The sequence below is a fragment of the Eurosta solidaginis genome, chromosome 1 (genome assembly GCF_040869045.1).
Source record: "Eurosta solidaginis isolate ZX-2024a chromosome 1, ASM4086904v1, whole genome shotgun sequence".
NCBI classification, from domain to species: domain Eukaryota; kingdom Metazoa; phylum Arthropoda; class Insecta; order Diptera; family Tephritidae; genus Eurosta; species Eurosta solidaginis.
In genome coordinates this window covers 384409249-384553427 of record NC_090319.1, presented here as the reverse complement: position 1 = coordinate 384553427, position 144179 = coordinate 384409249, and the positions used below count along the sequence as shown (strand labels likewise).

General features: G+C 36.7%; 10 protein-coding genes across 11 annotated transcripts; 4 read left to right on the top strand and 6 right to left on the bottom strand.

Annotated features, from left to right (window-relative positions):
- Window positions 1-11065: 11065 nt before the first annotated feature.
- Window positions 11066-27694, top strand: Muc91C (Mucin 91C). Its single transcript, XM_067763286.1, has 3 exons — window positions 11066-11208; window positions 25510-25594; window positions 25698-27694. The coding sequence occupies exons 2-3, from the start codon at window positions 25559-25561 to the stop codon at window positions 27285-27287; spliced, it is 1626 nt and encodes a 541-aa protein (XP_067619387.1). The 5' UTR covers window positions 11066-11208; window positions 25510-25558; the 3' UTR covers window positions 27288-27694.
- A 20049-nt stretch (window positions 27695-47743) lies between these two features.
- Window positions 47744-58983, bottom strand: ChT (choline transporter). Of its 2 annotated transcripts, XM_067763284.1 has the most exons (9): window positions 58207-58983; window positions 54716-55079; window positions 54466-54573; window positions 52422-52577; window positions 51910-52338; window positions 50167-50488; window positions 49815-50087; window positions 49639-49750; window positions 47744-48583 (listed from the first exon to the last, which is right to left on the bottom strand). In XM_067763284.1, exons 2-9 carry the CDS (start codon window positions 54879-54881, stop codon window positions 48275-48277), a joined length of 1875 nt encoding a protein of 624 aa, XP_067619385.1. In that variant the 5' UTR covers window positions 54882-55079; window positions 58207-58983; the 3' UTR covers window positions 47744-48274. The 2 variants fall into 2 exon arrangements, with proteins under 2 accessions (XP_067619385.1, XP_067619386.1); XM_067763285.1 differs by lacking the exons at window positions 54466-54573; window positions 54716-55079; window positions 58207-58983 and adding an exon at window positions 52659-53151.
- A 5949-nt stretch (window positions 58984-64932) lies between these two features.
- LOC137245452 (kanadaptin) lies at window positions 64933-68179 on the top strand. The gene is made up of 4 exons (XM_067776129.1): window positions 64933-66093; window positions 66147-66283; window positions 66351-66536; window positions 66594-68179. Exons 1-4 carry the CDS (start codon window positions 65043-65045, stop codon window positions 67275-67277), a joined length of 2058 nt encoding a protein of 685 aa, XP_067632230.1. The 5' UTR covers window positions 64933-65042; the 3' UTR covers window positions 67278-68179.
- On the bottom strand, window positions 68094-74551 carry LOC137245459 (sperm microtubule associated protein 2-like). The gene is made up of 5 exons (XM_067776141.1): window positions 74183-74551; window positions 73988-74122; window positions 73821-73920; window positions 68655-68880; window positions 68094-68462 (listed from the first exon to the last, which is right to left on the bottom strand). The coding sequence occupies exons 1-5, from the start codon at window positions 74467-74469 to the stop codon at window positions 68209-68211; spliced, it is 1002 nt and encodes a 333-aa protein (XP_067632242.1). The 5' UTR covers window positions 74470-74551; the 3' UTR covers window positions 68094-68208.
- A 2337-nt stretch (window positions 74552-76888) lies between these two features.
- LOC137241352 (uncharacterized) lies at window positions 76889-80150 on the bottom strand. The gene is made up of 6 exons (XM_067768866.1): window positions 80133-80150; window positions 79414-79775; window positions 79219-79356; window positions 78991-79147; window positions 78536-78770; window positions 76889-77418 (listed from the first exon to the last, which is right to left on the bottom strand). Exons 1-6 carry the CDS (start codon window positions 80148-80150, stop codon window positions 77162-77164), a joined length of 1167 nt encoding a protein of 388 aa, XP_067624967.1. The 3' UTR covers window positions 76889-77161.
- On the bottom strand, window positions 80090-84192 carry Idh3b (isocitrate dehydrogenase [NAD] subunit beta, mitochondrial). The gene is made up of 6 exons (XM_067763283.1): window positions 83989-84192; window positions 83759-83803; window positions 83488-83703; window positions 82965-83420; window positions 81152-81277; window positions 80090-80853 (listed from the first exon to the last, which is right to left on the bottom strand). The coding sequence occupies exons 1-6, from the start codon at window positions 84028-84030 to the stop codon at window positions 80623-80625; spliced, it is 1116 nt and encodes a 371-aa protein (XP_067619384.1). The 5' UTR covers window positions 84031-84192; the 3' UTR covers window positions 80090-80622.
- An 11485-nt stretch (window positions 84193-95677) lies between these two features.
- Window positions 95678-100310, top strand: LOC137238379 (oxaloacetate tautomerase FAHD2A, mitochondrial). Its single transcript, XM_067763281.1, has 3 exons — window positions 95678-95939; window positions 96025-96427; window positions 99615-100310. Exons 1-3 carry the CDS (start codon window positions 95845-95847, stop codon window positions 100104-100106), a joined length of 990 nt encoding a protein of 329 aa, XP_067619382.1. The 5' UTR covers window positions 95678-95844; the 3' UTR covers window positions 100107-100310.
- mRpL35 (mitochondrial ribosomal protein L35) lies at window positions 99852-101180 on the bottom strand. Its single transcript, XM_067763282.1, has 2 exons — window positions 101035-101180; window positions 99852-100979 (listed from the first exon to the last, which is right to left on the bottom strand). The coding sequence occupies exons 1-2, from the start codon at window positions 101057-101059 to the stop codon at window positions 100465-100467; spliced, it is 540 nt and encodes a 179-aa protein (XP_067619383.1). The 5' UTR covers window positions 101060-101180; the 3' UTR covers window positions 99852-100464.
- Window positions 101181-101590: 410 nt separating this feature from the next.
- Window positions 101591-114058, top strand: Mitofilin (inner membrane mitochondrial protein mitofilin). Its single transcript, XM_067763278.1, has 11 exons — window positions 101591-101777; window positions 102312-102445; window positions 102509-102723; window positions 102786-102829; window positions 104530-104720; window positions 104778-104926; window positions 105007-105173; window positions 105665-106193; window positions 110641-110799; window positions 110867-111155; window positions 111219-114058. Exons 1-11 carry the CDS (start codon window positions 101733-101735, stop codon window positions 111394-111396), a joined length of 2100 nt encoding a protein of 699 aa, XP_067619379.1. The 5' UTR covers window positions 101591-101732; the 3' UTR covers window positions 111397-114058.
- Window positions 113873-115511, bottom strand: Cchl (Cytochrome c heme lyase). The gene is made up of 3 exons (XM_067763279.1): window positions 115338-115511; window positions 114639-115229; window positions 113873-114574 (listed from the first exon to the last, which is right to left on the bottom strand). Exons 2-3 carry the CDS (start codon window positions 115220-115222, stop codon window positions 114316-114318), a joined length of 843 nt encoding a protein of 280 aa, XP_067619380.1. The 5' UTR covers window positions 115223-115229; window positions 115338-115511; the 3' UTR covers window positions 113873-114315.
- Window positions 115512-144179: the final 28668 nt, after the last annotated feature.

Sequence of the window (144179 nt, the reverse complement as noted above, 5' to 3'; positions counted from 1 at the left end):
GTTGGCCTCACTCAACCAGTGCTGGGAGATGCGGCCCTTGATGAGTCCCAGGGATGCAAGGACCTCCTTCGATCCTGAGACATCAAGAGCAGCTCCACGCCGTGCCAGCTCATCCGCCATCTCTTTACTCTGTATGTTTCGATGCCCCAGTACCCATATCAGGGTAACGATATGCCGGCTCGCCAGAATCATGGCGCTCTCCCTACACTGCCCAACTAGGTTTGATGATATCGTCTCTGACCCGAGGGCCCCAAGAGCCGCCTGGCTATCGGAGGAAATGGCCACCCTGTTACCGTTACCATTGATATGCATTAACGCTTTACACGCCTTTTGGATAGCGAAAATCTCAGCTTGAATCACGCTTGCCGAGTCGGGAAGCCGCAGCCGAGTCCCGCTCCCACTCCGCAAGCCATTTTAGAACCATCCGCGAAAACCGAGATGTCGAATCTCTGAGTGATCCCCCCATCTTTCCAATGTTTCTTTGTGGGGAAGAGAATTGTGTAGTTTGTTTCGAAGACTTTCCTTGGACATATGTAGTCCGTTTTGGACAAGGTGCGGGAGTCGTTTATATTGAGCAGGATACGGTCGTGCCCGTATGTACGCTCCCTCCAAAGGCCCAACTCCCGAAGCCTTAGGGCCCCTTCAGATGCCATTTTTTGATAAAGAGATCTACCGGTGGAACATTGCATATCACGTTTGAAGCTTCCGAGAGGCACGCCCTAATTGCCCCCTTGATCGCTCCGCAGGCAGATCGTTGAACTTTCCCTAGCATGTTAATTATTTATTTCATCTCTACCGCCTTCCACCATATATAATACTGTCACAACCAAAACATCAATAGAAACAGTTAAGATATCAGACTTCCATAATGATTAAAAAAAAAAAAGTGAAGACAAATGGTATGAACGAGATTTCTGTTGCACCATGGTCATATAACCAACATAGTAGGCGCCGTGCTAATGTTCGAATCGCTAAACTGTTGAATAAATCACTCCAATATTCCGATTTGCAAACTGGTCTTTATTTAGATTACTTTCGGTGTAGTACTTCACAATTATACTTCACAACCAATAGCGTGTTTAAATCAAAACTGATTAGTTATTACTCAGCTTGCGATGCTTTTATACTCTCGGTTTCCTCGTTCATCCATTTCTACTAAGGTTTAGTAATTTCGCGAAGAGTTGTACCTCATGCTTGGTAATTGTGCTATATGCTTGTGTATGTGTGAGTAACTACTTTGGCTGATGACTACATGTGTGTGTGTGTGAGATGAGATATCTCACTTCTCGTTGCCTTCCATGTATGTTTGTGTGTAAATGATGATTGAAGTGTTCATGTACACAAGTGTGGTTTTTATTGTTGAATGATTATTTACAATCAGCCTAGTGATATCAACATTCGCCACAGTATGATATTGCCAATTGTTCGTTGTTTAAATAGCCAATGAAATCATTTCTTTTAACAGAAAAATCAGTTATATTCATCGGAAACTTATCATTTTAACAGTATAGAGTTAACATAAGACCAACAATTCTATTTCTGTTGAAAGGCCTGCACAAAAGTATTCTTTAAAAAAAAATTTTAGTTAAGTTAACCATAATGCTATCAATTTTATCTAATATCTTTTAATTCAAGAACAACAGATCCAATTAGTTGATTTTACGTGTGTTTATTGCTTCAATGTAAAAAATGTGGAAAAAATTTATTAATAAATATGGCTCATTTTGATAATATTTAATGTCATAGCTAAGTATATAACAGGTTGTTTCTTCCGAACTTAGACTTCCTTACTTGTTTTTTATTATTAGCTGAGTTTTTTTCTACGCGCATATACATATGCACTTAAACTTTATATGGGCTGCTAAGGGCAATATTTTATCTGCACTTATAAAGTGGTTGCGCAATCTACACCATTTCTTCATACACTGCTACTAAGTATAATTGCCGATTAGCGATTTTTAGTCGCAAACGTAGATGTATATGCAAGTAAATAAACACAACCGTTATTAATTTAAAATTTATATATTCCTACCATTTAACACATAACTTCTATAAATATTAAAACATAAACATAACAATATCAATAAGTTTTAATTATTTACAGGTGACCATGAATCAGCTTTGAAATTCAAGATGCACAGCAATCACCAGCTGGTAAACGATGGATAATTGCCTGATTGTTGTTATTGCAGCCATTAAAATTTATTGTCATGTGACATTCGATGCTTCACTACATCCAAATACATAAATGCATAAACATGTAAAAATGCGGAATTTATTCGTTATATTTATAAAATAGTTATTTCAAATATAATTTGCTGTTTCGCCAATTGGGGTTGTTGCGAATACAAAAATGTGCGTGAAATGTAAATAAATTCGATGTCATCTTCAAGGTTAAGTCCATTACTAAAAATTTATTGTTGTTTTTACTAAATACGAATAATTTGGAGGACACCATCTATTTAGTACAGTTATGTTTTACATACAAACATAAATATGTTTTTTGTTTATGCATTTCAAAAAATCAAATATATGGATATACACAGATTCTTAATTAGTTATTATATATAATTAAATTAAATATTATATGCATAAATTGTTTTTTTAGTTTTTATATAGAAATTAGATGGAGAATATACATTACCCTTGTAAATCATTTTATGTATAGGTAGATACTTAATAATTTTTACAAAGGGCTGCAACGCTTCTTATGCATCCAACGTGCTTTCTCAAATTCTGAGAATCCTAATTTGGCGCGCTTAATGGAACGGTCAAAACAATTTTAACGGTTAAGCGCTGATTAAGTATGTTTATTAATCTAATTACTTCCAATAAATTCTAGGAAACTGAATGTTGAAATTAATTCATGCCACCTACGCAGTGTACACATTCATATTTGAGGGGCAGATATGTACTCATGTTACACTGATTAGGGGCAACTTATCATTGGACGACTACCATGACTATTAATTTTTATAGTAACGACATAACGTGTAGTTTAGAAAACCTTTAAATTGCAACCATTTTTGGATCGCATAAATATTGTTTTCAAAAATAGTCCGTGCACAACTTGGAATATTTTCGGAGTCATTTCGGCCTAATTGATAATCACTTCTGGTTAATTTCGAGACTCTGTTCCAGTTCGCTTCAACACAATTTCGGTATAACTTCCAAATCAGTCCGGACCTGTTTGGAATTGTTTTTCGGATCATTATGTGAGCAAAAAGTCCTTTGGAGGTCAGTGTTTAAAAGTGTTGGTGCAATTATGTTGAGTTGACCCATTTCTATGTTTGTAATATATCATTTTTGAAATTTCGATATATTAAAATTTTAACTTAAGAGTTGTATATATATGTATATATCTATTATATAATTTAGTCGATCATTTTACGTTAGTTGTCAAATTTAAATAAGTAAATAAATTTATGGCAAAAAAAGGACTTTCTAGAGTGACAGATACTTATTTTCGTCATTGCTCTGGTTCGCCCGTCCCGTACGCCTCCAATGCTATCAAAATAATACCTTCAACCTTTTTCCTGTTTGCGTTTGTTAGTGTCAATGCAAAAAGAAAAATCCCTCAAGGCCACTATCCAGGCCACACTGATTAGTGACCAAATAACCTCAACCGCAAGTACCCCCACCATATTTTAACTATCCCAAAGATGAGCTGGGATTTAAATCCATTTCGAAATCAAAATCAGAATCGAAATCTAAATGAAAACCAATACCAAAATCAAAATTAAATTCAAAATTAAAATCAAAATCAGTATAAAAAAAAACCAAAATCAAAATTAAAATCCAAAACGTAATCATAATCAAAATCAAATCAACATGAAAACAACAATCTAAATGAAAATCATAATCTAAATTTAAATCTAGACTTAAATCAAAATCTAAATCAAGATCAAGATAAAAATCAAAATCAAAACGAAGCTTTGAAGTGTCCATATACTACACCTGAATCAGGAGTTTGGATCAAAGTTAGATATAGTAAAGCAGGACCTGTTGTGCCAGCGGGTTAGGGAATCAGAATATACCCGCGGTAGGTATGCCTGTCGTAAGAGGCGGCTAAAATACCAGATTCAAGGGGCTGTGTAGCGCATCCCTTCAGGTTGCCAGCGCAATATATAGCTTCTCCAAACCCAATTGTCAACCTCACCTATCCGCGGCGAATGTTGTTTCACTAGCAGGCGAGACTCTGGCGACCCCAAGCTCCTCATGGAATTTGGGGGTGGGGAGGAAGGGAATGGCCTGAAGGTTTAATGTGGGCACATAGATCGTTCCCGAGATGGTCGCGCTAGCACCTTAATGGTGCTGTGTTACCGGAGCGTACCGCATCTGTATCCGGCAAAGGACCATCACATCGATAACACTCCCCAAAGCCTTCGGGGAGCAACCTTATCGCTACAACAACAACAACTGTTGTCTATAAATCAAACTTCTTTTCATGTGGAAATATATGCAAAAAAGAAGCGCAATTTACCTTCTAAGAAGTTTATCCTTCGGCATTGGGCCAGACAGCCAGGCAGCTTTGCCTGTCTTGCTCTAAAAGTATTAAGTCTTTGGATCTCGGGTACATTCAGACGAAACTAACGAAACAACTTCTGGCTTAAAACAACAAATTGCATAAAAATAAAAAAGAAGATGCATTTAAAAATATTAAACAAATTTTATTTATTACAGCAGTTATTGTTTAGAAATTAATTACGGATGGGTACTTAGCCCTAATATGAATTTCATCACTTCATTCGTATAAAAAGTAAAAAAAAAATTTTTGTTTAACATCTGCTTGAACACATTTAATAGCAGCAAGTTGCATTTACCAATAATTACATGTACTTATAAACAAACAAAAAATTACATACACTTAAAAACAAAAGCATATATAGGTTACATTTTTTATTTACTAATAAATTATTAATTGTTTTATTCAAGCGCTCACTTTCGACTTCATCACTAATCGAAAAAGTACTTTGCAATAGCCATTTTTTTAATATTTATTGTTATTGTTTATATGTAGGTGAATCACTTTCAACACTTCCTCTGAATACTTCAAACTACTTCACTCGACTTGAATGCACTACTCATTGGGCTACTGCTGATAGCGTCGTATTTACAGTTACAAATGTTCATAATATTTTGGCGTAATTGCTAACAATATTTTGTAACACTTTTGCTTAATGTCTGACGCCACACGGTCTATTGTTTACTGCCACCAACTCATTGCTTTTCACATTCGGTTAATTATTTTGTTTTAGCAGCGATTAACAAAAAAAATGTGTTAAATTGCTCATCGCAGCTTGGTCAAGTGGCACACGTTTTTGGGCGCTCTTGAGGTGTTGCTAATCGGACACTAAACATCGGTTTGGGTTGCATGAAAAACATAAAAAAAGTACTTAAATGAAAAAAAAAGATTGTTACACAAAACGTAAATTGTTACGTGTAAGCAAATTATGATATTCGAATAAAACTCACACAGTAATTAGAAGCGCAACACAATTTGCTAAGTATCTAGAAATATTTATTTAGAAATAATATGTTTTTAATATTACAGATATATAGTTTCAAAAAGATTCTAAAGTATTCACGTAATTATGTGCAAGACAATTCTGAAATTATTCGAATATAAACCGGAAATGGTCCAGAAATAATTCCAAAATCAAAAGCTCCGATTTTGTCAGAATGAATTCCACAATACATACATTGAAATAGCCCTGAAATGACTTCAAAAACGAAACTAAAACTATCGGGAAGTTCCGAAATGAACAAGATAACGTCCAAAAACGATGCCGAAATAGCCTTGAATAGATGGCGAATAGTATATAGGGAAATAGTATGGAGATATCTCCAAAAAATTTCGAAATATTCCGAAAGTGTTCCTGAAAATAATCTCAAAAATATCTCGTAATAGTCACTAAAAGTTCGGCACAGTCCCGAAATGGTCTCAAACACTACCCCGAGTATAGTTCCAAAGCGATCACAAAGTAATGTCGAAGTAGTCCGGAAGTGCACCCAAAAGCGTTGCGTTGTGTTCCCCGAGCAGTCACGAAGTCATCCACAAAAAGATCGCGGAAAAAGTCCCTGCTGATTCTGATTCTGAAATAAACCCTAAATGGAATGCGAGTGGCACTCACCTCCTTTCCGAAATTGCATGGATCTGGACTAAAATGACCACCATGTACTAGATTTTAATGGTATAAATCAATGTACTTCGTCTTATTTGATTAAAATATTTCACGGACCCAACTATTCAAAAATAATATATAGCTGGTAGTTCCTGCCAGACTATTGGTTGTTTATTTACCAAATAAGGTCGAGCTGTTAAGGCGTGATTAAGTTATTTTATCCAATTAAGTTGGACCATTTTCGAGATTATATATATGCAGATATATAAAGATCTTATTCATTGCTAGTGGAAACACAAAGTGGCAGCCTTAGTTAGGAATTATTTTATCAAATTACGGCGTGATACCCTCCCTCTGATATCTTATATCCTTATAGGCACATTTCGTTGGTTTAAACGAAATTCTAATAGGTGGAAACCTTGCAATAGCATTATAGCATTCAACGGAAACAGCAGCGAAGTTAGCTTATAATATACCCTGTTAAGTACAAGCCTTCATCCAAATTTTCCAGGCAAAAGAGGAAATGTGCTCTATCTCGACAGCTAGCTTGGTGCGATTTACCTTCGAAAATTTTCAGAATTTTTCTCACTACCGCCCCACCAGTATATCATGAGATAGGGCGATTTTGAAAGAAATTTTGGGATAGGGTGTTATTCAAAACATTTTAAAGAGGGAATACATATAGACAACTTCAGTGGCAACTATATAGGTATATTAGTCTAGGAATATAATACACATTATTTGTACCCAATTTCAACTGACTAGTAAATAAAGACCACATATGGACTGCTAAGTGCGGTTTCACCCTGTCTCTGCTGCAGTTTCGAAAATGATTTATTTGGAAAAACTTTGAAAAAATTCCGAGTTCAGAAATTGTTTGAAGAACGCCCCACCTGAGAACAAATTGAATACATTTTGACATAAGGAAGACCGTTTTTGAAACAAATCCTGAGCGTGCCTCTTTTGTACTGCTCTTGTAAAATACTCTGAGGCAGTGCTTTTTGAAACTGCCACGCAATAGTCGATATTAATTGAATTGGTTAATAGTTTAAGACCAACCAAAAAAATCGAATTAAAATCCAGTACCTATATAATAAAATAATTATCGTTTTCGCAAGTTAAAAAACTAAAACTTTTCTGTAAGCACTCCACTTCATGGAACATTATTTTATAAATGCTTAAATAGCATAACATATAGTTTTGTAGCCATATGATATTCACTTTCATTTTTCTTGCTTGTTTACTACAAACAGCTCAAAAATAAAAATTGGAATATTTAATAAAAAAATGAATGCCTTATACTATATATATATCTATATATGCACATGCATATGATGATGATAGATGATGCTCTAATAGGCAGAGAGAGCCTCCATAGCCATTGTAATTTGTGTGTAGGTGCAAGGATCCGAAAGTACTTATGTGTGAACTTTACCGTTAACAAATATTAATTTTGTTGGGTTTTGCAGCTTTTTGGCCGATAAATAAGATATTATGTAAGGCAAAATTTTTTTCATTTTCCTTTATCCTCCTACGCGTTTCGATGCTACCGCAGTACATAATATCTTATTTATCGGCCAAAAACCTACAAAACCCAACAAAATTACAAATTCAAAAATTGGCCCAAATGAAAAACAAATATGAATTTCACCTATTCTGTTACGTCACCATATGACGAAAACTATTTATTTTAACTCTCAAATTCATAAAAAAATAAAAAAATAATTTTAGGGGCTATTACACCCAACAAACACTGAAGTTTCATAAAGTTTAAAGGACTTTATATAACTACCCCCTTATCGAATCTTTACAGTTGGATGACGGCTCGAGAAACACTAGATAAACAAGGCGTTCTCAAATGAGACCTAATAATCAAATCTAAACAAATTATTTATTCAATCGAACTCGAATGCATTTCTGTAATGGGATTTTTAAGTGAGTTCAATTTGCACTAGTTCCCTTATCACTCTCGACTCGTTTCCTAAGGAAGTTTTCTAACAAAGATCTCTAGTCGAGATTAGACTGGTTATCTAATGATCCTATTAGAACTCGCACAGTTGCTGAAGTTTAATCACAATGAAGGTAACTTTATCAGAAACAAAAATTCCGGACTTTTTGAGAAGAGCTTCGTCGGGTTATTATCGGTAAAAATCGACACGGACAAGTTATTGTCCCTTTGTTATAGGCTTGTTACTGCTGAGTTATCCACTTATTATTGATTTTTTATGGGCTAGTTAAATGGGAGGTTACAGATAATCCATCGATCATATATTGAAGTTTTATCAGTATCTGTTTCATAGCAAACAGATAAGACGCCGATAACGAATTTTTATACCTTTCATGAACATGAAATGGTATATTAATTTTGGACCGATGTTTGTAACGTTGAGAAATATAGAAGATAAACTCACCCTTAAGTATTCCGAATTGATTAGGGCGACGAACTGAGTTGATATAGCCATGTCCGTCTGTCCGTCCGTCCGTCCGTCTGTCTGTTTGAACGTAAACTAGTCCCTCAAATTTTGAGATATCTTAATGAAATTTGGCACAAGGATTCATTTTTGTATTATATTAGACCTTTGTCGGATCCGGTAAGATCGGACCACTATAACATATATCTCCCATACAACCGATCGTTGATATAAGACGATTTTGGTCATTCCTGCCGCAATTTAGAAAGTATAAACGTGAAACTCGGTGATATATATTCTAATATACCATAGAAGATATCCTGAAAAAATCACTTTGATCGGAGCTATATATAGTTATATCCCATACAACCGATCGTTCAGATAGAAAGATTTTTGGCATTTTCTCCCTTAATTTCCAACATAAAAACGTTAAACTTGGTGATATTTATTCTAATATATCACAGAAGATTTCATGAAAAAATCATTTCAATCGGAGCTATATATTACATATATCCCATACAACCGATCGTTCAGATAGAAAGATTTTTAGCCATTTCTCCCTTAATTTCCAATATAAAAACGTGAAACTTGGTGATATATATTCTAATATATCATAGAAGATTTCCTGTAAAATCATTTCGATCGGAGCTATATATAATATATATCCCATAAAACCGATCGTTCAGATAAAGGGGTTTTTTGCCATTTTTTATTTTATATTTATCTTAAAAATCGTTTAGGTATGTACATCTGTTCACTATATATTTCTTATCTTATACATCCGATTATTTGAAGCTTACGAACGGGATAAGATTATTGTTCAGCCCCATTCATGAAAGGTATGAAGTCTTCGGCACAGCCGAAGACAGTCCCGTCCTTATTTGTTAACACTACGATAGCTTTTTCAAGGCGATAACTATTCCGTAATTTTGTGGTAACATTTCGATAACTTTTTGTTAACAAACCGAAAAGTTTTCGATAGCTTCGTATCGCAAACCGAAAACTCGATGTTCTAAACAAAATTCGTTGTTAACAAACCAATAACTCATCGATTAGAAACCGGATATTCAGTACCTTTGTAGTTGACCGTATTGTCCAGCGTATTCTCACCTATTTATATTTACCATCAAAACAATTGAGTTCACTGCATTTTTTTTTTTTGGAGGCAATTCAGTGATTTCGTTTATGACTAAATAATAAGAGCCAGATGACTTTTCGTTTTCATAAATAAATTTTTCCTAACTTTACCAATATTACTCCATGTATCTGTAGCTGAGAGGTTAACAGTCGTTCGTAACTCCAATTTTATGCTGTCTTCTTGACCCTCTGGAAAAATACCGTAACTCAGATATTGTTTAAATTGGGACATGTTGTATACACATTTATCACTGAGGTAAACAATTTGCATGTTTAACGCATTTCTCAATATGTACTTTTTTGGACATACGACTCTTTACCTTTCAGCCAAAATATATTATAGGGAAGTAGTATGTTTTTTGTGAGCTAAACTTTTAGGAATAACAATTCTTTGCAGACCCTGTTAAAAACTATTATTCAAAATTTAAATTAAGTTAAGTCTAACGAGCAGATGAGGGACTTAGTATTCCCTAAACCCATTTCGGTAGCAAAATAACAGTTTAAAAAAAAAATTGCCAATAATTCACACTGAATGATCTCAGTGATTTACAAATCACTGTGGAAAACTGAAAAAAAAAATCAAAACTAAACATGAAATCTCTTTTTCTGCTTGGAAGCCGGCTGTTATCCGTAATAGACCGAATTGCCGAATGCAATCCCTGGTACAGAGAGAGTCATTCCTAAAGAAGTTATGTGCTATTTCGATGAGAACGAGAGTGCGTATATATTTCCCTGCAAAATATATATTCCAGCTACAATTGCCTTTGAAATAATCTGACCTGACCATTAGCGAAAAGAAAATTGCAATGCACAATGCAATTCAAAAAACCTACAACAAACAAATAAAAACACAATTCTTATAACAAAGCAACAAAAATGAATATTAGAGTACGGCATTGAGCCAAAGAGCTTACATTTCTGAGCGCGAGTAATTTTTTAACTTTGCTAAGCGCGATGCGCATGCGCACAGCTCAATTTTTGTAACATTTATTTTGAACTTAATTTTTCAAGAGTAATTAATGAGCATCTTCGATAAAACCTTGCCACAGACATAAACAAGAAGCAATTAACAGTTATTTATACCAAGTTATACCACAAATTATATAAAATTGTAGTAGATTTATTTTTGTTAAAATGAGGCTTGAGTTGGCGAAAAAAATGGAGATGCGCATGATTTGGTGTTGTAACTATTTAATATTTAAATTCAATTTAACATTCAAACGCACATAATGTTATGAATATGAGGCACAATGTTTCATGATGATGCGGCGCTCTGTGCACAAACAATATAGCATTAGAGAAATGTAAGAAAATATAAAGCTTGAGAAAATACAAATTCAATTTTTTGGGTATAAATATGCAAGATGCGCTCGTTTCAACTTGCAGTTCACATTCAACTATCGGTAACGGCTTACACTTGTGATCGCAAATAAACGTTGAAATAACAGTTTGATTTTTTTTAAATTAAATTATTTATGATATATATTCACATATAAAAATAAACTGTGCAACTTGAATGGGAGACAATAACGCTGGTTAGTGTAAAAGCTTGAAAGATATTAGGAATATTTTCAATATATAAATAAGTGTGTTAAATAAATACAATATTAAAATAGAAGTGATGTTTTGTGGAGGAATTGAATTAGAAAACTTTTCAATATTTAAAAACTTAAACTGAACCTGTAGTCGAAATTCCATTCCTCTTTATCAAAAATCAAAAAAAAAAAAAACAAAAAAAAAAAAAAAAACCAGTAATAAAAAAAATATTTTAAATATAAAGTTATGTATTATTGATGATTTAAATAAGTAAAAAAATATAATAATTTTTTGAGTTGATTCTGAAATGACTTTTTTATGAAATGAAAGTTTGTTTCATAAGTCTTTTGTTTCATTATACTAGACGGGAAAAAATTCATTTTTTAAACAAAATTTGAGCTTGAGAGTGAAAATAAATACGGTACATCACTGTGATTTCGCCAGGAAATAAAAACAAAAAAACATTAATACATACCTGGCGCGATCTTATCAATATTCCCTACAAATTGGCGAGATGAGAGCTACATATTTTATGCGGACTCCAAACGAAAAATAGCAGTGGCAATTTTTAGAAATCTTCAGCAATTAAGTCCTTCTTTTTATTTTCGACATTTAAGGAAAAACTTATATTAATTTTTGAACTAATACTATGCAAACTAATTTAAAAAAATATTTACGAAAAAAATCAAAAATTCGAAAAAAATTTTCGTATATTTCGAATTATTTTTAAGTTCTCCGAACTTTTTGAGTGTGCAGGTTTGTAGTCCAATAAATTTTATAGTAAAAAGTGTAAGTTATTGATCTATTCAAATGTGTATTGTTTTTTGTCTCTTTTTTCCGAAGAGTGGTTTAGATTTTCTCAATTAAAAAAAAAAATTCACACTTTGTATAGAGGAAGAGCAAAAAGAACGTTCGGGTAAAAGATTATCAAAGATTATCTGCCTTGTTAGACTTAAAAAGATTGGGCCACAAACCTGTATACTTAAAAGAATTCAGGGAGCTCCAAATACAAAGTTCGAAATTTTCGTAAAACTTTCTTGAATTTTCGTTTTTGAGATTGTTTTGCATAGTTTCAGATACAAGACATAGAAGTTTGTTGTTAAGATATAAAAAAACAAAACAAGAAAAATTTTGTTTGACGAAATTTGAAAAAAAAACAAGTAAGGACGGAACTGTCTTCGGCTGTGCCGAAGACTTTATACCTTTCATGAATGGGGTTGTACAATAATCTTATTCCGTTCGTAATCTTCAAATAATCGAATGTATAAGATGAGAAATATATAGTGAACAGATGTATATACCTAAACGATTTTTAAGATAAATAAAAAATAAAAAATGACAAAAAACCTCTTATCTGAACGATCGGTTGTATGGGATATATATTATATATAGCTCCGATCGAAATGATTTTTACAGGAAATCTTCTATGATATATTAGAATATATATCACCAAGTTTCACGCTTTTATATTGGAAACTAAGGGAGAAATGGCCAAAAATCTATCTATCTGAACGATCGGTTGTATGTACATATAGCTCCGATCAAAGTGATTTTTTAAGGAAATCTTCTATGATATAGTAGAATAAATATCACCAAGTTTAACGTTTTTATATTTGGAAATTAAGGGAGAAATGGCTAAAAATCTTTCTATCTGAACGATCGGTTGTATGGGATATATAGTATATATAGCTCCGATCAAAGTGATTTTTTCAGGATATCTTCTATGATATATTAGAATATATATTACCGAGTTTCACGTTTATACTTTCTAAATTGCGGCAGGAATGACCAAAATCATCTTATCTGAACGATCGGTTGTATGGGAGATATATGTTATAGTGGTCCGATCCTACCGGATCCGACAAATATCTAATATAATACAAAAGTACGTCCTTGTGCAAATTTCATAGAGATATCTCAAAATTTGAGGGACTAGTTTGCGTTCAAACAGACAGACGGACGGACGGACGGATAGACGGGCATGGCTATATCAACTCAGTTCGTCACCCTGATCAATTCGGTATACATAATGGTGAGTCTATCTTCTATATTTCTCACCGTTACAAACATCGGACCAAAGTTAATATACCATTTCATGTTCATGAAAGGTATAAAACAATTGTCACTTCTGTGAATTCCCAGGTGCGGATTTAATTCTTCTAGCTATGCTGCGAAAAACTACTCGTTGATGAAACCTGCTTTTATTCGCTGAATAAAAATCTCCTCAAATGAACCGGGACCAAAGTGTTCTTCTTTCCAACTAGAGAGCACATGGAAATCCCAAATAATTAGAGGCAGTAAAGTGCTGTCAATAACCCAAGGTGTTTATCTTAAATCGAGACTGCATCGCATGAAGAAGTTCAGAAGGTAGATGCATCGTTTAAGACCTATGAGGCTACTTTAATTTCAGGACTGGATATAGAGGATCTATTTAAAGATGCACTTTATACTCTTTGCATTTATTGTGAAGGGAATAGTGTTGAAATTTGCAATCTGGCTGGGAGCAAGTGAACATATCGTGTCTCCACTGGTCTACGTTTTTTAGTTATAGGCAATATAATAACTGAACTCAACAAGTATAAAATCAAAGAGAAATCCAGTGTAGATAGAGGGTCATAAACCTAGCGATTCAATACAGCGTTTACCTTATTTGGTGGGCGGCGCTTAGTAACACACAACGAAAAGGGTTGACCACAAATCTAGTGCGGGGTACTTTTGATGCCATAGAAATGTATGAGGTCCTTTCCGCCCTGGGGCTCATAGAGAGTATTATCTATCAGTACGTACTTAGCGATGTAATACTAGGTGTAGGCCCGTGCAATGTCGTCATACAATGAAATCCCATCTTGAAGCATTCATCAGAAGAACAGATGGGATCTATCCATACTAGTTACAGAACTCGCAGTCACTACAGGGATGCATATCGTTTGTCGCGGCCGCAATTTCCCGGAGCTGAGAAAACGGAAAAGCACCTATTGTGTGTAACTAAAATCCGAGCTGACTCCGGAATTGGCATATGGTGTCTGTAGTCCCTGAAAAGAAAAAACTCTTAATTTTCCACTAAAGAACCAAAGTTTTAAAATTGAAAAAAATTCTTTAGCTCGTTAAAACAAGAAAAAGTTGCTTCAAAATAATGAAAAAATACTAACAGTTTTCCAAATGATAAAAAAATGTTAAATTTAAAAAACAAAACAAAGTGATAAAACAAATTATGTGTAGACTTTCAAAAATTTTAAAACACATTTTCAAACTAAAAAAATGTTCTGAGTAACTCTTCAATATTCTAAATTTTCCCCAAAAATCCAATAATAAAAAAATCTTAAAGTATCAATAAAGGAAAAGAGCACTGTTTTGAGTATATTTTTGATAATTCTAGAGCTCCAAAAAGAATTACATTTTTCCAAAAGATTAAAAGGTGGTAAATTAAGAAGAAAACCATATTGTTCTGAGAAGTTCTCGAAAAGTTTCAAATATTTAATCAAAAATAAAAAAAAACTTTAAAAATCAAAAAAGTTATTCGATGCTTAAAATTTTTCAAAAAAAATAATGTAAAAAATTTTTAATTAAAAAAAAATATAAAAAACTGGGTTCGGTAGACTTTTTATTTTTCTAGTTTCAGAATTTTAATATTAAAAAATATACTTTTTGGGTAATTTTCAAAAGTTGTGAAGCTCCAGAGAATTAAAAATTACGAAAAAATATTTACATTTTTTTCTAAATAAGAAAAATTTTAAATTTAAAAAAAATGCCAGGTTCGATTCGATCTCAAGGCCCATAACAATAATTTTTATAATAATTATTGTATTTTAAATTTTTCTATAACTGAAAAATTATTTTTTATATTGGAATAGATAGAAAAATTAAAATAAAAATAATTATTAATATTTATTTATTTCATTTTTGAATTAAAAAAATTATGAAAAAACTTTAAATATCAAAAAAAGAACTGTTTGGCGTAACTTTAAAATATTCCAAATCCCGCATTTTTTTCTAAAATTTCAAAGTTTCAAAAAAAAACCTGTTTTGATCAGCTTTTTAATAGTTCAAAACTTTCAAAAGATTAAAAGTCTCGCAAATATTCACTTTTTCCAAAAATTTTCAAAATTTCAAAAAATAAATTTTTAAAATATATCTGGCTAACTTTGCAATAGTTCTACATTTCTTTCAGCTCTAGCTCAGAGAGTTGCAATTAAAATTCAGAATTTTCAATTGAAGCTCAAAAAAGTACATTTGAAAAGTTCACAAAAATAAAACTGAAGTTCAGAATTTCTATTTGCAGTCAGCAAATTACAATTGAAGTTCAAAAAATTATAATTGGAGTTTAATTGAGATATCTGAACTTCAATTGTAATTTCCTGAACTTCAACTGCAACTTTCTGAAGTAAAACTAAAATAGTGGAGAGTTCCTGAGAAGAAAAGAAAACAACTGCAAAATTTAAAATAAAAACGTCTTTGATAAATATAGAGTTGCCGAAAGAAGGCGAAAATAAATGTATGAGTTACAGAAATTCCAAGCAACTAAATAAACTGTTCTAGGTAGCTTTTAAACAGTTCAAATATTCACATTTTTCCAAATTTTAAGTAAAGAAGTAGAAAAATAATTCTGCAAAATTACGCTATTTAAATATTTTCAAACAATGAAAGTTAAAAAACAGTTTTAAAATTAAAAAAAGTTTTGAGTAGCCTTTTAGAAACTATAAAGCAGGGCTGTTCAAAACTTTTTATACTGAAGTGCCCATCCCAATACATATATGAACAAAATTAAATCTACACTGGAACTTTTTTAAATTGATAAAAAAAATATTTTAAGGAATAAATTTTGAATTAAAATTTTGTTCAGTGTTGTCAATTTGTTAATGTAAATTTCAATATCATACCGAAGTGCCTTGGCTTTAAACGGAAGTGCTTTTTCTTTGCACTTTCATATGAATCGAATTTATATGTGAGGGCATATGTATGGGATAATGGCGGCTGCCGTGGTGTGATGGTAGCGTGCTCCGCCATCCACACCGAAGATTCTGGGTTCGCGCCCCGGGCGCAACATCAAAATTTTAGAAACAAGTTTTTTCAATTAGAACGAAGAAGAATCTAAACGGGCTCGTCCTTCTGTAGTGTTTGGCAAGCACTCCGAATGTATTTCTGCCATGAAAAGCTTTCAATGAAAACTCATCTGCCTTGCAGATGCCGTTCGGAGTCGGCATAAAACAAGTAGGTCCCGTCCCGCCAATTTTTAGGAAAAAATTAAGAGGAGCACGACGCAAATTGGAAGAGAAGTTCGGCCTAAAATCTCTTCGGAGGTTATGGGTCCTGACATTTATTTATTTATTTATATATATATGAGGACATATGGGAGTGCTATAGATTTTTGTTTTATATTCAAAGTGTGGATTGGTATATGTGCCTATTTTTTTTTTTTTTTTGTTGGAAATTAACCGTTAATACATATTAAACATAGTCACATATATATAAAAATACCAAGGCGAATTTAGTTTTTTTAATAGATTAACTAACTATTACGACACGTGACAGTAGAAAGTTTGCTCATAAAAATGGAAACATGCAAATAGCTTTTCTAAAGGGACAATGCAATGCACTTACAACATTCAATTAACGCCAAATTATGTAACTTAAAGCGAGTACTAACAAATGATTATGATGCATGCAACAACGCGGTGGTGATGGTGGCAGAAGTGACAGCGGCAAATGAGCTTTAGTAAATAACATTGAAAATTAAAAAAATGCTTGTCATAGCCAGAGTTGGATTTGTAAGCGAAGCGAACTTAAACTGAAAGGAAAAAAATCACAAAAACAAACAAAATATAAAACCATATCCACTTATAAATTGACACAGACAACTGAAATGACAAAAAAGTATCCACAACTTACTTACGTCAAGCACAAGGAAGACAGACTTAATTTAAGCCAAACTTGTGGAATTTGGTTTTTCCTTTTTTTTATAACTAATTTGTTATGTATTGTTGCTTTTGTTTTGTTGCAAGCATGCAATGCAATATGCAACTTAAAACAGTAACAACAACATTGCAAAATTAGCAAAAAAAAAAGTAAAGTGTAAGCCATATAGCATAATGCACTCAACGAACGCCACAAAATTACGTTCAACTTAGTTTAGCAGCCGTCAGCCCCACTACGTTCCCTCGCACTTCAATGTGCGTATGCTTGCGATGCAATTACTCGCTAATAAAAAGAGCAATTTTTTTTTTTTGACGAGTTGAGCAAATATGCTTCATACGAGAATAAGGAAATGTATGCAAAACGATAACGCGAAATTTAAAAAAAATATATATTAATTATTTAAAAAACTATTGACCTTGAAACGGTGCTCCGTGCGCTACTTGAGCGCTAGAATTTTGTAAAAGGGTTAAACTCAGCATTTCCATCAGTGAAAAAGTCGTTGGCGTTTTTGAAAAAAATTTAATTAAGTTGTTCTTCAACCAAATTCTGAGATAGGGCGTTTAAAAAAAACTGGCAGTAAGGTTTGTTTAAACAAATTATGACATAGAAAGTTGTTCTACCGGATCAAGACAAAAAATAAAACCTGTTTGTTGGTTTTTTTTGCGACTCGAATGCAAAAGATTACAAATGGTTCGCGTGCACTTAAGCGCTTCATTATATGGATATCTATGTCATTTGAAGCATTGTTTTGCATAATTCTGTTTTGTTAAGTAAAAGTTAGCGCCCCCTTAACGAGAACCATGCAACCAGCAATGGAGCATTAGCTTTCTAGAGGCATTTCAAGCTGCTGCAAATATTTGTTCACATTAGCGACCGGCATTTGATGCTGGCGTCAGTTTAACAAAATCCAAACGGCACGCTCCATCCACTTTAATGTGGCCGCTACTACAACAAAACAGTTTTCTATGTTTTTTTAAATGAATTTCCAGCGTAATATCTATCAACGTAATGACAATGGGTTGGGGCTGGTGTTAATTTAAATATTTTATCAACATTTTGCATTGCAAATTGAACATTCCAGTCGACAGCATAACGCCCTTAATAGGCAACTAAAACTGCATTATGCATGCAAATGCCAGTAAAACCGAATAAATTTGACAAATTTTAGTTAATGCGCTGTGCTCAATATTCAATAAATTCAAAAGTTGAACATAAATGTGAAATGTAAAGTTTCAAGCCAATTTAAGCGTAGGATGTACCCAAAAAAACCAAACAAAAGCATTGGTATTTAATTTTTAATGGACCACAAATAACGAAGTAAATGTATTAGAGTAGTAGGGTCTAAGTTTGGGTGTAACAGAAAATTTTACCTCAGTTTCTATATTACAATTTATTTGGTTTCAATTATTTGAAACTAAATATTATCCAAAGTGCACATGGGTAATAAGGGATTTGGCCCACTTTTATTAGACATATTTCTCGTTTTAAAGGAAATATGTGTATAAAATTTTGTTACCGTAGGTCAATTATTTTTCAAGTTCCTTAAACTTATACAACTGCTTTGTCATAAGAACTTGGCGGTTTCACGCCCATATTCAAAATATAAAATTTTTTCAATTTCTTATTATAATTACGAGCCTGACCCGTGCGCATCTTGCGCAACCAATATAAAAGTCTCTCATCTAATATCAACAGAAATCAGCCGGTAATGCAGTGCAAATATTCACAATAGTGCCATAGTACAAATAGACTTCTTTATGTGCTCACAGTCGTTTATTTTTAACAAATAATTTTAATAAAATATAGCTAAACAAAAGCACTACTACCAAAATTTCCCAAAGCTCGCTAATAGCCCGAATCTCCATGTTTACAACCAAAACTATATATATAGATTTGGATTCCAAATAAGAGCGAAAAAGGGACCCGTACATAAAAACAGAAATTAGAAATAATATTCTTTAGAAGCAAAATAGCATTGATATAAAGTTAACTTTTGCAAAATTTATTGCCAATTCTATTTATCTACGATCTTCTTAAAACTCTGTCATATAAAAATGGGCGTGGTGCTTAACCGATGTCGTTCATTTTTCTCAGACATATTTCCTACGATCTCGAGTAATCTGTTTGCCAAGGTTTGTGATGACAATTAAAATGGTTAATTGATTTATGTTCAATATTAATCTGTGAATTTGATTCTATAAAAAATGGCCGGTGTCACCGCCTTTGATTGTGGTTTCGCTCTGGTTTCGGTGGCGTTTTCTGTTACGGCTTGATTTTTCCCTCGATTCTGGTTTCATTTCCTATATTATTTCTATTTCGATGTCCGGTTTTCGGTTTTTAATTTCAGCCCAATTTCGATTCCTGGCCCGGTTGCAGTTTCGATTTAGACTTCGATTCAAAGTCTGGTGCGGTTTCGATCCGATTTCGAGTCCGTATATCAGCATTTCCATATACACCGATGTTTCTAAGTCAAATGGTAGGGTTTTAATGGGAGGGAGGGGGGGGGGGGGTGGGCTGGTCTACTGAAAGGACGAGACCTCTAACACTCTTTCGGTTTTCCTGATCATTGTAGTGTCCTTCGAACCGAGTATCAGCTATCATGGAAGCCGCGGTTTGGAAAGAAAACCAACTGTCGTATGTCATGTAGCTATCAAATCCCTTCACGTAATTAATGCATACCTATCACCAAACTTTCGTCGATCTTGTATTCCACACGAAGAAGAAAGAAAACTCAGATATACCCTGCAGTGATGGAAAGTCGAGTGCTTTCGTCCTTTGGTGAGATTTCGTAATAAAAATTTGCTAAAGGGGTAAAAGAAATTTTCGCAGGCTTACTGAAGAAAAAGTGGTATTTTCCAAAAACTTTTTGATTTTTTATAATCACTTCCTATCCACTTGTTCTAGGCTGCTTGAATTAAATCGGATATTTTATTAAGATATGAGGTGTAGGCTTTCAGTACAGCAAATTGTATATGCTGAGATTCAGAGAATCATTCTGCGGGTTCGTCTTAGAAAATATGTAGTAAATAGAGTTCCACCACGTTAAATAGGACTAATATACATTTATGAAATGAAAGTAACAGCCTCCTTTGCTAAGTCCTATATAGTGTGGGTTTATAATTAAGACATGCCCGGCGGGTTAGGGGGTCAGAATATACCCGCGTTAGGTATGCCTGTCGTAAGAGGCGACTGAAATACCAGATTCAAGGGGCTGTGTAGCGCAACCCTTTCAAGTTGCCAGTGCAATATATAGCTTTTCCAAACACAATTGTCAACCTCACCTATCCGTGACATTTCACTAACAGACGAGGCTCTGGCGACCCCAAGCTTCTCACGAAACTTGGAGGTGAGGAGGGAGGAATGGCCTGAAGGTTTAATGTGGCCATATAAATCGTTCCCGAGATGGTCGGGCTAGCACCTTAATGGTGCTGTGTTACCGGAGCGTACCGGATCGTTATCCAACAAAGGATAACGATAACACTCCCCAAAGCCTTCGGGGATTAACCTTATCGCTACAACAACAACATAATTAAGACATGTTTTTCGGTTAAAGTCAAATTGATATGTCTTTGGGCTGCATGGGAAAAGTTATCGAAGCCGACGACGTTCTTATCAAAAGCCCAAAACTATATGATTGTCGTAAAGTTACCTCTACTGTGCTTTTATTCAAACTCTGGGTAAGCTCAAGTTAACTTAAAAGCAGTACCTATTTTCCTATTGGTACACCTGTATGTTCACACACATCTAACTTCACAACTACTTGGTACTCACGCCTTTTTTTTTATATACACACTCTAATGTACCGTGTATTCGTTTTCAATAACATTGAGAGCTTATCTTTTTGTTTTTCTTATATGTAAGTAATTCTATTCACTTCTCTATATAATGCATAAGAATTATATACATATGATGATATCAAATTGATTTTCCAAGCATAATACACAAACACGCAAACTTGTAATGGAAGTTTATAATTTAATACAATGCGCATGCGTAGACTGATGAGCACGCACCCAAAGTTTGCGAAATCACTATTTTGCATTTACAATTTTTCCTTTGTACGTTTGGCGCTAACCATCATAGCATTCGTGGCGGACTCGTACTAATCTCTTTTTGCGTAATGATAACATTTATGGTTTCTGGAGTTTTGCAAAGTTCGCTTCCTTCGTACAAGCGGCAAGTTTTTTATTACAGCAACATTTTCTTTGAACTTCGTAAAGCGCAGCTGAAATAGTGCAATATATTTTATATCTAAAAGTGAATTGAAAGTGGGTCGTATTGGTATAGATCTTAGATGCTAAATGTCACGGATTCGAAACTCATCTTGGTAATGGCACTTCTATGTTAGCTTAAGGAATTATTTGACGGGTTTGGTGAAAAACAAAAGTTGCAAAGTAATATGTTTTAAAAGATCACATTGGCCTAAGATTTGTTTTTAGTCGCCAATTTTGTTTTACTTGACTCAAAGGTTAAAATGGTAATTTTAATATAATTTAACCAAAGTTAAGTCGTGGTTGGAATCAGGCAGCGTAACTAAATCTTTGTGAAAAAACGAATTCGACTGCACAAATAAGTACTCTTAAAGTTTGCCCTGCTTTTCAATGTGCGTATCTGCATTTGAGGTCAGAGCAAGAAATTTAATGAACCCCTTTTTTCCACAAAGACTATCATGTACGTGGATTTTATTAAAAACATATTGGTCTTACTTAATAATAACGGTTTTGCCGCCGAAAATATCGTATCCGCTACTTCTATTTTTTCCATCGCTCGCCACTTGGAGATTCCAATGGAACGAGGGCATCCACGTTATCTTACATTATAGGTGGGTTCCAATAAAAATACTTTCTGGACTGAAGCATCTTCATCCACTCGCACAGCTGGATATAGCTTCGTCGAGCTGTGTCAGCATATGCAATAAGTATATGTGCTCATCGTTAAGGTGCCTGTTTAACGTTTGCTTAGCGGACTCGAACTCATATGTACAAAACCACAGTTGGTGGATAGCGGAAGTTACAAATCCATACAGATCCATCCACATCCACTTCAGTTGTACCCTTTCAGCCTAAGATATCCACTTGACAGTTGAGCGGAATACAACTATGGCCCAAAAATCCAAACTCCCTATAGACCTCTATGTATGGCTCAGTGGCACCCATGTTTATTTCATTTTATTTGTGGGCTAAGATAGTCGGTAGACAGATGGCCGGAATACATATAAGTTCCGATCACAGAATAATCATAATATTAAAATAGTTCGAAGTTATTGCAAACGAGGTCAGGCACTTTCATAGCCGCTTTTCAAGTCGGTGCTAAATTCCGTTATCTTAGTAGCACTGAGCATCATCCGATACACTGCTATCTAGGGCCCTACAGGCCGCTACGTCAGATTCAGTTGCACCCATGTGGTCTAAGACAGACGTTTGACAGTTTTTCGGAATACAATTATGGCCCGATCCCAAGGTGATCATAATCTTGAAACATATCGATGTATTCGCGAGAGAGGTGAGGCAGTTTTGTAACTGCCCATATCATATCTCGAAAACTGAGCAAAAATCGGACCGCCACCAACTTACTCGGAATAACCATAACTTGTATTTTCAACATGACATTTTGTAATTTTTCGCTTTGTCCAATGAGTTCCATCAGACCAGCATCCCATAGAGCAGAATTGGCTTGACCACCATTTCCTTACTATAGTTTTTTTGGCAGAAGCTGACAGCTTCTGCCGATAACCCCTGCAGCAGTAAAATGCAACTAATGCTGTCATAGCGTCACTCTCTAGAAAGCACTCAACTGAAGATCTACTAATTTCTTGATATAAAAACTGGGTTATCAGCCAGTCGTCGTGACTCAGAATGGTGTCCAAAAGTTTACTACTGATAAGGATTGCCTGGTCAACTGCATAGGCAGTCCTTTGCTTCAGCTCCTCACGAAGTTCGTTTATCAAATCTATCAAATCACCAAATCTAGATTAAAGGATATAATACACTCCCTTTATACCGACCTCTGCACACTTTTCTCCCGAGTGTGGCTCGACACTACTCCGCTGCAACAGTTCCATTGCACACAAATTTTATAATAAATTCAAACAGACTCTGCACGACTCCACAGCCTACCAGAGCCCTTTCTTTACATTGAAATCAAATTGGTAGCAATTTTCTAGCCCCCGAACAATCATGAAACGTATGTACTAGTCATTGAAGCGCTACAATGAAGTCCTTGGAGATACGTGAGACCTCCTGTCGGCCTTTGTACTGAAGGCAACTTTGACCATGCTCCCAGCCCTCGGTATGTACCTCGAGAGATCTTTGAGACTAAATATAAATAATGCCATCTGGGGCTCGAAACATGAAGAGCGTAAAGTAATACAAGCAGGGAAATGACCGGCATTCTTACAAAGAAAACAATCGTTCAGGTATAGATTCCTTGCAATCACGACATCAGGCATATTGTTGTTTAATAGAAGCTTCGGAGGTTACTCGCCATCCTTTGTCCAGCTATACACATTCATCTTTCCTCGGCGGGACACCACGCAGATTCATAGCAGACTTCCACATTTGTATAGAAACTTTTTCACCAACCAGATTTGTAAATGCCAAACTCATCTCGTTGGGCCTCCCAGTCTGAGTTTAGCTTGTGCAACCCTTTCTTCCAACCAGCCTAAGAAGTATACATGTACATAAGTACGTACATATGATTGTAAAATCCACATCTAGGAAACGACACATCAAATGTCAATTAGCGTAAATGAACTCAAACAAGTAGATGGAGCTATTGATTATGAGTCGATAATTCTCTCATATTATTTGTGCATTCCAGCGGTGTAAGTATACAAATGTGTGACACCTGAATGCAAGCACCAGTAAAATGAAGACTGTTTCACAAAATACATAAGTGCACTAAGTTGAGCCTTATATATCAATACAGGGCAGTGCTTATATGTATATCATATTACTGATTTTTGCCAATCTGACCCCTTCTAACGATAAAATTTTACCCCAGTGCGACACCGTTTAACCGTCTCCAAACTGGACTAAAATTTATATGATATTTCTAACCTTGGTATTATCGTTTGAAAAAGTAAGAGGTTGATTAAGGACCACCCTCATGTGTACAGAAATATGTGTGAGTTATTTCTGAAAGCGTTGCAGTTAATACCGTCATAAATTTTCGAATACAACAACATTAACCGAAAACAAAATAGACGTGACCTATCATATCTTTTCTATTCAATTTAAACACACATAAATCATAATTTGCGAAAAGATAGGAGTTTGTGGGGATCAGCTAGAAAGGGGGCAAACCTTGTGAAAAGTGTACCTTTATGTGCTATTTAAATATATATATACTTATTGCCGAACAGATATTTAATGGGGAAGTGTGTCAGACACATTATTCATTCATTTTGACAGCATACTTAAGTACGACTGCAACTTAGACGCATTCAATAGAAATGCGCATGCGTAGCATGCATGAAACTGCAGTTTGTTACAATATTTATTTCTCAAGCGTTTTACCCACATTTCCAGTCCATACTTATTGAAAAATGCATTCCATGCATATTATAAATACTGTAACGAATTTAGTGAAATTTCGCTTATTCCAAACCTTCTGTTATCGTTCGAATCGCTAAACTGTTGAATAATAAACCCCAATACTCAATAACGTAAAATGGTCTTCCTTAAACTACTTTGAGAGTACTGTATATTTGTAGTTTTTAGCTATATGCGTGTGAATATGTGAGTACTACTTCGGCTGATGATGACATGCGTTTGGGAGTATCTCTCTGCTGCGTTGTATGTATGTGTGTACATTATGATTGATTTGTTTACGTACATACGAGTGGCTGCTTAGTATTGGCTTAATGATGGTAGTATCCCTTAGTGATGATAATATTCGTCACAATGCATATATATTAACCTGCGTCGATTTGTATGGACGAAAGTTAACCGATATCGCGCCATCGATTTTTCGATAGGATTTGGGCTCAGGAAAAAATGGCGAAAGGGTCAATTTTTCGACCAAAACATTCCCCAAAATCCAAAATTTATATATTTTCTTTTTTTTTCAAAAAACTGTTGTAAAAAAGTTGGCGATAACAGTTTTTTGAAAAAAAATATTTTCTGGGTTTTGGAGAGTGTTTTGGTCGAAAAATTGAAACTTTAGCCATTTTTTTTCGCAGGCTCGAAACTTATTTTTTTGGGTATGCGTAGTGGAACTTTATTTTCCTGAACCCAAATCCTATCGAAAAATCGATGGCGCGATATCGGTTAATAAATCGACCCAGTCTAGTGTACATATATTTATAAACTAAAGCGACTTGCATATTTAAATAATCCACAAAGTTAATGAACAATTGATCTAATTGAACTTTATTATCTTCGCAGGTAGAAAAAGTCATCATTTAAATATTTTAATTACTTAATAATTGCCATAATGACGCTTTTACACACATCGGCAGCAGCTGTAACTGTAAGTTTACCAAAATCTCGACTGTATTTATTTATGTATTAAGGTATTTCTTCTACACTTTTACATCTTTACTTCTACAAGTTATTATTTTCTTTTTTTACAGCTTCTATGCGCTGCGCTCTCTTTCTCCATTGCGGAACCTCCTATTAGCAATGGGCATGCACACCCGGCTAGTTCTTATTTGCCACCAGCATCAGGCCCAGCCACAACATACGAAGCTCCCCCGAATGGATATGCTCCCAGCGCACCTTCCGGCGGCCCATACCCAAGTGCACCAGCAGCACCAAGTCCGAGTTATGGCGCTCCACCTGCACCGGCTCCTCCATCTCCTCAACGCCCATCCAGTTCATATGGTCCGCCCAGCAAACCAGCTTCAAACTACGGTCCACCACCATCACAAAGTTATGGGGCGCCACCCAGTAAACCAGCCCCAAGCTATGGACCACCACCTAGCAAACCAGCTCCAAGCTATGGACCACCGCCAGCACCAAGCTATGGACCTCCACCCAGCAAACCAGCTCCAAGCTTTGGACCACCGCCAGCACCAAGCTATGGACCTCCACCCAGCAAACCAGCTCCAAGCTATGGACCTCCACCCAGCAAGCCTGCTCCAAGCTATGGACCGCCACCAGCACCAAACTATGGGCCTCCACCCAGCAAGCCTGCTCCAAGTTATGGACCTCCACCCAGCAAGCCAGCTCCAAGCTATGGACCTCCACCTAGTAAGCCTTCTCCTAGTTATGGTGCCCCTCCATCACCCAGTTATGGTGCACCACCCAGCAAGCCTTCTTCAAGCTATGGAGCACCACAGCTGCCGCCATCTCCCAGTTTTGGAGCACCACCCAGCAAGCCTTCACCAAGCTATGGAGCTCCGCCACCACCTCCATCTCCAAGTTATGGTGCACCACCATCTCTTAGTTATGGTGCGCCACCCAGTAAACCTTCCCCAAGCTATGGAGCACCACCGGCACCTCCATCTCCTAGTTATGGTGCGCCACCCTCGCCAAGTTATGGGGCGCCACAGAGCGCGCCCAGTAAACCTTCGCCTAGTTATGGTGCACCGCCATCTTCTAGTTATGGTGCACCAACGAGCAACCCTTCACCAAGCTATGGCGCACCCGAGCCACCTCCGTCACCTAGCTATGGTGCCCCGCCAAGTCGACCAAGTCCAAGTTATTCTCCTCCAAAAAAGCGTCCAGCTAAAGTACCAGCAGGCATTTTCACAGCACCACAGTCTCCAGTAGCATTCTACGGCCCTCCAAAGGCCTCCCCTCCATCGTCTAACTATGGAGCTCCTCCATCAGCGCCCTCTCCCAATTATGGCGCACCTCCGTCAGCGCCATCAACAGGCTACGGCGCACCACCATCAGAACCCGCACCCAGTTATGGAGCACCGCCATCAGCGCCGTCAACAGGCTATGGTGCACCACCAGCTCCGCCAGCGAACTCATATTTACCACCAACTAAGTCCTACTCTAAGCCATTCGCTCCACCAAAACCACCCGCGACGTCATATGGAGTTCCAAGTGCACCCGCCCCATCGTCTAGCTATGGTGCGCCACCGGCTCCACCGTCTTCTTCCTATGGTGCTCCTCCTCAATCGAGTCTTTCAGGCGGCAGCTATCCAGCTTCAGTACCAGAAACCATTCCGCAAAGTTATGACGCAAATGGTGGATACACCTACAGAAAATAAAATAAGAAGAGGCGGCATCTCTAACTTAATTATTAAACTTTTTATGTTTATTTGAGTTTCACCGCCAGTGTTTCTCTCCATGTCAGGCTCTTTAAGGCGTATTTTTTTAGTTTATATATTTGAGTTAACTTTTCCTATCCGTAGATTTATATGTAGCATTATCTCTCTTGAAAACTTCTTTCTTTTCTAGTTGCCTGTATTTTTCATACGTTTTGAGTGTATAAAGTAAGTTTTTGTAAAATATTTTATGTTTTTATTTTTATTTACTATATAATTTAATTCTTAAACTTAGTTTGACACAAAAATTGGAAATAAGTTAATAAAAGTAATAAAACCAGTTCTGTATTGGAAATATATTTACAGAAGATTATTTTAAAATAAAAATGACTAATGTTGAAGAAAAAAAACTATTATCACAGTGATCTTATCACAGTGATTGGCAAATCACTACCTTGTGTCAACTACTATCATGAAAGTCTCAATCAGGTTTAAATCGCTGTTATTTGGAAATTATAGTAACATATTTTACAACCATTGTATAATCACCGTTTTGCTCAAAACTTGAAGGAACGATGTAAATCGGCAAGCCAAGCTAATGTGGTGAATATTAACAAATTCGACGAATCCCTATACCGCTACTTAGTAAGTACTCGTAAATGGTGCACAGCAAGCAAGCAAACGAAATAACAAGAGCTATAAGCACAGCTCAGACTTACATAATACCAGGTATGGTCACAGTAAGGCATCAAGTCCCGGGTATCCCGTTCCCGAATACCGGGACTCTCGAGCAGTTTTGCCATCCTGAAATCCTGGGGTTACATATATTAAAATCCCGAGATTTCTTCGGAATCTCATATTGCAAATCAAATAACTTTAGTTGGTGAATTTCGTCCCTGTTTTATTTTTGTAAGTATCAATTTCGAGCCACTGGAAATCTTCTTTCCCTTGTAAAGTACAAACTCCTTTAGGCGTTACAACTCTCAATGATCCGATTTCAAAAGAAACATTTTTCTATCCGATGGATTAATAAATGTACAGCAATTTAGAAATGAAGCATAACTACAAATTACCCTACTAGTGCTGAGTCTGAAAGATGTACCTCAACTCTCGATTATACACATATGTAACAAGTTAAGATCTAGCCTTTCTGATGTTACATTAGATGATATAATACTTAGAGGAAATTTTTAGGAATAAACACACAACTGAAATAAAAATTTTTTTTTGGTAAACTACTCATATTTGTTTACATTGCTTAATTATTTTTGAACAGAAATTCAAAGGTATCTGAATGATCCGGAAAAATCCCGGGATACCGAAATTGTCAATTTCAAATCCCGAAATCGCGGGATTACAAAATATCTTCGGGATTCGATGCCTTAGTATACAGCAACCAAAGATTATCGAAAATAAAGATGTTGCAGGGACGAAAAACGTGTGAAGCAAGCTTCACAAAACTTCTAGTAGGTCACATTCACCACTTACCACAACAGAATTTGTTAACTACCACTGTCTGTATTTGTTATTTAATAATTATTTGTACACTTTATATTCAGGTAATGTGTTCAGAATTTTAACTTTTACTCGCTAAGACTCCAATCAGTGGATTTCTGAGCTTAAATTTTGTTAAAATTGTGTTAAAGTTTTTGGTGTGGTGAAAGTGACGTACTAGAATTTTGTGAAGCTCCGCTGCTTTCCACCGAAGTTTGCGCCTGCAACATCTTTACTTTTCGATAATCTTTGCAGCAACTACGAACGCAGTCAGCTTAAGACGAAGTTAGATAAACTACACACACACATGTATAGAACCACAGCGAACATGAAGCACAGAAGAACGAGTAGTAAATAAGTAATTATTCGGTAAGGCTGTCCGCGTAAAGTCTAGACCTTGGAAGAAAATAGTGCAACACAAATGAGTGATGTATGAGCAGCGCAATTTAATAGCGTTTTCTTTTCTGAAATAAATTGTTGCCTAAGTAAATGGTAAAGCCTTAATAGAGTTACTCCTACCCCAGAAAATTTTCAACATTTATAGTGCATACAAATAACATTTCAACTCACCATATTCACTCATATTAACAGAATATATGTGGAACTTAAGAGTGAACTGAGAGTTTCATAGAGTTGCACTACACCACACCGCCATTTTATACAGGGTAAAAGTGTAACGCTTTTGCGTTGCGAGCAGGCACCAATTTTCACAAAAGAACGAAATACCTCGTAAAGGCATTGCCGTTTTTTAGAATAGAACAACAAACCTTGCGCGGCGTACAAAAATCGTAACACTTTAGCCAGAAAATAAAACTATATAAGAAATGATTAATGAGCTTGGTTTTAAAATGTTATAAGTGAAGTAAGCGAAAGCATTAAATTGTGAGGTTCTACTACCATTGTAGTGCTCAAAAAAGAACAATTTGATTTACGAAATAATAAAGCTTATTTGTTTCATAGAGGGCAGAGAGAAAGAAATTTTAGGGAAAGAATGAATTTTAGGTGCCTGCAAGGTGTAAAAAAATCCAAAGGAGCTTTAGCATCCCATACAGTTAAAATCGAAGAACTTGTTCAGTTTATAAGCTTTCGCATTTCTGATCATTAGAGATTTGTATCTTTTTTGTATCATTAGAGATTTGTATCCACCTGCACCGGATCCTCCACCTCCTCAACGCCCATCCAGTTCATATGGTCCGCCGAGCAAACCAGCTTCAAACTACGGTCCACCACCATCACAAAGTTAAGGGGCGCCACCCATTAAACCAGCCCCAAGCTATGGACCTCCACCAAGCAAACCAGCTCCAAGCTATGGACCACCGCCAGCACCAAGCTATGGATCTCCACCCAGCAAGCCTGCTCCAAGCTATGGACCGCCGCCAGCACCAAGCTATGGGCCTCCACCCAGCAAGCCTGCTCTAAGTTATGGAACACCGCCAGCACCAAGCTATGGACCTTTGAACTTGGCTTCCTGCACGAAAAGCTTCAGACACGCGAAGATGTAAAGCCAATGGCTTTCTGATCCGCCAGTATCTATGTATTTCTGATTTTCCGCAACTTCGGTAGCCTGAATGTGTATGTATGGATAGTGATGAAATTCATTTACAGTCAGGTCCAATCTTCGTCTAAAAAGATTAAACCAGGGCAACTAATAAATAGGTTTACCAGATTTACGGCCTGAATGGATGACTCTCAGTAGGACGTCTAGATCATAAAAATCTTGAAACTCATGGAAGATCTCCTTAAGATATGAGTAAGACTGGCATAAAGACTTACAGATGATCTCATATCAACTTACTCTTCTTAAAAACTCAACCTGTTTATAGCTTTAGGCACAATCGGAGACAGTCCGGAGCTTACTGTTTTTTTTTTCATTTGTGCGGCTTTATGAGTCCATAATATTTTATTTGAATAATACCGAAGACTGATTTTAATTATAATGCCTAATTAAATCTTAGTTAACATTTTTAAACAATAGAACGATGGTACGCTTTAATGAAAAATTCTCATCATGCATAAGTAGATTGCAAGAAGCAGCACCTACGAGTCTAGTAACAATGCCCATCTAATCTTGTTGCAGAAGAGCATGGGAAACGGTAGCATGACATGATAATAAGTATTTAGCATGATTTTATTTTTTCTGTGTCACCAGTATGTGATGTGAACAAATAAAGATCAAGAAATTTTTAAATTGTATCTGTACAATTAAAACATTTTTTATAAACGTTTGTATATGAGTGTTTGTTTAATTAATGAAATAAGTTAATTGTTACATTTTAAAGTTAATGCGTAAAAGTATATCAATTAAAAAATAAAAAGTAATAAAGAAGAAGATAAAGAATGTTCTGGCAACACAGTTGCCAGATGTATATATAAATAATTTATTGTCGTGGCGCTGCCATCTCGTTTCATACATAACATAAACAAATTTTGTGTTTATAGGTCAGATAAATTTTAAAGTTCATTTGAGAAAACGAACCTTTATATATAATTTTATAAACTTTTTTTGTATGTAGTAGTAGGGCGGCCGCCATGGTGTGGTGGTAATGTGCTCCACCTACCACACCGAAGCTCTTGGCTTAAATCCCCGGCCGAAGCAACATTAAAAAATTTTGAAAAAATGTTTCCAATTAGAAAAAAGTTTTTCTAAGTTGTCGTCAATGTTTTGAAAAGCACTTCGAGTGTATTTCTGCCATGAAAAGCTTATCAGTGAAAACTCATCTGCCTTGCCAAATGCAGTTTGGAGCTTGCGTAAAACATGTAGACCCTGTCACGCCAATTTTTAGGAAAAGTTTAGAGAAGCAAGACACGAATTGGAAGAAAAGCTGGTCCTAAAATCTCTTCGGAGGCTATGGCGCCTTGCATTTATTAAATTTTTATTTTTGTATGTATGTAAGTAGCCAAGCTAAGTAACGCCAAATTCGACCGACTTGTCTTCCTTGCAAGCTTAAATGTAAGGAACTCTTATTTGATTTTGAAATAATCTTGCCAAGTTTTTCTGAGTTTCTTATACTCCTGAAAGTCGCTCTTCGAGTTGCAACAATTAAAAACCTTCCCGTCATTGGACGTCAGTGCGCTTATGTTTTTAATACCCCACCAGCAAGGGAATGTATTCGGGCTCCTCGATATAACTTTATATACTGCCTGAGTCCAACTTCTTTGTTCTTGTTCTTGGTTCTATAACGCCTTTTACTGCCTACTCCGTTGCAGAAGCTGCATAATGTTCGATTTAGATTTCTATGCGAAAGGCGTATGTGAAAACTAAGGAATATTGAAACACACTAACACACCAGGATTTTGCAAAAAACCGTCAGTTCGAACAGAGTTCCACAAAGAAACGCAACTGCCAGCGGGTGATAGAAATGATTCAGTTCTTATCGTTGATAAAAAATGTATATATGTAGGTATATCAAATTAAGAATGCATCAAAATGTTTTAGAATTAAAAATAGGCGTTGCTGTTGTTTGGGGCGTGTTATCGATGTCTGCGGGATATAGTAGATCCGGTATGTTCGGCTAACAAGCGACATTAAGTTATCAGCCAAACCATCTCGGGAACGATTTAATATGACCACATTGAATTTCTTGGCCATACCAGACACCAACGCCACCCACCACCTAGTAGTTCCATTAAGAACTTGTAGTCGTCGGAGCTTCGCCTGATAAATATGTGCATGATACATTCATATTTGTAACTGGAATCCTCGCGTAGGTAAGGTTGACAATTCAATCCCTTGAATCCAAAAAAACAAACGTGGAAAGCAAGTGCTCGTGACTTTCAATGTGTAGACATTAGGGTGGGTCGATTTGTATGGACGAAAGTTAACCGATAACACGCCATCGATTTTTCTATAGGATTTGGGCTCAGGAAAAAAAGTTCCACTACGCATAACCAAAAAAATAATTTTCGAGCCTCCAAAATTTCATTTTTTTAACTTTTTTTCGACTTTGATTTTTAAGGTTTTTTTCATGACCTACTAAATAAATTTTCATATGTATTTTCTTTTTCAAAAAACTGTTATCGCCAACGTCTTTAGCGCACATTTTTGGGTCGGGCAGGGTATACATGAAAATTTTACAATCAAATGAAATTTTTTTTTAGTAGGTCATGAAAAAAAAACCTTAAAAATCAAAGTCGAAAAAAAGTAAAAAAAAATAAATTTCGCAGGCTCGAAAATTATTTTTTTGGGTATGCGTAGTGGAACTTTTTTTCCTGAGCCCAAATCCTATCGAAAAATCGATGGCGCGACATCGTTAATACACCGCCCCAGTCTAGTAAACATACAGGTGTACTGCTAGAAACTAATTTTCGTAAGTTAACTAGAGAAGAGGTAACTAAGTTAACCATGTCTGAAACAAATAATTTTGGGTTTTTTGAGAAGAGCTCCGTCGGCTTCTAATCGATAACAGCCAAAACCGAAAAGTTATTTGTATAAATTAAGCCGGGGTTGCCCTTATTGCTTTTAAATTGGTTAATTCTTTGTAGGTCTATAAATAGAACGAAAGCAAAAACAATACCAATTTCTTTGAAACCGCCTTACCAACAAGCATAACTTTAACACATGATTACATACAAAGTATGTACTGTGCAAAAAGAATAAAATATGCAAGGAAGGCAATTGGGGTAAGGTTTACAACAACTAAGGCATGACGTAGCTGAATGCGTTTGTAACACTTCAACCATCGTAGGAGTGCAGGCTCGAATCCCACTCCCGAGAGAAAAGGCGTTGAAGAGATTTGAAAGGTATAATGAAAACAGCTGTCGCCTTGTCCGTCCTGATGTCACGTTGTTTAAATTTTTCCCAAACTATTAAAAAAACCGAAAAGTTATTGTTAACTTATTTGCTTATTATTGATAACGAATTATCGCCGAGTAATCGGCTCCTTATTGGTTTTTTGTCGGCTTCTTATTGCTTTCGGCTTATTATCGACGGATTACAGATGTGTCATCATATTTCAGTTTTATCGGTAAATGTTTCATAACAAACCGATAAATCGTTGTTAACAAATCGATAAAATAAAAATAACAAATTTGTGACACTCCGATAAAAAAATGTATGTTTACCAATCGACAAGTTTTTGAAAACAAATCGATAACGAATCGGTAATACACCGATAAAAAGTTGATATCAAACCGATAATAAATCGCTTTCTTTTCAAAAACATATCATCGATAACAAATTGATAACACGCCGATAAAAAATCATCAACTGTTTGAAAACATATGTTACCATCGATATTTTGCAACACGATTAAAAAAAACTATTGGTAGTGCTCGATAATTTTGACCTCATCTCCGCCACATTTGGGGTCAGATTTGAAATTGATTACTAAATTAATTTCGATTCATATAAGGACTGTTTCAAGATCAGTTCAAACCTTGTATTTAGTCATAACAAGACCTTTTCTGTACAAGTTGTTGATTGCTTTCAGAATAATTTCTTCCTTAGTTTAGGAATCATTGCGTTACTACTTCAAACATCAATAAGCAAACCATCGATAAGACTATCGATAGAACAATTTTAAATGTATTAAATTTGTAAAGCTTACTCTGAATTCACCATCTGAAATAGAAATTTACAAACATTTCAGCTGCAATGTAGTGTAAAACTATCATCGTTGGTACACAAAACCGACGCTATTTCTAAGTAGTTTTAAAATAACCATCGATGCAACCACGTTTATCGCCTATAACACAAATATAATAAACCCTCCTTTCGTTGCTTCTCTTTCCTTTCCTTTACTTTACTTTCCTAGCCTTGATTTGCTGTCTGGTTTCGTTCATATGCTACAAAGTAGTTACTACAGTTGCACTTACTTACTTACTTAATTGGCGCTTAACCGTCTAAACGGTTATGGCCGTCCAACAAGGCGCGCCAGTCGCTCCTTCGCTCCTCCAACCGGCGCCAATTGGTCACACCAAGGGAGTTTAAATCGTTTTCCACCTGGTCCTTCCAACGGAGTGGGGGCCGCCCTCTACCTCTGCTTCCATAGGCGGGTTCCGATAGAAACACTTTCTTGGCCGGAGCATCATCTTTCATTCGCATAACATGGCCTAGCCAGCGCAGCCGCTGCGTTTTAATTCGCTGGACTGTGTTGATGTCCGCGTATAGCTCGTACAGCTGATCATTAAATCTTCTTCGGTACTCGCCATCGCCAACGCGTAGAGGTCCATAAATCTTTCGAAGAACTTTTCTCTCGAACACTCCCAAGGCCGCTTCATCTGATGTTGTCATGGTCCATGCTTCTGCCCCATATAGCAGGACGGGTACAATAAGTGACTTGTAGAGTATGATTTTCGTTCGCCGAGAGAGGACTTTACTTTTCAATTGCCTACCTAGTCCAAAGTAGCATTAATTGGCAAGATTGATTCTTCGCTGGATTTCAGTGCTGATGTTGTTGCTAGTGTTGATGCTGGTTCCCAAATAAACGAAGTCTTTTACTATTTCGAAATTATGGCTGCCAATAGTAGCGTGGTTGCCACTTACATTCTGTATTCTCCCATACCGTAAGCGAACATACATTAAAATTCTGACAACGGAGCTGTGGCTGGTGCTGATAACATTAGCCGATACAACTGATGCCGATGCCGATTAACCGATCAGAAGCATTGTACCCTTTTTCTCTATATAATACGTACATTTTTAAGAAAAATCAAAAAACAAAATATTGTTACGTTTATTTTCGTTTATTAAATATATTTTTTGTGAATTTTGATATATGATATGTATGTATATATACTTAATTGCTTCTTCCTTGTCAATTGTTGTATTTGTCTATGTTTTTAACATTGATAATAATTTTTTCTTTGGTTGATAACACAAATATTTATTTTACTTTGATTTTTTTCTTTTCTCTACATATATATATTTAGTTTTTTTCATACTCAACGTAATTAAATAAATTTCATGTTACTTTTAGTTTTTAACTCAAAAATTTAAAAAATAAAAGTGTTAACATTAATCGAAAACAAACGTTTAGTAGGAACTGAAATCAGGATATTCATATGAATAAATATTTATATTATTTTGGTTATCAGCTTACAGAAATTTATTAAAAAATACTTTACATAACTATTGGTGGTTTTCAGTTATCATTCATTCGCTTTTTTTTAATCATTTTAACATTTAATAATACTTTTAGTACACACTTGCCGTGTTGATGAAAAGAGTGCCCATTAATGGTATGTAATCGTCTTATTTGCACAAACATTTATTGCTCAAACACAAATGAGAGTCATGATAGGGATGTGTATGTAAATACTAGAGATGAAACGGCAATTTGCATCATCGAAATTGAGATTGTGAACGTACTCGGAGGTGCAAACGAAAGATATATATCTAGCGAATTGAAGCGTATAGAGAATAAAGTAATCCAAATTAAAGATACATATCGTTAGCTTAATGTGAAAATGTGCTAAGCCAACTTTTACGAATTTTACAGGAGACGAAAAAAACTGAATAATTTTTGAAATACCCTTCTTTTTCAAAACTGTGAATGAGGATACCTTAATTGCAATGCTTTTGAGTGTAGTAGCTTTGAAAAAGATAAAAAAAATTCATGTATGCCTACCCATCAGCTATTTTATGACTTAGCACAATTTCCGCACTCAAAACAAAATTTTTCTCCGGACTTAGCACTTTTTACTCAATATGTTTTCCCATCACTCCTCCCCTTTAATGATTGAAATATAACACTAAAGCTATATATTTGACAAAAAATACTATTTATTTGTGAAACTATTTCTAACGGTTCTGATCTGGTGTAATTTTTGACTCCAAACTCTCTTTTTCTAGTCACATTGACTTCATTGTTTCAAAAATTGTTGCAATGGCTAGGTTAAGTAGATGTAACACCACTGACCTTAAGGACCCTATGACGCTGAAGGCACTTTATATATCATTGGTCAGAAGTGGTCGTGAATATTGCTTAGTAATATGGAATCTTTTCTATGAATCTAACTCCTATAAAATTGAGAAATTTCAAAAAAATTTTACAAATATTGCTTTACGTATGCTTCACTGGCCAGACGGCCTCCCATCACATACCAGCAGACGCAAGTTGCTTGGCCTTCAGGCTTTGCATGACAAAAGAACTTTTATCTCACTCATGCTTGCCTATAATGTAATTAACTTTAGCACGAATTGCTCTGATTTATCTACTTTATTCATTCCATATATTACACTGCGTGATCCTCGGCATAATAGATTACACAGGCCGACAGCCTCTACTCAGGAACTGGACAATATATTTTCGAAGGATTTTGATGCAATGAATCGAAATCTGGCCTCAAAATTGCTCTATCAGCTCTGGTTTTTGAGATATACTAACCTAAAAAGTGCAAAAAACAGCGTTTTTGGCCATATTTTAGGTTATGTAGCCTTGCAGATGTTTTCTTTCACCAAAATTAAAGAACGGCATCTTTGAATACAAGTCTTATTCTTTGGAATGGCGTTGAGTTTGCTCAAATATAATTTTTTTTCGCTGAGATATCGTATTTTGAAATTTTGTGGTGTGGTAGGGGTTAGGGGATACGAAAGTTGATGGGTTAACAGTTAAGTTGGTTAGCCCACTTGTGGTGTGAGATATCGAGACAAATAAGACTTGTTTTAGGAAAAATATGCGAATAAACGTTGTCCCCCCAGGGTTAAGTGGGTTAGCCTGCTTGCGGTATGATAGGGGTGGTTTCTAGGTTTAGGGCTGTGTGTGACTTGGTACCCGAGGATTAGATAGTGTAAGGGTGTGGTGAGTTAGCCCACTTATGGTGTGAGACAAAATTTTAAGAAAAATAAGACTCAATTCAGGAAATTTAGTAATCGACTACATATATCATGTCTATGTAATCTCAATCAATTTTCAGGTGTAGGAAAATTTAGAAACATGAAAATTTCAAAGTGCGATATCTCAGCAAAAGAAAACTATATTTGAGCAAAACTAACGCCATTTGAAAGAAGAAGACTTGTACTTAAAGATACCATCCTTTAATTTTGGTGAAAGAAAACATGTGCAAAGCTACATAACCTCAAATATGGGCAAAAACGCTGTTTTTTGACCTTTAAAGTTAGGATATCTCAAAAACCAGAGCTGATAGAGCAAGGCCAGATTTGGTTTGAGCGCATCATAAACCTTCGTATATTTCCGAAGGTTCTGGTTCCTGGGTCTGAATAATGGTTTAATTTTGTCGGCCTGTGTTATTTATCGAAATAACTCATAAAAGGAATTATGCTATGAATCAACCTATAACTAGGACTATACATCTACATAGCAAATAGATACAGTAGTGTTATTAATTTTGATAACAGCTTATATAAGTTTAAACGTGAATTGTTTTCTATTTTTAACTAGTCTGTAAGAAAACATGTAATTATCGACATGTAAAAATTGAAGTAGATAAAAGTCAGCGCAAAGCATTTATCAAACACCAAAGGCATGTCTCAATTGGGTGAATCCAATTTCAAGGGGTTGTGTTCGCAAACCTCTCAAGGGGTTGCCAGCGCAATATATAGCTTCTCCAACCCAATTTTCAACCTCACCTACCCGTGGCGAAACATGTTTCATTGGCAGCCGAGGCTCTGGCGACCCTCATGCAGCTAGGGGGTGGGGAGGGCGGGATGGCCTGGAAGGTTTAATGTGGTCATATAAATCGTTCACGATATTGTCGGGCTAGTACCTTAATAGTGCTTTGTTACCGGAACGTACCGGATCTATATCCGGCAAAGGACCATCAACATCGGCCCAAGGCCTTCGGGGAGTGTTTTTATCGTTAATACAACAACAACAAAAAAGCATGTACTTTTAGACTGAATAATTAAATAAGTAAATAAAATGCGCGCACAAAGAAATTACTAGTAATTCAGATTGATATTATTGACTGCTTGACTTAGCACATTTACACATCATTGCCCACAGCACGTAAAAATTAAAAACTAAAATTTTTTTTTGTGATCTTTGTATTTTGAATTCAGCTTTAAACTGCATTAAAATACAATTTTTCAAAAAAAAGTGACTTAGCACATTTTCACATTAAGCTAACGATATGTGGAAAAATTTAACGTTTTGCTGAGGCCAATCAAAAAAAAAAATGTGAAAATGTGCACAGGTGACAAGCCTAAAGCTATATATATTTTTCCAGTTTAACCTTTTTAATGATCCACTTCCGTTATACATCCGATCGCAAACAGTAGTAATCGATGGCTTGTTACATCCCTAATAAATACAAGAATTTATGATTATATTTTTATTTTTCCAATCTTAAAACTTAACGAAATGTGATTCACTGAGTAGTTTTTGCTATGATCATTCCCGTCTAGGTAACCCTAGGCCATTTTTGTTTTTTAGGAAACATTGCAAGTATTTCAGAACGTCATTATTCTAAGAATTAGTATGTGTCATTTTATGCATTTGAAATATACTCGACTATAGTGCAAGGTAATGAATGGGTTATATGTATGAAAATAGTGAGCTCAATTTTTAATAGCAATCACTTAAAAATTACGCGGTTCGGATTTCTATATACAGCCCAATTCTAAATATTCCCTCGAAATTTTGTCCTCGCGGATTTTTTTATTCCCGCAGAAAAATTCCTCCAATTATTTTCTCCTAGGGAGAACAATTATTGGGGAATAGGGATTTCGGATTTTCGAAGTCGGCTGTTTTGTCAATTGAAATTTCGTTGCGCATTTCTTATTTTGTTTAAAAAATTGAAAAGTTTAATTATTGTAGCAAATTTGTTTGAAATTAAGAAATAAAATATAAACAATGCACAGTATTGCATTTCATGTGGTATTCACTGAAATGAGTAATGAATTGGTGCCACAGCAACATCAGCAGAGGAGCATAAGAAGAAGAAGACGGCGGGATAACACAAATCCCCCGGAGTTGCCTGATTCCATTCAGCAAAGCTATTTTCTGGCGGCCAAGTCGAGTTGAATTCATCTTTCGTCATATGCCAAAAACTATTTAAGCCTTCTTAAAAATCCTTGCGCAATTTCTGGATGGCTGCATCAAAAGACCAAGAGCTCTTCCGTTGCTTATGATATACTTTTCGACTTAAAGAATATTGTGATAGAATGTACATACATATTTTAGCACAAATTTGTACAAATAATTGTTCTTTCTTAAAGGAACCAAATTCCTTTACCTATTTTGATGCATTCCCTTTAATTTAACAAGTGAAAAAACTCCTAAGAAATGGCAGAAAAATCTCCCTCTCACTCAAATAATACCTACATTTCTCCCATAACCGGTTTCCGCATTTTCGAACATTGTTCAGAATATGAGGAAAGGGAGAAGTGAAAAAAACTCACAAGGAATTTTTATTTATAATACGAGGAATGGGAGAAGGGAAAAAACTCGCACGGAATTTTTGGTTTATAATTGGGCTGATAAAATGTATGTATGTCAGTAAAAGGAAGACGTGAAAACCAAGTACTCGAAAAGTTTGATATGTAAACATACAAGTGCACGTCTAAAATCTGATACTTTTTAAGTTTGGATCGTTTCGGAATAATTTCGTACACATTTGCAATAGTTTTGGAATGGCTTTGGTTTTGGACCCGAATTTGAAACCTTTTCGTAATGATGCAGGAACCACTTCAAGATATCCACGCATGTCCCCCATTTCAGATCTACTTTGGGATTATTTCAGGACCGTTACTGACCAAAAGCCGCTTACGCAGAAAGGTGTTCTGCGCAGAATTACTGGGGATCTCGTAGTCGGTGTTGGATCCGGTAAGTGTTATTTTGCAGGATGTCCAAAAGAATATAACAATACCGAGGTTTTGTATTTTTATGACATCATGTGTGATTTCGCAATTTATATGTTTTCGGTATTTTTGTGGTGTCACAACGAAAGTATGTATTTCGGGAATTTTTAAGTCGACAATATGTTGTACACCAAAATTTTTTGTGTGCAAAATTCAAAGAAATGGGAACATTTTATATAAAACTTATTATTTAGTAAAATTTCATGTATGCAGCTATGAAGCCTATAAAAGTTTAGATAATAAAGAGCAAGTTTCCAGTGCCAAAGATATCTCTTAGATTTGCAATTGATTATTGTCCGCAATTTTTCCTAGCAATGGCGCATTTATAGCAAGAACTGCAGATACTCAGAGAATAAATCCTTTAGTTACACAACAATCGAATCCGATCTCTGGTGATTACTATTAAACCAGCATTAACTTTTGTTCAGACATATGCCCCAGGAATTATCAATACTAAAAAAAAAAATATTCAACAAGAATGCGAATAATTCACACTGCACATTTATGATATTTTGTTAATTACTTTCGATCAAAATTTTAAAATGCAATGAAAAATTAATAGATCAGTATTAACGCCTATATACTAAAAAATTATTTGTAACAGATAATGTTTAACAATGTTTTAATAGGAAACATTTAGAATTTTAAAAATATGTTCGGCTATTAAAACTTTTTTAACAATATGTTATATGTAAAGATACATACATCTTAGCAATGAAGAAGAAAAACATGAAGTAACAATACTGAAATATGTATAGATACATTTATTTACTTCTCTGTAATTTAACAACTTTTATAATGCAGTATGAAACAATCCTAATATAATTCTATTTTACAATTTCTTTTTGTATTGATACCCATCTTTATTTTTAGTTAAAATTAAACTGAAAATTTCCAAAATAGTAGTTGGTCTTTCTTTCATTGATGTGTATATTTTCGATTTATATTAAAACTATGAAATCCAGGTTGCCTTTAACTGTTTTTTTTTACATATTTCTTACATACATACATAGGTACTTAAAGTGTAGTATATTTTCTGTGCTGTTCACAATAGCCCTTGCGGAGAAACACTGTAACATAGTGCGCGTTTATCCAAATAGAAGCCCGCAGTTTTTTTTTTTTATTTTTTTTTTGTAAAAACTTATATTGATTTTGAAGTCAGATATGTACTTTATATGAAGAGAGCGTCACTATATCTACTGCTAGTGAAAAAAAACCATAGCTCAGAACCAGTTCCAGAAACTTCATATATAGGAAGTCTTTTGAAAGACGCCCCTCTATTAGAATTTATTTTATAATCGCCTTGTCTTTGCTCTATGTTTATTGAGTTTATGGCAAGATACTTACAGAGATTATGAAACCAATTCTGGAGTAGGGCGTTCTTCAAACAAATTTTGATATAGGGCGGTCATCAAAAGTTAATTATTTTTGACAATTTTCGAAACAGCACCTGGTATAGGGTGATTTTGCAGCCAGCCATAGATATATCAGGTTACGCCCCCTATTTTGCAATTTAGTTAGTTTAGATAAAATTTTGCAATATTTGTTTAGAACTTATCTTAAAAGTAAACTCAATACATTCACTTGCAATATATTAGCTAACTCAAAAAAAAAATAAAAAAAATCTGGCTTGCAATGATCATAAGTACACCGAAGAAGTTCGTAGGTCACCTATTTTATTCATTTCAACGAATTATTTTTCTTATATGCTATATGTTTGTGAATATTTCCATTATATCTTATAAAATGTATTTTTAAGTTAAGTTAAAATGATATGTATTTGTTTTCAATTTGTAATTTTTTTTTTTTTTTGTTGCCTAATATATATATTTTGTTAAACACTTAATTCCTCAAGCTTTTACGCTTTTTGATATGCATTGGTTTAATATGTTGTCGGTTTAAGATAATTTTTCGTAGTCCACAACAACACATATAGGTTAGCAATTGTATTTTACTTCTTTTCTACTATATTTTTCATATTTTTTTTTTTTTAGTTTTTCGTTTGGTACGTCTATAACGCGCACATGTTTTTAAATGGTTTTCTACTGCCAAAACTAATTTAAATTGTTTAGCGTTCCAAATATGTGAGGCCACCATGTGAGGCTATCAGCCCAAAAACGATCTAACTAAAAGAATTGGTTTATTATTTGTGCTGTTTTGTCCTTACATTTTGTTAAAGACTGTAATGTGATTTGCAAAGAGAGGCTGGATTCCTATAAATGTTGGTCCAGCATCTAAAACTGTGCTAAATCATACATTAAGTTCCGAACATGACATGTCAAAGTATGACTGGAGGGGTCTTGATATGCTATCCTTCTGAGACCATGCATCAACAGCCTCCCAAAGAGGATAGAGAATGGCTAAGCCTGTAGAATATAATCCATACGAAAATGAACTGGAGAAAATTCCTAACAGCTAGAAAGTAAAGTGAGGCTACCTAATGAGGTTGCTACCGTGGGGAACTAGTGGGAATATAAAAAAAAAACAAGTAACCGAGATTCAACTAAATACATGCTATAAACCCTGCTCAGAGTAAAACAAAGGTCATATTAGAAATAAAATAATTAAACAAAAATGTTTAAGTTAAAGGGTTTTATTGAAAACAAAACTTACGTTAAGTAATAATAATACGAAAAGCTAGAAAGAAGCTTATCAATCTAGGGCGTTGATCAGACAATTAAATAAAAGCGTGTTGCGCGTGAAATTTTTAAAAATGTGAGGCGTAGCATAACCTTATTAAGGTTCAGTTGGTCTTATATATGACTATAAATAGAAATTTTACGCGTCCAACCCTTTTATTTAATCGTCTGATCAACGCCCTAGATTGATGAAGAGTGTGATAACTAGTACCTAGGACCTACCTAATTATTTTCTAGCTTTTAGTATTATTATTACTTCATGTAAGTTTGTTTTCAATAAAACCGTTTAACTTAAAACCTTTCTTTTAATTTTTTTTTTTTTCAAGTTTTTAGTCTTTATTTAATTGCCTATTATTTCTTATTTTATTTAGTTCATTTAGTGACTCATTATTACACTGAATCTTTCCTGACAATTTGTTACAGTCTAATTCCTAATACATAATCCTCATACATAATCCTTCCAAAGACTTTACTGGACTCTGCGCCACGTATGCTTGTCCCTTCTCGAACTCCCAAAGTATTTTGATATCACTTCTATAGGACTGTATGTAATATTTGTTCCAAATATGAGCCAAATCGGACCACAAATACGAGTATTTTTTGATATGTCGCTTTATATTCATGTATGTGTTCCAAATATGGACTAAATCGGACGGCAAATAAAATTTTTTTTAATATCTCAATCTTTGCGCCACCTAGCGGCGTTTTTTTTTTTTTTCATAGGTCGCTTTCTATTCTTGTATGTATTATGTGTTCAAAGTATGAGCCAAATCGGACCACAAATACGATTTTTGCGCCACCTAGCGGCGATTTTTTCTTATTATTGCATTGTCAGGCAAGCTTATACCTTATCGGGAAGTTACTTAAATTTCAATTACAAAATTCGTGCCAGCCATCCCACCAGCCAACCAGCCAGCCTGTCAAGTCAACCTAAATAAAACTGTTTAAAAAAAGCTGTAAATTCTTCGAAGGAAATTGAGAGATGCGTTTTAGTATTAGATTACGAAGCAGAAGTAATAGTAGGCCCATTGTCAAGCAATCTTATCGCAACTCAACCAGAGCTGATCCAACTTGCCAATTGGGAATGTACTTTAATGGAGTAAAAACGACAATTATCTGCCGGTTTGAGAGATTTGCTTAAACCCTGCCAACGTTAAGGTCTTGTATGTAAAACCTTTATCTATGTTCATACCCAATCTAAATAGTGAAGTGTATACTGACTTTCCTTTAGTGAGCAATTTTTCGCCTATGTTCGACTTTATAGGCATATATTTTAGTTCTCTAAAGTATTTCAGGCAGGAAAGATGTTAAGCTTATTGGCCCGCAGTCTTTCTTTTGCAAATAACTGATTTCTCACCCATTTGGCTTATGCTTTACTCAAGGAAGATAGCGAGCTATTTTATGAGAGCTCATCAGACACTGGCAGCATGGCAGGGAGTCTTCCACCTGGATCCGGCGATTTAAAGCTGTAGAAAATGTTCTCCGTCCACTCTATTTTGGAATTAGTCACCAGCTCTGCCACTACTTGCGGCTCGAGACGAGAGCTTTGTCTCCAGAGGGAAAGTTGAGGTCCCTATTCAACAGCTACTTCAGCCTAACCTAGCATACTAGGGTAAGCAAAATAAAATCTTCAAACCGTAAATTGAATTTCTAATAAGTTATATACAAATTTGTGTATCTGAATTGTAATTTTCTTAACTTGAATTGTACTTTTCTGATTTTGAAATATATATTCTGAACTTGAAATTTAGGAGTACTAATTTCTGGGCAGCAATTTCAGAAGTGTAGATAAAGTTTAAAGCTTAACAGTCTTAGCCCAGCTTTTGTCGTGTAGTGAAGTTCCACTAGGTGTGTCCTCCGCTAAGAAAAAAAACAAACTTAAACACTTTTCATAGGAATATTTTGACAGAAGAAAATTTTCGAACGCTACCGAAAAAAATTTAAAAATTTATTTCAAATCGCTCATCTGCATATTTTTTGATCATGTTTTTCAACGATTATTGTTTAAATATTCTTCTTGCCTTGGCTACTGTTTTTAACAAAAACAGAAAAATTAAAAATATTCTTTAACATCATTAAACGAAGTTCAAAATTTGATACGTATTTACAACACCTGAGCTTTTAGAACAATCAATGTTTTTGAATGTATATCATATTGTTTAGTATATTTTATTACAGTAATTCATCACAATTTAAGCTTAAATTATAATCATAAATATGTTTTATTTCACCTAAATTTATTTTTTCAATTAGTGTATTTTGTTTAGTTTTAACTGTTGCAAGCAAGCTCATAAAACAAAATAAAATTCAATTTGGTTTAGTAAAGACTGACTGCCCACAGCACATCATTAATTTCATAATTACACATACATACATATCGTTTCAACATTTTTTAACTTTAAAAGTTCTTAAGTATAATAAATATTTTTTTCTAAAATACACATATACAATGTATATATATATATATATATATACATAGACATATACATATGTACAATTTTTATACATACATATTTACTAATAAGCTGGCAAAACACATTAAATAAATATACTTTAACATTAGCAACACTATATGAACATAATTTGTAACAACAATGAATATATATGGAGTATTCCATCCCATTTCGACCAATTTTGAACCCAACCCCTTTAGAATTGGCTGAAAGTTTTTCTTCTTTTTCTAGCTTACGAAAGACGTTTTTCAGAAGTTTTTCAAATTTTTTCATCCAAACTCAAAAAAAGTTATGAATTTTTAAAAAAAACACCATTTTTGTTTTCAAAATGCTATAACTTTTTCAAAAATTGACCGTTTGGGATCTTTTTTTTTTAAATATATTTTTAAATGTACTTTTCGGAAAAAATACAAAAAAAATTTTAAAGTTTTTTTTTTCAATTATTTAAAAAATAAAAGAAATTCTCGGCCCACTCCGGGATTAGTGGGGATGATTGCAGAATTGATTGAAGTTTTTATGAGAAAAAAAAGGGCGTAATTCGAAAAATCTCGAAAAACTGAAAATTACAAAAAAAAACCTTTAAAAATTACATTTAAAAACAAATTTATAAAAAAAAAGATCCCAAACGGTCAATTTTTGAAAAAGTTATAGCATTTTGAAAACAAAAACGGTGTTTTTTTTTTAATTCATATCTTTTTTTGAGTTGGATGAAAAAATTTGAAAAACTTCTGAAAAACGTCTTTCGTAAGCTAGAAAAAGAAGAAAAACTTTCAGCCAATTCTAAAGGGGCCGGGTTCAAAATTGGTCGAAATGGTATGGAATACCCCATATGTATAATTAGTTTATTCTAATTTTGTTTATTTATGTACTTTAGTTTTTTTTTTTTTTTGTTTTTGTTAGTTTATACTGCGTTGATATGTATAGTTCATAAGCTTAATTACTTTACTGCCTTCAATCTCAATTTTCCAACGGCCTGGCGGGCATTGCTTAAAGTCTTTCTTTATTTTTATATACATATGTATGTACTTTCTTACAGAGTATGAAAAGCGACAAAACTGATTGACACACATTTTGGAAACGTTTCCGAAACGAACCAAAGAAATCCCGATGTAATCGCGAAACGTTCTCAAAACATTCTTCAATATCCTCAAGTTCCAAGTATCCTAAGTTCGGAGCCACTTTCGAAGGAAGTTCGGAACCACTTTCAGGAAGTACCTGAACTGATTCCGAAATAAAGTGAATGACAGCATCAAGCTATATTAGCCTTGATAAGCACTGGCCGACTCCTGAGTACTCAATACCTCTATCTCAGCAATCTTATGATAAATGTGCTATGCCAGAGTTTTATTCGATTACGCCCTATATCAGAATTTGTTTAAAAAACGCTCTATCTCAGCTTGAATTCAAAAATTTTTGAGTCGAGGCAGGGCGCTTTTTTAAAACAAATTCTGAATCGAATCATGAGGTAGAGTTTTGATAAAACTTCGTATATAGAGTTTTCTTTCTAGCAGATTCTGAGGTAGGGTGCTTTCAATCTACTCACCAAGGCAGGGTAATATCCCATTCAGACGTCGAGACGTTTTTCGAAAACTCGAAAATAGTTCGTTATTTAAACGATTTTACTCCGAACTAGCCTACGAATAAGAAGACTCTAATGTAATCGCAAGTAACCACGATTCTGATATGAAGGCAATCTAAAAAACTTGGGGAAACTCTAGCTCAGTACTAAGCTTTTCACATTTTTGTGCTTCGGGACCATCTACATTCGGAATCATTTATTTTGGGATATTTTGGGAAGTTCTGAACTATTTTGAGATTTTTTATTTGCGACGACTTCAAATTTGTTTTGAGGATCATGTTAGTCCTCTTTCGATACTATTTTCGGTATAAGCTCACAGTAATTTCGGGAATATCTCCAGATCATTTCAAGACTTTTTTCGGACTGTCGGGGTTAATTGGGATGTTTAACTGATAATTTTAGGATTGTTTTTAATTTTGAGATCATTCTGGGACGAACTCCGTATCATCTCGGTTTTTTTTTCGGGGTTTTTCGGTATTACTTTTCTGCATCATTTAGGATCCATTTTGGATAGCTAAAAGATAATTTAGGTATTTTCTTTTTTTTTTTTTTGAAGTTATATCGGTCATATATCGGGAATGTTTTGGAAATAGTTGCAGGATCATTTTTTCAACACCTCCGGATTATTTCGGGATCATTTCGATGGTATTTCGGAATCAATGCGAAATCATCACTAGATCCCGTACAGATTGTTTTCGAAATAATTTCCAGAGTTTCTCCCCACAAAATTCAAATTATTTGAAATGCATTAAAGTAAAATAAAAGGAAACGTTAAGTTCGGCTTGTTTACATACTCTGTTTACATATGTGTGCATGTGTGTGTGATTGTACGTATATATACATGTCCTTGAGTGAGTATGTTTGTTAATTATTTGTATGAGTATTTGATTACCCGTAGCGATATGGCCAACATATTCAAGCGTTTTTGAAATCCATTTACTACACTTTCTATTTTTTTTTTTTGTGTTCTAAGTACGTATGTAAGTATTTTTAATCTTTTGATGTATATATGTATGTATGTATGTATGGCTGAGTGTACGAGTTTAATAGTGTTTCTTTTTTCTTTAAAAGGCAGTATTGTCATGCTCAGCAGTAGGCAAAGCCATACCTTGTCCCCCAACTCCAAGGCCACAACCTCCTCCACCGGAACCACCGCTAGTACTGCTGTTTTCACTGCCACCTTGCCCCGTCGCTTTGCTCAACATTCTTTGCACTTGCGCCTGCGCTGTCTGCTGATTCATGCGTTTCGCCTCAGCAACGGGTAGATCATCGTCAGATTCGAGCGCTGGGTTAATACGTCCGTTACGCTCATCTTTGCCAGCCATAGTGGCGGCACCATAGGAACGTGCCAATGGACCAGCCATAACAGAGAGCTGAAATTTAAATAAAAATATATGGAGATACAAAAAGGTAATTGGAGTTGCGTAGAAAAGGAATCATCTTTGAAAATTACGTTTTGATGTTTTCGTGTTTCAAACATTTGAGGTGATATAGAGTTTTTGTTATTGCAGTTTTTGTATCATTTTCTTAATATATGACCCGGTCTATGAAAAGGTGGCTTATGACTCAAACAAAATTTTTCCACTTTTTATCTAGTTCCGATAGTTGTTGAGACGCTCTTTCACGTGGTGAAAACTAGAAAGTCCTGACTTGCTTAGAAGTGTACTAAAAATGTAGAGAAAGAAGAGCACAAATGAAAGACGATTAAGCCTTTGGTTCCTTCGATGCCACTTTGGTGGCTGGTGAAGCATCCTCAGATTTTTTGATAGCATTTTTTTCGATGGCAATGGAGCCAAAATATAGGTCAGAAACTGGTTTGTGCTTTGCCTTTTGGGCATGACTGTTCATAATGCAGAAGAAAAACTACTAAGAAACTGAGGAAATGCATTGTTTATCTTTAACAGCTGTTTCTCGCAATTTCTTTTTACCTTTTCATAGACTGGGTCACATACATAGCATATTTCTTATATAATCTTTCCAATATATATGTTGACAAAATCCATTTTTCACAATTTTTGCCAAAAATGGCGAAATATATTGGAGCTAGATGTTATAGACGTTTACATAACTTATATGGAGAGGTATGGGAGTATGAGTAACTAAAATTTTTTCTTTTTTAATAAAACAAAAAACTAGCACAGAGATGGTGAGGGTTTAAAACTGGACCTATTCTTCCTATTGAGCCGTATTTCGTAAAAAGGGAGGGAGCATCGACCATTGACCCCTTGAACTGAGCAACTGCTCAGTTATTGAATTCTAGGGTTTTTCTGTTACTCGCCGAAAAATAGGTTTTCAACATAGCTTCACTTTTTTGGTGGTAGCCGATATCAAAGCTTTAAGTTTTATGACCTCCCACAAGCAATGAATGCAGCTCCAATTTTTTTCGTGTAACTGTAAATCAAATTAAACACATATTTTCAACGCTTACCTGCTCCCCAGCTTCTGAAGGCTCACCCACCCTTTGTACATCTTCAGGAATATTTACTACGCAACGAAAATAGTCATAACTCGGTGGAAGTTTACCCGATTCGAACATCATTCTGAAAATTCAAACAAATAATACCTTTAAGAACTATAAACTTTCATCGCATTAAACAAACTTACTTTGTCCACCACGAAACTCCTATTAGTGTAATCAGACTCATTATCATAGCCATGGTGCGGAAGGGGAATAACTGGGTTTTGGTTTCCTCATCATAACCGGGGTAACGTATTAGTGGTGGCAGTCCAAGCAATGCCTCACCTCCAGATAAACGAATGAGGAGCGCTATTATATAGGCAGCTAAACTTCCATAGGTGTTGCAATGTTTTTTGAAATGTACCACCATTAATAGTTGTGGAAATAGTATAACATACACCAAATCCGAACACATTGACCTAAAATGGATATAGATATAAATATATGTTACATTATATAATGATAATGAAATGAAAAGGTAATCAATATTTAACTTACCAAAGGCCATAAATGGAGGGAATTGTAAGCGCCATTATTGTTGAAAGTATACCAACAATTATAATAGCAACCCGCATCACCCATATTATTTCCATTTCAGAAGCTTTCTGACGGAATATCAACTTGTAAACATTACGTGCAAACATAGAAGCGGCCGAGAGTACCGATGAATCTGCCGAAGACATAACAGCTGCCGAAACGGCGCCAAGACCGAAGAATGATACAAAATCCGGTGTGAGGTATTGCAATACCATTGGTAAAATCATGCTAGTCTGATCAACGGTTAGTGGATAGGGACCAGTGTAATCGGTTTCATTCCATGCTAAAACAAAAACAGGAGGGAAAAAATGGCTAAGTACAAAGCATAAAAGTACATCACTATGCAATTTCACAACTCCCGCCACTAATAAACAAACACTGCTACAACTACAACGAAAATGCATGAAGAAACGAAGGCAACCATGCGATGCGAAACCAATATATAAGGAGTTTTTTTATTAGACCATCCATTGAGACGAACCGATAACAAATAAACAAAGAATATCAAATTCGTCGCAATTGCTGGCAGAAGAGGGATTTTTGTTAAAAGTCGAAAATAAATCTGCGAAAAAATAACGATTATGAGATATGAAGCACCAACATTGAAGAACGAGCCCCCTCCCTAACAAATGTGGAGGGTAATGCGATGTTGGCTTCATTGTAAAGTAAACACGCATCTAAAAACAGCTACCAGATCAGAAAACGGAAGTCAAACCTCAGCTGCAAATACAAAAGGCACGAATTGTAGAACCCAGAGGGGTAAGGTTCTTAGAATATTGACGCAGTAAAATATGCCTGTCGGATGAGATGACTTGAATCCACAGACTATAAGTTTCGAGGGGGTCGTAAATCACTCCCCTCTGCAGTCCAGGTAAAGGACTGCTCACATCTATAACACTAACCCAAAAACTCGGCAGTATTTTTTGGGTACAGCTGAAACAATAACAGTCACAAGGACTGTCTCTACGAACTACCTAAACGGAAATTTTTCATTAATGAGGGTATCACTAATGCTATGAAATGACAGCCACCAGTGCAAGAATGACCATCTATGTGCGCTATTGCGAAGCCAAAGTGATTCAAAGCATTGTGGTATATTTTTTGTGGTTTGGTTTTTGTTGGAAGGCTAAAATGTTGCGACTGTGAGCCAACGAGAACCTTAAGATGAATTGGTTGAGTATCCTTGAATTAGATGGCCGATGAGCTGTCTGAGCGTGTATTGACTTAAAAGAGATGTGTTGCTGTTATTTAAGCTAATACCTCTTAAAACTGGCTTAGAGAGAGTAACAATACCAAACAATTGCAATTCGGCAGCCGCCATGGTGTATAGATAGCGTGCTCCGTCTGCCACACCGAATGTATTGGGTTTAAGTCCTGAGCAAAGCATTGGTTTGGCAAACACTGCGAGTGAGTTTCTGTAGGTAGCTCGCGCCGTATATTTGTTTTTATTTTTTTTTCGTTTTCCTTTCTTATTCTCTCTGTTTCCCTCTTCCCCTGCTACATGTATTCCTCATGTATAACATACCTGTACCCAAGGTGAGATATCTATTTGAAATATTTTCGAAAATAGGCCAATTAGAGTTCTTTTCAGAAAGATACTGTATTATCTCTCAAGAAATATACTCAATATGCAACACATACTGCCCTACGCTTCTCTTTCCCATCCCTTTCTCAACAGGTGTATACACCAATCATAAAACTTACCCGTAGCCTTGGCAATAGCGCCAATGAGTACCGGTGGGATCGCCATAAGAATGCAACCCGCTGCCGCAACATATGACAGCAATTGAGCTCGACCAGCTGTCTTACTGGATAATACACGTTGAAAATATACCTGCCATGGTATACCGCCAAAAACCAACAGCAGTCCGTAATCTATGTAAAACCATTGCTGTTTAATGTCCACATGGCCAATCCAATCAACATCCATCGATGATAAACTCTTTACATGATCATTAGCCCAAGCAAATGGTATACACATCCATAAGCCAATAAATATACAAAATAATTGAATGACATCGGTGTAGGCAACAGAATATAAACCACCAAAAAGTGTATAAAATATGGCAATACATGAGGAAAGTATGACCGAAGTGCGATGGTCCATGTCAATGATGACCGATAGAGTGGCACCTATACACACATATAAACACAAAAAAAAGAGTGTTTAATTTATTCTTGCAAAAATTTTATGTAAACGAAAAAAATTCACATACCCAAGGCAGCTAAGATTCCAGCAGCCCAAAACACCTCACCACAGAGCGCTGGTAAAAATAGCAAACCACCCATACGTTCGCCAAAGGAGTCTTGCAATGGATCCAACATTGTGATGTAGCCTTGTTTGCGCATTGGATTTGCAAAGAAAATACCACCTAAAGACCAAATATTAATATATATCCTTACATATGTATATGTAAGTAAAGCATGGCAAAATAGTATAAAAATAAACGTACTTATGGCTCACTAGCAAACGCCGCCTCGCTCCGCTACTATTTTTTCTAATAAAAAAGTATTTCAAAGTAATGTAGGTATGCATCGTATAACTAATACTATCGCCGATTGTTTCCCATCAACCTTTTTCTTTTTCTTTGTAGCTTAAGTCTTGCACTTACTCTCTTTTTTTTATTCTACCTTGCCCATAGGCAGGGGTCAGTCCCCTCAGCTCGCCATTTCTTTCATTCCACCTGTTATCCTTTCCTATATTCCTTTACTTTTCCACCCCTTTTTCTGTCTTCTTTCTGTTCGTCCTAATTTCCCTGTTTTCTTCACTATCCATTTTGTTTTCAGTATTCCATTCGCTTTCCGCCTCCTATCACCCTTTCACTCAATCTTTCATTTCTTTCTCAGTTTCTTTTCCTTATTTTTTCTGTTCTTCTTGCTCTTCATCAATTCTCCTCCCTCGCTCTCTTTCTCACTACCCACTATCCCCTTCCGTAACCGTTCTCCTCCCAGTTGCCATCTTTCTTCTCTCTGTCTATTCTTTCCCTCTCCCTTTTTTTACACCTCCCTTTGTCACGGTTCTCCAACCCCTTATCCATTTCTTCTTCTTATTCCTCTATCTCTTTCCTACTCATCTGCCGCCTATATGTTTCAGTCTACCAGGTTAGGTTATGTTGAACTGGCTGGTCCGTGAGGACCTCACATGGACTGAATGACTACGTAGTGTTACCAAAAGTTTTTTTAAGGCCAAACTGAAAACCCTTATCAAAAACTTGGACCTATGTTGTAAAATAACTCCGTCTTCTTGGCAAACACTAGAAGTTTTCTAGGACCTATGCCACTAGTTGCTTCAAAATCTGATAGCTGTATCAGTCCTAATAGCTGGATTCTTAGCCTGGCAAGCGCAGAGCTCGTGCGCAAAACGTGCTCTATCATTTCCTTCTCCAACCCACACTTCCTGCATCTGCTCCTACATGTGACGCCAAAACGCATTGTCCAGTAAGAATAACCGTCAAGTCTACGGTCCTCTCTTTTTAATGATATGAGTAATTTTGTTAGTACATAGTTGTACTTGGGTCCACGCCTTTCCCTTTTGGTCGATCATGTGCACCTCTCGCCTTCTCTTAATCTAATTGGGACATTTACGAAGCAAGCTTCCAGGGATGCGCCCTTTTGAACTATTTCATCCCATCTATTCCCATATGCCCTGGGACCGAATATAGATGTAACATACTTTAAGATGCTGTGCTATGCGAGATTGTTACCTTAATTGCTACTTGGCTGCCAATATAAAAGTTGACGCGACTGCAGATGAATCTATTTTCATCTAACATCAAATTACTTGAAAATTTTCTAAAACTGGGCTGCCCCTCGGCAAGCCGGCCGAGTTTATTGCTACCATTAGAAGCTTCTCAGCATATCAGTCTCGCTTAGCAGATGCAGTTCGGAGTCGGCATAAAACATGTAGGTCCCGCCCTGCCAATTTGTAGGGAAAATTAAAAAGAGAAGCTCAGCCTATATCTTTGGTCCTATATGCATGAGTTTAAATAAGTATTTATATCTTACTGCCACTCTCTCTCTCCCCCTTTTCCTCTTCCTTTTATTCGCTCCTCCCCTTCTTTTCTCTTTCGGCATCTCTTTCTTTCTCTCTGTTAAAATGACCTTTTTCACCTTGGATCTTATTCTTCTAATTCTGATGCGGTGAAATACTCCCGCTGAACGTATATTCCAACGAATGGTTGACAGCGAACACACATACAAACTGATTATACATTTGCATATACACAAACAAAACATAGTTAAAGTACAAGTTATACCTACCGAAAACCAAACTTAACGCATAACCAAATGGTGCTTGACACCACACCAGCCCGGAAGTGTAAATAGCCTCTGCTGTGCCATTTATATAGCCACCACCAACCCATGTTGCTGTAGAAAAATGCAAAAAGGAGTAAAAAAAACATGATTTCAATGTCATTGCTTTGCATTAAAATGTTATAAAACAATTAAGTGTCCTACCAGTATACAGCCTTCGGCTCTTAGACATTTTCAATCTCCGCCATTCACTTACCAGTCATTGTAAATATGCCCACAAAGAGACCAATAGAACGTCCTGCCAACATCACTTCCTCCTCGGAATCATTGCCAGCTGCCTTCTTACGTCCCGCCCATATACCAACAATCAAGATTAGTAAATAGAAGAGCACGATGCTCACAACACCAGCAATATTAATCATTATTATAGTTGGTTGAGCTTCCTTGAAACGTGTTTTATCTTTTGATTGTTATTTTAATCGCATATATTAATATTTTATATTCCTTCCTTGTGATGTAAGATCGTGTTAGTTGACTGTACAATAACCTTGTTCGAACTTTTGTACCAGATAGGATTTTGTAATTAAATTTCCATAGTCATAACGAACGCTAACTTAAATCTATACAAAAAAACGAAATTAATAGTATTAAAGAATACAAAATGGAAGAATGGTCTTAATCGAAATTAAGTTAATAACAACCCGTTGCCTCGACAATAATTAAACATGCGATAAAAGGGAAGAGTTTGCACTGCCCAATGTAGGCAGATCCTATTCCATGAGCAATGTCTTGTGTGGATTTGAATGTGGTTGGATATGCCGTAGAAGGCGTTTTGCCAGAATTTGTCGATGGAGAGAAATGGTAGATGCGGACAATAGCCAATTAATGTGTAAACCAGCGAAAAAATAGTGTGTGACCCTAAAGGACCTGCTGGCATTGATAAATTGCATCAAATATTTCCCGCAATCACTTCTAGTGACAGCAATTTGTTGTCAAGATAGCCCATGTTGCGTGTAATTGCTCTTGCAGCCCCGTTACCCAAAAGGTCAATCAATGGACTACATAAAAATGACAATCACCCACGGCAGGCATAATGGACGGACGGCTGGTGACAGTATCGTCTACGAATGAACGGGCCATGAAGCGATTAAGAAAGTAGTAACCCAAAGTCAACCAAAGGTAATTTTCGGCAGTAATCTTCGAATCCCAGTGAACTTGAAGTTTGAGATTGTTGTCAGTGGAAGAAGAAATGCTATGAAATCCAAATGGGACTTAGAGGAAGAGATGAGATAGCACCCGAAACATCTGTTAAAATCAGATATGGCAAAACAATAAATTGGAAAGGAGTTTCGTAACAAGAGTTAGTGCTACATACAAGCCAAAACGAATTAAGATTAAAACAAAAAATATATATAAGAAGTTTGGCCGGAAAGGCTGGCAGTGTTTGAAACCGGAAATCGTCCGACCAGCCACGAACGTACGAACGCTGCTACAACAACAACGGTAAAGTAAGCAAAAGCTAAGAATGCAGTATAAAAACAGATGCCATAACATGTAACTAGTTCCGAACTAGTTCGATGTGCTGCGGTGAGCCACATATAAAGGAGAACACAAACTATTGCTATCAGCATGCATTTGAGGCTCCTCGCACTAAGTCCGTACGGCCTCAGGTTTCACTTTTCTAAGTATATGCGCTCTTCTTCACGTTACGGTAATGCTCCTACACATCACATATGCTGCACCCAGCGTCATATATGAGCCGTTCAATGCACAAAGTGATTAAATCCAATGGGATAGATTATTGTGCAATCTCTGAAAAACAGTAATATGGAGTGAAATAACTCTTAAGAGATAACATCTGAGCTGCTCTTCCAATTTTTGGTGTTGATTTCTATTTTTTCCACAAATTTACGGACCTACATACATATACATATGTTTTCAGCGCACTACTAATAAACAGCATTGACTGACAGCCGATTCTTATGCTAGCGTTCGATCACATGCCCATCCTACTATTTTTAGAACTTCCATTTGATTGCATTACTTCGGAACCCGTACTTTTATAAGCTTAAAATTGTGAGTCGTCTTGGCTCACAAATCAGGGACCTCAACATGGTCATCAAGATGCCAATGAATTCAAAATGCCTAAATGGGATTAGCATCTTAAGCACAGTAACCTCTCTACTGGCTTTGGTAAGTTTGGCCAACCGGCAATTCGCTGCCGACAAACTCAATGGAAAAATACCAATAAAATACTTTTTAACTCGATCGAATATATGCACAAGCATTTTCTGCCAGTAATATTTATTGCATTATGCGGTTGACAAGGCCAAACGACTACTGAGATTCAAGTAACCATGGAAAGACCAAAGATTTAATATCGGTAGGAATTTGACACTGTCAGTTATGGCGCGTTTTTCAAAGATAGGATCCCTCAATATCTCCCGCCCTCCATCTGGAAGGGTGGTACCCCAGGGTGCTGTCCTTTCGCCCTTTTATATGAGTTAGCGTTTCCTACGCAGATTACTGCATAATAATGGCAGCGGATGCCGACCCTTCCAAAGATGTGCTATACTCCACCATAATCGCTTGTCTTCCTCTTTTTTCGATCTTTATTTCATTTCGAGTAATTTGGGACTGTCACCAAACAAAACCGCGACTAACGTCGTCGTGGAAGGAACAAATGTTCTTCTTCCACGTATCACGCAACCAACTTGTATTGAGTGAACAATGGTCGTCCCAGCTCCCTTCAAAACACTGCTCTCAGAACTACCTTCAGATGTCTCCTTGTGACGTCCGAGTACCAATCGTATAGTCCGGCTATAATGTTTAACATAAGGAAGCGTAATGTAATGGTGAAGAAGCAGTTTCTGCTGACTTTTTACAAGACTGTGCATTCAAAAAACTACTATGGACATTAGACACTTAGAACACAGCGTTTTAAACTGGAAAAGCTTTGCTGAGTCACCGTGGTAAACCACGTATCAAAGTCAAGTACGAAGAGGAAAGCAGACGACCCAGAGATTATAGTGTAATGCGCACTCTGTCGCAACTTTCATCTGAATACTGTTATTGGTCCAGAGTCACCTCCGGCATACTCTCATGTGATGTAAATCCTGCAAGCAATGTGGAATGAAGTAATGATAATGCATAAACAGCAATACTCGAGAGACGATCCCATTAAGAAAAAGTTCCTGAAGTATTTTCCATGTCAGTTATCGCGTCAATAGCCGTCAACTAGCGAACTTTGGTATATATGCATATAGTACTGAGTTTATAAACGAGAGAGAGAAAACAAAAGAATGAGAGGCAAGAAGTGTTTTTATTGAGAACAAATAACAAGTTGGATTCATTCTCAAATGTATTCACTGGAATCTGGAACATGGAGTAAAGAGTGGCTCACAAACGCTATTAAACGCTAGTAAACATACTAAAATTTAAGTAGCATACTTTCAGGCGTCGAAGCAAGGTTGGAAAAAGGTCAAAACGCATGAGTGGTGGGGGACAAAAAGCAAAAGAGAGAACAATTAAAAGGTTAAAGACAGAATAAGAGATAAAAAAAGTGGCAAGAAGTTTTAAAAAGAGAAAAATACTTTCGTTAACATTGTTTGCTTTTTGATTAATTATTCAAATTATATTGTAGATAACATACGATTGCGTTTCGTATAAAATTACGTTGTTATAAAAAAGCTGTGCAATATTCCAAGGTAAAAGGAATACATATTTTAATTAAACTTAATTTCACACCTTTCTTCTGGCAACGGCTTCAATTTTATACTCGATGACTGCTATTTTTCTAACGCTATTTTGAATCTTTATTTATTTAAATATTTTTATCTTTAAATTTATTAATTTTATTTTCCAACTCTAATTAAAATTTATTATGTGCGAAATATATGTTTTAATTTTTATAGAAAACACAGCTATCACCCCAACGTAGAGACGTCTTTTGAGACGGACTATTTCGCGTTTTAAAATGTAGCCCGCACATGTGCTCGAACCGTTCTGGAATCACAATACGCTCGCATCAAATTTGGTAGATACTCGCTCGTTATACTATCTATCAAGTAGAGTGTATATACTACTTTTTAGTTTTCGTTACGACATTACATAACCTTCATTTATTATTTTTGGACTATTTTCGAAGAAGATTTTCTATTATTTTTCAATATAATTTTTGTTTTAAGTACGATAGTGAGAATGTTTAAGCCCATTTATGTAAACTACACTGTTGTCACCACACAGTATTTCGTTTTGTAGTTTAGCGCCTGAAAGTATGTAAAGGCTTTTGCGTTACCACTACACCAATGCGAAAAGTAAAGTGCGCCTTAACATATACTTAAATCTGTTTTTTCGCTTCCTTTTTTTGTACAAATACAATTCACACTTTCAATAATAACAATTAATTTCGATTATTAATTTTCATTACTCAAATTAAAACATTCAATAATCACTATTTTTTATTTAATTCATTTTATTTTATAGCAGTCATCACAAACCGTCGCCTTTTAAGTTCTTGTTAGCTTGTCGGTGGCTATTTAGCAACTGTTTGGACATGCCTGGAATAATTTCTGCTAAAGTATTTTATTCAATAGATCCCGGATTCATTTGTGGAAATGTTTGGAAAGTTTGAGTGACTGGAATGGTGGGGAAATTGAGTGTACGTAGGAGTTATATTGTAAACCCAAATAAAATTGGAGAACTGCGGTGAAAATGGCAAACAAAGATACCAAAATACATGATAGAACGGCTACGAATTATATGCAAATGTTTGCGCCAAAAGTTATACGTCTTTTTGTAAAATCTCGGACTAAGTTGCACAAAGATGCATATAATTTCGGTACCCAGTTATAGGCAAAACCTCACATAGACTGCTATATTGTTTTGTGGCACCCAAACGGATAAACTCGACAGTGTGCTGTGTTTCGATTAAGGTCTTACTAGTCACGATAAAGGTGGTAGGGTTGCACAAGTTAAGATGGTACACGTGTATAGATAGATCCAAACTAATGGAATAGGTCAATTCTCTGTATACTATGTGGTTTTAATCCGTAATAACCAAATCGGGCAAGCATTCCGCTCAATGCAGTATCTTTCGGGCGGAAATGGTACCCGTGACCAAAGCCGCACAGATACTGGAAAAAACTGGAGAAACTTCCGCCATGTCAACTTTTATATTGACAACCATTCGGTAATTAAGGCGTTAATCTCTTATAGCGCAGAATCTACCAGCGTGCAAAGCTTCACTATAACTAATTGGATTAACATTAAGTTGATGTAGACAGCCTCATAGCAAAGAAAGGATACCACCATGCGTGCCACCACCTGGATTACGTCATTCCGCATCTTTTTTTTATTTGATAAATCCAGTAGAGGCTCTCCACCACTTACAAACCATCCAAAGAAGAGTGTAGGGAGGGCTCATCAGGAGTAAATCAACTTTTTTCGTTCACGTTGGACGAGGGCAGGACGTATTCTTCCAAGTATTCGCGGTTGTGCACAGTCTATACAGACCGATATTCAGATCGTTGCGTTTACATAGTCGGTGGAATATTGAATAAGATCTAGACTCTTCAATTAATAGAGAATAAAAGTAAAATGTATAAACGTATCCTTAAAAAGGAGATATCCTCTATGCCTTCCGCATTCTGTTCATGGCATACCGCGATCATAAGTTCAGATTATTCGTTGGTTGGGAATATAGATACCCTGATGGAATTCCTATAGGCATATTATGGCTAAAGGTTGGATGAGCAAACGCTGGGAAGGCATCAACCTTTTTGTGCTTGGAAATCAATTTTAAGGCGCTGACTTCGGAGTTTCAGTCAAATTTGCCACAACATATTGAGATATTTGCAAAAATGGCATAAAAACAAAAATTGCAGTTATGTAAATATCTTAACAAATTTCGCACTTACTTTCTTAATTGGCGCTTAACCGTTTAAACGGTTATGGCCGTCCAACAAGGCGCGTCAGTCGCCAACCGGCGCCAATTGGTTATACCAAAGGAGTTTAAATCGTTTTCCACCTGGTCCTTCCAGCGGAGTGGAGCCGCCCTCTACCTCTGTTTCCATAGGCGGGTTCCGATAGAAACACTTTCTTGGCCGGAGCGTCATCTTTTATTCGCATAACATGGCTTAGCCAGCGCAGTTTTAATTCGCTGCACTATGTTGATGTCTGCGAAGAGCTCGAACAGCTCATCGTTAAATCTTCTTCGATACTCGCCATCGCCAACGCTTAGAGGTCCATAAATCTTTCGACGAACTTTTCTCTCGAACACTCCAGAGCCGCTTAATCTGATGTTGTTATGGTCCATGCTTCTGCACCATATAGTAGGGCGAGTACGATAAGTAACTTGTAGAGTATGATTTTCGTTTGCCGAGAGAGGACTTTACTCTTCAATTGCCTACCTAGTCCAAAGTAGCATTTATTGGCAAGAGTGATTCTTCGCTGTATTTCAGAGCTGATGTGGTTGTTAGTGTTGATGCTGGTTCCCAAATAAACGAAATCTTTTACTATTTCGATATTATGGCTGCCAACAATAGCGTGGTTGCCAAGGCGCATATGCGCTGACTCTTTGCCCGATGACAGCAGGTACTTCGTTTTGTCCTCATTCACCATCAAAGCGTCTTTTTCCAGTTTGGAGTAAGCAGAACTAACAGCGCGGGTGTTTAGGCCGATGATATCAATGTCATCAGCATATGCTAGTAATTGCACGCTTTTGTAGTATATATTTCCAGAGCGGTTAAGCAGCTAGTATAATTTTATCCAGGATCAAATTAAAGAAATCGCACGATAGGGGGTCACCCTGTCTGAAACATCGTTTAGTTTCGAACGGCTCGGAGAGGTCCTTCCCAGTTCTGACTGAGCCGATGGTGTTGCTCAACGTCATTTTGCACTTCCAAATAAGTTTTGCGCGGAAAAAAAATTCAGACATAGCGGCATATAGGCAGCTCCTTTTCGTGCTGTCGAAGGCGGCTTTAAAAATCGACGAAGAGGTGATGTGTGTCGATTATTTTTTCGCGGCTTTTTCCAAGATTTGGCGCATTGTGAAAATCTGGTCAATGGTAGATTTACCAGGTCTGAAGCCGCATTGATAAGGTCCAATCAGCCGATTCACGGTGGACTTCAATCTTTCACACAATACACTTGACAGGACCTTATATGCGATATTAAGAAGTCTGATTCCGCGATAGTTTGCGCAGTTTGCAGTATTCCCTTTCATGTGGACTGGGCAAAGAACACTTAGATTCCAATCGTCGGGCATGCACTCGTCCGACCGTATTTAGTTTCCAAATCATTTTTAATAAAGCTGTCGCCCGTCGTGGTGTAGTGGTAGCGTGCTCTGATTACCACGCCGAAGGTCCTGGGTTCATTTCCCGGTCACATCAAAAATTAAGAGAAAAGTTTTTTTAATTAGAAACAAGTTGTTCTTAGCGAGGTCACCCCTCGGCAGTGATTTAGCAAATATTCCGAATGTATTTCTGCTTCTCAGTTAAAACGCATCGGTTATCGCGTCCTGTTGGTCCCGTCAGCTGGTCTCGTATGACAGCTAGTACTTCGCCTTTGTCCACATTAACCGCAATATGCACTTTTTTACCCCTTCTTAAGTAGAACTTAGAAAGGGAGCATTAACGGCGCCTTAGCTAAGGTCAATGATATCAATATCATCAGCATATGCCAGCAATTGTACTCTTTTGTACTAGCTTGTGACATCACGATTGCTTCTATATTATCTTCTACAGCATTAGGTTAATTAAATTGCATGAAAGGGGTTTCGCCCTTTCTGAAGCCTCGTTTTATTTCGAAATTCAGACGTAGCAGCATTCAAGCAACTACTTTTCTCTCTGTAAAAGACCGCTTTGAAGTCAAAAAAAATCATGGTGAGTGTTGTTGTTTTTGTATTAACGACAAAGACACTCCCAGAAAGTTTTGGGGAGTGCTATCGATGTTGATGGCCCTTTGCGAATATAAATCCGGTACGTTCCGGTAACAAGCACCATTAGGGGGCAACTTACTACGTAATTTATCATATTTTGACGAATATTATATCTCTAAGCCGATACTAAGCAGTCACGTGTATGTACATAAACAAATGAATCATTATGTATACACATATGTGCATACAAACAGCGGAGAGATACTCACAGAAGTATGCAATCATCAGCAAAGTAGTTCTCACATATATACACGCATATAGCTATGCGAGAGGCTATAAACGTGCATCTGTAGTTTATAGCTAGTAAGTTTATAGCTGGTGACTAAGTAGTAAATTCTAGAAGAAGAAACGCCTAGAAGTATGCGAACGAGGCAGCAGAGAGTATAAAAGGAGCGAAAGCTGATTAAGCAGAATCAATTTGATTTAAGCACGCTGTTGGTTGCGAAGTAAAATGTTATTGCGAAGTACTTTGAAGTAGTCTGATAAAGACCATTTTTGAATTATTGAATACTGTCGTTATTTATTCAACAGTTTAGCGATTCGAACGTTATCAGAAGTTTTGGAATAAGCGGAATTGCCCTAAATTCGTTACAATATAATAAATTGAAATAATAAATTGACAATTTAAAAAAAATTGCGTAATAAATTGTTTCAAACTGCAAATGCAATCTTGTAAAGTGTGTTTATTGATTAGATTTAAACGTCAGTTACGCATGGCTCAACTATATGGTTGGCTCATCTCATCAACTGATTAAATTTTTTTCATTTCACTGGAGTAGGGATTGTCAAAAGAAGATGGCAAACTCAAAATGAAACCAAACACTGACACCATTTTCTTACAACACTCAAACATTTCAAAATTATATGTTTTCATTCCATTTTATTCGCCTAATACCAACATGCACATTTTGACAGTCTGAACAAAGGTATGTTGTTGCTGTAGAGATGAGCCAACCAGCTATCAAATTACTATTGTGTAAGCTTAATTGATTTGTATGAATACCACTTAATTTAAATCGAAATTGCCTCAATTTATTTTTCTGTTTGAACATAGTAGCGGTGTTTTTTTTACACGTGTATACGTTTACAGCTCCGACACATAAGCAGTTTTTAATATAGATGATTTTAACACAAGCTTATGCATTATGAGTAGATTGCACGTATTTTTATGGAGAACGGTAGAATGAGCGACACTGGCGCCATCTGATATTGAAAAGTAGCCATCTCCCAAATTTTGTTCCAAGCAGATCATATGAAGAAGAATTTGACATTTGCTTTGACCAAGGGTGTTGGCACACTTTGTAAGTGAAATTATTTTTCCTACTGGTTGGTAAATTTTCTAACATTTTTCGCAATTAAAAACTACAGTATAGCAATCGATTACGACACAAAATATGTTTGCAAGTATTTTTGTTGTATAGAGAGAATGTTTACAACAGTGCTTCGCGAAATGTTGTATGTGAATGGGCAAGGCGTAATAAACTTCAATTGCCAAGTCTGAAGTTCCTTCATATTTACAAACGCAACATCTTGGTTGATTTTGGCGATGTTATTGGAATGCATAATACTATGTACAAGCACACAAAAAATTGGCAATTTATACGATTTGGGCAATTCATTACGCAATTTATCATATAATAAATTGCCAATTTAAAAAAAATTGCATTATAAATTGTTTCAAACTGCAAATTAAACGTCAGTTACGCATAGCTCAACTATATGGTTGGCTCATCTCATCAGCTAATTTTTTTTTTGCGTTTCACTGTGGTAGGCAATGTCAAAAGAATATGGCAAACTCAAAATGAAACCAAAACATTGAACACATTTTCTTGCAACAAACAAAAATTTCAAAGTTTTATGTTTTCAATCCATTCCATTCGCCTAATAGCAAGACGCACATATTTGACAGTCTGAACTAAGGTATGTTGGTGCTTTAGACATGAGCCAACAAGCTGGCAAATTACTATTGTGTAAGCTAAACGGAGTAGTATGAACACCACTCAATTTAAATCGAAAAATGTCATTGTGTCACCGCCTTTAGCTACAGCACAGGGTGTACCGGAAAGCGGAGACACAGCCCTCTGATGGCCGTAGTGTATCGATAATTGTACGGGATAGAGCCAAACATCCAATGTCAATAGTCAGCTGCTCATATTTCGTGCGGTCATACCATTGTTTACTATATAGTTTGGCAGCTTAAGTAGAGGTTATGTTGCGAATAGAGTGGAAGGCAGTGGACTAGGCAGTCGAATGTCATATAATGAAGGAATGGTGTTCGGAGATTTTTCAAAGTTAAAAAAAAAAATGATAAAAGCTTTAATATAAATAAAATTATTGTTTCAATAACAACAAAAACGCCATATATATTCTGTATACATAAATTTGTAAGGATTATCTCACTTTAAAATTTGAATTCAATAATCTAAAGTTTTTTTTGAAACTGAGTCGAGAACTGTGCGTGTGAATGAGCGAATTTTCACCGATCAGCTGTTAGTTGCGCTACTTGGTAAAATTTACAATGGGTCAAACGTTTGTCGGTCTCTCTTTATCTGTTGTATTTACGTTTGCAAAATAAAGCGAAATTAAAAAAAAAATACACGCATTTGTAAATTAAAGATTGGAAGGCTTTGAAAAGAAAATAAGGATGGAGGATTTTAAAGTTCCACTCTTGCCCACAGCCGGAGTGATAAAAGCAGTAAATGAACAGGAAAAAAAAATCTGTAAGCCCACATTGCAAAGCGGAGTAAATAATGAACAAAAACCATCTCCGGTAAATACTACCACTATTGAAACGTCAGTTTGTCCATATAAAGTGCCGCCATGGTCGCAAACACCACCCGATTCTATTAATTTTAAATTTGAAGTATTAAAGTCTGGTCAAATTATTGATGAAATTGAAAATTTACAAACGCAAGCAATCTGGAAGTTTGGACGTTTACCACCACCAGCCAACGACATTGAACTAGCGCACCCAACAATATCACGCTACCACGCAATTCTCCAATACCGACCCAAAAAACAAATTGAACTTGCGAATACTGAAAGTGCTGCTGCTGACGATAGTCGTAATCCTCCTGAAGGCTGGTACATTTACGACTTGAATAGCACACATGGCACATTTTTAAATAAACAACGTATACCGCCTAATATCTTTATACGCATACGTGTAGGCCATATAATGCGATTGGGTGCTAGTACACGTTCATATATATTACAAGGACCACAAAAGGACGAAGAACCCGAATCTGAATTGACTGTAACAGAACTGCGTGAGCAATACAAGCAAAAATTAGCTGAAGCTGAAGCTGAAGCTATACGTAAATCGACAGAAGCTGACGAGCGCGAACGAAATGAGGGTATTAGCTGGGGTATGGCAGAAGATGCAGACGAGGAAACCGATCTATCCCATAATCCCTATGCGAGCACAAATAATGAAGAATTATTTCTTGATGATCCTAAGAAAACATTGCGTGGTTACTTTGAGCGCGAAGGATTAGAATTGGCATACAAATGTGATGAAATGTCTGTAGGATCATTTGTGTGCCGCGTTGAATTACCAATAGATGATGCTTACGGTCGGCCAATAATAGCTGAGGTGGTACACAAAGGGCGCAAGAAAGAATGTGTAGTGCAATGTGCTTTAGAAGCTTGCCGTATTCTAGATCGACATGGAGTTTTGCGTCAGGCAAATCAAGGTAAAGCTAAGTGTAATTTGAATTATGGTCTTAAAAATGTATCTCATTTCCAGAGCCTTTGAAAAGAAAAGCAAAAACTCAATCCGATTCTGATGAAGACGATTTTCTTGATCGCACTGGCGACGTTGAACGAAAGAAGCAAAGAAAATCTAATCCGCCAGCCAACACGGCTTTGACGTACGAGGATTTGGTAAGCTTGTACCATACCTATACTGTGATGGCCCCAGTCAAATATAATTTTTTGTTTAATTTTTTAGTTAAATAAAGATGCGGATATTTCCGCACAAATTTTACAAGTTGAAGATAATATAAAAAGTTATCAAGAAACTCAACGTCGTCTAAAGTCCACACAAGATAGTAATATGGAAGACTTAGATGATTTTATGGATAGTCTAACAAGTGATGTTGCTAACCTTGATAAGACAGAAATACGCAAATTAAGGGTAACTATATATAATATATAACTGTTTTTTTTTTTTTTTATTTCCTTACTATTATAGTTAGAAGAACAACGCCTAAAATACGAAAAAGAAAGGGTGCAACGTTTAATAAAAATTGCCAAACCAGTTAATTTGAAGCTCGACAATTTTGATGGGTCTACTAACAAAGCTCAAAGTGCGAAAAAGCAGCTACCAATGATTGGGAAACGCAATCAATTTAGCAAATTTAAAATAGCAAAGATAGTCGAGCCTACTGAGGTAATAAAAAAAGCAAATGTAACAAATCTAGCTTCTGATGAAGAAGAATTTGAAGAAGATGAAGAAGGCAGCACAGCAACACGGAAATCAGTATTAGTGAAATCTGCGCCAACAGAGAATAGTGAGAAAAATGAGGGGATTCCCGAACTGCCTGTGCAGGAATTGAACAGTACAAGCAAGATATATGGCCCCGCTGGGCTGGTGTCTAAAAATTTAGTTACAAATGAAGAAGAAAAGTTAGTCGAAAACACAAGTCAATCAACTTTAAAACAATTATCGAATAAAATCGAAAAAGATGAAGTAAATGAATCGGAAAATTTGAGGAAAAAACGACGACAACGCCAGCGATTGCGTCAAAAACGGCAAGGAATTGACTTGGACGAACTTGAGGAGCACGAATCTAGCGAAAAATATGCAAAGTGGGTACCGCCACCTAATCAAAGTGGCGATGGATATACAGAATTGAATAAAAAATATGGATACTAAGTATATACATTTGTCTACTGTACTGCAACGTTTACTGTTTTTTTTTTTTAATTGTATGAAATATGCATTCTGAAATTGCATTCTGAAATTGCATTCTTTTTATACACCTGCAAATATTAAAATAGCGGCCAGGTGTTTAAAAATTAACATGAAAATTTTCAAATTTTAGGACACTTTCGGTATGCAATTTTTCGAACACGTCTTCGAATTTGTTTTAAATAGTTTGGGTTAGGTTAGGTGAGGTGGTAGCTGCCCTGATAAGGATAGCTCACTTGGACAACACGAAGGTCCGTTGTGATACCACATACATCAAAAATAACGGTGACTTAGATCTAGCTACTTAGAGAATCGTTGAGTATCAACGATAAAACTCCCAATGATACCGATCTCAACTTTGGATAAATGCTCGGGAGATCCAAGTGATTTGGTGATTCCACCTCATCATCCTCCATACAGCTGCAGCAGGATGGAGTTTCCAGTATATTGAGACGTACCGCATTGATACCCATGGGACAGTGCCCTGTCAAAACCGCAATGACCATTTGAAAGGTGAGCCTTAGTGAACCCAATTATTTCAGCAGATCTCCTGCCATCCACTTTCGGCCGGAAAGATCTTGCTACCCTACAAGACGTGGTGTCCGCCCAACGTGGCCAGCGGAATCCCGAAATCCCTAGAGCCATCTTCATCCGGTTCAGTTGTACCGATCCGGGCTAACAATTAAAGTTTTCTTTTATTATTATATTAATTGTGAAAATAAAAACTTAGCTGATAAAATTTGAAAATCATTGTTGCTACTATTTTTTTACGCACAGGTATATATGCATATATTTATAAGACATTATAAAAGTATATATAGGTATACAAATTTATTCATACATTTTAAATAGTAATTAAACATTTTAAATAATTCAATCACAAAATTAAAATACATTAACTAGCTTTTGGTTTCGCAAGTTCAATAATTCTTGGCGATGCTTTAGCTTTGAGGGCAGCTGGAGAGATTAAGAATGGATTTTCACGTATATGCGCATTTTCGTACTCTTTCGGTTCTGCTAACTCTTTAATGCGATTAGTGGCTCTAGCTTTCAGAGCGTTCGGCGATATGGAGAATGGATTCTCCTTTAGATCTGATTCCGCGACTCCTTTCTCGCGAGCAGTTGCCAGCTCTTGCGTGCGTTTCGAAGCTGCAGTTTAAAGAATTAATTAATAAATGCGGTTTGTTGTATGATTTTTTCAAATGAATAAAAATATAACTACAAATCGACGGCTGAGTTGAAGAAACCCTTATTCAACGATAGAACCAACAAAAATTTGTAAGTCTTAATTATTATTGATCCCTTCTTATAATTATGTATAATGAAAAATTTGCAAAATACCTTTATAAGTTAAAGCAGCCGGATTAATGGGTATGGGTAACGTTTGATTTTCCATTGAATCATCATATACTCTGTGTTTTGCGATCTCTTTAATACGGTCTGAGGGCTCGTATGACTTCATTCCTGGTGTAAATTCCCAAGGCTCTTTTTGAAGTTCTTCGTGTGTTTTCGGCAAAGCTAGCTCTTTGAATCGACTCATTTGCTCAAGTTTCAAACTTTTTACAGGCTATAATGCCAAATAAATAAATAAGAATGTATTTACAGATGCGAGTAAAAAAAATTGCAGCAAAAACAATTTGCAAACTTTATTAATTATTTCATTTATTTTGTTGTTGTAGTTGTTGTTGTTGTAGTGATAAGTTTGCTCCCCGAAGGCTTTGGGGAGTGTTATGGATTTGATGGTCCTTTGCCGGATACAGATCCGGTACGCTCCGGTACCACAGCACCATTAAGGTGCTAGCCCGACCATCTCGGGAACGATTTATGTGGCCACATTAAACCTTCAGGCCATCAACTCCCTCCCACCCCAAAGTTCCATGAGGAGCTTGGGGTCGCCAGAGCCTCCTCTGTTACTGAAACAGGATTCGCCGCGGATAGGTGAGGTTGACAATTGGGTTTGGAGAAGATATATATTGCGCTGGCAACCTGAAGGGTTGAGCTACACAGCCTCTTGAATCTGGTATTTTAGCCGCCTCTTACGACAGGCATACCTACCGCGGGTATATTCTGACCCCTAACCCGCTGGGGTCATCGTTGTCATTTATTTTGTTATGTTGTCGTTTATTTTGTTATGTTGTCGTTTATTTTGTTATGTTGGTTAATTAAAAGAAACAAGAGTAGGAAATAGCACAGCTACAACAGCAGTAGGAAATATTTTTTAGTTTTACTTTCGTTATTTAAAAACAGCGACAAAGAATTGTATAACGATAACTGTCAAATAAAATTTCAAAAGGGGTTTGCGAAAAAATGTGAAAATTAGAGGTTTTTTAAATAATAATAACTGTTACAGATACTGTAATTTTTATATTTCATAGCAATCCATGTCAATAATATTGAGAAAGCAGTTTTGCCTTTAATTTTTAATTCATTGGGAAAATTTTCTTGTTTAAACTATAATTTTTTGAAGCGCTAAAATAATTTAAATAAAAATTGCTATCAAACATATAGTATTGATTTTTTCCCAACATTCTTCAAAAAATTATATATTATTAATTATATCGTTTTATTAATTTCAATATACGCCGCGCAAATTGTGAATCTTAAAAATGTTTCGTACACCTCCGAAAACAAATGGCCAAAGCTGTACTCTCTGCAATCATGGCGATACTGACGAGATGGTCCAATGCGACGTATGTGATGCCTGGAATCACTACACCTGCGCCGGAGTGACTTCTGAAGTCGAAACCCATCCTTGGAAGTGCATTAAATGCAGGGAGAGTGAGGAAGTAAGGTCAGCCCGAAGTGTAAGGACAACAAAAACGGCTGTAGCGAACTCAAAATCAAGGTCGAATCGACGGAAAATAAATTTAGAGCTACAACGCTTGGAGTTAGAGCACGCGGAACGTGAAAAACAGTATCAAGAGAAGAGGATGCAATTGCTAACAGACTTCAAACAATTTGTAATGTACCGTATTGGGGAAATCCTCGAAGGAAGTAAGCTTTCAGAATGGCGATATGTGCCTACTAAGCTTAACGTTGCAGATGATGCTACAAAATGGAAAAAACCTTTCCAGTTTGATTTGAAAAGTAGGTGGTTTGCAGGACCAGATTTCTTGTGGCAACCGTGGCCTCAAAGAATCACAAACAGTATGGAAACCAATGAGGAATTAAGACAACATATAGCATTTGTTCACGTTATGGAAAATTTCGACGATAATTGTGTGGACTTGAACAAATTTTCAAGCTGGAATCGCCTTTTACGAGTTACTGCTACTATTTTCATGTTTGGTCTTAAGCTAAAGAATGAACAAGGATTACGACATGCCAAATAAAAGTTTAATATTAGCAATGGTAGAAAATTACATATATTGAAAAATACAATATAGTACTTTTAAGGATGAAATTGCTACTCTGAAACAAAAACGCAATATTCAAAAAGCTATTCCTGTTTTCAAGTGTCCGCCATATTTAGATGAAAATAATGTACTTCGTATAAAAGGTAGAATAGAATTAGCGCTGACTATACCCGAAAACTCGAAGCGACCTATTATTTTGCCAAAAAACAATTATGGAACGACTCTTATAATTCGCCATTTTCATGAAGAGCTGCGTCATATGCACCATGATACCTGCTTAAATGAAATCCGACAAAAATTCTACATACATCGTATACGAGTGGAACTTAAAAGAGTGCGTAGGCTTTGTCAGTTTTGCAGAAATAGAGCATCTATGCCAGCGGTTTCAGAAATGGCTACACTACCACGGTGCCGACTATCCACATTCGCACGTCCATTCTCTTATGTTGGTGTTGACTACTTTGGACCGATGCAAGTCAAAGTGGCTCGCCATCAAGAAAAACGATGAGGTGTCTTATTCACTTGCCTCACTGTGAGTGCAATTCACATCGAGATCGCAAGAGATATGACAACAAGCACCTGCATAATGGTAATTCAGAATTTCATTGTGAGAAGAGGTATACCGATCGAGATTTATTGCGACAATGGTACACACTTTCATGGCGCTGAAACTGAATTAAAGAAAGCAGTTTGTGAATTGGATTTTGAACTGATAGCTGAAAAGTTTGTTACAGCATCAACAACATGGCATTTTAATCCACCAGCAGCACCACATATGGGTGGAAGTTGGGAGCGTTTAATACAATCCGTGAAGAAAGTACTTTACAACATCATGCTAAATCGTATTTTTAGAGACGATACTTTGTATTCTGCGCTTCTGGAATGTGAGCGTATTATAAATTCCAGACCACTGACTTACGTAGATTTGGAAAACACAGAAGATGAAGTCTTAACTCCAAATCATTTCTTGCTTGGATCTTCCAGCGGTAGTAAACCCTTGGGAAAATTTTCTGATACCGATTGCAACTTGCGAAAGTACTGGCGAAAGGTACAATACTTTGCTGATATTTTCTGGAAGCGTTGGATTCAAGAATATTTACCAACTTTAACACGTCGAAGTAAATGATTTCAAAAGGTTGACCCAATTAAAATTGATGATGTTGTCATTATAGTAGATCCGAATTTGCCTCGCAATAATTGGCCAAAGGGGATCGTTCAATCTGTAATGCAAGCAGCAGATGGAAATGTTAGATGTGCTACCGTAAAAACAAAATATGGAATATTTAAGCGGCCTGTAACCAAATTAGCAAAGTTAGATGTGGCTGGTTAAAATTCGTGAAATTTTAACGGGGGAGAGGATGTTACAGACACTTGCTGTTACAGATACTTGCTGTTCAAACTGTAATTTTTATATTTCATAGCAATCCATGTCAATAATATTGAGAAAGCAGTTTTGCCTTTGATTTTTAATTCATTGGGAAATTTTTCTTGTTTAAACTATAATTTTTTGAAGCGCTAAAATAATTTAAATAAAAATTGCTATCAAACATATAGTATTGATGTTTTCCCAACAATAACGATTTCGAAATCCTTATTGAGAATTTGATAAAACTTTTTGTAAACTTTTCAAAATTTTCAAAAAAGTACGTAACAACTTTCAAACAACGAAAATAATTGAAAAATTCGGAAAATTTCGAGTACCAGGTTTTGTAGTTCGAATCATTTTAATCTAGAAAAGAATAATTTTGAAGAAATGAATATTCGGATGATGTCATCCCGTTGACGTTATTATTCTGACAAGTTCCACATGCATATTTTGTCGGGGTGTCTATCATACATAGCTAGCTTTGTATTCTGCTACGATCGGACTAGATTTGACTATACATTAGAATGAATTTTTGTGGCAAAACGATTAATGTAACTTTGTATTCCCCAAAAGAATGCGGGGTTTGACATACTTCAAACTTATTATTTGTTAAACTGAAATGAATTGCTTACTTAAAACGATTCTTAAAATGAGGGGTTTTAAAACTTAGATTTAGCGATTTTTTCGAAAATGTATTCAAATAGTTTTTTCGTTCGAAATAAAATTCAATAAAAAACTTCAAAATCAACGAAAATAAAAAAAGAAGAAAATAGTGAAATTAAATTAACAAATAATTTTTACTGCTATATTATATGTAAGTTAATTGAATATTGTCGGTTAAGCGAAAGATCGTACCATCTCGGTAGCTGTTCGAAAAAGCCATATCTGAGCAAAGTTTGAAGAATGCCAATATCCTTGATATGTGCTATGCTTCCGCTGCTGTCGTAGTATGGTGATAGCGTGCTCCGCATACCACACCAAAGGTCCTGGGTTCCTTTCCAGGGCAAAGCAACATCAAAAATTCAGAAAAAAGCATATATGTAAGACCACGTTTACAGCTCCCAGCGGGCATTAGGAGTTAAGTAAGAAAATTATAATCTCGTTTTGAATTCGAAATCAAAAAAAGACAGACAGCCTACAAACATTTTTGTGATTGGTAGCAGCATAAGTGTGACAAGAAATTGTAATTTAGGTACATTCTATTAATGAATACAAAAACATTTAAATTGCAATATAACGGTACTCTGATGTTTGTGAGTGTATCCAACCTATAGTACCAATGTATTACATATATGAAAAAACTTTGTAAGCGGTGTCGCCTCTCGGCAGTGATTTTGCAGACACTTCGAGTGTATATCGCAATGAAAAGCTTCTGAGTGAAAACTGATCTGCCTTGCAGATGCCGAGCGGAGTCGGCGTAAAACATGGGAACTACAATTTGTATGAAAAATAAAAGAAACCCGACGCTTATTGGAAGCCAAGTTCGGCCTGAACTCTTCGCAGGTTTATCGCGCCTTGCATTTTTTTTTGGCGTATTTTGAGAACATTGTGGACCATGTCGTCTTCGCCAAACTTTCTTTACCTTATTCGAAAAAATTTAAATACTAATTGGCGGCTAAGCGCCTAAGCAATTTTGGCCGTTTCGTAGCTAGTCACGCCAGTTATCCCTGTTTCGCGATAACTGACGCCAATTGGGAGCAACAAGAGAGTTCTGCTTTCAAACTGTAATTTCGAACCGGCAGCCAATTTATGGTTAACCGTTGACTTTCAAAAAAAATTAAATACCGGTTTAGGTTGTTTTGGTGCTTTTTTCGGTTTAGCCAATTTTTTTAGGTACTTTATATGTTTTTTCCATTCTGCCTCATCCCATTTATGTATTGGAATTCTGTTAAAAAAAAAAAAATGGTTATTAGGAGCGCTACAGAGCATTTCAAAAATTCAAATATACCAACTTTTTCTCTGGCGGTTGTATATTACTAAGCCGACTATAGACCGACAACAAGCTTAAACGTATTAAACGGTTCAATCCGATTATTTGTAAGGGGTTAAATATTTCCTTTACACTATCTTTGAATAAAAGTAGCTTCCTACAATACAATGAGTATGTCTTTGAAGGTCAGATAGATATGAATTTTTTTGTTGCTTACCGCACAGCTGGCAAGGCTAATTGCTCTGTCCGCGTGCGCATTGTTCTTTCGCGCACAAACTCAATTGGCTTCTTATATTTACATGGACACTGTGCTGTATAACGTTTTCGAATCGGTATATTTCGATGAGCCAACATTAATATTCGCTTGCGTTTTGTGAACATTTGTTTATGGCGTTCCTCAAGCTTTTGCCAATTGTCACATATTTCCGGCAAAAAGCAATTTAAATTTTCTGGCAAATTATCGAATGTATGACAACAATTCGAACTCCTCGAAATCTTATGCATTTTACAATTTTTTTAATTTATTTTTATTAAATGCACTGAAAATTTTGTTTTTCTCTCTTTAAAATATAAATCAACTTCATATGAAAAAGAAAAAATTCAATATTCTCGATGTACAAAAATAAAACAGAAAAGCATATGGAAAAGTGTTTCAAGAGATATAAAATGTAGCACATAGTGCTCCGAATATTTTAGAAATTTTATAAGTATGTGCATATATCATATTGCCCACCTAGATCAAAAAAGCGATCAACTCAAAAAATCGCTATGTTCGAAAAACAGACTATATTATCTCTCCCATATGAGCCAATGCAATTTTTATTTTTACAGTCTTACCTACATTTTCGTACTTAATATTCTAATCGTTAACTTAATAGCTAGATTTTCCATATAAAGTTTTCCTTTCGATAATCGGTATCAACAAAAAAAGATAAACTTGCAAGCTTTACGGAAAATAATCTAGTTCCTAGTGATGGAACATATGTAAACGCGTAGATTATCTATTAAGTATTTATTGTGGATGACAGCATGTGTAAACGTGGCCTTAGCTCCCAATTCATCTAGGCTGGCGATTTATCAACTTAAAACAAGTAAGAACGGGACTGTCTTCGGCTGTGCCGAAGACTTCATACCTTTCATGAATGGGGCTGAACAATAATCTTATGCCGTTCGTAATCTCCGAATAATCGGATGTATAGGATAATAAATATATAATGAACAGATCTACATACCTAAACGATTTCTAAGATAAATATAAAATAAAAAATAGGTAGGTAATTTGTGTGAGGATGCAAAGTTTCAGGTTTTTTGTGGTCTGCGTGTAAAAACTGTGACTTCGAATCACGTATTTCACCAATATATGTCGTAAACGTAACTATTTGATGAAATTTGATGAATTTTGAAGCTTCTAGCCGTAAAAAAGGGGCATAAAAATACAGTTTATATGGGGTATATAATATATATACCACCGATCTCTATGATTTTTTCAGACAACAATATATGCTATATACGTAAGCATTCGTTGAAATTTGAAGCCTCTAGCTCTTAAAATAGGGCAGTAATTACGAAAAATTTCTTATCTGAACAATCGGTTGTGGGGAATATATACTATATATACGACCGATCTCATCACTTTTTTCAGGCAACAATATGTGCAATATACGAAAGTATATGGTGAAGTTTGAAGCTTCAATCTGTTAAATTGAGTAAGATATTACAAAAATCGTCTTTTTCTGAAAAATCGGTTGTATGGAAGATATACATATGCTATAGGGGTCCGATCCGGCCGGTTCCGACAAATGTCTAATCGGACAAGATATCTCAAAAATTGAGGGACTAGTTTGCATACAAACAGACAGACGGACATGGCTAAATCAACTCAGCTCTTCAACCTGATTATTTCGGTATACTTAATGGTGGGTCTATCTATTTTCCTTTAAGGACTTACAATTTTGGGTTTCGTGACGAAATTAATATACCATTTCATTTACATGAAAGGTATAAAAATTGCTTAAAGTTAAACTTAATTTAGCGCAGCCTTTTTGATCAGGAGATTTCCCTTTCTGCAACACATGCATGTCTCAAACGTAACGATGCAATCCCAAAATGGAGCAAAATAACTTTCGAATGTAGCAACTGCACACAGGTATTATCGCTTCAATTCTCTTTTCGGACAATAAATTCGGTCTTGTCGTATCCTATATCGACTGAAAGTTCGAAAACAACCGATCTGAAAGGGCTCTTAAAAATATTCGAATGATTCGATTAATCGATTTTAGATTTTTGTACGATTATTAATCGAATTTCCCTATTCGAATATTTGGTTGATTTATATAATTAGAGTAATCACCACTGAACGATTATTTGATGTTCCAAATATTTCTTGTTTGTTGAATCTTTGTTAATTTGATCGATTAGTAGATTGATGTGTTCATGGATATACGTGTGGCTGCTTCATGTTTTTTATTGTTGCGTGATTATTTATTTATTATCAGCTTAGTGATGCTAATATTCGTCACACTATTAATATTCACAGTCGGAGCAGTAGCAGAGCATATTTTTCATTGCTGCATGGTTTAAAATGAAAAATATTGAGTTATTATGCTTTAAGTTTACTTACGTGTATATTTCAACATTCGAATATCGTTCAGATTTTTCGAATAATCTATAGCGAGCAATTGTGCGAATTATCGACGATGTACGACTATTCAATTTCAACTAATCGATTTCTGAAAATCGAATCCATCATTAGAATATTCGATTAATCGAAAATCACGAGCTCCATCTTCTGAGAATAATATTCAAAAACACCAGTTCGGTTGAAGAGCGCCCTATCTCAGAACTATGTTCATAAACTCACCAACTTATGTCACAATGTTTAGAATTGAAACTGATTATGATTTCAAAATAACAAAGACAGCTATTTGTATTTAGTCAATCAGACAGTGTAATGCAAAGATCGAATTCCACAATAACAGTTGCTAAATCGGTTATTGTATTTCAAATCGTTTGCTAAATAAGTTCTGAAATACAATGACCTTAAGCATAAATGTGCTATTTAGAATAAGAACTTGCTTTATTCGTAATTTATTTATTACTTCATATCAATAACTTAAAATTTATAATGAACACATACATAATTTACACTTTGGATTTTTTAATTTAAATCAAACTTTACAAATATTTATTCCGATCACTAAGGCACGTACGTCTTTGGTCTTGCCAATTCTTTCAGGCGTGGCGTTAATCTAGCACGGAGCGCTCGTGGCGATACCCGAAATGGCTTAGTGCGTGTATGTGTATCGACGAAGTTTTTTGGCTCAGCTAACTCTGCTATCCTCTGCGAAATCTTTGCTCTAAGCGCATTTGGACTTGTCTTAAAAGCCGCTTCCTTCACTTCCGGTTTGTGTTGATAAATTGGTGGGGAAGCCAATTCCTTAATACGTTCAGAGGCTGGAGGTGAAAGTTAGAATTACATGAATTTTTCGATTTCTTAAAAAAAATATATAGTATTTGTCAGCAAAAGTACCAAACACCTATCTAACTTTGGCAAACATCAATTTATCGAAATCTTAATTGCCATTTTAGCTGAAGTTCTATTTTTTTATGTTCTCTCCTTAAGTACGGTAGTTTTTGTATTGAATTTTTCGTTCGTATAGCCGTAACTGAAAGCAATAAATCATTTCGAAACGTATTCGAAAAAGTTCGGAACTTCGAGTTTTTAAAAATTTCAGTACACTTCATTTTGTAAGGTCGTCGCGTCAAGTTCGATTTTCCCCACAACTCAACCGCGTGCTATAAAAGGACGCTATTCATGCGGTAGAGAATAAAATGGCGGATAGTGCGGGAATCGAAATGCCAAAAAATTTAATTAAAAACATTTAAAAAACTAAAAATTTATCGTACTTGGAGTAAACCATTAAATCTAAATATATAATAACCTCAATTACGCAGAAACCTACGCACATGGTTCTGGCCTTAGTGTATTACCTGTGTGTTGGTGGAGCAACTGTACAATTTAAATACAGCAAACTTCTGAATATATAACCTGGTGTTATGGATTAACACCAATGGAGGGATAACCTGGTGTTTTATTAAGCTTAAGCTTTAACCAATAAACTAATAATCCAAAAAAAAAAAATTTCAGTACTGACATTGAGCATCTTTAGGAAGTTTCTGTGTATGTTTTTAGTCAAATCAACTAGATTTTGTCAAACTATAAATTTACTTGTGTAGAAAGGTTTCTAGTTTATCCATATTTAAAAAAATCACATATAGAACAAATACTATCTAAAAATATTCGAATACTAAAGAATTTTCTGAAAATGCTAAATAGAACAAATTTGGAAATTTTTTATGTACTTCAAATTTTTTCGAAAATATTTTCGTAATACAAAGTTTATTTTAAAATTTGCAAAATCAAATAAATTAAGAAAATAACTGATAACATTTTATATCCTATAACTGTTTCGGGGGCTAACTTGGAAAAACAGGGAAGTTACTTTTTTGGTTATGACTTAATTGGGGTAATCATAGAAAAAATAGTATTTCTTAAGAGCAGAAAACAAACCTGTATAATATAGTGCAGCTTCTCGCACTCTAAATCTCTCCTCTGGATCAAAGGTAGGGTAAATTTTTGGTTTCGAAAGTTTTAACATTCTCTGTGAAGGTGTGTAAGACTTCAAATTATTTGTCAGCGCCCATTCTTTGGGTTCATCAAATTCATACTGCTTTGGTTTTGCCAAATTTTTAATGCGTTTCAGAGATGACCCTGCACCCTTGGGCTTATCCAAATACCTCAATATCTAAATTAAAATTAAAAACAGAAGTTTAGCTATTCCTTAAATAAAGATACTGTAACGCGAGTCGAAATATTCTTATTGTTTTTCTAACTACTTTCATTACTCGCATAAAGGTTGCCAATTTCGAAAATCAGAATTTGTGCAATTCATTTTCAAATCGAGTTACAAAATGAAGCCTCAAACTTATTGATTTCAAAGGCTTTCAAATTTCTCAAACAGATACCTTTGATGGCATTTGTTGCTTGGCTTTTTGCTCCTCCTCTTTCACCCTTTTCTTTTTCTCTTCCTGTTTGCCCTTGTCAAAGTTCGGCTTTGCAAGTTTTTGCAAACGTTCCTGCCGCTCTTTCTTTTCCGCATCGGTAAGTTTCCTTGGTTTCACTCTGCGAAATAAATTTAGACATAAGTGCCTTAGATTGAAATGTTTCCTACAAATATTTTAAAGTAAACTTGCTGCTTTTCGGGTGCTTGCTTGTTCGACAAACGGCTGTATAAAGATAGCATGCTCTTGCGTAACATACGATTAACTGTGCATTTGCGTTGATTGGGGAAACTTTTAAAGGAATCGCGTGCCTTGAGCTCCATGAGTCGACTATACACATTTTTGAACATAATATTTTTTATTAAAAAAAACTATATAAGTGCTTACTTAACAGATGGAAATGATAATTGTTCAGTACGTGTGCGTGACGCTTCATATTCGCGTACAATCTCCACTTTACGATTTCCGACTTCTGGGCAAAAACATGGCGTTACAAACTTGCCAGTTTGATGTTTCGGTGCGGCTAACGCCCATATACGTTTATTTTTTGTTATCATACTGTGATAACGTTCAAGCAATTTTGAATATTGTGTACGTAGCTCAGGAAAGAAGCACATATGCTCTGCGGCTACTGCCAATGGTGTTATACAGCATTGTGGTCTGTATATTGGTAATCTATGCATTGTTAGTTTTAATGCGTCCCAAATTGTTGATTGGCCCAATTCGTTTTCTGGTCGAATCAATTCAACCTAAACGTAACGCAGCTCGCCAGAATGTCAAAATAGTTGACCGAACTTCTGTATTTATGAATCCTAGCAGTTTTGGTGTACCTTTACCAAATATTTGTAGGTATGATCTATATTTTCTGCAAAAAATATTAGTGATTTTTTTATATTTTTGCACTTTCAAACAAAACGTTGTTCTTAAAATAACAAATACTGAAATTTTGAAAAGTAATTTATATCGCTCAATGACAAATTTATCTATTCGTTCCTGATAACTTGACTGAATTAAATAATAATCTTTTGGCAGTTGTAGGTAGTTAATACATTTGACTGAAATATAATCGTTTTAGTATTGATTTTAGTTTGCTAATAACATTTTACATTAAAGTCAATTAGCATTTAATTTTTAGTATATTTGTGTGGTACATGCAATTTTATAATTTATTTTAACATAACATAATGAGTTGAAAATTAATAAATACAAATACCAAATAGTGTCTATTTACAATAAAAACAAATCTATTTCAAATAATGTTGTTAATCATAATGTTAATTTTTTGAAAATAATAAATGTGTGCGTGCGTAATTTGATCTAAACAAAATAAAATAGTTTGACGTTTTAACGTTTGCGTTTGGGAATAGGCTTAACTAGCTTTCTTTTATCATTATACATTTTTAATCAACTTTTTCTAATACAAATTCTTGAGCTAAAAACTAAATCATTACTTTTGCTAAAATAAGGAGTTGACAAATACAGGGATCTAGTAAAATTGTAAAGTCAGATTATTGTATCCCATCCCAGCCATTATTGTAAATGTATTTATCATTAGTAGTAAGCAAATAGATGTTCTCCTAATGTTCGATCTTCGCTTTAGTGAATATTGGCAATGACAGCTCTTGTATAATCCTGCGTAGTCGATTGTCCGCCCAAATCCTTGGTTCTGACTTTACCGTCTTTTAAGACTTTGTTAACAGCATTGGTTATCATTTCGCTGTAAGTTGGTAAGTTGACGTGACGCAACATTTTTGCGCCGCAAAGTAGAATGGCAGTTGGATTTGCAACATTTTTGCCTACAGCCTCGGCAAATGTGTGACGTGCACCCTAACATAAAGATTATTAACAATCATAAATTATTCTAGCAGCTATTTATGGCATGAAAGTGTAAAACCGCATTTAGTTTTTCCCGCAAAACCAGCGCAACTGCAATGGGCGTCGGAAGCTTTTATTCGATTCGTCCTCAAGACACACGGATCTATACTCATTTAAATCAATAATTAGTTAAAAATATTCATTGGACCGAGGAGCTGTCCTGAAATATCAAAATTTCAGTTTCATTCACGTCCAAAATTATTTACGCGGCTTTGCACTTTCATCGACTACACATTTGTTTGCTTCTTACAGGTTCAAATACCACTGTTTCTGCAGAGTAAGATGCACCAGCTACAACACCAGCACCACCAACCAATCCCGAACCAATATTATCAAGAATGTTACCATACAAATTAGGTGTAACCATAACGTCGAACTTGAAAAAAAAAAACATGCACATTAAATATTTAAATAAATTTAAAATAGGACTTGAGCAATACATTATTTATTATCTGAGGTTTTTATATGCCACTGGGGTTGAATTCAAATTTATAATAGCACAACACCTGAGCCTGGAAACTTTCCGGAGATAGTCTTGAAATGATCCGGGGGTTCGATTTTGATAACAGTTCCGTAATTTTCGGGGGATTTTCCGGACTAACCTGGAAACGTAATTCTACGAAAAAATCATGGAATGATCCCGAAAACGAATTCGACATTATCCGGAAGTCGCCCGGATATGGTCCGTAGAACAGTCTTAAATTGGTTCGGAAATGATCCCGATAACATACCCGATATAATGGAAATGATCGCGAATTAACGAAAACAATCCCAAAATGATACTTAAAATAATTTAGGAGACATGTAAACATGTCCGTAATTTTAGTCCTTTAAATTACGAAGCAGAGTTCGTGATGAACTCGAAATCACCATTTTTCAAAAAAGTGTAGCCAGTAGACCATTCCAGACTATTGGCTGGCTATCTACTTCTCATATTTTGTTTAAATCCGTCTAAAGGCTAGGGCGTGTTTGATGCACAGATACAAACATATCGACGACCCCACTATAGTGTTAACTACTTTGTATTATTTACTTTAATTTTTAAAATAATTTTTAATTAAGTTTTCATGTTAACTTAAAATTTTTGAATTACTTCAAAAAAAAGAAAATTCTAATTTGTTGGAAAATATTTAAACTCAAAAATAAACAAAAGTAAATTTTTTAAAAATAAAATAAATATTTGGTTAATCACTAAATATATTGGCGATTCTACCAACGGACCTAATATTTTAATCTATATTTGATACAAGAGGGGGAGTAAATATAGTGTTAACTACTTTGTATTATTTACTTTAATTTTTAAAATAATTTTTAATTGAGTTTTCATGTTAACTTAAAATTTTTGAATTACTTCAAAAAAAAGAAAATTCTAATTTGTTGGAAAATATTTAAACTCAAAAATAAACAAAAGTAAATTTTTTAAAAATAAAATAAATATTTGGTTAATCACTAAACCCACATATCCAGAATCAACCCCGACATACAAAATGTATGCCCGCTTGCAATGTTTCCCCACATGACACCAACCATCTCTTTAATTGTAATGTGGAACCAACGCCTCTAACACCCCTTTCATTATGGTCCAACCCTGTTGAAACAGCCAGTTTCCTTGGACTCCCGTTAGAGGATATTGATGACAATTTGTGATCGGTCGCAGCTATTAGGTGGGACGAAGCACTGCTAGGGATTCAAGGGGTTGTGTAGCGCAATATATAGCTTCTCCAACCCAATTGTCAACCTCACCTTCGAGCGGCGAATCCCGTTTCACTAACAGACGAGGCTCTGGCGACCCCAAGCTCCTCATGGAACTTCGGGGTGGGGATGAAGGTTTAATGTGGCCATATAAATCGTTCCCGAGATGGTCGGGCCAGCACCTTAATGGTGCTGTGTTACCGGAGCGTATCGGATCTGTATCCGACAAAGGACCATTACATCGATAACACTCCCCAAAGCCTTCGGGGAGTAACCTAATCGCTACAACAACAACAACAACAACGAAGCACTGCTACAACAACAACAACCCCACATCCAAATTTACACATTTTAATACTAATAAGATATACCTGATTTGGCCTTTGAACCATTTGCATAGTTGTATTGTCCACGATCATCTTTTCAAATTGTATTCGTGGATATAACTGAGCCATTTGTTCACAGGATTTAAGGAACAGACCATCACCCAATTTCATTATATTGGCTTTGTGAACAGCAGTGACCTTCTTTCGGTTATTCTTAGTAGCATAGTCAAAGGCAAACTTAGCGATACGCATTGACTTCTTCGATGTTACGATTTTAAGACATTCCACGATACCAGGTACAGATTCATGCTCGAGCGCTGAATATTCGCCTTCAGTTTGTTCACGGATGATAACTGTATCAATATTCTGATGGCGAGTTTTGACATTTGGCAAACTGCGAACATGTACCACATTAGCATACAAATCGAGATGTCTACGCAATTTCATATTCAACGTTTCCAATTCACCAGCAACGCTGTAATCAGGCGTAGCTAAGATTCCCTGTAATTAATAAAACAAAAATACGCTTAAAAACTGAAGAAAAAAATTGCTCACATATCAATTCTACCTTTATGCAAACTTTATTCTTCTGAATTGAAGCGACCACATCTTCCAATTTAGCACTCAATATGGGATTGACTTCAGATAGAAAGTAATTTTCAAAATCTACTGGCGCATTGGTTGCCTTGAAAACTTCCTGTAATGCATAGATCAATTCGGGACCAACACCGTCACCAGGAATTAAGGTGCATGTGACACGACTTCCTGCAATGGCACTTGAATCCTGTAAGACGAATGTTAACCTACTATTAAGGATATATGTTTAAGTATAAGCTTACCTGATGCGCTACTGACGAAATATGTATGGAGCGGGCTGCAGTTGCCTGAAAAATATTAAAGTTTTAATATTTTAAGAATATAGACACCAAGGACACTTTTTAGCTAAAACAATTATAACCTTAAAATCAATTTAAACATTTTGCGCTACGTCGATATTTAGATGTTTATGTAAGAATTCGCAAATTGTACCACAGAGCGAGGAACTTTATTTATCTAAAATAAGCCTTACCTGCATTAGAGTTCTGCCAAATGTTCTTGCCAACATCGCCATGTTTTTGTTTATAAGCGTTCCAAGTTGAAAAAGCCGTGTAAAAATCAAAAATTTTGTTTTGTTTCAGAATTAAAATTGGAGAATGAAGCAAATGGAAATTGATTTTTGGCCTTCCAGTGGAAAGATTCCACTAATCACAATGAAAACTGACAGTTGATATCAGGTGATTGAACAGATGACTTATGAAGTAGAGCTGGATTTCGATTCGATCCTATACGATTTAATCGATCTTTTTTTAGAAATGTAGAATTTTTTTTTAATCGTTCGTTTCTTTAGCCAACGAAGTTTTCATCACTATCTACTTTATAGCTGCGACACATAAGCAGTTTTTCATATAGATGAGTTTAACACAAGCTTAGGCATTATGACTAGATTGCACGTATTTTTATGGAGAACGGTAGAATGAGCGACACTGGTGCCATCTGATATTCAAAAGTAGCCATCTTCCAAATTTTTTTCCAAGCAAAGCATAAGAAGAAGAATTTGACATTTGCTTTGGCTAAGGATGTTGGCACAGTTTGCAAGTGAAATTATTTTTCCCACTGGTTGGTAAATTTTCTAACATATTTCGCAATTATAAACTATAGCAATAAAAAATATAGCAATCGATTATATATTTTTGTTGTATAGGGAGAATGTTCATAACAGTGCTCCGCGAAATTTTGTATGTGAATGGGCAAGGCGTAATAAGCTTCAATTGCCACGTCTGAAGTTCCTTCATATTCACAAACGCAACATCTTGATTGATTGTAGCGATGTTATTGGAATGCATAAGCTTGTGTTAAACGCATCTATATAAAAAGAGTCACTATGTCACGGCCTTTACGGACGCTTGAGGAAATACATCGCACTCGCAAGAATACCGCCGAAGCAGAAACATCGGTTTGTTAGAAATGTCGTCATAATAATTGCACATTCGTTTAAGTGTAAAAGTGTTTTGTAAAAAATAAATGTTCTATGTAGAGTAAAAATTATAAATTTTGTTCAATTAAAATAAACTTTTTGGCTAATTAAAAGGGCTTTCGTGTATAAAAAATATTATTAATATGTAAAATTAAAATCGAATTTGTTTAAGACGGAGCTACAAAACTAGACTTTAAAAACTGTATAATGGAAGAAATGTGCTGCATGACATAACGGAGCTGCGAAACTATAAAAAGAACAGTAATGGTGTGATTAGTTCTACTCAACATTAGAAACGAAAGTTAAAATAAAAACATAAAATACTACTAAAATAATTAGTAATCTAGAAAAATATGGACAACAATTAATACAAAATCTTCGCATGAAGCTACATGGATAATTAAAAGATATTATATATATTTCACTGGAACTTTTTAAATTGTATGTGACTACAACTTGGCATGAGACATTAACTATAAATTGGAAAAATATAAACAAATTAAATTAGACAAAAATACAAAGATTGCATACGACAAAACTTTGTGACAATATATACATAAACGTTTTTTACTACCCTTGTTGTATGGGTGGACTGCCCCGACCATCTCAAATCTAACACCCAAAAATAAAAAAGAGGAAATACCTATTCTGTAATTTTTTTTTTAAATTTAGCTTTATTGTTGGTGGCTTCGAGAGAAAGATGAAGAAATTTCTGCGCACTTCTGGCAAGCAATATATTGAACATGTGTTTATCTATTTTGTGGTATGATATTGTGTTCAGTACGAAATGAAAACTAATGGATGGAAATCTCTTCGTCAACAGCTCCTATAGAATCTTTTTTGAACCTAACAACAACATAAGGAAGTCTCAGTCTGTAGATGAGCAAAAAAAAAAACAAACTGGATTGTACTTTCATTAGAATGATTGCAACAGATATGCAACCCTTTAGGATTTTCGAAGATAACGGATTCAGATCTTTTACACAATATTGGATCCTCGGTACGTTTTGCCTTCACGAGTACCATTAAGAAAGACACTTTTAACAAATATATAAAATCAATACATTTTATAACATAGACAGCAGCAAACACGAAAACAGAAGTGGCAATTTTTATGAAATTTCGTCAATTCCTTATTCCTTTTTATTTTCAATAAGCTAAGAAAATACTTCCATAAAGCTTACTCAAAAGTGGTTAGCTGTCAAAAAATCTACTACAGAAAACAAAACGAACAGAACTGCTATACGGATCAGAAATTGAACCAGATAAATATCAGGATCACAACGTTGTTGTTGTATTTGCATGTTAAATTTCTATCCGTATCTCGCTCAAGTCTCAATGGAACGTAACTATAGATTGCGCATTCACTAGTTCAAAATTGCTTCGTTCTGCGCAACTGCGAAAAAAAGAACGAGAAAAAAAGAGCTAAAGGAAAATAGTCAATTCCATGGCGAAACGATACAAGGTGGCATCATGGTGACATACCTACAAACATAAATAAAAATTTCATGTACTTTGTTTTTGTAAATTCGATGGACAAATGTCAAAATCGTACTACGCCGGAAGTTGATGTATCAAATCATCAAGTTTATAATCAGCTGTCCCATGCTGCCACCTTGTATCGTTCCGCCATGGTCAATTCATACGTCATAAAAAGCAGCTGATCTAATGTTTACATGCGCAATGCGCAATCCTCTTGTTGATTTGTGCTTAAAAGCCAAGAAAAACTTCCCATATCGGGTTTCTAGGTATAAAACAGCTGATACAAGCGACCTTAAAGGGCTAATTAATGGTGACTTATCTATAACCAGATAAAACAGCTGATCGAACCAATCTTATGGAAATCAATGTAATCGATTAATGGTGCCATACCATAACGCTAACGCCATAACCATACAATAGCCAACCAATTGGTTTTTCGCCATAACCATAACCTAAAAATATTTGAGTTGGTGAATTTATTAACTTTTTGTATATTTCATTTATGGTTTTGGATACGTTTTGAGAAAAGCTGAACCAATTAGGAGCATACAACGTAATACTGTTGGCCTGGGCCCCACACCACAGAGGAGTTCAGGGTAATGAGCAGTTACAGTTAGGAGGTTATAGCACAACACCCTATAGGGCAATAATAAGCCTCTCGAAACATAACCTAAGAATCCTTACAGCTATTCTTACAGGACATTCATTGTAGCATCCATTGAGCAGCCACATGCAAAAACTGGGCACACTATCAAATAGCACATGCAAATGCAAATCGTAGGGCTAAGTTTATGGGCTCACCATTACCAGAGCATTCCCACATTCAATCTCTCATGCCAAGAGAACTCCTAGGGATCGTCAAGGAAGTTGGCTTGGATGTGGTGCTGTGATTTTATTTATTTATTTATTATTACGGCCTTTAAGACCTAGTTTAGGTTAAAATAAGAGATTAAACATAAATACTCATGTCACATTTAGTGACGTACAATATAAAAACAATTTTTCTTTGAACTTACTAATATTTTCAGTCTTTCAAATCAGAAGGTAACTCATTATACATTTTATACCCTAAATATTCAAGAGACCTTTGGCGAACTCAGTTCTTATTCTAGGCAGTCTTATATTATTGCAATTTCTTGTTCCATAATTGTGGATTTCATGATTATAATGTATTTTACTACTCAGGTAATTCGGTAACATTCCTAACCTAAGTTGGTGTATAAATTTCAATGTGAAATAACTAACTGACTGTTTAATGCTAAGCCAGTTACATCTATTGAGCATTACAATTTTTGGCGTTATTGGAGGACATTTTAAAATAAATCGCATTGCCTTGTTTTGCTGTATTTGAAGTTTCTTAATATATATATCATTACTTAATAGCAGAATAGTAGGACAATAAATAAAGTGTGTTTCAATAATTGAACGATATACCAATATTTTATGACTTTGACTGATATGTTTACATGTTCTATACATGAAGCCTATTTTCTGTGCAATTTTCCTTTCCAGATAAGTTACATGCTCTCCAAAATTTAGATTATCATCAATCAAAACTCCTAAATACTTAATTTTGTATACTCTTTGGATTTCCATGTTTTTTACCTTCAGCGTAATATTATTTAAACTATTGTTACTTATGATTATAGTGTTTTTACAAAATATCATGAACTTAGTTTTTTCGACATTTAATTTCAGTTTTCTAAGGCATAACCATTTGTATAGCGAGTCCAGGTCTTCTTGTACTTTCAGCATGGCACATACTGCATATTTTTCACTTATGATAAGCAATGCATCATCCGCAAATAGACGTATTTTTCAGTATTTTAAGCATCATTTGATATCATTGATATGCAATGTAAACAATATTGGCGCCAAGACCGAGCCTTGTGGTAAACCAATGTTAACATCCACCACTGATGAAACCTCCTTTCCAATTATCGTTCTCTGTTTTCTGTCACCCAAATAACTCCGGAACCATTCCAACGCCTTTCCTCTTATACCAATTTTAAACATAACGTCCAATAGCTCAGATCTATCGACAGTTTCAAAAGCCCGTTTTAAATCCAAGAAGACAGACACCGTAAATTTTTTGTCCGCCATGTCTTCTTTCCAATCTGCAATTACCATATTCAACGCTGTTTCACAAGAATGGCTCTTCCTGAATCCCGATTGTTCTGGGATAATCACATTGTGCTTCTCTAAGTATGCCACAAGTTGATCCTTCACCACTGTCTCCATAATTTTTTCATCTGTATGTAACGTGTTAATTGGACGTAGTTCCTCAGGTTTCATTGTATTTTTTACTTTTTCAACAGGTATTATTGTTGAAATTTTCCAGTAACTAGGTACAATACCGCTGTTTAAGGATTCGTTAATTATGTCTTTGTAGAAATTAGCAGTATATGTCATGGCATCTTTAACGACACCCTCCGATAAAAGCTTGTCGCCGCCATATTTGTTTTTAAGTGATTTTGTGATAATAATAATATCGTCCACTACAATGTCAGTAAATTTAAATGTTTCAAATGGATTACTATGATTTGCGCTTATTTCATCCCCATTTACAATTTCTTCGATGCTATCATTAATTTCAACAATACTTTGTATAAAAAAGTTATTTAGGGCATTAGCTGTGTCATATTCATTTTCCAGGCATTCACTGTTAATTACAATTTTAGTGATATGTTTTTTAACATCATTAAGCTCGACGAGGTCTTTTAGACACTTCCACATACGTTTCATATCGCCATTGTTATGATTTACTCTATCTTCCATGTATTTCTTTTTTTTATAAATTATGGTTCTTTTATATATTTTCTTAATGACGTTATATTCGTCCCAAAATCCAGTATTTCGAGCAGTTTTATAAGATTCTATTTTTCTTTTATGCAGGTTTGTTAATTCTCGGTCGTACCACTTATTTCTTATCTGTATTTGGGTCCTCTTTATATAAGTCAGTGCTTGCATAGCCACAGTTAAAACTTCGTTTAGGGCTTTAGTTTTAGTTTCTACTCCGGAAATTGACATAAAGCTGAAATCGCATGTTCGTAGCAAAGTTAAAAGATTTTTAGCACTATAGTACTCCCAACATGTAACAGTAGCATACCTTCTCATTTTACAAAGCTTTGTTGTTGGCACTTCGAAGTGGATTGTCTCATGGTCAGAAATGCGATGTTCACCTATAAATACTGCTTTAACTTTATCATTGTTACTGAATAGCAAATCAATTCTTGCAAAGTAGTATATATACGTACATATGTCAAACATGTGGCAATTTGACAAGGCGACAAATCTCGAGTTAAGATAATGGCGATGAATTAACATTTAACTAAAAACTTATCATTATTTCATTATAGTGACTTCTTATATTTTGCAGGAGCCATTTGGCGATAGGATTATGAATAAATAATATTGTGGGATCTGTAACGCGTGTCTATTAACAAGCCAAAATATCACTTTTATGTTAACTGAAGATATGTATTTGTGTCAAATTGCCACGGATATATTGGCACGACACAAAATAGCCGACAGAATATAGTTGATACGAGCTCAAATTCTGTCTTCGGTTGTTAAAAGTGTTGCCGCTGACTCCTCCTAGGATCGAGTCAAAATAAAGGGAATTTATTATTAATTATGAAATAAAGGCAATTTCATTATTTTGCTAAGATAATCCTATATATCTTATCAAAATTATTTCAAATAATTTGTCTTCAATCTTCTTTCCCTTTTCACCTAAGAAAATTATGGAAAATTCGAATAAAATACTGCTTAAGGCTTAATTAATCAGATTTTTTAATACGAAGTGTCAGTGCACATTGGTGCCAAAAAAGGGTAAAACAGCAACTTTTGTGTAGAACTGCAACACAACCGCTAAAATGCTGTCTTCTCGACTGCGCCAACTATTTTTCGGCAGAACTAAATGATAGTGTTGGGAACTATCGAATGAATTCAACTATCGATAGTTAGTTACTGAATGATTTTAACTATCGAACGAATTTTTTCATTCATTCATTCATTCATTTGATTTGTTCTTTAGCTTGCCAGAAGCTGTTTTAGTTACCCCTCGGGGTAGCTAAAGAACAAACCTATATAAGACAAAAAACGTCGTGTTCCAATGAAACGTGATCCAGATACGGCTAGAGATTTAACATGCCAATGCGACAACAATGTGAACCATATGGATCAATTTGTTGTTGCATTTTTATGTTAAATTTCTATCCGTATTTGGATCACGCTACATTGGAACGTAACAAAAACGTTAAATATGACTAAAATGGTGTAAATTGTGTTTGAAGTAAATAATGAAAATATTCAATTTAAATGCCTTTGTTACATGTTATGCAAAGCGCATGAATGATATGCAAATGACCTTGGTCCGCAACCCACAGAGTTTTTGTTTTTGTTTATGTTTCAGAGGCATTATTGATTGCCTTAACTTATACATAAGCTACTGTTTTTTTTTTTTTTCAAAATTCAGGTCACATTTAATTAATATAAAAATTGCACAATAAATTTCACTTATAAAAGAAACATAAAACAAATATTTCAAGCACTTAAATACTAAAAGTCGCTATAGTTGTTCTAGCCAAAATCGGATAGTGCATGAGGGTCTATATTAAATTTCGCCGCAGAGATGGCAACTGATTGTGTTATTAAACCCCAAAAAAAATTGATTGTAAAGTAAATAATACAAGTATGTACATCGAGTTGACATGAAAAATACCTTCAATGTTTAAATTGCTGTTCAAAAATATTATCATATCTAGTTTATCTCCTTTAAGTCGGTTTCTCCTGTCGTTAATTATTTGCCCTGCTTTCGAGAAAACTCGTTCTGACGGAACCGATGTTGCGGGTATACATAAATATTTTTTCGAAAGCATATATAGTTCCGGAAATGTTGACTGGCTACGATTCCAATAGTCTAGGGGATTATTTGAGCGATCAACAAAATTTTGCCTTAGTTATTGCTCCAACTGAATATTTGCATTCACATTGGGCGCGGTTTGACAAATTGTTTTTGCTTCAGCAACTTTTTCATCGAGAAGGTTCCAGAGAGATACTTCGCTTTTATCGACCGATACTTCTCTTGGGGTGTTGGTAGAAGCACTTGTGTTTTGTTGCCGTATTAGGGAAGTTACTTCTTCCACTAGCCATTTTGTTGTATTATTTGCATTAATTTCATTACCGAACGCAATTTTTTTAAACCTGGGATCTAGGAATGTTGATTTGGCGCACATTTTGTCAGACTCCAACTGCCCTAATCGTCTCCAAACCACCTCTAACAATCTGCTCTTCAAACTTTCTCCCTCTACAGTTTTCATTTTGCGATTTCGTACTGCGTATTGAAGACCTCTGATTAGGGGCACTACCAGTGACATCGCGGGATAATTTTCTCCTGACAATTCGATTGTCATGGCCTCTACGGGCTTGAAAAGATTAGTGTAGTCCAACAATGTTTCCCATTCTGATGAATTGAGGAAATCAGGAGCATTTGGTAAAGAAGTTATTATGGCAGAGAGTGGTTCTTTTACCAAGCATATGCGCTCCATCATTATAAGGGTGGAATTCCACCGTTGTTTTAACCTCAGTTCAGTAACGCCTTTTGCATATTTTTTAATTTTTCCGTCGCTTGAGAACTATGGTTAAAGTAAGTGACTATGGCACGACACTTGTTTATGAGCACAGTAACTTGTGGAACAGCTTTGATGGCATCAATTACACATAAATTTAATGTATGCGCTACACATGGGTGGTGGTGCTTCTGTAGCATTTCAATTATAGCCTTTTTAATATTAGCTCCGTTATCACTTACTACAGTAACTATTTTGTCAAAAACGGACCACTCATCAAATATTAACTTCAATTCTGTAGCTATATTTTGGGAGGTATGATTTCCTAAAATTTCCTTTGTTGATAAAACTGCAGAAATCATTTTGTTATCCCGAACGAAATGACTAGTAACTGACAAAAAAGATTTTTGACTATCAGAAGTCCACATATCAGTTGTAACTGAAATATGTGTTACAATGTTGAGCAAGTCATGCAGTTTCTTTCTTACTTCATTGTATTTAAAAGGTAGCATTGTATTTGATAAAACTTTTCTGTTTGGCAAGGAATATAATGGCTGAAGCTTTTTTGTATATTCTACAAATCCTACATTGTCAACGATGGAAAGCGGCTGCAAGTCTTTTGTAATCATCTTTAAAAGAGATTCATCAATATTATTTTTTTCTTGCTCTGAGAGCTCAGAACGTGTGCTGGTAACAAATAATTTTGTTTGAACAGTCCTTCTCAAACATCCACTATTGGAAATGTCTTCGGTAGGTACTGTTAACGAACTGCGCGCTGCACTCCCTGCAGTAGTTGACGAAAGAGAAGTGGAACTACGTTCCTCTTCTGAAATTACTGGCGCTATTTCTCCTGAAGTTGGATTCCTATGTTCTGAGGAAGACGGATGCTTACGGCGTAGATGGTCATTTAAATTTGATGTGTTGCCAGAAAATTTAAAAATTCTTTTGCATATATGGCATTTAACTTCATTGCCATTTTTGGTAAAAAACTCCCAAACGGAAGATCTCTTCAATCCAGGCCGCATTATAAATATCTACACAAATTAAATCGTTAAAATCACTTCCTCAGTTAAAAATATTTAATAATTACCACGCTTAAAACGTTTGTCGATTAGGTTGACGTATGCTAAATTTATTTTAATATCTTTTTAACACTGATATATGCACCGCAAAAATTTAAATAGAACGAACGATTCGAAGAAATAGTAATGAGCGAATCATTCTCACCAAAAACTAGTAGTTCGATAAAATAGTAATGAATGAATCGTTCATACATAAAACTAGTAACTCGAAAAAATAGTAGTGAACGAATCATTCATACCTAAAACTAGTAATTCGAAAAAATAGTAATGAACCAATCATTCATACCTAAAACTAGTAACTCGAAAAAATAGTAGTGAACGAATCATTCATACCTAAAACTAGTAATTCGAAAAAATAGTAATGAACGAATTTCAAATGACTATCGAATGAATGAAAATTAGTGAACTATCGAATAACTCGATAGTTTTCATTCGATAGTTCCCAACACTACTAAATAAGGCTTTTTATGATTTAATATACAAAGATATCAATTTTCATCAAATGATAAAATAAAAATCTTTGAAAATTTTATATGAAAGATTTTATACAAATTTATGAAAACTTTAAATTTTTTTTGATAGAAACTACTGTTTATTTATTGTGCTATAACTGGGCATTTTTATATTAATTTTTAAGACCGAATTCCCATTTCCTTAAAGGCGTATACTTTTGTGATGTTATTGTATTGAAATTATGTTCAGTGGCATGCGCGAGAGCATTAAAACCCCCAATATGAATCGAAGATGGAATTTATAAAATCACAAAATTTTGTCTTTTGATGATTTTGTACAAATGCTCTGTTGCCAAATTTTTCCACAAAGTTGGACAAAGTGAAGAAGAAGCATTTTATAGAATGGGAAATCAAGAGGAAGCATGGTTAAGAATGGGCAGTTGTAAAAAATTCTGATTTTTGTGCAAAGGCTTTGTTGTGACATTTCATAACAACTCTTCAGCAAATAAATTTTGTGGAAATATTGAAGTCAGGTTTCTGCATATATGAAGTATGTATGTACATATGTGGGTTTTTGTTGTGCTTGTGTGTTTGAAGTATGGTGGTTGAAATGTATGTAGCACTTACATATGCATACCTATTTACATATGTATGTATTTATATTGAATTTTTCACAATATTTCTGCTTTTTGCTGCAATCTTCACAATTTTGATGATTTACTTGTACTTTTTTCTTCATGCTGTCAAACAAACACATATATATGTATACATAATTGGATTGATTTTATAAATACAAATCCAATACATATATAGAAGATATATCGGTTTTGTTATAATTTTTATCACAAACCAAACACAAATCACAACATTTCTTGTCAGTGAGCACACATATTACTGCACAACACAATGGTTTTTTGTTATTTACGGCTTTAAATCACTACACTTTGCCAACTACACCACCCACCACAATTTTCATTTTATTTCACCCACGTTTCACTACTATTCACTACATTTTTAGCTATCTTTGCAATATTTTTACGTTTATGTAAACTTTTCTTCACATTTTCACATTATTTTATGTTTGCCGCTTCACTCAATTGTCACTCATCTTATTTCAATTTCGCCGCACAATTTACGAATATGTGGACAAGAAAATTACCGATACCCTACCGAGAACATTTGCTTTCAGCGAATAAAAATGCTGCCATTTTTTTTATTTCACCGAGTAGCAAACTGACGTCTCTTATATATCTATCCTCTTTGACATTGGTGCTTTATCGGCAACCGTATCGGTAACCTTTTAACAGCTGATTCGACCAACCTTATGAGAATCAATGCAATCGATTATTGGTGCCGCTAAGGTCGTAACCGTATCGTAGCCAACCAATTGGGTTTTGGTTTACCGTCGTAACGATAAACAGCTGATTACGTTAGGGATACGGATACAGCGATACGACATACGGCACCAATGACTCCAGCTTAAAGAATGCAAAAAGCACAAAAGGAGTGCCAAAAAAAAAATAAATTCCGCATACTAACTGCTTTTAAAAGTTTTTACATATTTTAACAAATGGTAAGTAAATGCGGTATTAATTTTTTTGTCTCTGTTGATATCGCAGTTATTCTTGTACCCCTTAATTGACCATCAAGTTTAGAAATAATATCATGACCCAAGTCTAGGGTTAGTCGGTATAGCTTTAAAAACTTCGTTGAATTCAAGTGGAATGGGTCATCTACTTCTCTATGAACCACTGGCGATGGATTTAGTAATTCTTCATTTTGTTATAAAACGTACGCCAAGTACTCAAATGCCATTTGATTTATAAACAAACCAGCTTTCATGTTTGAAAGTATTTAATTACAGTTCCGATTTTCTTTTTTAACTAAATATACCAGAAATATTAATATCGTGATTTTTAACGCAGCCAATTTACTGACCGTTTATTTAACGACACAGCTGATCGTCGATTTACGAATATCGATACAAAATAGTTGCTGAAAAACAAAATCGTTATGGGTATCGATTCGCAAATAAAGCGATGGCAAATGTCGTTAAAAAAGTTAGTGAATACCACTACTGATCTCTTGATGGGAATAAGTAAAATAATCATAATTTTTTAGCCTTCACTATGATATGAACGTTCTTATCGACATTTTGAATCAGCTGTTACCTTACTCAATTCTCTACTATTTTAATTATCAACTTCTAATAATAAAAAATTTAGAAAATAAAATTTATTTTTATAAACTTTAAGTAAAATTTATGGTTCAGAAATTTAAAAATTGCACTGTTTGCTAAGTGTTAACTAATCGCATTATACGATGTCTTTTAGGAGGATCGGATCAAACGTGTTTAGCACTTGCGCAACACTTTCATTTGGCGATTGTTTTTCATTACACTCCATACGATTTTCAAGGTGAGGCGAGAGCAAGCGTTAGTGCCTATAAAACCTTTCTCATTTTAGATAGCTTTCATATAAAATTAACATTTCTTTGTTTTAGCACTCTTAAGAACCGTGCACAAAGAATGCGTTTTGTACAATTCTTGCGTAAAAATGATAATCGTAGAAGACTTGGAGTAGTGTCTGAAGATGGTTCTAAGCTCACTGAAATATCTGGTGGAGCTTGTATATCCAACGATATGGTGAAATTCATTTCTCAGGATATTTCGCTGGATGAAATTCAACGGAAATTAGATGGCCTGAAAAGTGAGGATATGACCGATTCACATCTTCTCCTTCCGCCTGTGGTTAATCCACAAAAAATTATTTGCATTGGCTTAAATTATAAAGATCATTGTGAAGAACAAAACAAACCAGCACCATCGGAACCGATGTTTTTCAGCAAGTTTAATACTGCATTGATTGGGCCCACTGGCGATGTGATTGCGCATAAGATTACTACAGTAAGTACATTGTTATCTAAAAAATATCTATATGTACAGCAGCGAACTTAAGAATAGCAGTGACCATATTTGTCAATTAAATTCTTTATTTACGATATCTTATAAGGCTATGATTAATCTCCCAAAAATTAGCCTTAGGATTTTAACAGGTCACTGTAGGCTAAAGAGCCATATGCATAAATTGGGTATATCGGCTAGTAGCCTCTGTCGATTCTGTGATGCCGAAGATGAGTCTGCAGAACACATCCTGAAGGAATGTGATGCAGTCGCGAGACGAAGGCTTAGGATCCTAGGATCATCCAAATTAGAAAATAGTCACATACATTCTCTGAAGCCAAGAACCATTCTGGATTTTATCAGAGAACTCGGCTTGGATGAAGTGTTGTAAAGAGAATGAGGGCACAATAGACCAATAGGTCGCAGTGCTTAACCTCACAACATCTATCTATCTATCTATCTATCTTAAGAAAAATCTATGATTTCAAAACTCATGCAAGTCAATCTCAAAAACGCTTTCGCAAAAATTGTACGCAAATTTCGAACTTTTCATTTGGAGTTCTGAATTTTTTTTCGAGTATGCAGTTTTGTATCCAAACCAATTTTAACGACGTAGGTCTCAAAGTTCGCATTTATTTCTGAGAATTTTTATACTCAGCGTGCTTTGCACACAGAGTATATTAACTTTGATTGGATAACGGTTGGTTGTACAGGTATAAAGGAATCGAGATAGATATAGACTTCCATGTATCAAAATCATCAGTATCGAAAAAAAATTTGATTGAGCCATGTCCGTCCGTCCGTCCGTTAGCACGATAACTTGAGTAAATATTGAGATATCTTCACCAAATTTGGTACACGGGCTTATCTGGAACCAGAATAGATTGGTATTGAAAATGAGCGAAATCTGATGATAACCACGCCCACTTTTTATATATATAACATTTCGGAAAACACAAAAAACGTCATTATTTTGTAAATAAGTAATATACCTAGAATGTTGAAATTTGACATGTGGACCGATATTGAGACTTAATAAAAATTTGGAAAAATTTTTCAAAATGGGCGTGGCACAGCCCCCTTATGATCAAATCAATTTTACAAATATTAATCATAAATCAAAAATCGTTAAACCTGTCGTAACAAAATTTGGCAGAGAGATTGCCTTTACTTTAAGGAATGATTGGAAGAAAAATTAACGAAATCGGTTAAGGACAACGCCCACTTTTATATAAAAGATTTTAAAAAGGGTCGTGGACGAATAAAATAAGCTATATCTTTGCAAAAAAGAGCTTTATATCAATGGTATTTCATTCGGCCACCGTGGTGTGATGATAGCGTGTTCCGCCTACCACACCGTATGCCCTGGGTTCACACCCCGGGCAAAGCAACATCAAAAATTTTATAAATAAGGTTTTTCAATTAGAAGAAAATTTGTCTAACCGGGGCCGCCCCTCGGCAGTGTTTGGCAAGCGCTCCGGGTGTATTTCTGCCATGAAAAGCTCTCAGTGAAAACTCTTCTGCCTTGCAGATGCCGTTCGGAGTCGGCATAAACAATGTAGGTCCCGTGCGGCCAATTTGTAGGGAAAATCAAGAGGAGCACGACGCAAATTGGAAGAGAAGCTCAAAGCTCTCTTCGGAGGTTATCGCGCCTTACATTTATTTATTTTTATTTTATTTCCCAAGTGGATTTATAACAATAAATAGGAAAAACTTCAAATTTAAAAAAAAAAATGGGCGTAACACCGCCCCTTTTATGACTAAGCAATTTTCTATGTTTCGGGAGCCATAACTCGAAGAAACATTAACGGATCGTAATAAAATTGGGTACACAAATTTTCCGTATAGCAGGAAATATTTCTAGGAAAAATGGACGAGATCGGTTAAAGACCACGCCCACTTTTATATAAAAGATTTTTGAAAGGGTCGTAGACGAAAATAATAAGCTATATCTTAGCGAAACAGAGCTTTGTGTCAATAGAATTTTACTTTCTAAATTGAATTATAACATTAATTGGAAAACACTAAAATTTTTGTAAATGCGTGTGGACCGCCTTTTTATGACTAAGCAGTTTTCTTTGTTTCGGGAGCCAAACTCGAAGAAAAATTAACATATCGTAATGAAATTGTGTACACATATTTTCCTTATAGCAGAAAATATTTCTAGTAAAAGTGGACGGGATCGGTTAAAGACCACGGCAACTTAGATATAAAACAAGTTTAGAAGAGTCGTAGACTAGAATAATAAGCTATAACTTAGCAGAAAGTTTTTTTGAATCAATGCTATTTCACTTATCAAGTTTTATTGTAAGGGAAATGGGGAGAAATTTTTTGTTTAAACGGGCGGTGCCACTTGTTATGTAGAAAAGTAACGGTGAGTATATAATGTTCGGTTACACCCGAACTTAGACACCTTTACTTGTTTTTTTTAAGGATGTTTTAGATTATTCCTCGCTACAAAGTGTGAACATTTTTATATGGAAGAAAATCTGAAATACTTCTGAAAAAATGGTTAAAAGTCTATGCGAATTTTGATAGACATATCTATAACATGTACTTAAGGGCCGTTTTCAGGTTCAAATAGTTTCAGTTACAAAATCCATAAAAGTTTTTTCGTAAAATCCCGAAAATAAAATAAAAGAAGTACCTAACTGACGAAAATTTAAGTACCCAACTGATTTTTACTTTTCTGTTCGATGCTGTACCTTTCATAATTTGCTGAATCATCCAAGTGAATTCTCGATTCCGGGCGTTGCTGATTGTTTCATCTATGCTGATTGTATTGGCTTAAAACTAGCTGGTGGACTAGATGGCATAGAATAATCGTTCCCGCGATGGTGGGATGCTATTTTTTTGGAACGCTCCGGAACAATATCTGGCAAGGGCCGTCAACATCGTTAAAAGTCCCCAAAACTTTCGGAGAGTCTCCTCATAGTACTTCCGCGTAGCGGTGTATCTTCGAATTTAGTATAGCTGAAACACACAACCAAAGATCAAAGCAGTTGGCGAAGTACCGGATTCATATACTCCACAGGACAGACCCCATCTGCAATGCTCGCCCGAATCTTGCTTATAGTAATAATCTCACTTTTAAGTAAACCAGTTTGCAATGATACATTATTACCACCAAATTTATATTTAACATATTTGAAATGTTATTACATTACCTTTAAACTTTTCTTCCTTTTAGAAAATGGACTGGGAAGTCGAGTTAGCAGTCGTTATTGGGAAGGAAGCAAAGAAAGTTGCAAAAGAGCATGCTATGGAATATGTATTTGGATATACCATAGCGCAAGATATCTCAGCCAGAGATTGGCAAAAATCGCGTAATGGTGGACAATTTTTGATTGGAAAATCTATGGATACATTCCTTCCATTGGGTCCAGCAATTGTGCACAAGAGTCTAATTAAAGATGTTTATGACCTCAATATGCGTACAGTAATAAATGGTGTTGAGAAGCAAAATAATTTCACTGGAGATATGATATTCAAGATTGACGATGTCATACACAGATTAACACAGTGTATCACTCTTCTGCCCGGTGATATTATTTTAACAGGAACACCTAAAGGTGTTGGCATGTATCGAAATCCACCGGAATATTTGAAAGTTGGTGATGTTATTGAAACTGAAATACAATGTTTGGGAAAAATGGTGAACAAAGTGGTGGCCGACACTTAAAGAAACTAAAAAAAAAAAAACCTAAATTATTTGAAACTACAAAGTATAGGTGTAAATTGTTCCAGCATTTAGATAAATGGAAACTTCGTGATTTGTTAAAATTTTCGTATATTGTAAGTGTATTATTGAAATTGTTAAATTTTTGTAATTATAAAAAAAAAAAGAATGCATATTTACATAAAAGCATTTAGCTGTCCAACCGAATATATTCAGTTTATTGGAGTATGGCATAAGTGCCGTGATGATGCAAATCCAGCTATGCATGTAGCAAACTGTTGGTGATTATTTTAAAAAACAACTGCAGTTGAATTAAATTGCAGAAACATTACTAATGGTGGTCCACCTTTAATTTAACATTTTAAACCTTAAACGTTTTACTTTTTGTTGCAAAGAATTCATCACGTTTATGAAATGGAGCATAAGGATCATCTATGTAGTATTTCGGACGACGCCAAAAACTAGTTACCATTTTGTCTAACAAATAACTTTGCGTCGAATTTGTAAAGATATGTTGACGTAGTCGTCTGCGTAATGCTGGTGACTTTTTGAATATCTTTTTGTGACGTCCTGAATGCGTTCGTATCCAAATGCCCCAGTCCAGGCGTTTGAAACGTTTTAGCACGGCCTTTACAGACTTACGTTTTCCTTTATTAAGTGAAAATTTGGTTAATGAACGAACTGGTTGCTGTTGAAACGAAGTGAATGCCGGGATGATACTAATTTTCATAGGTTGTACATTAGTTTTTAAAACATTTTGGAGAAAAGTTGTATGGTACGTTGTTGTTGGCTGAAATGCTCGGTTAGAGAGCGCTCGCTGTGCTGGTTCTACTAAATACCTGGTCGCACTATTTACGTGTGCGACAGTGTGTATTGCTAAAAGAAATGGACTCTCTTTATATGCATCAATGCAAATATTCAGCTTACTTACCACTGGAAATTAATGCACGTAGCATGACTTCAATTATATTATTTTTTTTAGGTCAATAGAAAATTATTTCAATTTGGTTCCATAACCAATATGATTTTGACTTTAGCTGGAACTGCCTTACCGATCATAGATCGGAGATGTTTCCATTTGACTTTTTACATTTCCCACTTTCGTAATTTGACATTTGTTCCATTGTTTACTATATAGTTTGGCAGCTTAAGTAGAGGTTATGTTGCGAATAGAGTGGAAGGCAGTGGACTAGGCTGTCGAATGTCATATAATGAAGGAATGGTGTTCGGAGATTTTTCAAAGTTAAAAAAAAAAATGATAGACTTTAATATAAATAAAACTATTGTTTTAATAACAACAAAAACCCCATATATATTCTGTATACATAAATTTGTAAGGATTATCTCACTTTAAAATTTGAATTAAATAATCTAAAGTTTTGTTTTGAAACTGAGTCGAGAACTGTGCGTGTGAATATGCGAATTTTCACCGATCAGCTGTTAGTTGCGCTACTTGGTAAAATTTACAATGATTTGTTCTCTCTCTCAATGCAAAGTAGTGGCTCATTTTGGAGCAAAGCAGAAAAAAAATTTTGGTTTTGTCAAGATTGTGGGAGGACGTCCAGCGCCGTCTCGTTAACGAATTGGAATTATAGCCAAGATATTGAATATTCCAAAATTTAAAGCAAAATGTATCGCCTAGCTTTGAGGAAGCCATGCAGGGACGCCATACAGGTAAGTGTAGGTATTACAACAAAAAGTAAACTGCAGCGCTGTCATGACATTGGTGCGCGAGGTACTACGGTCACTTTCACGTAAAAAACTCAGCACAACAATTCACCCCACCACCCGCACAATCAAGCAAATGGTTATGTCATCTATTAATTTATCCAATCCTGATTGCTGTTATACAGAAACAAAAATATGTTTAGGAGGAACTCTTTATTAACGAATAGTACTGAAGATTTTCAATTGTTACCAAATCATGGTATTCCCTCCCATACGCCGTAATAATAAATAAATAATAATAAGTGACTTTACAACAATGTTGGCAGACATGAAACCGGCATGACCAGCAGCTGATGGAATTCTAAATTTTTAATTACTTATTTTGTAATTAATTAAGAGGTCGCCAAAATCACAATTAAATTTTTAATGTTATTTACTTCAACGATTTTTATTTCTGTTTATTTTATTTTAACGCTAATTAAAAACTAACTTTGATTTCAAATTTTCCTATCTTTTAATAGAACTTTTATTTTCCTACAGATATCATTGAGCCAGTATAGCCGCAGAAATCACAGCAACGGTCTACCACCAAATGTACGAGAAGCTGGCTTTGGTAAGGTGCTTGTATTCCTTTCACCTCTTGTTGCTGTTGGCGGTGTTATTGGATATGCGAAGTAAGTTATTTTTCTTCAATTCTTATATAGATATATATATTAAGAAACCACTTATCTCTTTAGATACGATCCAAAATTTCGAAAGCAGGTTGAACAAAATGTTCCTGGGGCAGAATATGTCCTTAAAGTAGCATTCGAATCACAAGACCCCATTGCAGATATAAGTAAACAGTTTGATGGTGTAAGAAAGCAGTATGATAACGTTTCGAAAACTGTTGGGAGTGTAACTGCTACAGTGTCTGGTTGGTTTGGTGGAAGTGAAAAACCCGCTACCAAGCGTAAGTATTGCGCCTAAATGAAATCGTTTTGAAGTACTGTTGAAATTTTTCGTTTTTTTCAGAATCTGAGGTTGCTCAGCCAAAAACATCTCCATCTCCAAAGCCCGTAAGCTAATACATGTCGAGACAATTTTATATGCTCGGAACTAGTTTTAACGTCGATTTTATTATAATTCACGTACATAAAACTACCGAACACATTACATCAATGCGGAATGGACTGTTTGGTCGAGAGACATCTGTCAAATTTATGCAAGAAATATGGAAATCCAGAAAAACATTATGTTTTAACATCCCTTGTTTAGAGTCCTATCCCGACCAGACGCTATTACCATAGATTTTTACTAATAAATGTTGACTTAGACTACGATCACTTAACGAATGTCTATGAACTCTGGTTCAAAAGTAAACGGGTATTTTCCTAACCTATCGGAATTCTTCATCTTGTCCAGTTTGACCACCGACTAAATCTCGGGCCATCCTACTCAAACCACATCAGCGCGAATGAGCATGGCATAATTAAAAAAAAAAACGGAACCCAGCCGTATGAAGCGAAAAAACACAAGCAGGTCCTTGGTGAACTCCATAAACAGGCGCCGGACCTTTATGCCGGGAATTGCCCGGTGAATCCAGTACTTAAAGAAAAGTATCCAAAACTCGCGGAAGAGGAACGCATACTCCCCAGGGAAACGCGTGTCACTCTTGCTCAACTTCGTTCTGGATACTGTAACAGGTTAAACTCTTACCTATCCAGAATCAACCCCGACATACAAAATGTATGCCCCGCTTGCAATGTGTCCCCTCATGACACCAACCATCTCTTTAATTGTAATGTGGAACCAACGCCTCTAACACCCCTTTCCTTATGGTCCACCCCTGTTGAAACGGCAAGATTCCTTGGACTCCCGTTAGAGGATATTGATGACAATTTGTGATCGGTCGCGGCTGTTAGGTGCGGCGAAGCATTGCTACAACAACAACAACAAGCATGGCATAATGCTATTAATTAATAGCCACCCTTAAATCTTCGGAGTACCATTTATGTAGCCTCAGCTTCGCCGCAAATGTAACCGCGACTGTCACTAATATACATTGCTACAAAAAAATTCCGAGTCTTATGTCAGTTAAAGAAAGCATACTTGTCTTATATGTATACTACAACGTTCTAAAAGTTAAATTCACCTTCAATAAGCCAAATACGTTTTCGCTCCTAAATGTATGCTACAAAAATTGATTTTGTAGTAGAAATGCCGCTTCTGCGCGAAACATGACTACGTATATTATGACTTTTGGAGTTTTGATTTTATCAAAACAACAAAAACTAAGTGTTATCAGAACTCAGCGTATAGTTCTTTGGAAAAAGCTAAGTAGATCCCAGAGTTTGAGTTTCTCCAAATGCGAACTCTGTCACTTTATAGTCGAAATTAAAATTAAATTATTTATACTCGAAGGGACTTGCATCTGCGCGAATGTCACATCATTTTCACTTTCAATTTGTATTATATATCGTTGATGTTGTTACCGTAGGAAAACCCCAAAGATTCGTGAGAGTGTTACCAGAATTCAGTCCTTTGTAGGCTAAATGACGAATATTTTTAGCCCTCGGGTATGTGCATGCTTTACCGTGGGTTACATTCTAAGCCCCTCAACTCACTAGGACCAATTGCATACACACTTTCCTCCTTTCGTGTTTATTGTTTTAAACTAGGCCAAATAAATATTCCCTGACAAATTAATTTAAAACAGTTCCAAGCATCTAAGCATAATTGTATAAATTTATAATATAAATAATAAACGCATTTTAAGGCTAATGCAAACGTTAGTAAGGAAGCCCCTCCTGCAGCAAAACCCACCACTATCAAACCTAGTGAGCCAGTTAAAATTGCGAAACAACCCGAACCTTTGCCTAAAGATGTAACCGATTTGGAAAGCGCTGTGGAAGTAGCTGCCTCATTAGCTGTTAAAGAGTATAATACAGCTATTGGTATTCTGAAAAGGTATTTTTTAATTCTTTTATAATCTCTAGTAATATTACATAAACTCATTTATCGTAGCTTTAACAATGATGTACGTAAAGTGGTTGATGATGCCATCGAAAATGTTGACACTTCGATGTGGACTTCTCTGAGAAACCGCACAAGTGCACGTGATACTTCTGTTGCTACAGCTGAAAAATCGGCGCGTGAAGCTATCGAAAAAATTGGTAAATATGCGAAAAATTGTAAATCAGCAAATCTATGTATAAAAGCACCTATTTTGTATTTTAATTATTTATCAATTTAGAAAAATGTGAAATAGCACTAAGCAAAGCTGCCAATTCTGATAACCATGAGCAAATAATCGGCATACGCAAAAAAATTAAGTCATTGATGGAACACATCAATCATCTCAAAGATGAGCTATACAAACATAAGGACCTTGCTACCATGTCTGAAAAATACTGGCGAAATGTAAGTGTAAAATTGTTGATTGTGTATAAAGTTAAAGGATTTCATTGTTGTTGTTGTTGTAACGATAAGGTTGCTCCCCGAAGGCTTTGGGGAGTGTTATCGATGTAATGGTCCTTTGCCGGATACAGATCCGGTACCACAGCACCATTAAGGTGCTAGCCCGACCATCTCGGGAACGATTTATATGGCCACATTAAACCTTCAGGCCATCCCCTCCCTCCCCACCCCCAAGTTCCATGAGGAGCTTGTGGTCGCCAGAGCCTCGCCTGTTAGTGAAACAGAATTCGCCGCGAATAGGTGAGGTTGAAAATTGGGTTTGGAGAAGATATATATTGCGCTGGTAACCTGAAGGGTTGCGCTACACAGCCCCTTGAATCTGGTATTTTAGTCGCCTCTTACGACAGGCATACCTACCGCGGGAATATTCTGACCCCCTAACCCGCTGGGGTGGATTTCATTGTTCAACGCAATTAATAGTACTTATTTTTTAGGTTGAAAAAGCTCGCAATTATTTTATTGAAGAAATTGAATCAATATTCCCTGGCCTGAATTTGTCCGACCAGAAACTGAATCTTTCAAAAGAAGATTTAGACTTGTTCATAATGCATGCTTATTCGCATGTGTTGGCTTATCAGAAAGAACTGCAGCGCTTGCAAACTGATGGCGAATTGCGTCTAAAGCGTGCGATTGAAGCATTCCGCGCCGATAACGATTCAGAAGCGGTTAAAGCACAACTTGATTACCATTTGGAAGCTGAAAAACGTAAATTGGCTCTTGAGAATCAGAAAAAAATTTTCCAAATACGTGCCGATGCTGAGAAACAATTGCGTCAACAATTGAAGAAGCAAGCAGAGGCGCTTATCGATCATTTGAATGATGCATTGGCCACAAAAGAAAGCGAGATGAAGCGTAGTTTCTCACGTGAACTAGAAGATAAACTGGCAACGGAGAAAGCTAATTATAAATTACAATTGGCTGCCATGGTCGGCAAAATGCGTGGCATGGATGCTGCACTACAAGGTAATTCACTTCATTTTTTGTATGGTGCCTAAATTTATATATTTATTTAAATATATTTCTTCACCAAACCTACATTATTAAGAAATTGATGCCGAATTGAAAGGTATAAAGTGCATCCTATAAATATGTATATCGTCGTCTTAGAATTTGAACCTGCTAAGCATGAGCAAAAATTATTTTTTGATGCAAATCGGTAGCAAAGAAAATACCACATCACCAGGAAAAAACAGTTACACAATAAAGTGGCCGTTAACGAAGTAAGCCAACTTTATGTTGAGTTTACTTTCCATGATTTAGATTAAAAATTAAAATAGTTTTTGCCCGCTATGTCATTTCTCTCCCTGATGGCGAGTATTCTCGCCTCATTATGCAGATGGTGTTCTGGGGACATAAGAAGACAGCCCGTGGCGATTCTGAGAGCAGTATTTTGGCAGGCCTGTAGTTTCTTCCAGTGGGTAGTTTTTAGGCTTGGCGACCATATGGGTGACGCGTAGCACGTAATCGGCTGGCTAATTGCTTTGTATGTGGTCATGAGCGTTTCTTTATCTTTTCCCCAGGTACTGCCAGCAAGGGATTTGAGGATTTTATTACGGCTCTGAATTCTCGGAACAATTGCGGTTGCGTGCGCACCAAAATGTAGATCCTGATCAAACGTCACACCCAAGATTTTGGGGTGTAGGACAGTCGGTAGCGTAGTGCCATCGACGTGGATGTTCAATATGGTCGACATTTGGGGCGTCCATGTTGTAAATAAGGTCGCGGAAGATTTAGTCGGTGACAATGCCAGGTTTCGCGAGGCGAAAAAACTGGAGAGATCAGGGAGATAGTCGTTTATTTTATTGCATAGCTCATCGATCTCTGGGCCTGGGCCTGTGGCCATTATTGTGCAGTCATCGGCGTAGGAAACGATTGTGACTCCTTCCGGTGGTGAAGTTAGCTTAGATATGTAGAAATTAAACAAAAGTGGGGATAGGACACCACCCTGTGGCACCCCCTGTTTAATTCTCCTTGGTTTTGATGTTTCGTTTCTGAATTGCACCGATGCCTGCCGACCACCCAGATAATTTGCGGTCCACCTTTTAAGACATGGAGTAGGGTAGACCCTTCCAGGTCTTGCAGTAACGAGCCATGGTTGACCGTATCAAAGGCTTTTGATAGGTCTAGCGCTATGAGTACTGTTCTATGGTGGGGGTATTGATTCAAACCGCAATTTATCTGGGTGCTAATGACATTTAGCGCGGAGGTAGTGCTATGGAGTTTTCTGAAGCCATGCTGATGAGGGGCTAGCTGCAAATGTGCTTGGAAATAAGGGAGCAAAATGGCTTCAAGCGTCTTTGCCACTGGCGATAGGAGAGATATCGGACGATATGACTCACCTATGTTAGCTGGTTTCCCAGGCTTTAGTAGCGGGACCACCTTGGCCATTTTCCATTTCTCGGGTATGACAAAGGTGGAAAGAGACAGGTTGAAGACATGCGCTAAATATTTCAAACCCTCTTTCCCTAGGTTTTTAAGCATCGGCATGGCTATGCCGTCTGGGCCCACTGCTTTGGATGGTTTAGCGCGACCAATGGCGTCCTAAACCTCTCTAGCGGCGATGGCGACTGGTGACGCGCTGAATTTGTGTTTATGTGCGTGTCTATTGGCTCTCCATCTATCTTTGTCAACCGTAGGATGCATTATATATTGTCGGCAGAAAGCGCTCGCGCATTTTTTCGCATCCGACAGCACCTTATCGCCAAAGGCGATGGAAACTTTGTCTTTATGCTTAGTCGGATTCGATAGGGACTTTACGGTGGACCAAAGTTTACCTACAACGGTAGAGAGGTTACAACCTCTTAGGTGCTCTTCCCATTTCGCCCGCTTGTGTTCGTCCACAAGCAATCTGATGCGTTGGTTTATATCCCTTATTTGGCGGTCGCCTGGATCAAGCTGTCTTATAAGGTCGCGTTCCCTCGCTAAGCTCGCGGCCTCCGCCGGGAAGTGGGCCGGATTTCGGGAATTCTCCCGGCGGGAATGAAATGTGCCGACGCGGATTCAATGACCTTACGGAAGGCACGCTCCCCTTGGCGGGCATCAGTCGGGATAGGGAGGGCAGCAAAGCTGCTGTCTGTTGCAGATTTATATTCTTCCCACTTTGCTTTTTTGAAGTTTATGAAAGTGCGTTTTTCGGTGACGATGAAGTCGGCGATACGCTCGAACGCAGTTTACGAGTTCTGCGCTCACGATTGAGATATTTGGCGAGCTATGACAGCTTCCTACCATACGTGTGGGGGCGTCTCCGTTTATTGTGCAGAACGTCGTTTCTTCTATTTGATCCGCCAACATCTCACCCCTACTGTCCGCCCGCAAGTTTGAATGCCATAGGTCGTGATGGGCATTGAAATCGCCTAAGATAATGCGATTGTTGCCAGTGAGTAAGGCCTCGATATTAGGGCGGTATCCACTGGGGCAACAGGTGACAGGAGGGATGTAGATGTTGATGATTTCTAGATTTGCATCGCCTGACCGAACAGATAGGCCTTGACGTTCTAAGACATTGTCCCTGCGGTCGATGCCAGGATCAAATATATAATATTGCACAGAGTGGTGTATAATAAACGCGAGGCCGCCTCTATTTCCGCTCTCGCGGTCTTTCCTGTGGACATTATACCCAGAGCAGGTCTGCAATGCAGATCTTGCTGTGAGTTTAGTCTCTTGAATCGCAGCAATGCGGATGTTGTGCCGCTTCATGAAATCGACTATGTCCGTAATCTTCCCAGTTAGTCCATTACAGTTTAACTGCAGATCTCTGAAGTGCATGAGGGTGACGCCGCCACTCTAGGGGTAAGTGACGGGTGACTACGCCTAGGTTGTGGAAGGTCAGGACGCAATTGCTGTTGTGGCCTTGGGACTGGGCGCCCTTGGGCAAGCATTGGGGTACCCGGATGATTTGGGTTTGCGACCTGGCAACATGGCGCGATGAAACCCGTCGAGGGGTTGCCATCGCGGAGACCAGAACATCTAGGAAAGTGGCACCACCCAAGGCAGGAGCTGCATTGAGCGGATGTCGCAAACCTATATATTCTGTGCTGGCAGACGGTGCAAACGGAGGTAGGGATTAAGAGTCTGTTTCCCTGACCTGCATGATTGCTGCCAGAAAAGAGGGGGGAGAAGAAGACGGGGGCAGGGTCTGCTGCTCAGCATTGCTACCAGCTCTACTACGAAGGTAGTAGTTATGAGTGGTATCAGCTGTTTGAGTTGTTGGCGCCGTGGGGCGCGAGCAGCAGCGGGTACTTGTTGTGGCTTGCTGAGCAGCGAGGCTGCTGGAAGGTAGTGGGCGTGAGCAGCAAGGAGCCACAAAAGATTTATAAAAGTTACGTGGACGTCGGGTTTTGGGATCAAGCCCAGAACAACCTGTCCGATGCAACCATCCCTTGCACGAGACACACTGAACAGAGTATGACCGTCCTAAAAAGATTCTTTTCTGGCAAATGCAGCAAAACCATTTCTCAGGACCGGGGTCAGGAGACGGACCCGGATTGGGTTCGTTACCTTCCCGCAGTAAGAGAATATGTAGCAGTCCTGCTGCAAGGAGCTGCTGGGGAGATGACAATTTGTGGGAGGGACGAAACAAATTAAATGGGGTCACACTGAAATGACAGTCCTTGGTCGGGAAAAATCCCGAGTCGCTCCGGTACATAGAACCGACTGCCTTGGGAAGCATCATGTGATACGTCTCGAATAGCAGTTTTAGGTTCAGCGCCATGGCGGGGTGGAAGGTAATGAACAAGCGGACTTCTTGGCCAGAGATGCAGCGACTGCAAAACGCATCGGAGCTGATCCGCTTTTGTTAGTTGATCTCTAAACAATAAAGCGAATATATATAAACCACATGGGCCCGAATACGTCAGTCTTAAGCTTAAGACAGTTAAGGTTGCTGTTGGCAGTTCAAAGCAAAAATCTCTACAGGCCTCAAAAATTATAAATGAACTCTAATAATAACCTAGACAATTGAAATACTGATTTCTGACTAAGTAAATGTGCTCTATCATTCAGTTATTTATTTATTTATTATTTATTAAGTATATTATTTGTTCTAGCCTTTTCTTACTCATAGTCATTAGCTTTAAGTTTCAAGTTTAAATTGTTCCTATTTTATGTCTTTTACCGACTAGCACTATAAAATAATTTTTGCCAAATTGTTGTGCTGGGATGAATTGCCTAATAAATACAAATACTTTTCTTAAGTTTATTGCAGTGTATTGGCTGGTTTTGTGACCTATCAGCCGGAGACGTCCAAATACACCCTTTATCAAACTCCTAAGTAGAAAAGTATTTTTTCATAGCAGAACTTTAAGTTTTACACAATAGATAGCGCGATTGGGCTAAATAATTTTAGTCAATACATTCTTATAAGTACATATAAATGTATGAAAATAATAACTTTTTATAACTTTTTTTACAGCACGTGCTGAGGCCGAACGTTCAGCTCATCAGGCTCAGGCGCTTTGGGCCGCCAGCCAAGCCTTATGGGCTACAGTGAGCACGGCTGAACCCGGTGTGCATTGGCGTAACAAATTGCGTCCATTGAAAAGTGAAATAAAGGCTATTTCTAAAGTTGCCGGTGAATATCGCTATCTTTGAAGTATTTAATACTTACAAACTAAATCACAACAACATGTTAATTTTAGAGGGTGACGAGCTTGTTTCTGTTGTTTTGCAAAATTTACCATCAACGGCTAGTGAACGTGGCGTTTTTACAGAAGATGCTTTACGTGAACGCTTTATTAATGTAGAACGTGTAGCACGCAAGCTGGCCATGGTGCCGGAGGGTGGTGCAAGTCTACCTATTTATTTCCTTTCCTATTTGCAGTCTCTCTTCATACTAACACCGGATGATCCCATATCGCAAGATGAATTGCAAAATAAACCATTTGATTATAGCAAATTAGATACTTACGATATATTAAATAGAGCTAGGTAAGCAAAAAAGTAGATTTATACTGCGCGTATTAAAAATCTAAAACTTGGTTAATTTTACAGGTACTTCGTTGATCGTGGCGATCTAATGCAAGCACTAAAATACATGAATCTACTACAAGGTGGACCACGTAGTGTTTCATGTGATTGGTTAAACGAGACGCGTCTAACTTTGGAAACCAAACAAGCTGCCAATACGTTAATGGCCCATGCTGCTGCGAGTGGCCTTTTATATTTATAAACTTAAAAGAAAATTAATTACCTAAACCAACACAAAACCAATTGTGGGCATTGGAAATTTAAGACGACAATTATGAAAGTCAACAATAATGCGTAATATTTTTTTTTAATTAAGTTGATTTTCAAATCAGATTAAATATTTAATAATTGTTTATCCTTCGCCTTAGTTCTAATTAAAATTATCTTATTTAATATGTCTTTTTTTAATTTAGCTGCGCATTACAAATGTAAAGAATTAAACGAGCTGTTACATTCTTGAAAAAGAAAGAAACCAGATTTGCAATAGTAAATGAGATGACATCACATCGATAACACTCCCCAAACCCTTGGGGGGGGTTGGGGGGGGGGGCAACATTATCGCTACAACAAGAACAACAACAACCAGCTTAAGTAGTGTAGTTGGTCTGCGTTTAAACATTTTGAATTTTTTTGAAAATTTACAGCGCAATGTTGGTAAAAAAATATCCCCCCTATTGCTCAATCAAAACAAACACTTTTTTTCCTTTTTCAAAGCAAGTAAAATACTTTTTAACCATTACAAAGATAGTCGATTATCCCTCAGCTGTCGATTATATACAGCAATAGGGGTCAGCAAAAACAGTTTCTAACGCTAGAGAAATATTGTGATTTTACATTGTTGTTGTTGTAGCGATGTTGTGTTGTTGTATTAACAGTGCTTCGCCCCATTTAATGGGCACGACCACTCACAAATTGTCATCTGAATCCTCTAACGGTAGTTCAAGGAAGCTTGCTGTTTCAACAGGGTGGACCATAGGGAGATGGGTGTTATTGGCGTAGGTTCCACATTACAATTGAAAAGATAGTTGGTGTCATTCGGGGACACATTACATGCAGGACCTACATTACGTATGTCGCGGTTGATTCTGGACAAGTAAGAGTTTAACTTGTTACAGTATCCAGAGCGAAGTTGGGCCAGGGTGACTCGTGTTTCCCTTGGTAGTGTGCTTTCTTCTGCAAGGGTGGGATATTGCATATTAATAATGGGATTCACCCTGCGCATCCTGTCAAAGGCGTTTACCGATTCTGTGTGGATTTGGCTAAGGGCTGCTTATGCTTGCCTGGATCAAACGGTTGTGTTGGCAGGTGCCGCATCTCGGCATAGTGCCTTAGGAGATGTTCCCCTAATCCCCGTGGAGGCGGTGCTAAATCAGCAGTTGTTTCCTAAGATGTCCTGGTTTTTAGGAAAGTGAGCAAACTGTTGATATGCTACATATCTATACCTCAAATCAGCTAAATATTGAAAGAAACTTAAAATTCACATTAGAAATTGAGGCTAGAGTTCGATTAGAATTGTAACCCTTTTCTCTATATTCAGAACAAAGTCCCCTTTTTGTCGAGAATGCTATAATTTTCGACAGTTCCGCAAATAGTCGTCTAACCTTCTACCTTAGAGAAATACATTAGAATTCGATTCGATTTGTCTCTAACAGTAATGTTTGTTGTGGTGGGGGTGGGATAGACTACCCGTTTTAACGCTTGGCAAAACACTAGTTTGTGACAAATCAAGTCATAACAACGGCACTTACGACCTGGGAATGGGAGGCTTGATAGCATTAGGTGCATGTTACCAGAACGCACCGGATCTATAACCGGTAAAGGACCATCAACACCGATGACCCTCCCGTAACCTCCGGAAAGTGTCTTAATCAATACGTTACTATGTCGATGATCTTCAGTGTATCCCAACTCCACTGCCCAAAGGTATGAGAGAACACGTATCTGCGCATGGATGTCTCCTTGTTATTTCAAATAAGACCAATTCTTTGAGCACATACATACTCCAAACTGAACTAAATTAATCCCAGACAATGTTTGCCCGGTGCTCAACCTTAGCTGAACGAAGTCGCCCCGGTGCTCAACCAAACCATAATTAAATATCTAAATAATTTAAGATACATCCAAACAACTGGAAAATAACCACTGTCCCGGTTATCAATTATAACACTATAAAAAATTGGATTTTTCCGAAGAATTCGCAAGCGCCGTAAAGATATTTAATGTAATGATCAAACCACATTTTTAATACTGTTCGGCCATTTTATTCCTGGGATCCACACAGATGAAAAACAGGCTGCAAAAACTAAAAAACAAAGGGATGCGGTACATACTATTATGTAATAGGCTGACACCAATCACATATATGTTAGAAACTCTGAAATGGTTAAATATCAATCAAAGAACAATTATGAACGTACTTCTTTTTGTGTTTAAAATGAAATGTCACCTACTACAAAAGTACTTAACGAGCCAAATAGCATATGTAGGAGATGTGCACCTAGGGCTTAAGGAACAAGAATGATTTTAGAATTAAATTTTTAAATCCAATAAGGCACAAAATGTTTTAATATATAAAGGTGAATTCTTAAAATGATATGTATAAATGAACACACCATTAAAACACACCATTTAACAAACATAAAATAAAATAAATATTTATAAGTGCTTCTTACATTGAATTTTTATATTAAGTAATTTTATTTCATTTTGCTTCGTTTTATTATGAATGTTTTTATTTTGTTTCTTTTTTGTTTTTATATATATCATAAATTTTTTTGTCCAATAGGTACGTTATGTTTAAAAAAATTCAAAGTTTTATTTTTTGAATAGGTAACTACGTTGCGGGCTAATAAAATGAAATAAAGCCCGCGGGCATTAATTTGCTTTTCAAAAGGGAAAAAACGCCCGCGGGCTCTATTTCCTTTTCTTTTAAGAAATAGCACTGCAGCAATATTTAGTCATATAATTTTTTATCTCTCGTTATACATATTTTAATATACTATTATTTAACTATATATGTTGTAAATACATATGTATTTGGTAAGTAAATTTAGTCAAGTACAATAAATAAATTAAATTATTGCCAATATTCAAGTAAAAGCTCTTAAATTGTAAATTTTTCTTATTGATCTACTTTGCCACTGCTAGCCTCAGCTTGATTTCCAGTTATGGAATCTAATGCAGCAAACTTCCAACGCATGTAAGCAACTCGCATACGATCCCAAACATTGCCGAGGGAGTCCATTGCGGGACGCACATCCAAAATTGCGAATTTATAATCCTTGTCCACAACACCGCCGTCATAATAGTCAATTACATAGCGCACATCTTTGCCACAGCGATCGACAATCCAATCGTGCCGGTCGAAGGGTAGTTCGTAGCTGTCAAAAAAGATGTATAAAAGCAGGTTTTAACAAATTATATGCAGGTATAATATGTACATACCCCATCCAACTGCGTATACGTGCGCGTGGACTGTAATCAGCAGCCTTGCCGCCAAAACTCTTTAATCGTGGATTACCACATTCCTTTACATGTAGTGCCTCCCATTTAAGTACTTCCTTCCAAGCTTGCTCATTATTGGCATTATGTATAAATATAATATCACCCAAATCTTTTTGTGAAATATCTTCATTCTTCCAACGCCAACCTTTGCGCAACATTGCATTCCAAAACATTTGCTGACTGGGATATTGCCAAAACTGTTGAGAACCATCTTCTGTTACCTTTGGTATAGTCGAAGTTTGACGTTCCGTTGATAATGGAAATGGTTGATCTGGTGCTGGTTGTTGATTGGCGGGTGGCATCATATTAAGTGGATTAATATCATTGGCACCATGTTGTACAGGGCATTCAGATGCTGCTGCTCCTGTAGTTTTTGTTTGTTGTTGCACCGATTGTGTTGCAGAATCTTTTTGGTGCATAGGACATTCTGGTGAAGGAGCAGCGCCGATAGCAGCGACAAGTGCATGGTCGTTGGGCATTTGGGGTGCTGCTTGCATACTTACCCCAGGAATTGTGTTACCCATTGTAGTTCTACAATGAAATTCAAAATAAGTGGATCACAGTGTTTTACAACCCTCAAATGTAGGTTGCATAATTGCAACGCATTCGCTGGGTGAGATAACAAATGTCAACACATACCCCTAACAATTTCTTCTTTCTTTTATAATTTAAGAACCGCGATGAAACCAACTGGCCTCCAATTTATGTAATTTCGTGACAAAAAAATATTTCACTACATAGGACGATAGTCGAGATTCTACCAACTAGAGTTGGGTCGTTTCGTTCTGAACTTGTTCAATTGACCGGGTCTCTCAACTGAACAAGTGAACTAGATCTTCGATTTCGGTTCTTTTTGTTCTTTTTTAATGTTATTCTTTCCCTCTTCTCGTTCGCGAACATTGTAAATTCACACATACATACGCAGAAATTCTGAGCACGAATGTCGATGATGCCACTTACACTAAAGATATGTGTGGTCATCTTTGTGTGTGGCACTGCTACAACAATATATGTATGGACTATTTATGAAAAACATGCTTTATAAGAAACTAATTATTACATTTATTAAACTTGAAAAGTTCATATTTACAATTTGTATCTGTACTCTTTCAATTTCCTGGATCTTCCGAAATTTGTAACTTTTTTTGAAGTTAATTATACATATATATTGACTTATTTATTCATTACTCATTTAAATGTACCTACGCAAAGCATTGCTGCATACACACCCTCATCTATACTTGTTGGCTTTTTTCGCGGGTGCGAGCAGCAGTGATCAAATTTGCTTGAAAAAAAAAGAACAGATTAACAAAAAGAACAACTTGTTCGTTCATCAGAAAAAGAACTAAAGATTCGAATCTCTGAAATGAACGAAAAAGCACAACTCTACTACCAACTCTAACCCTACTATGAGGTTATATGTACCAAACAATTGACAGTTCAGTTTTGACATTTAATTTCAAGGGAATGCAAACATCGAGCTGCCGGACTGTTATGATATTCAGATATTTTAGAACCAAAATTTTAATTCTGGACTTCGGATTATTGGTATCTCTCAAAACGTCGTGGCAAGAATAGAAGAATACATTAGCGTGTTTTTTACATGTATATACATATACATTTGCGGGTAAAAAAAACGCGTATCATCACTTACATAATGTTTAGGAGACCCAGCTAGCGGCAGTGGTTAAATAACTAGCTACAAAACGGGTTGTACAGAATAGCGAAGACATGCACCTCTGTTGGCCGTAGTGTATAACCTATGGCTGAATCCGTTGCCGTGAATAATGTAAAGGTAAAACACACATTTCACCTGCATCTGAGTATAATACGCTTTGAAATTTAGGAGTACTAATTTTCTGCGGAGCAATTTCAGAAGTGTAGATAAAGTTATTCACTTGGCAGTCCATATAAAAGCGGAGTCATTGGTGCCGTTTGTCGTATCGCTGTAGTCGTATCCCTAACGAAATCAGCTGTTTATCGTTACGACGGTAAACTATAAAGCTGGAGACATTGGTGCTTTATCGGTAACCGTATCGGTAACCTTATAACAGCTGATTCGACCAACCTTATGAGAATCAATGCAATCGATTATTGGTGCCGCTAAGGTCGTAACCGTATCGTAGCCAACCAATTGGGTTTTGGTTTACCGTCGTAACGATAAACAGCTGATTACGTTAGGGATACGGATACAGCGATACGACATACGGCACCAATAACTCCAACTTAAACCAATTGGTTGGCTACGATACGGTTACGACCTTAGCGGCACCAATAATCGATTGCATTGATTCCCATAAGGTTGGTCGAATCAGCTGTTATAAGGTTACCGATAAAGCACCAATGTCTGCAGCTTAAAATTTAAGTGTAATGTATATAAAACAAATACCAGTTATTCACCCTTATCGCGAAGTTCACGCGGAAAAGTGTTCGCCTTCACTTCTTTTGTTCGGGTGAACTTTTTCCCCTATCCGCAATTTCGGGCGAACAAAAGTTCACTTCGAAACAGCTGATCCTATATTGTGAATTGACAGTGAACAAATAATTTACAATTGCGTAAATTTTGTAACCAAGCATATATTTCCTTAAAATACAACAAAAATAGAAATAAAAGATTTATAAAATAATGTTTAGTATTGAAATTAGGTTGGTATTGAATGAGCGCGGGGAAAATATAAATGTGAAAGCGATTCGGAGGCAATTAAGGGACAGTTCTAACCCTTTGGAGCTGAATGATTTACTGTAAGCTAAAAATTACTTTTTTAGCACTTTTGAATAACAACTTAATTTTTTTTCAATTAGCTTTCGCCAATATTACAGGCTAAACAAGCCGGCATTCAAATATTTGCTAGATATTCTTACTAACTCCTTGCCACCATTGAAGCAAAAATTTGGAGTTCCACCAATTGTAAAGTTGAGTACATGCCTTCGTTTTTTCGCATAGGGAAAATGCGTTGGAAAGGACCATGAAGTGAGTCTTAGCAAATCGTTTCAGTGAGGTGCTCAACGTTTTGGAATCGTTGCTTTGTCCACTATAGATAACTTGGCCGACTGATACGTTGTCATAAAAAATAGAATTTACATACTTAGCAATACAGGAATTTCACTTTTTTCCACTCAGCTTCCGATTGTGCATTATTTATTGATTTATTTCTAATAATAAAAGTACATATAATTATAAGAGTATCAAATTTTAAATCAAAAAATTATTTACATTTTGTTTTCCTCTCGTTCGCCTGTAAAATATAAGTGAATAAATTTGGGTTTCCCCGCTGTTCATTTCGCCCGAACAAAGAGTTGCCGATAAGGTGAAATGTTTTTCGAACACGAAAAATTGTTTCGCAACCCTCTGCGATAGGGTGAACGAAAACTGTGAATATTTACGGGTGAAAATAAAACTCGCGAAAAGGGTGATTATTATAACCTCCGAAGAGAAGCCCAACTTTCCTTCAAATTTGCGTTGTGGCTATGACAGATACTGGAAGCCATTTTCACTAAAACGATAACTATACATCTGTCAAACTATTCTTAAAAATTATAATAAGTTAAGGATTTGTCGCAATTTCACATATGTTATTAATCTGTTGAGTTATTCAAAAAATGAGTTTCGATTGCGGATCGTAAAACGTAGTATGGATTTTAATTGTAGTTTTCTTCTGTCCTTTTTGATTTCGTTTCCGCATTCGGCTTTAACCTGTACTTTGTTCTCCCACCTTTTCTTTCCCTTATTTTCCCATCCTATCCATTTCTTTTCTCACCTTTCCGTTCATTAATTTCTCTTTATGTCCTTTAATAATATCCACTCCTAATTGTCTCTTATTTGTTTCCAACCTTTCTTTTCTTCAGTATCGATACCGTTTGTTCTCCCCACTTTTCCCTCGTTTATCTTTCTTAGATTCCTGTCTCCAAAGTAGAATTCTCCGACATCGGTGCCTGCATGAGATCAGGATACAAGAGAGGATGCTTAAGGTTTAGCTAAGAAGTCAAGTAATAGAAATTTGAAGATGATGTACAGATCCGTGGCTGATACATTTATTTATTAGTCTACAAATTAACAATTAATCAGACTAAATATAGAAACGGCTCTGTAATGTAGGTAACTGTAATAGTTTTAACTGGCTGCAGCAGGGTGGAAGATTCCTTGACGTGTACCAAGGCAAGTGTTTCAAATCAAAAAGCAAAAACTGTTTTTGGACCGATTCCAGTTTATCGTAGTGAATTTGATAACGTGGGCTCCAGATTATCGAAGCATATTCCAATATTGGCCTCACCAATGATGTAAAATAGAGTTTTAGTAACGTACGGATCATTAAATTCCTTTGACCACCTTTTCACGAACGCCAAAGTACATTTAGCCCTATTAACGCAAGTTTCTATATGTAACCTAAAATCAAGCTTAGGGTCCATTGTAACACCTAGGTCAGTGAAGTTGGTAACTTGCTTAATAACATAATCCCCAAAAGAAGTGCTCTATCCTCTGGTGAGCGGTTAGGCATAATAGGTTTCACGTCGTCCGCATACATCAACGGCTTACAGTGCTTCAAAACACTTGGTAGGTCGATAATGAATAGTATTAATAATACTGGCCCAAAATGGCTACCTTTTGGAACACCAGAAGTTATATTGATAAATTTGGACTAATAGTTGTTAAAAATAACTGTTTGTTTGCGTTTATTCAAATAAGAAGAAACCCAAGAGAGAAGTAAAGGAGGAAAGCCCAACCGGTCGAGTTTGTGTAAGAGCAGAGAATGGGATACTTTATCAAACGCCTTACTAAAATCTGTGTAAATAAAATCAATTTCGCAGTTAGATTTAAAGCTACTGGATACAAGGGTCGTGAACTCTAGATGGTTAGACACTGTTGACTTTCCCTTACAAAATCCGTGCTGTGATAAGTCAATAACCGAAGATAGATTAAACGCAAGTTGTTTTGTGACAATCGTTTCGAACAGCTTGGGAATGGCATTGAGTTTAGCTATTCCTCTGTAGTTTGTGACACAAGATCTGCTGCCACTCTTTTGGAGAGGAATTATAAATGACTCTTTCCACTTCATAGGAAACATACCTTGCTTCAGGGAGGCATTAAATAAACAAGCTAAGGGTGGATATAGGTATTGTGCACAAGTTTTCAGCACACCTGGTGGAATTTGATCAGGTCCAGCAATGTAAGATATTTTCAGATTATCCAGATGCCAAAGAACACCCTCAGCACTAATAAAAGGAAATAATGCCGAATTCAGTGGGGACAAACTAAATGTATAATCTAAGGGCACCGAATCGGATGAACTCGAATAGTTAGATTTGAAATAATCTGCAAACATATTAGCGATTATGGCATTATTGCTCGAAGTATGATCGTTAAGCTTCATTGTAGAAGGAAACAATTTAGTCTTTTTTCGAGTTAACGAAACTGTAAAACGCCTTAGGGTGTTATATTTATGACGTAATATAGAGTAATCAGCATAGGCAGTTCTTGTACCAGATAGTTTGTATCGCTTGAACAAACGCGTCTTTTGGTTTTTCAGATGTTTTAGTTCTTTAGTGCACCGTGAAGCACATTGTTAAAGTGAGATACGCTCACTTCAATATCCCCGTTGTACCCAGGTCAGGTAATTTTTGAAATAACGCTGATTAGCTCGGACCAATTAGCTTTCCTGAATAGAAACCGGCGAGGAGCCTCACACGCAACTTTGGACCTATGCTCAGGAAGATCGTGAGATTCGAAATACAAAATAAGAGCAGGATGATATACATCTTCAGGCAAAGTAAACGGATCACATCTATTTACAGAACACCTCGAAGTGTAATCTACAAATATCAAGTCCAAACATTTACCAAATTTGTTGTGAACATTGTTCAACTTATAAAGTCCGGCATCAGCTAAGTCGTTTAAAAAATCGTAAAAGGTAGCACGGGAAGATGCAGGAACCAGAAAACCATCAATGCGACTCCAAGACACATAAGGCAGATTAAAGTCACCAAGCAACACCACAGAATCCGAAGACCTGGTCATAGCAACCACTGATTGAACTATGCACGAATGCTTCAAATGTAAGGAAATATCAGATTGTGGCGGAATGTAGCTTGTTACAAGGTATATATATACTTTGAAGACAGATTACCACGCACGCAAAGCAACTCAACATCGTCAGAGTTTGCGAAATGCACCACCTCCGCAGAAAACCTAGTGTGAACTGCAATCAGGACTCCTCCATTAATTCTGCCCGGCCGGTCTTTTCTGAAAATCTCAAGAGAATCAGATAAAATTTCAGAATTAAAAACAGTCGGTTTCAACCAAGTTTCAGTGAAAACCAGAACATCATGAAGACAATCATGGCTTTGAAGGAACGTGTCCGCTAGTTTGGTGTTTAACCCCCTAACGTTACAAACAAAATTTCAAAATGGAGGGAGATGAAACAGTAGCACGGAGGCTACTTAGAGATAAAAGTGATCTTTTAGCTTTACCACAAACTGCGTAAGTATGTGGCAAATAAAGTTTTACAAGTATACAAAAATGTGTGTTCTGAGAATTCTTGAAACGATTTAGATTATCTAAAGAGGCTTTCCAGTTTGTACTTCATGCCTTAGATTTGAAGCAGTCGGATGCAAAAGCGGTGCCTCCAGTTCTACAACTAGCTGCCACACTTTCTCAACAACAACAACAACAACAACAACAACACTTTCTCTTCTAGGAAGTGGCGGGTATCAGCATTGTGTCGGCAGTGATTATTTGGTTGGAATGTGCCAGAGCACTGTGCCAAAGATAACATCCCACGATATTCTCGAAATAAACAAGTTGTGTCCACAAAATATACAATTTCATTTAAACGAAACTTCGGAATGCAAGCAATGGTTTATGGATAAATACAAAATACCTGGAGGTAGGCAAACGTTCAATTACATTTATTAAATAAGTTTTTTAATTGGATATCTACTTTTACAGTCATCGGTTGCATTGATGGCACACACATCGGCTTGCAAAGACCATCTGTGGATGAGCATATGTACTTTAATAGGAAAGGATACCATAATATCAACGCCATGATAGTGAGTTGTTGCTCATTTTCTTTATTCTTTGTACTAACTATATAAATATTTTGGCAGATGTGCGATCACACCTATAAAATTTTGGCAATCAACTGTCAGTACGGTGGTGCGGCTCATGAATCCTTCGTTTGGAGGCACTCAGATCAACGACGAGTATTGCAAGAGAGGAGAAATGCGTGGCTTTTAGGTACGACAGTTTATGCTTTGTGGTTATTATTACTATTGTAATGACAATTTTCATTTCAACAGGTGATTCTGCCTATCCACTAGAGCCGTGGTGCATAACGCCTTACCGAAACCCCGCCGATGGCTCCAGTGAATCCGCATTCAATGATGTACACTCAAAAGCAAGATGTACCATCGAACGTACCATTGGTATTTTTAAAAGACGTTGGAGAATTTTAGGGTATGGCCATAGGGGTAGATACCATCCTACAAAAGTGGCACGATTTGCCAATGTGTGTGCAGCTTTACATAATATCTGCATACAGTTCAAAATTGATTACAACATACGAAGATATGAATCAGACCAAATCAGCGATGTTGACCCAGGCTAAGCCAACCATCTTATCACAATTGGTCAAACAATAAGAGACCAAATAAAACACTCTCTAATTAATTCCACGAAAATATTAAGAAAAAACGATTTGTAAAAGCAAATGAATTCATTTAATTGTTTTTACTAAGTGCTAAGTATGTATGTTAAAATTAGAGATAAAATAAATGAAAGGACTTCATTGAATTGCTAAAATCACAAAAATTAAAAAAATTCAGGTACAAACTTGTTAAAGCTAACTTAAAATTTTAATTTTTCTTTTTCTATTTACACTTATTGCTAGAGACTCTAATTCTAAATTTTTGATTTGTAAATCAAGTGCATGTGATTCTTGATGCAGTTGATGCTTCTCCTCCTTAACGGTCAGAATTTTTTCTTGCACTTGCGACAACCTCTCCTGCACCTGCACCAATCGGTCAATCTTCTCCACCAAATCGCGCTGAAAATCAGACACTACTCAAATTTTGTTGGAGCAGGGACAATTTTTCGGCACTCTTACTTACTCGCCGTGGAGTATTGCACCGAGAGGTTACACGCGGTGTTGGGGTAGTAACCGACCTAGATGAACCAGGCAAAGCGCTGGCTGATGCGCTGCTTGTTCCACCATCACTGTTGCTCTCACTATCACCATTTTCGGTGCTGTTTCTTTGAGCGGGTGAATTGCCAAAAGTGCGAATGGTACTATACCCGTCCACTGCGACCTCAAGTCCGGCTGCCTCTATAATCAATTCCTCAGTTGCACTGATGGGAATTTCATTATAAGGACCTCCTCCAGTTTGTCTTTTGGACAATTTGTTGTGTGAAAGCTTCTTCTTCGCCTGATATTTTTGATCCGCGAAAACCTACGAGCAAACATTTGAAAGTATCTTGGTTGCACTTTATATATATATATATACCTTCCTCCACATTTTGGCGTCTTGTGGCCCGTCAGGATTTAAATGCTTCGAAAGCTCCTCCGACAGTCTGTTGGACGTTGCTCTACCTTGTGCGGAATTGGGAAATTTATTTTTCGCCAAGTTCCGGTGTTCCGCCATAAACTGCGCCATGCACTCCTTTTGGTTTGGGTTTAGCTTGTTAAAATTCGTCCTTAAATAATAAAATATAGTTCAACAATAATATAAACACATATTTTGAGAAATAACTTACATTTTCTCTTATATTTGTATTAAATTTTTGTATATTTATATATTTGTACTCGCTTTCGGTTGCCGGTTTGTAATCGAATAACAATACGAACGATCGAGTGCAATTGTCTCTCGTTCACGGTTGTCGCGATACCGATTTACGATCCACAAAGTACGTTCACGTATGTAGTAATCCAAAAAAGTGACATTTTACGTGACGGATCGTACGATCACGTATGTCATAATCCGAAAAACAAGTTTTTACGACGAGTTATACGATCACGTATGTGGCGATTCGGGCCCAGAGTATCAAATTCTTAATCTTAAAGAAAGATGACGTACGTCACACCTTCTTCGATCGCGAAAACATCGCTCAACAGCGAAGGTGGGTGGAAGAGAAACTTCGGAGGCGACCTATCGCAAGGCATCAATAAAATAATCTTCGGGAGTGACAGATAAGATCGGTCAGCAAATACGTGTAGCAAATACTTCTCACAAAAAGAAAGGCGTTTGCGTGAGAGTAGCTTAGGTTTTAGTGCATAGCCCTTAAAATACTATTGTAGTGAGGCTTAGTGCCAATGCATAAGGCATTTCCTACTTCTAAACAAAAAGGTTGGGCGATATGCAATGTAACGATGACTTCTTGAATCACACAGAGGAGACGTGCTTATAGAGTCTCGAAAATATTGACATTATAGGCACTGGAGGTTTACGCCAGTCACTTAATCGGCGGCGGCTGCGTGGCCGGCGCGCACTGATCGGCGTAAACCTCTGAATTGAATGGCTGGACTTCAGAGTATCACATTGTTCACAACTAATGAATATGGAAACGTACTGCTGACTTTTAACTCTAATACCCGTCGTCGCCACGATTTCTTTAAATCATTTGTGTCTACATGCTGGTCACTTGCGGTTGCTTTCAATTATCTACTGATAGTCATGACTTTCGTGGCAGAGTTTTAACGATTAGCATCAATGCTGGCTTATTATTGATCGCGCCAAAGGGCGCCTTCAGTTTTTTCGGCTGTTTTTAAGAGCTACAATTCCCAACGTAGCAATCCCGACCACCAGTCGCTACCACGCATCCTGGCCCTTATACCATATGCCAACACAGAAGCCATAGGACTGCGACATCGAACTCATACCTTCGTCTACGTCACTTTCCTAGAAGCTCTAGGTGTAGCTCCGAAGACTTTGTGACGGATGTTTTTGTGGCGCTGTACTTCCTAGTTACACCAAAAAAAAACACCTTGAAACGTTAGGGAATAACTATTCGGTCAAGGATGTCGCCCTCGAAATCATAAGCAGTCTAATTGGATATCATTATGTAACTCATGTGTGAAAATCGTAAGTTTAAAAATGTAGACCAAAATTTGCAGACGTTTTTGTTCTATACATTGACCTCAAACGTATTCGTTTCCGGGGCTTATGATATAAGAGCTCATTATGGATGACTGCCTTCAGTTTTCAGACAAATTCTACTATCCCCTACGTAAAAAAAAAAAAAAATAATAAATGTAAGGCGCGATAACCTCCGAAGAGATCTAAGGCCGAGCTTCTCTTCCAATTTGCGTCGTGCTCCTCTTGATTTTCTCTACAAATTGGCCGAACGGGACCTACATGTTTTATGTCGACTCCGAACGGCATCTGCAAGGCAGATGAGTTTTCACTGAGAGCTTTTCATGGCAGAAATACACCCGGTGCGCTTGCCAAACACTGCCGAGGGGCGACTCCGCTTAGAAAAATTTTCTTCTAATTTAAAAATCGTATTTCTAAAATTTTGATGTTGCTTTGCCCTGGGCTTGAACCCAGAGCATACGGTGTGGTAGGCGGAGCACGCTACCATCACACCACGGTGGTCCCCTACGTTAGGGTAGTAGAAAACCCGGTAATTTGTTCGACTGTCTTGAGAAAGCTTTTGCTTGACCACTTTGAGTGTTCTTGGGAAGGACAAAGCCCAACCCGGTTAAAAACTGTGCCTAGGTATTCACATTTGTAACAGGAGACGTCACGTTTAGGTCATATTTAAACATTGTTGATAGGCTATATCCAATGTGATTCACTCCAAGGGACTAGTTGGGGATAGGTCCGCCAACTTTAGGAAATGTCAAACCGAGAGACTTGGGCGTTGAAAGATGAAGTGTGAAATATGAATATATGTGTGAAGGTAATAGCGTGCGACAACATCGCGAGCTTGCCAAATGGTGCTGGGAGTCGCACAGAGGTACACCCGGCACAACAGTTACGAGAGGATGGAGGGGGCATCGACTACTCTAAACCAAAAGGGCATGGGGAGGACGACGACGTCACGACGAAGGTGCTGGAGGGGCACAAACATCCCAATAGTGCGGCGAGTCCTACAGATAAATCTACAACACAGTAAAGTGGCGTCGAGCGAACTCCTCCTAACCCTTGAGAAGGGTTCGTTTGACGTGGCGCTGATCCAGGAGCAGTGGCTCTCATCGGGAGGAAAGGTTTCTGGACTTAGCGCACGCGGATTTGGCGTTTACTACGCGCAAACGGAAGGACGGGTGCCAACAGTAGCAATGGTAAGGAAACAGCTGCCTTCATATATGCTGCCTAATTACACTACTGAGGACCTCGTAGTGGTGGACGTTGAGCAAAGGATTAACAGGCATTTATCCTGGCATCCTGCTACATGGCCCATGCTGCGGAGGTTCCACCGATGGAGTACAAGAGGTTAGTGCAGGACGAAGGGCGCAAAGGGCGGTTGGTCATAGGCGCGGATGCAAATGTACACCACAATGCGTGGGGAGGAAGAGATACGAACGAGGGAGGCGAATCTCTATTTTGTTACATCTTGCAATCCAATTTGCAGATAGCCAACAGGGGAAATGACCCTACATACATTGGTCCAACATCCTGAAATGTTCTGGATATTACATTGAGCTCCGAACGTCACATATCAAGGTATGATTGGATGGTCCTCTACCCCCTTAGAATACCGTAGACTATCAATGCTTAGCATTACGGGAGTCCTGACAACAATATATAGTGGACGGTTGGCGCAATGTGTATACAGATGGTTCCAAAGTAGTGGAAGGAGTAGGGTCTGCGGTATACTGTGCTGATCCGGGTTACTGTAGCGTGTTCCAAGCGGAAATATTAGCCGTAACCAAAGCAGTAGAAACCCTGGAAGAGTTTTTTTTATATTGACAGTCAAGCAGCAATAATCTCGCATAGAGCAGCATCTAAATGCGTGTTAGAGTGTAAGCAGTCTCTACATCTATATGGGGTCCCAGGGCGTATGGGAATAGATGGGAATGGAGAAGCGGATGAACTAGCTAAAAAGGGCGCATCCCTTGAAGCTTGCTCCGTAGACGTCCCAATTAGACTGGGCGAGATTAAGCGAAGGCGAGAGGTGCACATGATAGACCAAGCGGGAAAAGCGTGGGTTCAAGCGCGTGGCTGTGAAGTGTCGAAGATTATGTGTAGGTCTTACAACCTTAGACTAACAAAGTTACTTTTATCATTAAAAAGAGAGGGATGTAGACTCATGACGGGTGTTGTGTCTGGACACTGCCTTCTGGCGTCACATGCCTTTAAATAAGGCTTGGCCAGTCTTAGCGGATGTAGGAGGGAACCATCGAGCACGTTCTGTGCTCATGCTCTGCGCTTGCCAGGCTAAGACTCCAGCTGTTAGGAGTGATACAGCTGTCAGATCTAGAAGCAGCAAGTGGCTTCAGTTCTAGGAAGCTTCTAGTATCTGCCAAGAGGACGGAGTTATTTTATAACATAGGTCCTAGTTTTTGATAGGGTTTTTCAGTTTGGTCGTTAAAACAAACTTCGGGGAACACTACGGACTCATTCAGTCTATGTGAGGTCCTCAAAGGCCAGTTCAACCTAACCTAGGCTGCGTTCACATACGACTTAGTGTACCCTACGCCGTAACGTAATGCCATTCCTAAAATGTTATATTAGTATTCCTACAGTACTAACGTTTAAGTGTAACTGGAAAAAACGTACATTTAACTTATAAGGACCACCCTAATAAACATACACATCGTCGACGACGTAGTAAAATATGTTCACCCCACTTTTCACTCAAAGCGGATTTTTGACTGTGGTGAAAGAAAGTTGTGTATTTAATATCCAGAACCGCTTAGTCGTTGAAAATAAAACCTGGCACCGTATTACGTTTTACGATCAGTGACCGTAAACTGTCAAACTATTTGTAAAAATTATAATAAGTTATGAATCTAACGAGTACTTAACTATTTGTCGCTAGTTCACGTATGGCATTAATCCGATCCAACATCTTAGAGCTATTGGGATTCCAAAAATGAGTTTCGATCACGTATCGTAAAACGTAATACGGGCCCTGCTAACTCCAACAAAACTAGAAAATCTGCTAACTTCATATATGCAATTCGGAAAGCATATGATTCATATTATTTTGGGTTTAATCCTGGGTTCAGGTCTCGGGCAAAGCAACATCAAAAATTTAGAAAGTTTTTTCAATTAGAGAAAAGTTTTTCTAAGCGAGGTCGCCCATCAGCCGTGATTTGGCAAGCACTCAGAGTGCATTTTTACCATGAAAAGCTTCTCAGTGAAAACTCGTCTGCCCTGTAGATGCCGTTTGCAGTCTGCGCAAAACATTCAAGTCCCGTCCCGCCAATTTTTAGGAAAAATTAACAGGAGTACCTCGCAAATTGGAAAACCTGCTATACCTAAATATATTCGGAGGTATTTCGCGCATTGTACTTACTTACATACATTAATTTGTAAGATGAACTTATTTATTTCTAATCAGCTGATTAAATCAACTCGCGATTAAAAATAATTCACAACATTTGCAAGCAAACATAATTTATAAAAAAAAAATATTTTCTTCCAAATATTGACTCCGGTTTGATAAGCTTGTTTGTTTCTCGTGTTGAACTTCACTGGCTTAGTGTGCCATCATGCCAGTCGTTAGTTGTCAGAACTGTTTAGATTGTATTAATTTTGATTATCAAAAAAAAAGGGAAATAATTTCTGTTATGATGACGTTTTTTAAATTGCCATGTGAATCATTAATAACGTTGTGGCAAATATTAGCGGTTCGATACGTCACTATTAAGGTATCGAGTCCCGGGATTCCCGATCCATTTTGCCATCCCGAAATCCTGGGACTGTATTTATTAGAATCCCGGGATTCTCGGGATCTCATTATGAAAATTGAAAACAGTTTTTTTTAATAATTTGGGAAAAATTTTAACAACTCAAAAACTTTAAAATAAATAAAAAATGGGTGTAAAATATTTTTTCATATATTAAAATCAAAAAAATTGCGCTTAATAGCGCAAAATTACATTGATTAATGGTACCCCTGTTTTTTAGTTCTGCAATTCCTAATTTTAAACCAAAAGCAAATCCTGTTTTGATGATAAAGTACAGCCTTCTTTAGACGTTGCAAATCTCACTGATCCTATCTCAGAGGAAATAAACATTTTTATATCCGGTAGATCTCGTGGTCAACATTTAGATATACATATATGCTAACAACAATTTCCCCTACCAGTGTGGAGTTTTTTCCATAAAACTTAATATGCTCTAATATGATAAGGATATTTTTTAAAATTAATACGTCTTCAAGTGCTCAAGACCAATTATTTACTTTTGTTTAAAACAAAACTAATTTTTAATTTGTTTATAAGATTTGAATTGATCTTTTTTGAAACATTGGACTGAAATACATGTTATGAGGTGGGTTTTGTCTAAGGCTGAGGTAACGCTCAGTCAATCCAGAGTCGAGTAAAGGTCCTACAAACCCCTACTGAATAAATACACAATATTTATGTATTACGAACACACGCACACACGGCTGGAGATATTAGGCGGACAGCAGCTTTCCGTCGCAAGTGGCGAGGGGGGCGGAGCGTCGACTAACGGAGGTTCGGTAGGGCGGCTGAACGGTCGGGTAACGGACGGACTGGTACGGCGGTACGGAAGCAGCGGCGGGATAGAAGCAACGGCTTAACTGCGGTAGGATGGCAAGCGGCCAACGGTCGTCGTCGCAGTGGCGGGACGGATGCAGCGGCTTAACGGCGGTAGGATGGCCAACGGACATCGTAGCAGCGGCGTGACGGATGCAGCGGCTTAACGGCGGTAGGGTGGCGAACGGCCAACGGTCGTCGTAGCAGCGGCTTAACGGCGGTAGGATGTCGGACGGCAAACGGACGTCGTAGCAGCGGCACGACGGATGCAGCGGCTTAACGGCGGTAGGATGGCGAACGGCCAACGGTCGTCGTAGCAGCGGCGGCACCAGAGGGGCGACGATGCGGCGGTGGGCTACGGAGCGCGTACCAGGGCCGTGGTGAGAGGGGAGATGGGCTGGCGACGGGGTTTACCTGGACAGCGGCAGCGTGTTCCGGGCGGGCTAGGATGGGCGTACCAGCGGACTTGTATTGGTCGGTCGGCTTCGGCAGGATCCGGCTGATCGAACGTCTTCGGCAGGCTCGGTAATCGGCGGGGTCAGTCACCTGCGGGAGAAACTGCGAGGACTCGGGTTAGTGCTGGTTTCACCGCTGGACACCCCCGCCTCCCTACTTGCACACTAGTAGAAGGTGCGTAAGGGGGGTGGGGTTGTACCAGCCGAGGCGCCGTGGGTCGACCCGTGGCGGAGGGGAAGTGCACCTTAACGGCACATCGGTAGCCCCTTGTGCGCACGCATCGGCTCACGGCCGAAACCAGAGCTGCGGAGAGGGGGTCGTGCGGTCGTTCGGGCGGCGAGTCATTCCTTACCAGACCAGGACGACGGAGGGAAGGGTAGTCCGAAGACACCACTCGCGTCATCCTGGTGCAGCAGGGGGTGACTCGCGCCGCGGCCGCACCCTCTTCTCCCCAGCTAACTAGAGGGAGTGGTTCCTCCGCTCCGGCCAGCCTACTAAAATCAGAGCTGAGGGGGAGGGGGTTATTTGGTCATTAAGGTAGCGGGCCGCTCAACACCAGGGTGGGCGACGGAGGGAAGGATAGTCCGAAGACACCACTCGCGTCGTCCAGCCCAGGTGAAGGGTGACTCGCGCCATGACAGCGCCCCTTCCGCTCAGTCCGAGCCGCGGGGGAGGGGGGTTATTTGGTCATTAAGGCAGCGGGCCGCTCAACACCAGGGTGGGCGACGGAGGGAAGGATAGTCCGAAGACACTAGTCGCGTCGTCCAACTCTGGTGGAGGGTGACCCGCGCCGTGACAGCGCCCCCTTCCCCTCGGCTAGCTAGCCGGAGTGGCAATTTGTCTTTAAAAAGACAACCACCCCCGCTGGCTCACCTGCGAGGACTGAATTGCAAAAATGCAAATTCAATGTTTATATGGGTGGTGCCGCAAACTGGTTGAGAAGTCAACACACCATTATTGTGATTTTCATTGGTTTGCTATTTAGTGGTTGTTGACTATGCTATAAAAGAATAAGTACAAGCGGTTGTTGGTTATGCTATAGAAAAATAAGTACAGGGAGGTTCAGGTAGCTATGCTATAGAAAAATAAGTACAGGGAGGTTCAAGTTTAAGTGAATAAGGAAATACAGGGAGGATTTACGTTATTGTAACGCTACGTTACAATGTTTTATTAAACTATGTACTTTAGACTGGGTCGAAGAAAAAAGTTGCTAGTGTCCGCCCCTAAATTTAAAGATTATGCTGAGAGGGTTTCGGAAAAATTTTTTTAATTTTTTTTGATCCTTCGAAATACAGCCGGTTTTTTCGTTGTAACTTGGTTATTTGACGTCGGATTTTTAAAATGGATATGTCATTATTTTGACCTTGAGAAGCTTCACATTTCGGTTTAATGTCCTTTTAAGCTATGAAGTCGTTTTCACATGATTAGGTCAGCTAACAAAATTTTAATAAAACTTTTTTTCTAGGTATTGGACAAACCCCACTTTTTCGTAGAGATTGAGGCTTAAGTAAGCAAAGTACTATCTCCGTTTTTCGAACTTAGCCTCCAAAAAATAGATATCAGCTTACGAAGTTCGAGGTTCGAAATTCTACATTTCGAAATTTTATTTTATTTTTTTGTTAACGCGTTCAGCAAATTGAAAAATTAAAAATGTTGGCGTGGTCCGCTCTTTTCACTTATTTGAAGGGTTGAATTCTTTTTTTGAGAAATTTAGTATAACAGCTGTTATACGAGGTGAAAAGTCAGACGAAGGAAAGAATTTCGCAGAGGGTGGTTTCAAGCCAGGGCACACTACTGTTGTGAAGCGTCGGAACGATACTGATTATGCAAAGCAAATCCGTCAAGCGCAGGCTCTACGAAGTAGTTCATTGGCCAAACAACAGGGTAATGAGTAGTACGATGAAACACAGGTACGATGAGAACAATAATTCGGAAGGTTTCTTGGCGGGAGATTTGGTACAGTTATACAACCCTCACCGGCGGAAAGGTGTTCCATCCAAATATGGGTGCAGTTGGGAACGCCCGTACAAAGTTGGGAAGATCAGTGACACCATCTACCGCATACAAACCATTGGAAAACCACGAAGTAGAAGAGTGGTACATTTGGAGATGCTAGCGGCGTTTAGATCAGGAAATTTGTCTGATCTCTGTCATCTCTAAGCCGATGCTAAGCAGCGACTTGTATGCACATAACGAAATTAATCATTATGTCTACACATATGTACGTACACGCAGCGGAGAAGCAACGCACAAACACACGCGCATGAGCTGTGAGAGAAGCTATAAAAATTGTGCATCTGTAGTTATAGCTGAGAAACTTATAGCAGATAACCAACTAGTAGATTCTAGAACCGAACCGCCTAGAAATGTCAACGAGGAAACCAAACACTATAAAAGCCAGCAACAGTACAGGCGCGACAATCAGTTGGATTTAAGACGCTATCTAGCGAGCAATAGCCGTATTATTTTGAAAATCAGTTTCATTTAAGCAAGCTATTGGTTGTGAAGTATCAGTGTTATTGTGACGTACTTTAATAAAGGCCATTTTGCATTATTAAATATTGGAGCTATTTATTCAACAGTTTAGCGATACGAACGTTAGTAGAAGGATGCGAATAAGAGGATTTGCAGTAAATTCGTTACAATATATATATAAAGCATAGCTAAGCCGAAAGAGAGCATTTCACAATCAGCAGCTAAGAGCGAAGAAAAATAAATAGCCACGGATTCATGTAACCAGCTAAGAGTCAACATGACGTTACTGACATTACATATACATGCATATAGCTAAATAACCCATTATCTGATACAAAAACGAGAAATAAACAAGCAAATGTTCGAGACCACTGTTCGCGAAAGGACCCTAGGATAAACAGTCGAACGAGGCAACTGAGAGTATAAAAGCAGCGAAAGCTGCAGAATAATGAATCAGTTTGATTTTACACGCTATAAGTGAAGTACGCGAGTAATTTAATTGTAAGGTACTGCTACCCTAGTAGTGTTGTAAATTAAGAACATTTTGCTATACTTAATATTTTAGTTATTTATTCGATAGATAAGCGATTCGAATGAAACAGAAGGTGCAGAATAATCAAGTATTTCCCTGAAATTCGCTATTCGCATACTTTGCTATTAATGTTATTGTAGGAAATTGAAATAAAAAACAAGTAGGGAAGGGTAAGTTTCGGTGTAACCGAACATTACATACTCAGCTAAGAGCTTTGGAGACAATTGTCTGTTTCATGGATACATACTAATTATAGCTGCGTTGGTTTCGTAGATGGTTTATATGTGGTTTTTAATTCCATATAACATACGTTTGGGAAATATCGATCAAATTGTAGACCAGGGCTAACGTTTTTTGGGACGATTTTTTCCATCATCCTTTGTCAAATAAGGGAAAATCACCATGTAGGAAAATGGACCTTGGGTAACCCTGGAATATGTTTGTAAGACATGGGTATCAAATAAAAGGTATTAAAAGAGTATTTTAAAAGGGAGTGGGCCTTAGTTCTATAGGTGGGCGCATTTTCAAGATATCGCCATAAAGGTGGACCAGGGGGACTTTGGAATGTGTTTGTACGATATGGGTATCAAATGAAAGGTATAAATAAGTATTTTAAAAGGGAGTGGGCTTTAGTTCTACAGGTGGACACCTTTTTGAGATAAAGGTGGACCCAGGGGTGACTCTATAATGTGTTTGTACGATATGGGTATCAAATTAAAGGTACTAATGAGGGGTTTTAAAGGGAGTGGCCCTTAGTTGTATATGTGAAGGCGTTTTCTAGATATCGACCAAAATGTGGGCAGGGGACCCAGAACATCATCTTTCGGGAGCCGCCAATTTATTTATATATGTAATACCACGAACAGTATTACTGCCATGATTCCAAGGGCTTTTGATTTCGCCCTGCAGAACTTTTTACTTACTACTTAATATGGTAGGTGTGACACCCATTTTATAAAGTTTTTTCTAAAGTTATATTTTGCGTCAAAAAACCAATGCAATCACCGTGTTTCATCCCGGTTTTTCAGGGCGAGTTTAAACTACAGTTAAAGTTGACTAGAGTTATTCCCTGCTACTTCGGCCGCTTAAAGTGGCAAGGTTAGACTCTAATCAACTTTAACTGTAGTTTCGGCCGTTTAAAGTGGCAAGGTAAAACTCTAGTCAACTTTAACTGTAGTTTAAACTCGCACTGATAAACCGGGCATTAATAGATGTCCCTTACCCGCGAATAAGTTTGAGTTAATAAATTGAGCACATAAAAATAAAATAAACAAACAGGCTATAACGTAAAGCAATAAAAAATAATAATGATTCATACGCAGTCAATATACTATCCTCGATGCAATTTCCAAAATATTCCGAAAACAATCACGAAAGGACGCCGAAATGCTTCCGGTAAGAGTCCCAGAGGAAGCGCCGAAATTATTCCGATCAAAACCACAAGTCAGTCCAAAAAAGCTACTAAAATCGACGTGATGTTATCCTAACACTTTCACAACGATCCAAAGATAGTCCTGAGCTGCTATTAAAAAACGCAGCGATATATACCAAAAATAGTCTCCAAAACAACCTCCAAATAAATATATATATTCTCAAAATGAGAAGCTGTCGCCGTAGTGTGGTGGTATCGAGCTCCGCCTACCAGACCGGGGATCCTGGGCTCAAGCCCCGACAAAGCAGCGTCAAAAATTTAGGAATACGTCTTTTCAATTAGAAAAGTTTTTCTAGTCTAGGTCGCTCCTCGGCAGAGGTTTTGCAAACACTCCGAGTATATTCTACCATGAAGAGCTTCTCAGTTAAAATTAATTTGCCTCGCAGCTGCCGTTCGGCGTCGGCATAAAGCTTTTTCGGGATCATTTGGGGTATTTTCCAGCATCATTTCCAGAGGGTTTTCGGGATCCGTCCGGGATCCCGTCGGGGTCATTTCGGGAATTTTTCTCGACTAATGCGGGATCTTTTGGGGTACCTACCGGCATAATTTCTGGATGGTTTTCGGGATCCGTCTGGGACCACGTCGGCGTCATTTCGGGACTTTTTCGGGATCATTTGGGGTATTTTTTCCGCATCATTAGACAGAAACAAATTTTTAAACAGATAACTTGATAAGCAGGCTAACGTGAATAGCCCATATATTTCATTATCTCCTTGCGGACGGGGCCCCGGGAAAGGCTAGTTGTCAATAAATTTCAGTTGATTTGCGACTTGTTTCTGTGATTGTATAGATATGGCAGAGCTTAACTGGTTGATTGGCTTTTTGTGACCAGCAATTTTCACCGGCATTTTTCCTTTATCCGATAATGAATATTTGAGTGTATATTAGAGTGGGTGGAACCCCATGTGAACTAACCTCGAATAGGACAAAAAGGAATAGATAGCCTGGTTTCCGGACATACGCAGAATGTTGTGCGTGGCAGCCGCCGTCGAGTAATTTATACTTCAAATTATTTAGAAAACACTTTCTTATCTATTAACTTTTTTAAAAGCATCTCCTAAAACAGTTGAGAGCGACCACCGTGGTGTGGTGGTAGCGTGCTTCGATTACCACACCGAATATCCTGGGTTCACGTCCCGGGCAAAGCAACATCAAAATTTTAGAAAAATACTTTTTTTCAATTAGAAGGAAATTTTTCTATGCGAGGTCGCCCATCGGGGCATTGATTTGGCAAGCACGCTTAATATGATAACTACTTTACAGCTGAAAAGGGTATTAAAAAAAGTGTAAAGGGTTTCATGAGCTAATAATTACAAAAAAATTTAGTTAAACGGTTTTATTGAAAACAATACTTACATGAAGTAATAATATAATAAGTAATGATCAACGCCCTTGATTGATGAGGAGTGTGATGACTTGTACCTAGGGCCTACCTAATTATTTTCTAGCTTTTAGTATTATTATTTCTTCATGTAAGTATTGTTTCCAATAAAACCAAAATATTTTGATGTCACTTCTACCGGACTGCATGTAATATTTGTTCCAAATATGAGCCAAATCGGACATCATAGGTCGCTTTCTATTCATGTATGTATTTTGTGTTCCAAATATGAACCAAATAAGACCAAAAATACGATTTTTTGAAATAATTCGATCGATGCGCCACCTATCGAATTTTTTTTCTTATTATTGCATTGTTATCGGGTTCTGAAGTTTCAAGCTTGTAGCTTATCGGGAAGTTACTTAAATTTCAATTACAAAATTCGTGCCGCCCGGCCTATCAAGTCAAGCTAAATAAAACTGTTAAAAAATTACATAGATTTTAGATCGGTTGTAACCAAGTAGCAATAAAAACCGTAACATTTGGAAGGATCAACGTCAGCCTAAAATTTAGGTTCGGTTTTTTGCAACTTTTTCCCGACCCAGTCTAGTGTGCAACTTAAAGACTTAAACGTGCACATATATATATATATATATATATATATATATATATTAACCTCAGTCCGATTTATATGAATGAAAGTTAACCTATATCGCGCCATCGATTTTTCGATAGGATTTGGGCTCAGGAAAAAAAGTTCCACTACGCATACCCAAAAAATAATTTTTGAGCCTGCAAAAAAAATCGATTTTTCGACCAAAATTCTTCTAAATCTCCATAAAAGAAATCTTTTTTTTCAAAAAACTGCATTTACCAATTGACACGAAAAAAATACATAACAAATGATTTGGAGCCTTGAAAATGAAAAAATGCATAACAAATCGAAAAAATCGTTGAATAAATTTCATCTCAGGCTCAGGCTCAAAAATTAATTTTTTGGGTATGCGTAGTGGAACTTTTTTTCCTGAGCCCAAATCCTATCGAAAAATCGATGGCGCGATATAGGTTAATAAATCGACACAGTCTAATATATATATATATTTATTTATTTATTTAAGTCAATGGTTTACAAACCTTACAGACTAAGAATTAATAATTAACAAGTAAGGAAGGCTAAGTTCGGGTGTAACCGAACATTACATACTCAGTTGAGAGATATGGAGACAAAATAAGGGAAAATCACCATGAAGGAAAATGAACCTAGGGTAACCCTGGAATATGTTTGTATCAAATGGAAGGTATTAAAGAGTATTTTAAGAGGCAGTGGGCCATAGTTCTATAGGTGGACGCCATTTAGGGATATCGCCATAAAGGTGGACCAGGGCTGACACTAGAATTTGTTTCTCCGATATCAAATGAAGGGTGTTAATGAGTATTTTAAAAGGGCGTGGACCTTAGTTCTATAGGTGGACGCCTTGTCGAGATATCTCCATAAAGGTGGACCAGGGGTGACTCTAGAATGCGTTTGTACAATATGGGTATCAAACGAAAGGTGTTAATGAGTATTTTAAAAGGGAGTGCGCATCAGTTCTATAGGTAGACGCCTTTTCGGGATATCGTTATAAAGGTGGACCAGGGTTGACTCTAGAATGCGTTTGTACAATATGGGTATCAAACGAAAGGTGATAATGAGTATTTTAAAAGTGAGTGGGCCTTAGTTCTATAGGTGGACGCCTTTTCGAGATATCGCCATAAAGGTGGACCAGGGGTAACTCTAGAATTTGTTTGTACGATATGGGTATCAAATGAAGGGTGTTAATGAGTATTTTAAAAGTGAGTGGGCCTTAGATCTATAGGTGGACGCCTTTTCGAGATATCGGCATAAAGGTGGACCAGGGGTGACTATAGAATTGTTTGTACGATATGGGTATCAAATGAAAGGTGTTAAGTAGTATTTTAAAAGAGCGTGGACCTTAGTTCTATAGGTGGACGCCTTTTCGAGATATCGCCATAAAGGTGGACCAGGGGTGACTCTAGAATTTGTTTGTACGATATGGGTATCAAATGAAAGGTGTTAATGAGTATTTTAAAAGGGAATGGGCTTTAGTTCTATAGGTGGACGCCTTTTCGAGATATCTCCATAAAGGTGGACCAGGGGTGACTCTAGAATGCGTTTGTACAATATGGGTATCAAACGAAAGGTGTTAATGAGTATTTTAAAAGGGAGTGGTGGTAGTTGTATATGTGAAGGTGTTTTCCATATATCGACCAAAATGTGGAGCAGGGTGACCCAGAACATCATCTGTTGGATACCGCTAATTTATTTATATATATAATACCACGAACAGTATTCCTGCAAAGATTTCAAGGGTTTTTTATTTCGCCCTGCAGAACTTTTTCATTTTCTTCTATTTAATATGGTAGGTGTCACACCCATTTTACAAAGTTTTTTCTAAAATTATATTTTGCGTCAAAAAACCAATCCAATTACCATGTTTCATCTCTTTTTTCATATTTGGTACCGAATTATGGCATTTTTTCATTTTTCGTAATTTTCGATATCGGAAAAGTGGGCGTGGTCATAGTCGGATTTCTGCCATATTTTATACCAAGATAAAGTGACTTCAGATAAGTACGTGAACTAAGTTTAGTTAAGATATATCGATTTTTGCTCAAGTTATCGTGTTAACGGCCAAGCGGAAGGACAGACGTTCGACTGTGTATAAAAACTGGGCGTTGCTTCAACCGATTTCGCCCATTTTCAGTTATTGTCATAGAATCTATGTCCCTACCAAAATTTCACAAGGATTGGTAAATTTTTGTTCGACTTATGGCATTAAAAGAATTCTAGACAAATTAAATGAAAAAGGGCGGAGCCACGCCCATTTTGAAATTTTCTTTTATTTTTGTATTTTGCTGCACCATATCATTACTGGAGTTGAATGTTGACATAATTTACTTATATACTGTAAAGTAGAGATGCCACGAATAGTGAATTGGCCGAATTAATCTGTCGTTTGTTCGGAGAGGACGTGTTTTTTAATCGCGCCCTAATTATGTCTTAATAACTAATAATTTTGCAATGTTTTTATGCATGGTGCATAATAAACTGTTTGAGATATTGACTCTTATAATGTGAATAGTTCGTTGTGATCGCAGAGTGTATAGAAAAAAATAAAAACAAACAATTTTGTAATTATATCTATTCAGTTGTGCATGGATTTGTCTATTTATTTAATTAAATATGACTTGCCGTTGTGGGACGAAAGTGGAACGTGCTCAGGCCAAAGTGCAGTGCTCTAATTGTAATAAGCTTTTCCACCTGCATTGCGTTGGTATGCAACAGACTGACTTAGAGTACCTTTTGAGTTCAAATACCCAATTTCTGTGCGATGAGTGTAAAGCTGTGCGCCGTTGTTCTCTTCGGTCTCCGCTTAAAAATAATACAGCAAGTAATGAGCGCCAATGCAACCAAAACATTGACAATCAATCTCTTGCGTTGTTGATCGATGAGCTCGCTGAAGTTAAAGCTCTTAATTCTAATATTCTGTGTGTGGTTAATGCTGTGAGAGAAGATAATGAATGCCTTCGCAATAAAGTTGAGACTCTTCAAACTGAAATCATTGAATTGCGCTCTATGCTTGCTGAAAATAAATCGATTGTGTCGCACTTGCTATCTGAATTCAGTGAAGTGCGTGGTATTGTTAGTGGCCCTTTGGCCAAAGAGAAGGTTAGTGGAAAGGAAATAATTGTGTCTGATGGTAATGGTGTACTCAGTGCAGTCAATACTTCTGTTCCAACAACAAATATGCCATACGCCTTCGTTGCTGCTTTGTCAACTAGTGTAGTTACTAATACTTCCTCTTCTTATACCTCTTCTTCTGCTTCTACTGGCCAAGAGAAAATGCTGCCGTCCCCTCATGTTGCTACTCCCGCTACTGGTACTCCGACTGCGGCGCCAGTGTTTCCAGCCAATATGAGTGCAACTAATTTAGATGAACCATCTGCAGGTGCTGATAACCAAAGTGATTGGAACACTGTGCGTAAAAAAAAGAGGTCTAATAAAAGCAAAAATAAGTCCTCTGGTTCTAGTACAGCGAATTCTTCCCAAAGCGATTTAAATTCAAATCAGTTGCAAGGTTCTGGTAACAATGCTGATTCCAGGGCAAATATCAACGCTAGCCACCCAAAAAATGCAAACGCTCGGAAATTAATTAAACCCTTATTTATTGGGTCGAGCTCCAGTAATGAGTTACGAGCTGTTGTCAGAAGAAAATGGCTCCATATATCTCCCTTTTCTACTTCAGCAACAGCTGACCAGGTAAAAAAATATATTGCTAGACATACTGGTATGGAAGAAAACTCCATTATTTGCAGTAGTCTTAGCAAGAAAGGTGTGGATCCGAGCTCTTTGAGACACCTTAATTTCAAGTTGGGCGTTAATGCCAACTCATATGCGATGCTGTTGCGGCCTGAACTATGGCCTGCAAATATTGTTGTGCGCCCATTTAAATTCAAGCCAAAAAACGACGAAAACCAACCGATGTCCGACGGCAATCGGTTGGGTTAGATGGAAGAAATAATCACCTAAGATTATATATGCAGAATATGGCTGGTGTTAGAACAAAATCCCAGCTGGTGCGGCTATTTAGCTGCCATGAAGAATATGATGTTTTTGTCTTCATTGAGACGTGGCTAAATGAAAACTTTTTCAGCGAGGAATATTTTGATCCTATGTTATACAATGTTTTTCGCAAAGACAGAAATTCAAACTTTACTGGTTGTGCACGAGGTGGTGGAGTTCTCATTGCGGTACATTCCAAACATCATGCTTCTGAAATCATACTGGAAAATAATAGTTCGCTACTTGACCAGCTATGTGTATGCATTCGAGGCTCATCAGACACTGTTTTTGTTTGTACTTCGTATATACCGCCCAATAGTAGCTACGACTTATACACTGCACATGTCGATAATATTACGTCACTGGCATTGAACAAAGTTGGTGGTGATTTTAATCTGGGTAATGTTAAATGGTCACAGACTCTATCAAACTCGGCTTTAATAGCATGTGAGGTCATTGGCTCCAGTGAAATATATTTAATAGATAGTTTTTTAAGTATTGATATTAAACAAATTAATCGTTTTTCAAACAGACTAGGTCGTACTTTGGATTTGATATTTTTATCTAATAATCTAAATTTTTCACTTTTTGAATGTATTTCTCCTATTAAAAAATCCGATTTGCATCATGTTCCATTAGTTCTTGATCTTGAGTTTTATAAATTTGCCGAAGCGAGTACTACCAGCTCTAATTTTTCTTTTAATTTTAAGAGATGTGATTTTTCGAACTTGAACAATCTTTTGCTGGAAATAAATTGGGATAATTTGTTTTGCAGTCTTGATACCACTAAAAGGTTTGAGATATTTAAGTCTACTGTTCTGCAAATTTGTAGAAATGTCATTCCCTTGGCTTCCAAAAAGAAGTACAAGGTGCCCTGGCATAATAGAGCCTTGATGAAACTCCGGAATTTGAAAAATAAATTTTTCCGTAAATTTAAAAGAACTCAAAATCCAACGTTTTTCAACTTGTATAAAGAGTATGATAAGAAATTCGCGTGTCTGGATAAATTCTTACACAGAAATTATATTTTAAATTTTGAGGAAAATCTTAAATCTAACCCAAAATCATTTTGGAACTTTGTCAACTCGAAGAAATCAGTTTCGAATATTCCGTCCTCTCTTTTTCTTGCTGAAGAAGCTGTCGATACTCCGGAGGATGCTGCAAATCTTTTTGCTGAATACTTTATGAACAATTTCACTTCTGACTCTGTCAATCATGATAACATTACTTTTAATATTCAGGCTTCGATTGACTTCGGTAATGTAGTATTGTCTAAGGAAGATGTTCTTAATGGGCTTATTCGGCTTAAGACGTCGACTATTACCGATATCGATGGGTTCTCTGCAATTCTGTTTAAACAATGTGATTCCCTAGTCTATCCACTGTTGTTAATTTTTAATAATTCGTTATCTACAGGTACTTTTATTGATGCGTGGAAAGTAGCATTCATTACACCTATTTTCAAGAGCGGCAATAAAAATGATATTACTAATTATAGGCCTATTTCAAAACTGTCCACCATTGCGAAGCTCTTTGAATGTATCATCCAAGATAAATTACGTTTCTGTGTAAAGAATTTTGTGTGTCCTGAGCAGCATGGATTTTTTCCAGGACGTTCAACTGTGTCTAATCTGACTATTTTCTCGGATGACTGCCTTGCAGCTTTTCAGGCAGGATATCAGGTTGACGCTGTGTATACTGACTTTTCCAAGGCATTCGATCGGGTTTCCCATGTTATTTTGATAAAAAAGTTACCCTGTTTGGGCTTTCACTCAGTATTTTTGAGTTGGATTGAATCCTACTTATTTAAGCGTCGCTGCATGGTTGTAGTTGATGGTGTTAGGTCTCGTCCATTCCTTGCTTCCTCCGGTGTTCCACAAGGTAGTATCCTGGGTCCACTGTTTTTTGTCATGTTTATTAATGATATTCGCTCTTGCTTCTCTAAAGTAAGATTCTTGCTGTATGCAGATGACCTGAAGATATACTTGCCTATTCATAGCCTTCATGATGCGGTATTGTTGCAAGAAGCTTTGGATAAACTTAGTAACTGGTGTAATAATAATCGGTTATCACTTAACCTAAAAAAGTGCTTTCAAATAACTTTTTCGAAGCGTGTCAACTTGATTGATACCGTGTATCAAATATCAAACTCGCCCCTGTTGCGGGTTAGTGAAATTAAGGACTTGGGTGTAATATTTGACACGAAGTTTTCGTTTTCAAGTCATATTAATGTGTGCATTGCTAAGTCGTATGCCATGCTAGCTTTTGTTAGGCGTCATAGCTTGGATTTCAGTGACCCGTATACGCTAAAGCTTTTATATTCTGCGTTTGTGCGATCCAAACTTGAATACGCTTGTTTCATCTGGTCTCCGTATTATTCCTGCCATGTTGCAAGAATTGAACGAATCCAAAAAGTATTCGTACGCTTTGCATTACGCAGTCTGCGCTTCTCGGATCCTGTCCCGACTTATAAAGCTCGTTGCTTATTGATCAACTTAAAATCATTGCAGGACAGGAGGATAATTTTATCGTTGTCGTTCGTTTTCGATTTGTTACGTGGGGTTGTTGATTGCCCTGTGCTCTTGGAGAGGATTTTCATTAATATACCGGCTAGAGCTCTTCGTGCTTCTGAGTTTTTTCATATTGGTGTTCTCAGGGCTCTTTATGCGCGGAATGCTCCAATTACTAGAGCCTTAATTGAGTTCAATAGAATTTCTAAATTTTGTGAGATAGATTTTTCTTGTTCGGAAGATGGCTTTCTGAGTATTTTAAATACTTTTTATAAGTAAGGTAATTTATATTATTATACATTATTAACTACTTTACACTTTTATAATTAGCCTATAAGATTCTTTTTTAATTGGCTTAAATAAATAAATAAATAAATAAATAAATAAATAATACCGAATATTCGGCAACGCTGTCGGCCGAAGCTCGGAATATTCGGCTCGAAATACATGCTTGTCGGGGCTTGTTAGCTGGATTAAGACAAGTGGACACCTGTTTTCCTGCTTGTACATAACAGATCATGAAACTTTAATAAATCTGACAATGGGAACTATTGGAACAATATATCAAACTCCTCAAACCATTCGAAGAGATTACAAAAATAACGAGCTCAGGTATCTGTTGCATCTATGGTGATTCCACATGCAGTAAATTTATTAAAATATCTGGGAAAAGCTGAGACAGCTGAGAAAGTACCAAATTTAGTAACAATGAGATCTTCACTGCAAGGCGAGTTTGAAAGGCGATTCAGCTTCGATGAAAAAAACAAATATATGGTTGCTGCTTTTTTGGATGCTCGCTTCAAACCGTGTTTCCTAAGATTGGTTCAAGCAGAAAGAGCAAGACAAAAAATTCTTCTAGAAGCTCTGAAAATAGTACCGATGACGATTCTTCTCCAATTTGTAAGAAAATAAACCTGAATGAAAATGATAGGACTACTGAAATACACGACAGTTTCTGGAACTGCTTTGAGGAAGTCGCTACAGATAATATGCGAAATGCTAATGATGAGGAGGACGTGGATAAGAATGATGTGGCAAAGTTTAAAAGTTTGCTAAAGTTTATCTTTCTTCTCCTGGAAGTAGCGTGTATAGTGAGACCTTACGATGAAAAGCATAATCGTTTACTACCCAAAAATGATGAAAAGCTTATTTTTGTCTAACATAACTTACCACTGATCAATTTTAAATACTAAAGTGTTGTAATTAGAAATAAGTACATAATTTTGAGTAATATAGCGTCTTTTTTACATGATATGGTATTCGGTATTCGGCCGAATCCGTTTTTGGTAATGAATTATCGCACTTTCGATTTTTCGAAATTTTCGATATCGAAAAAGTGGGCGTGGTTATAGTCCGATATCGTTCGTTTTAAATAGCGATCTGAGATGAGTGCCCAGGAACCTACATACCAAATTTCATCAAGATACCTCAAAATTTACTCAAGTTATCGTGTTAACGAACGGAC

Excerpts from the sequence above, each read along its gene's own strand:
- Idh3b (XM_067763283.1), bottom strand. The coding sequence starts at position 84,030 with ATGGCGATGTTGGCAAGAACATTTGGCAGAACTCTAATGCAG. Across the intron at positions 83,804-83,988 it reads TTGGCAGAACTCTAATGCAG|GCAACTGCAGCCCGCTCCAT; the intron begins GTAAGGCTTATT and ends AATATTTTTCAG. Across the intron at positions 80,854-81,151 it reads AAACAGTGGTATTTGAACCT|GGTGCACGTCACACATTTGC; the intron begins GTAAGAAGCAAA and ends TCTTTATGTTAG.
- mRpL35 (XM_067763282.1), bottom strand. The coding sequence starts at position 101,059 with ATGCTACGTGCATTAATTTCCAGTG. Across the intron at positions 100,980-101,034 it reads ACGTGCATTAATTTCCAGTG|CAATACACACTGTCGCACAC; the intron begins GTAAGTAAGCTG and ends CATTTCTTTTAG.
- Cchl (XM_067763279.1), bottom strand. The coding sequence starts at position 115,222 with ATGGGTAACACAATTCCTGGGGTAAGTATGCAAGCAGCACCCCAAATG. Across the intron at positions 114,575-114,638 it reads CGTATACGCAGTTGGATGGG|CTACGAACTACCCTTCGACC; the intron begins GTATGTACATAT and ends CTTTTTTGACAG.
- Muc91C (XM_067763286.1), top strand. The coding sequence starts at position 25,559 with ATGACGCTTTTACACACATCGGCAGCAGCTGTAACT. Across the intron at positions 25,595-25,697 it reads CATCGGCAGCAGCTGTAACT|CTTCTATGCGCTGCGCTCTC; the intron begins GTAAGTTTACCA and ends CTTTTTTTACAG.
- ChT (XM_067763284.1), bottom strand. The coding sequence starts at position 54,881 with ATGATTAATATTGCTGGTGTTGTGAGCATCGTGCTCTTCTATTTACTA. Across the intron at positions 50,088-50,166 it reads CCCTCCATTTATGGCCTTTG|GTCAATGTGTTCGGATTTGG; the intron begins GTAAGTTAAATA and ends TATCCATTTTAG. Across the intron at positions 49,751-49,814 it reads GGAGTTTCGTGGTGGACAAA|AATGATGTTCGAATCGGGTA; the intron begins GTAAGTTTGTTT and ends TTGAATTTTCAG.
- LOC137245452 (XM_067776129.1), top strand. The coding sequence starts at position 65,043 with ATGGAGGATTTTAAAGTTCCACTCTTGCCCACAGCCGGAGTGATAAAA. Across the intron at positions 66,094-66,146 it reads TTTGCGTCAGGCAAATCAAG|AGCCTTTGAAAAGAAAAGCA; the intron begins GTAAAGCTAAGT and ends TCTCATTTCCAG. Across the intron at positions 66,537-66,593 it reads CAGAAATACGCAAATTAAGG|TTAGAAGAACAACGCCTAAA; the intron begins GTAACTATATAT and ends TTACTATTATAG.
- LOC137238379 (XM_067763281.1), top strand. The coding sequence starts at position 95,845 with ATGTCTTTTAGGAGGATCGGATCAAACGTGTTTAGCACTTGCGCAACA. Across the intron at positions 95,940-96,024 it reads CACTCCATACGATTTTCAAG|CACTCTTAAGAACCGTGCAC; the intron begins GTGAGGCGAGAG and ends TCTTTGTTTTAG. Across the intron at positions 96,428-99,614 it reads TTGCGCATAAGATTACTACA|AAAATGGACTGGGAAGTCGA; the intron begins GTAAGTACATTG and ends TCTTCCTTTTAG.
- LOC137241352 (XM_067768866.1), bottom strand. Across the intron at positions 79,148-79,218 it reads AAGCAAGCACCCGAAAAGCA|AGTGAAACCAAGGAAACTTA; the intron begins GCAAGTTTACTT and ends TTTATTTCGCAG. Across the intron at positions 77,419-78,535 it reads AGCTGCACTATATTATACAG|CCTCTGAACGTATTAAGGAA; the intron begins GTTTGTTTTCTG and ends TTTCACCTCCAG.
- LOC137245459 (XM_067776141.1), bottom strand. The coding sequence starts at position 74,469 with ATGCATAAGATTTCGAGGAGTTCGAATTGTTGTCATACATTCGATAAT. Across the intron at positions 74,123-74,182 it reads TTAGCCTTGCCAGCTGTGCG|GAAGCTACTTTTATTCAAAG; the intron begins GTAAGCAACAAA and ends ATTGTATTGTAG. Across the intron at positions 68,881-73,820 it reads CACCAAAACAACCTAAACCG|CCTGTAAAAAGTTTGAAACT; the intron begins GTATTTAATTTT and ends TTGGCATTATAG.
- Mitofilin (XM_067763278.1), top strand. The coding sequence starts at position 101,733 with ATGTATCGCCTAGCTTTGAGGAAGCCATGCAGGGACGCCATACAG. Across the intron at positions 101,778-102,311 it reads CATGCAGGGACGCCATACAG|ATATCATTGAGCCAGTATAG; the intron begins GTAAGTGTAGGT and ends ATTTTCCTACAG. Across the intron at positions 102,830-104,529 it reads CATCTCCATCTCCAAAGCCC|GCTAATGCAAACGTTAGTAA; the intron begins GTAAGCTAATAC and ends ACGCATTTTAAG.